Raw genomic sequence first — 116,963 nt, 5'->3', positions numbered from 1 at the left:
GATCTATATTAAATAAAAAGTCCTTCATCTTCAGAAATTCATACATGTGACGTGACAGCTCCAGAAAAGCAGCTTCTGTCTCCTAATTTGAATAAGGAGACTTTTCAACACAAACCCAACTGAAAAATGAATAACAGAACAAGCATATCAAAAGCAACAGAACGTGTCCTTTTCGAGCCACAAGCAGCTGCCACTTTGAGCACAAATGAATATATCTATGCAGTTTCCACAATAAGCCTGCAACCTAAATGATGATTCACACGAGCCTCTTTCACTGAAAACATGTGTGACCTTTCAAGGTCAGAGTGATGCACAGCCCTCTCTGGGCTGAGTTCAAAGAGGAACTGTTTTCACAACTTACTATCGGACTGATTTACTTAATCCCTCATTATTTCTAGCGAGTTATTTTTACTCTAGTTTTTCTTCATGTATGACACTTTCATACTATTTGATCTTCATGTGAAACAATGTCCACAATGTTAAAACAAATTCAACAAAAATGTATGGTCACCATTCATCATCATATTTTCCAAACCATTCTTTGTATGACCAAAAGCCACCATTTATTGTGAATTTTTCATACATAAAATGGAAAGCTGATGTATTTCTCATTTATTCTCATGACATTCCCAATGGCATTTATATTTTTTTCTGAACAATGCATTTTATGATAAATTAGATTAAAATTCATTTTTGGTAAGGGAATGTCAAAAATGTTTGTTTTCCTTCAACTAACACACAATTATATAATTAGGAGCATTAAGCCATACATCAGTTTTAAACAAAAATATAAATTAAAAAACTGTTTGCATGAAAAAGTAATAATTGTATTTATAAGTGAAAGTTGTTCCAAACAGTGCTTTGAAATCAAATGCTGATGGAAGGCAGAATTCTGTCTCTCTCAGTAATGTATTAATTTATAGAGAAATGATGAAATGAGAGAAAAAAAACTCTTTATTTCAGCTTAATTCTATAAATGAAATGTTGATCACTGTGTTACATAGAAACAGACCCTTGCATTTCTTTAAAAAAATCTCTTAACAATTAGAGGAATCACGCAATGGAGGTGGTGCTAGAATTTGTCTTTGGACTGTCCAGTGACAGTAAATGGTAGTTAATAGAGCTACAAAGTGACATATGTGGGCTGAGGATGCTGTAACCACGGGAACAGCTGGAGAGTCAGGTGTGGCCAGTGGACGGAACACTCTAAAACGTTGCCAATGTCCATTTATGGTTAAGCTGGAGTAGTGGGATTAGGGACAGGCACGTTGGCAGGGATGAATGATCGGCTGAGGCATTCAGTGTAATTTCCCCGATTAAACATTTAAATGCTTCCTGCTTTCATATGGGCAGCCGATATTAGACCATTCTGTTCTTTATTTCTGTTGTTCTACTGTGATTTTTCCACAGTCACTTAAGTGATTGCAGGTACATCCCCAATGTTGCACTCGGTTTCCACCTTCTGTATCATGTTATTTTTTAAAAAGGATCTGATTACACAACAGTCACCCAGTCGGTGCTGTTAATGGCCTGTTTCCACAAGGTTAAAGCACATTATCACTCCGACTTCACCATGCATTTCAGTCGTGTGTGTGGTGGGGGGGGGGGGGCATTGCTGTGGATGTTACGAAAGCCCACTAGTAGGTAGATGTCAATAAGGGCATTAGTGGGACTCAAAAAAAAATGCATTTCTCTGCATTAATAATCTCAATCGTCCCCCACAGACTAACATCATGGAGCCAGGAGGAGTGGAAATGAGGTATGAGACCTGTGGATCAGCCTCTCCTTTACGAGATCTTCGCTGTTTTAATTCACACTATGCACGTGTCCAACCATCTACCACAGTAAGGAATCCATTAGCATGGCTCTGTCTCCCACTAGAACAGGAACGAGGAACCGTGCACGTTGTCATCCTTACCAAGATCTCACCCGCTACAAACCGGCTCTGATCCCTCAGACACAGAGCTCACAGTTTCTCATACATCCTGTTTCACTCTTTACTCACTTAGGTGCACTCAAACAGGGAAGACAGGAAACCTACTGGCGACTGAAGATATAGCGCTCATTATGTGAAAGCGATGCATGAGCTGTACATCTCACTTCAATCAGAAGTGAAGCGTACATGGGAAAACATGTCTACTTCATGAGCATGTTAGCTGTCATGAGCACACAGTCATACGCTGGTTTTTGTCTGAAATATTGGGGAGGTATCACTTAAAATTGCTCCAGTATTCAGGGGGAGAGAAGAATTTGTTTAGAAGTACATAAATTACACATGTACATATGTATGTATATCATGCAAAGGGGTCAGCCGCTTACAGGAGTTGGGTTTGAGTGATTGGCAAAGGCACCAAACACTGATGCTAAATTACATCCACCATAGAAACCAGCTTAATAATTACCCCGTGTACATTTTCTGGCAAATGTAACATTAGCTTTTTGATCTATGTTGCAGGCCAACACAAATGTCAAAAAGGCCAAGCAGCAAGTGTCAACGTGCCTCAGTCAAGGCTGTTGTTGGCTATTAATAGCAGTCAGAGGACAATCAGCTAATGGGTCCAAAGGTTGGGGAAAACACATTTCCCTGAAAGTGCATTGTGAAATCTTCTGCACTCAAGAGCATCAGTGGGGGTCTAACATTGTGCGCAGGGTCACATTTTCCACATTACCGCACCTCAAGGTGACAGGCACAGCATTGTTCCATTTCCGTTAACTTCAACCCAAAGGGCATGGCTGCAAGGTTTCTTCTGGGCAGACCAACTCTCTTCTGGGAGGAGAAATTTTGGAGAGCATGTTAGGATTTCACATAAACACACCGCACTCTGGCAGAGAGCACTTATGGACCCATTTTGCTTTTTTATGCGTGATGCATCTGGAAGGGCATATGTCAGTTTCCATTGGCCTGTCTCAGGGCTCATGGTCACAGCTGGTCCTCTGGATATCTCTGTGAAATGGCTTCAGTTGGTTGAAAATATGCAGTTCATTATTCTAATATATTGTTAGTGTTTCACCATCAACATAGTGTGTTAAACAGTGGTGAAAAAGGACAAATCAATTGTGTTATAATACATAAATACAGTTAAACCGCCTGTTCACATAGCATAGCATTTCACAAAAACAAGTAGCTGTTGGAAACAGGAAGAACCCGGATTTGCTAGTTACCCGGCCACAGTTTAAAGCTGAAAAATATATTTCATACACAGTCGGCACCAATGAATCACTTCTCACGAGTGCTGAGAAACTTTCATCTAAAATGAGGCAGACTGAGCGTTGGCATTTTATGTGTGGCCAGTGATATGGAGCTGTGGAAATTTCCACTACGCTCCCTTCCTGCTCCACTTGTCTTGATTGCTTCCTGTTGGATGTAAATCTTCAAAATGGGCATAATTATAGCCAACACTTGGCACTGCCATAAGCTTGCTGTGAATGGTGCTGTAAAAGCTTCTATAACATTACAATAATGCTGTGTTTCTTAGAATACCCTGTGCTGGCTGGATGAACCTTTGTGCACTCATTCAAACACAACAAATATTTAAATGACACCATATCACTGCAAATGCCTGGAATTTTAAGACCCTGAATACAGCACTTTAAACTTTCTTAAATCAAACACTTTTCCCATTTTTTTCTCAAAAAGCTCATGAACAGGCCTTATTTCATTACAGTTTACAGTGGCCAATATTTATACAGGGAAATATCTTACCCGAGTATTAATGACCTATTTATTCAAGTGTCTGCCTCTCTATGTGGGGGCAACCTACTCCAGTATGGAGATTCCAGGGGGTCACAGTCACTTTCCTAATATATCCTACTGCCATGGCAAGCAGGAAGCCCAGTCTGGAAAGGCAGATTGGGCTGTGTATGTGTGTGTGTGTGTGCTTCTCTGCCTCGTGGTTTGTGGATTCTGGATCTTTCTCTGCCCTAGACTGACACAATGATGAGGGAAGACTCTTTAGAGGAGACCCAGATCAAATTGGATGACGTGGAGATTCCCCTGGAGGACGATGTGGTCTCCACACAGAGCGACACCAGGCCACTGCTCAATGAGAGAGACCCTCGCGGAGTCAATGAGTGCCTCAAGGTAACTCAAAACGCACAGCACACACTGGAATAAAGCGCATGTTCATTACTTGTACTGGGACAGCTTTGTTATATACATGAATAACACAAATGCTCTTTGGTGACATGAGAGGATGGAATCATTGCTATAGTCACTTCAATGAAAATATGCTATGCCATGAAACCAACACATACCAGTTTTGTCAAATCATTTTGGTTTTTTCAAAGCATAAAATTATTTTAGTGAGCATACGTGGCTTGTGGTTTTGCTGCTCCCTTGTGGCAATGTTGAAAAGTGCAGCACTTTATGTGCTATATGACACCTGTTCACATTTGTATTTTGTGTCTGTGTGTGTGTGCGTGTGAGTTGTGGTCTGGGGTGCATTCCATTACACCCCATCTGTTGCTATAAGAAGTAAGAAGTATATCAAAATCTTCATTAAACACCATATTAAAAAATTTAGACTGCATTGATTTACTTTCAGAAACCGGAAGCCAATATGGGTATGTATTCAGTTTAAAAACATGCTTCAGAACATCTTTCCATAATTTTAATTTTTTTAATTTTTACTTCATATTTTGGAATGTGTAGTTGTGCAGTCTGTAGATGCACCCCTAGTCAGGGCAGCACAAATTTGGGCTCTGAAACACATGATGCCAGCTGCTGCTTTTTTTCACCTCTCATATGTCCGGCCCACTGGGCACAAGTAGGGCACTATTTACAAAGTGGGTGCGGGCAGATTGGCAGGGGCCTGATTAATCAGAGGGGGCACACTTGATGAGGTGGGGGCTATCCTGCCCTCCCAAACCCGTCCCTAAGGGACACTAGGGTCAGTCACATGCTGAGAGCTCTGTCAGTACCGCACAATAAGGATGTGTGGACCATTCAGCTCATCACTGCACTGAGAATGAAACCTTCCGCTGGATGTGCTAACTTTTGTGTTTCTCTAAAACAGATGACAGCATATTAACCACCTCAGTCCAAAAGCTAATATTTCATTTATTTAATGGAAAAGGTCAACCGACACACATATCACCCACGTGAAAAAGTAATTGCCCCCCTACATTTAAAAACTGGTTATCAACACCTTCAGCAGTAATAACTGCAACCACACTTCCTATAATTTTATGTCAGTCTTTCACATCGCAGTGCAGGAAATTTAGCCTGCTCTTCTTTGCCAAATTGCTTTAATTCAGACAAACTGGTAGGCTTTCAAGCTTGAACTGCTTGTTTCAGGTCCTGCCAGAGCATTGCTATTCGGTTCAAATCAGGACCTGACTAGGCCACTCCAAAACTTTTAATTTTGTTTCTTTTCAGCCATTCAGATGTGCACTTGCTTTTGTGTTTTGGATCACTGTTTTGCTGCATAACCCAATTATGCTTCAGCTTCAGTTCATGAACAGATGACCAAATATTCTCTTTAAAAGTTTTCTGGTACAAAGCAGAATTCATGGCTTCAATAATAGCAAGATGTCCAGGTCCCAAGGCAGCAAAGAAAACTCCATGCCATCACACTGCCACCATTTTTGACTGTTGCTATGATGTTCTTACATAATGCACCTGTGTCATCCAAAAAGTTCCACTTTTGACTCATCTGTCAATAGAGCATTATACTAAAAGGCTTGGGGATCATTCAGGTGCTGTTTTGCAAATGTGAGATGAGCACTGATGTTTCTTTTGGCTGGCATTGGCTTCCCCTACTCTCCCATGAATCCCTTTTTTGCCCAGTCTCTTTCTTATTGTGGCAGCATGAACACTGACCTTAGCTGAGGCTAGAGAGGTCTGCAGTTATTTGGGTGTTCTTCTGGGATCTGCCTTATCGACACCTGGAAATAAGCGACAACGTTACTATATAATATAATTGTCAACATGATCATCATAATTTTTATAATAGCAATTCACCTGGTAAATCAACATGCACAAACTAGCTAGCCAGCCTCATACACCACTGACTGCTCGACAGACTCCCCCGGTTGCCCGGTGCTGTTCTGGACTTACTTCTGAATGAATCGTCACCACACATAATATCTTCACTTTTAACACTCAGTCAAAATGAACCACACCTTGAAACTGAAAATGGGAACCAACTGTCTCTCCTAAAGCCCACCCCAAGCCAAGGTCAAAAATTTGATGAAATTTGGTTGAAGTTGAAATTGAAGATTTGAAACTGAAAAAGTAAGATTTCAAACTGAAAAAAACAACAACATTGTAAGTGAAAGGAGAAGGTTAGAAACAGAAAACAAGATATTTGATCAAAGAAAATTCCACAGTAAATACATTTATTCTGACGTGATGTTCAAATTGTACTAATTTTCATGCAGTGTTCTTGATTTTGTTCATAAATTTCTTTTCAATTTCGAGGAGTATTTCAGTTTCAACATTTTTCATTTTCAGTTACGTTTCTTTGTTTTAAGTTGCAAAATTTTTTGACCCTACACTGGCTCCACAGACAGCAGCCAAAGGAGTTTAATTTCCAAGAATATTAGGCCACATTCCTCAAAGGTCTAATTTGCACATCAAGGGACATTACAGTATGTGGCAGTGCAGAATTGCAGGCTCAGTCTGTCCTATGTAGATGAAGATGACTTTAGATTCAGTACTAAACAGCTAAGAAGTTGGGGCCTCCTCCTAGTCTGGAGTCTGTCATTTAAAACAGCAGGAAAACCTTCTGAACTCTCAAAATCTGACTCTGAAGGCCTAAAAAGCCGAAACATAAACACAGTCCCTAACTGTTTCAGATCTGTCTCCATTAATGTTTGGAGTTAGAAATACTTTTCAATACACACAACAGACTTTGTGCATAGACAGTTTCAAAGTGTTCTGCTCTTCAAAGCCACTGAGACAGTACTTCTGGGCATAGGGACCAGAGCTGAAGAGTCCTGACGGACTGTGACGCAGGCACTGTGATCTCTCGCTGATCCACCAACCCATTGTAAAATAGAAAGACAGGTTAAAGTCATCCACTTTAAGTCAAGCAATTATCTGGATCAGCACCATTGTAGCACTGTTGCTCTCCAGAATGAGGGTGGGGAACCTGATCTAAAACCTTCATGTGTAGGTAATAGGTTCTGGATCATCTGTCTCCATCTCCAGGTCTCCTTTGAGGATGTGATTGCTGAGCCACAGTCAGTGCGGAGCACTGACAAGGTTTGGATCTGCAGCCATACCCTGTTTGAAGTCTCCAGGGTGTGGCTCTACAGGATCTTCACCACCTTGCTTGCTGTGCCTGTATCTCTGATCAGTGGCATACTCTTTGCCATCCTGACCTGCCTCCATATATGGTATGTCTGGCAAAGAGCCAGTTCACAATAGGGATGGGAGCATGAAGCTAGCTATTATTATTATTAGTCTATCTATCCTCTTGATATGAACGCATGCTCTTTGCATTGAGCAGTGCACTTCCTGAGTCCCTGCTTCGCCGGTGGTACATATTTTCCTGTTTCCCCTCCAGGCTCATCATGCCATGTGTGCAGATCCTCCTCCTGAACACGCGGTGCCCGTGCACCCTGTGGAACAGCGTGCTGGAGGTGTTCATCTCACCACTCTTCAGGAGCATAGGGAAGTGCTGCTCAGCCGTCGGCATCCACCTGACGCGGAAGTGACCGCAATCCACCGGATGAGGGGCGGGGCCTTCCTGAGGAAAAGGGCGGGGTTCAGCAGCCTGTGGCTGCAAGTGTGGGAACTTGGAACTGCCTCTATACTGAGTATAGCACAAACACCTAAGGATGAACCCGTCAAACTGAAGCTGAAAAGCTGAGAACGGAAACGTTGAAATGCCTTAATTGACTGAATGTTTCACAAACTGAAGGTTTCTCCATGGAAATAGGTGGGGAGATGATTTGTATGCACTGGTATGAATTACTGGTTGACAGCTATCATGGTAAATTGTTTGGTATCATGCAATCATTGATTAAGCTCTTTTCTATGAAGTAAAGTAAAGGTGCCCCAGCAGGAGATTGCTGATCAGAGAACGACATCTACTAATTGGCATTGACACAATAGTATATTTTAATTTTATTCAGACATTGAATGAAAGACTGAGGACGTGAAGATGGGGTCTTCAAAAGCACCCTGACACTGTAATGGGGGTTTCTGCCTGCTTGGTATGAGAGTGAGCACTGCCCCATACTGGCTCACCCACACCACTTCCAGCAGAAACCTTTTTCCCACAAGGCTTTATATCCAAATGCTAATCATGTTTCACATTAACCACCATGGATTGAACAATTAGGTGAACTTTTCCTTATACAATCTTGAAAAGAAAGATGCTTTACAGATACATTAATATGTTAGCATAAGTGAATGGGTGGATTTGTCAGGTCTTTGTTTTTATTTATTTATTTTTTCCGGCCATTAGTAATTTCATTGTTTGAATAAAATGGATAAAAGGAACTCGTAATTGAGAATGGCCAAGATATAATTTAATAAGTTCAAATGTCTGAAAGTTATTTTAATCAGTTAATTAAATCCGTCGTTTTAATTAGCATGAGAAAGCATATTTTAGAGTAAGTCTAAGTTTAAGAAATGGCCTTCATTCTCTAAATGAATTCATCACAATGAGTCTGTCCCTGTTTTTTTGTCTGTCTGCACTGATATGAGTGGGCTCAGTTTAAAGCATGGATTTAAATGGGACTCGTGGCTATGTCTGACATGTCTTGCTATTTCTATCTTCCCACAGGACTAAGAGCCCATCCCTTCTGTGAATACTCTGTGAATGCTTCTCTAATTAGTTTGGTCCACACCCACCCACATGCACTTTGACCCCAGCCCACTACTCTCTACAGGCAAACCACTGTTCATTACCATACCAAGCTATTTTGGGGGTGGCTACTATATAAAACAGCCCTGGGTCACTAATCTTACTGTCTATATGCCATGGAGATACACCCTGTGATCTTTGTAAAGGGAGTGTATGAATAAGTGGGTTGTATTTTTGGTCAGGATCATGTTTTAGAGGAGTGAAATATATCAACAGGCATTGTATTTCATCATGATACATTGATCTTCTTCCACATTATAAAAATGGAAGGCTTGCTTGACACAGGATATGCAGTGTCATACAGATGGCTAAACATGATTCACGGTCTTGTTTTCCTTTCCATACAAAAAAAATCCTTATTATCTCAAACCATTTATCATCACTGAAATGAATTCATTTGTGCAGTGAATGGATTTGATTTGAATGGATTTCACTTAAAAAATTAATGAGAGAATGCAACAACCCTCCCAGTAAACCTCTTTGCTTCTCACCATATGTGAAACCAAATGTTTCACAACTGGCCACCTCTACACAAACTTATTTCTCTCCTTCACACTGAAGACGAAACTGTAGTTTTCTTGCCAATACGTCCTTTTGAAAAACTTAATTTGAACATCCGTTTTGTCAGCTTGGTGTAATGATGTTCATTTTGATGTAAATGTGCAAAAGAAAAGAAAACTAAAACTGACCCACAGGAAAGAGAGAGAGGGATATGACATGGTAGGCATATTTCCAGACCTCTACATCTAGCAGGCAGCACTGCTGTAAGCTGTGAAAGGGGGAATCTGCAAAAATAGCTTTCTGAGGTCAAGTGCCATTTCAGACTTCAATGCTGTCACGAAATATAACAATGGAGACTGCAGCGGTTCAAAGGGCAGAAAAAAATATGCTTAGACTTATGAAAATATGGGGAGAGGATATGATGCAGGAAGTTTATGGAGCTCAGGTCCCAATGGGGCAAAATGCCGAGAGGGTGGAAGAAATGATTCGGCTGAATTATTAACAGTGCGCTGTCAACAGCAGTGGCATACCTAGGATTTATCATTTTGGAGGCACAGCTCACTGAACAAACATACACATTTCAGACCTACACATTTGATTATCTGCACATTGCTGTCTATAACATGGGCTAATACTGGATGACCTAGCTTATGTTTATGTTCTATGGACCACACAAACAATCAAATATTTTCCTGCTTTTCTCCTCCGTGATATTTGTTGATACCAAAAACGTAATCGTCTGTTTACACTGCATAAGGGCAGATAGCTAGTTTGTTTAGTATGTTGCCTTGGCAACAACCTTTTTATATCAGAGACACCAGCATTTGGGATGAGGATGGCATCTCACAACTGTTATAACCTCCCATTATCTGTCCCAGCGCTTCGTCAGGGGAAGTGCACTGAATGCTTCAGTCAGTTACACAGCCCAGGCATTGGATCTCTGCATAGCTCATATTTTTTTATGGATTACCTTACTATTACATATACTGCACATAGCCTACATTATAGACACCGTTTCAGATTACTCCCACTTGCTACATTTGCAGAAAACTGAAATATGATAAACGGAGGAAAGCATGGTGCTCCACTAGAGTATTATAACTATATTTGTTTCACTAATATTAATATATAGTGTACCAAATGTTACTCAGATGAAAATATAAATGAATGCATGTATGAGGGTACATTTATAAGTAAATACACTGTCTATTTAATGTTTTAGGAATACATAAAAACTGATGCCTATTCATGATTCCAAAATCATTTGAAGAGTAAATGGTAATTTTGTGATAAATTAGTAGAGGAAACATTGTATTACATATTCAATTACAAGTTCACTGTTTTAGGATGCCTATGTAGGCCACATACCATACTATTTGCACTGTCAATATGCCACTTTCAGTCAGGGGTGCCATAAGCGGGGGTTAAGATGATTACAAGGGCCCTCAAAAAATATTAGAAATTACTGTAGGAGTTCCTGGGGTGGTGGGGCCCAATGTGGGGTCTTTTTATGGGGCCCAAAATCCCTAGTGGAGCCTCTGCTTCCAGTAATGTGTTACTGTTAGAAATATATTTATGCCGACTGCTTTTTTTGTAATGAAATTCAATATCAATTGTATGTAATGTACTGTAAGTAATATTCTCCATCATTGTGTGTCATATCTTTCTTTGATCCTGTTTGCATGCTCCAGTAGAATTTACAAACTTCTAGGGTGGAAACTGAACCCTGTGTTTTGAGGGCAAATTCTCTGTCTGTAAGGTCGCCTAGGTGGTGCCGAACTTTACACCTAACAAATCCAGTTTTTCTCTGTAAACATTTATGTGTGTGTGAAAGCCATAAGTCCTGCTTTTCTGGCTGTATGTGTAACCAGTAGAAATGCTTCATGTGAACCTGTCACCAACTGAAATCTCCAGATAATTATCCAAAACTCCAATATAATTATTCTATAATGCCTTCAGCATAAATATACATTTACATTGGGACAGTTATATAACTGCCACACCTAAATGAATTTCAAATAAATCCATACAATAGCATCGTTGACCTAAGCCAAATACAATTTGCTGTTAAATTTTGGAGGAATAGACATGTGAAGATATAACGTATTTCCTGCTCCAGAAACCCCTATATTAAGGTAATAGAATGAGCTTACTATTAACATGAGGTTGTTAATAGTAAGCTCATTCCACTGCCTTAGCTAGTCTTTGACTTGACATGAGTAGCACACTGCTGCAGTGCAGTTCTGGTTGTGCAGTATGGACAGCAATGTGCAGACTGTCTATGGGAGTGCCCATTCTGAATGGCATGTAGACCCTTTGTAGGGCGAAGAAAACTCCTGCAATTACAGTTGGGTGACCTAGCACCTCTGTATGAAATGTAACACAGCCTGGTTTCCTCTTCAAGAGACACTTTTGGTCTCTGTGTGAGTTATGAGTAGTGCATGGGAGGACCTAGTGGAGCAGGGTGGGGCAGGGAATATGTGTGTGTGTGTGTGTGTGTGTCTGTAGTGTGTGTGGTGTGTGCGTGAGTGTGTGTGTATGTGTGTGTCCTTGTATGTTTGTGTGCATGTGAGTGCATGTGTGTACGTGCATGGATGTGTGTGTGTATGCACGTGTGTTCATGTGTATGTGTGCTTGTGTGTGTTTGTGTGTGTGTCTGTAGTGTGTGTGGTGTGTGTGTGTGTCTGTAGTGTGTGTGGTGTGTGTGTGTGTATGTGTGCCTGTGTGTGTTTGTGTGTGTGTGTGCGTGTGGAGGGAGGGGAGGACAGGGAGGGGTACACTATCTGGCCGTGCCCACTTTCGACAGGAGGGCTCCGGCTGTCGGCTGTGGCAGCTGTCTGCCGGCATTCCAGGAGTGACATCACTCACGACAGGCTCTCAGAACCCCGCGACAGCAGCACAGAGTCCCACACCTTATTCTGTCCCGGCTCCGCTGCAGCTCCCCTGCCCTGCCTCACACCGCCAGCGCTGTGCTCCAGACCGGGACCCCAGTACCGCCATGGCGGACCAGTACAACACCAACGAGGAGAAGATCCTGAGGGACAGCCACAACAAGGAGATTGATCTGATCAACAGGGACCCCAAGCAGATCAACGAGGACGTGGTCAAGGTACAGTCCTCCACTGCACAGATCTACTAATACAGCAGGCTCTCTCCGTGCATGTCCAAAGACGGGGCCCATGGACCCTGTCCTTCATCCTTTACATTGCAGTGTGCGTTGTGTCCTGTTGCAAGGTTCCCAAAATAGTCATAGGCCAACACTGCTATGCCACAGCAAGAGATACATTTTTGGAAGAGGGCCGAGGGCGTGACTGGTAAAGTTTAGAAAGTGCTTACTTGGTTTCCTGGGTGTTGCTAAGCCTTAAAAATGTAAATGTTTTGTATTCTATTTCAAAATCATTGTGGGAATAAAATCAATTATTTGATAGACTGCAGTGCTAAATGTACTGTTATGGGATCATTATCTGATTGGCTGAAGACCAAAGTTGAATGACTAATGCTTTAAGTATTGCTGGCAATACAATTTGGGAGCATACTGAACATATATATGTATTAAATGTATAAAAAATAAGAAGATTTTTTAATATAGTTTACAGTTACACAAAGGTCAGCAATCTAAGACTTTAAATACATTTACAAAAGTCATTTTAGTATGTCATTTTCTGGAGGCCTTCCACTGAATTACATTCAAAACCACATATGACTAGACACACAATATGATTAATGTATTTTCTGAACATTTAATATGATGCAATATAACTTGTAATATGTTTTAAATCGGTATACAGTACAAACAAAATAAATCAGTTTATAATTCATGCTTATAGAGTCATCTAGTTACTGACTGAGATGCTACAGCACATAACTGTATTTGATATTCAAATCACTTATCACTCACAACAATTAAGGAATGTTGCTTCCTGACAAATGACTGTATTTTTTATATTCAATCCCGACATGGTGGCTGAGTGTTATATGTGCAATAATTAAAGTACCATATACCTCATGTTTACCATAATCATTATGTTCTAAGTCTTGAAATGGAATGGCAAGTGATTTATTTTTGTTGAACATTTCTATTATTGTTTCTGTTAATCAGTTTCATTCATACACTAGATGATGCAGCCAACAATTCATCATATCCACATTATCTTAATTTAGTAGCATTTGTTTTCTAACAAAGAATGCCTTAGTGGTAAGGGAAACAGCATTTGAGTAACACTTCAGAAATCACCAGTCGGAATTTGAATCTTTATGCTTGCAATATATGCAATTCATAATGAAATTTGAAGCCAAAATTTTGGAATTACCTTGTTAACAAGTAATTTAAATGTTAAATATAACATAAAAATTCATACAAGGAATATAATAAATTAGTTTAGTTGAATGCATGTCCTTTTATGCACACATTGAACACATATTTTGTAGAACATACAGCATTGTAAAAAATAAGTATAAGAGTTGAACTCTTCGTACGGATGACTAATTAGCTCAACTTCACTTGGACAGTCACATGATGGCAGCACAGTAACATTTCAGAGCTGACCATTATTTGAAGTTGTAGCCTCCAAAAACTGGTCTCCCTACTCCCTATAATGTGATTTTACCTTGGAATACTATAGAATAACTCCCAACAAAAATGTGTTGCTACATTGAAAAAGCGCTAAGGGGTATGTGTTGACCTTTGTTCTGAAAAACTCATATAACTTATAGCTATGAACAGCAATCTTTCTTCAAAACTACCTCTAATGAACGGAAATACCAGATGGTTGACAGAATGATGAGGAATCATATTTATACATTGTATGCTTATCTGATTTTTATCTGAAGATTGAGGGATTATGGTTTTTTGTGTGATTTATTGGCAGAGCCGGCTCTAGGATTTTGCTGGCCCTCAACAAGAATGTTTGGTGATGAACCGATGGCGGTGCAGTTAAATTAATCGATTAAGCGACTGCTATTCAAATGAACTTAAACTTTGTGGCCCAGAAATGGTTGTGGCCCTAAATGACTGCATACAGCGTTTATGCCAGCAGCTGGCTCTGTTTACTGGTCTCAGTAACAAAATCAATATTCATATGATATATGATTTATGGACAAACTCAGTCTTTATGCGTACCGCACTTAATCAGGTGAATAGTCATTCAGTTTTCATAAGAATATTTTTGATAATTGTTCTAGTCCGTTGATGGGTTTTAATGACAGTTTTGATAAATTATATGTATGCATGCCGCCTGCTGATTTGGTTCCTACCCTTTGTAGGTGGATTTCGAGGATGTGATTGCAGAGCCGGACGGGACCCACAGCCTGGATGGGGTGTGGAAGGCCAGCTACACCACCTTCACCGTCTCCAAGTACTGGTGCTACCGCATACTGTCAGCCATCTTCGGCATCCCCGTCGCCCTGCTGTGGGGCTTCCTGTTCGCCTGCATCTCCTTCTGCCACATCTGGGCCGTCATGCCCTGCATCAAGAGCTACCTGATCGAGACGCAGTGCCTGAGCCGAATCTACTCCCTCTGCATCCACACCTTCTGCGACCCCTTCTTTGAGGCTCTGGGCAAGATCTTCAGCAGCATTCGGGTGGCCCTGCGCAAAGAGGTGTAGATCTACGGGGCGCGGCCCGGTTCTGTCCTGTCATACTCCCCATCTGACACGTACCCTCATATAACCCTCCCTGCCCAGACCTGCACCTACTTATCGACAGCCCTGGAACTTTCCGTACGGCTGGGAGCTTCAGTGCCTCTTCTCAACTAAAGAGCGTTAACAGCTTGATCCAGTAGCAGGCTTGACTTGGCCCTGCCCAGTATTTTACTAAATGAAGCGCTGAAGGCGGTGGCAGTGGCTGCTATGTGTCACCGTGCCTCCATATGACATCAGTAAAAGGCGGGCAGGTCTCAGTACATGGCCTTGCGAGTCAGCTCTTCATGTGTAAACAATGAGTAACAATGAGTTAGCTTCAGAGGAATCTGAATTTAGAAGATACAAGATTTATATTTATGTTCAGAATATGCCCAACTTAGATTTTTTTAAAGTCCATTTTAAACTTTTCTTGAAATAAATATGTAAAAATATAGGAACAATTTACAGAATGTGATGTTTCATATTTCATAATAGAAATAATAGTATTTAATTTTTAGAATAATTAAACCCTTATCAAGTGTGTGGATAACAGTCTGGGATTTTATTCACTGTACTACAATTAATTATCTGTGTCACTAAAGTCAGATCAGCTAAATAACCTACAAATGAAAGGATGACATAGAAACCTCCCAGAATTAGCAACAGTAAGTGTTTGGAAGAAAACACTGGCTAAAACATCAGCTTAGAAAGATCAATGCAAATCAAACAATCAAACAATCAAATCCATTAGTATTCAACCAACTACTGAACTCCACTCTACTGTATGTAAAACTGCGTATTCATTTTATTTCATTCCAAATCTGATTTTAAAAAAGCAGCATAACAAGCAGCCCTAGTCAAGAGATAGGGATTTTGGAGCCATATCTGTTTGTGAAGCAAAGTCAATATTTCACCCTGCCACCATGGTGCTACCTTAGTCCACTAGAGGCTGACAAGAGTCATTAGAATGCTGCTGTTTTGAAAGCCGTCCAATTCCAACACCTAGTCTGGCAGCAAGTAATAAACCAGCTTGTGCAGCAAATGCCACTCTCCTGAAATCTCAGACATGTTCTATGGACAGACACAGACAAGCACACACACACACACACACACACGCACACACACCCACACACATGCACACACACACATGCACACACGCACACACACGCACGCACACAGACAGATATTATTTGTGAAAATAGTTACTACTGGCACACTTCAGAGAACACAATTCATTTTAATAAATAGGTCTTAAATTTCATGTGAAATATATCCCAGTAAATGAAAAAGATATTTATTTACAGAACTGAGTTACCTGCACAGATACAATACAAACCACAACAAAATCAGCAAAATAGCCATAATTCTTAAAGTTGCCAGGTATTACAATCATCAAACAAAATAATTCATTTAAATGGATTACAGAGTTAAAAGTAAATTCCATTCTAAAAACAACTGCGAAATGTTTACCTTTGCGGTAATTTAATTTAGGCCATGGGAATACCCCAAAGATGCTGTTCTGTTCAAAGAGAATCCACTGGGGGAAAAGTATATAAACGCATGATCATTATCTCTTAATAAATCTACTGCGGCTGAAAAGTTCTTCTTACGCATCTACATGCATGGCTGGCTGCGATAATGTCATTGTGGAATTTCATTCTGGAAGTGAAAGGCTAAACCACAGGGAATCTGTTCAGTGTCGAGAAAGCGGAAACAGATAGACATATTTCACCTAAATTGCATTACAATTGGTATTTTAAAAGCAAACAAATCCAAGGGCCTGTAAATCCCTTCCAAGTGAGACGAATAGGGCAAGGGTTTTGGTTGTCTACACAAATCAGCGAAATGTTCGTTTGTATAAAAATATTTTACCAGTACTTTGTAGAGCAGATTTATTTCGCATGCGCAAGCATTAAAATTGTCTTATGTACTGCAATGCAAGAATTTAAAGAAAGAAGAACACTCGGGTAATTAGGAATGAGAAATTGCATGTGCACAATAGGGACACACATAAATTACAATCAAATCAAGAGCTTTATCCACATTTTCTGTTGAGCAATACTACTTAGTATGGTGTCCTTGCGCACGCAGGGTAATAAACCCTGTACATTGGACAAGGTAATTACAAATCACATGATGTATGAACTGTGAAGCAGGGTGCTCTGATAAGAAGTATTAAGACCCAGCTCTATGCACACTCAGCATTGCCATTCTGTCAACTCAAATCTCATGAGCATTCATAGCACCTTTGCAATGCTACTCCACTGTTTGAAATATTAAGAAATCTATATACATGAAACTGTAAAAATCATCAATCTGCTTTACATCACATTATTACAGTAGGTAAAAGGAAAAAATGCTATTTATGTATGCATCACATGAAATGGCATATATATATATATATATATATATATACACACAACATGTCATTTGTAATTTATGTTCAATTCTACTATTTGTGAAGAAATATATCAAAAGAAGTGCAATAGTCTTTAGTGAGCCCGGCTGACCTCACGTGGTGGAGGTCTGTGTGATGCTCTTTTGGCTGCTGGTGCTCTTGATGACATAGGTGGAGGAGTTGCTCTTGCGGCTGGACTGGCGCTCACACTTGGACTGAGAAGACTTCAGGTAGCGTGTAGAGCAGCAGACAAAACGCTGCATGAGGTCATGGAACAGGTGCCCCGCAAAGAACATGTAGATCCAGGGGTTGCAGCAGCTGTTCAGACTGGCCAGCAGCATTGCAATGATGAAGGCCATTGCTGAGAGAGAGAGAGAGAGAGAGCATAAGGGTTGTAAGTACCATATAACAATGCCCATAGTATACAGTAAAATGTCCAGTGTTAATTCAGCTCTGACAGATAATATTTGGTTCCACTCTCGATTAACAGTGGTTGCTTTATGCAGTCGGGGGGTCAATATTTTGCTCCCAACATCCTGCAGTTTCTTTCACACTAGTTAATGATCACCATTTGTCAAAATGATTGCTATAACCAGGCACTCACTTCACTCACAATCATTGCATTATTCTCAGAACAGAATTATGAGGAAATTATTTCCATCCATAATTATTGTGTTCATCTGCACAGACAAGAATTAAAAATTGACAAAAGCTACCCTTCAATTATCTCTGATTTTTTACTGCACCACATGCACACAACACACACACACACACATAATGAAAAATCTAAAGGGTACAGTGGGGAGACTAGGATGTATGTAAGTAGACCACATTGTATTATTCTGAGGGTCTGACATTTAGCCTCCAGTGGCAAACCGGCATTTTGTAAATTAATTGAAGATTAATAGAATTGGCTCACATGCTATATTCAACATCTCAGCACAGATAGAGATTCTGTTGACTCGCACTGTGGATTGGCTTATATAAGCATGAACCAAACAGTACCTCTCAGCATTTAAAGTGAGATAAGTGCAAGAGAAAGGAATGATCAATTTTTCAGTTCTGGGCCTTTGAGGACACGTATGCTTTAGAGAGGGACAATGGACATTGGGATTAAAGGTAGAGCAAAGGTCGTATTCTTGGCATTTATTCTCCCTGTGTGGCTGAACATTCCTTATACGTTATCTTCCTTGATGAAAAAGGGAAATATACAGACAAAGTATAGTGCACTGCAAGATTAGGTGATGCTGATGATCATCACATCACAATTTACAATTTAATCATTTAATATACGTATGCTTTTAGCCAAAAAGCATTATAAAGGTGCATTTCACATGGTAAGAAACACCAAAAGGATATGATTATAACTTTGAGATAAGTTCCAATCATATAAGCACCACTGTGAAGGTGCATGCCTCAGGACCTATTCAAAGGGGACAGCCAGAGAATCTACCTTTCTGCATGTTTGAAGAAGGACATTTCCCAGCCAGAGAGCAGAGAAGAGCAGTGGCTGCCAGGCGCTCAAAGAGATGGGACAGCCTGCTTAACGGGTCCTGACAGGATGCTGTACAGACAGGGCTGGCTGGAGTGCATGGTGCGCTAACTGTCTGAGCATAGCAAGGGACATTACCATTTTCAGCTTGTTATGCCAGTGCGCGATTTGAACTGAATGTGGGCAGCAGCCATTAGCCAGTGAAGGGTGTTTAGAATCAATATGGCATGTGTGAATTCGGGCAGGTTGAAGACCAGGTGGGCATATTCTGGATATGTTGAAGGGCCTGGAGGCACAGGTTGGTAGACAAGGGTTCAGACCAGAGAGTCCAAGGGCTTGTATAGCCGCTGTGTTGACTCTTGGGTAAGAAAGGAGGTGATTCTTCTGATGTTCTGAAGGAAAAACCTGGAGTGCTACAACAAGAAGTGTATTTATACTTGTGAGGACAGTGTTTTCAGAAAGAAAAAAAAAAAAAATACTGAGGAACTACCAGATAAGGTCAAGATTGGAATTTAAAATAGTTTTGGATTTTATTGTCTTCAATGTGGTTTTCAGTTCTTATTTTCCGTATATAGTAAATTTGGGATCATTTCACATTTCAAATCTAGTGAATACATTTTCTTTCAACAGCTTGGATAATCGCCTACAAAAATAAGGACTAAATTTGAGCATTGTATGTTCAGTTGCAGTTACAGAGTCATAATGTCATCCAACTAATTTTACAAGCATTTGAAAGGAAATTAACTTTGCCTTCAAACCGACCATAACATGCAAATACAATTAATTATGGGAACAGAAAATAGAAAAGGGCAGGATTAATTATGAGCTATTAACCCAAAACAATGACATCATAAGATAATTCTCTTTACATCCATCCTTTGCCAACAACATATAATTAAGATTTACTGAAACCTTATCTTAAAAGCAAACATCTCTGCATTGCCATTCACAGAGTTTGTGATTTTGTTAATTTTATCTCACTGCACACCAGATGGGCTAAAACACATTTTGTAATGGCTTAATAAATCTGTTGTTTTTTCCACCCTTCAGTGACCTTTAGTGCTCGCTGTATGGAACACGGTGTTAAATACATGTATATATCGCTGCTGAAAAACATCATTCAGATTTAAGATGCCTGGAAGTTAAATTTACAATTGTGTTGGCCTGTGGGCCAGAGATTTACTGGCCAGGGCTATCTGGTTTCACTCTGGTAAAGTGAAACAGAATTCTGGAGCAGTACCATTAAGCAGAGTGTTAATCTACAACCATTCTCTGCAATGTTATTTCACTGGTAGAGTGAAATAAAGTTCAGCAGCAGTACCATTAAGCAGACTGTTAATCCACAACCATTCTCTGCAATATTCAAAAGGGTATTGATTTTATCATTGATTTAGCAGAGCCACAGTTTTTAGGCTGGATCCTTTCTTTTATTTCAAGGTCTAGGCCAAACTGAGAATTTGAAATTAAGAATCAATGAAACTGAAACATCACTAAGGTAACACAAACTATGCTTTGATTGCATTGTTGCAGAAAATTAATCTTGGTACACTACCAGCTATATAAACAATTCTTATATCGGCATAATAAACTTGCATAAATTCACTTGTAGCTACAGCTAAAAATTAGGATGTATGTGAGGTCCTCACTTTAAATTAGCTATAGAAATTGGGTTTGCTCCCATTCACCTCACTCTGGCCATCAAGTTCCAAGCCAATGTAAATATATATTTGATTACACTTTTGATGAATGATCCTTCATAAGAGCAATATAGCTCTTTCACAGCACCTTCATAAGCAGTACACTGACATTTATTGCTGCACCAGTGGTGGAACAACACACCAAATACCTATTTGTGGTTATTGACATAAATTCTGTATTTCTTAATATTTTCATTATTCTTATGAAGGTGATATGCATTGTTCATTAAAGAGCTATAGTGCTCTCATGAATGAGTATTAATAGAAAGTATGACCACATATTGAACAGCAGGATCTCAAGACCTACAGCATAGGAGGAGGTGGGAGGAAAATAACCTTTGCAGGATTAGCTCATAGCATCATTGCGCAGTTGGGAGTATAAATCACATTAAAATGAAAGAATAATGTCCAGTGTTCTGCACATGAATAAATCAAGGGGCCATCATGAATTACACTGACAAATCGATCCAGTCTGACAAGGACTGTAGCATTGTTTGCAATTAATTGAGGCAGAAAACATAATTTAAATGGTTCAGGGAAAGGGGGGAGTGTGGTGGAGGAATGGAACATAGGCTACTCTTCAGAAGAAATGGGAAGAATCTTCTTTTATTGGTAGTGGGTTGACTTATATTCCGACATGGGGGGAAGGGTGGCATGTGGCTTGAGTCTCAGCTGTCTGAAAAACCCTTTGAATGCTGTCTCACCAATTTTTTTCCACTACAGATGATGTCATGCCCTGTGCCATATGTGGAATGGAAATTGCTCAAGCCACAAAGCCAAATCCTCTGCACCAGTTCCACCTTCAATTAATCAGACACCTACTGTTACAGTTTCTTTCTGACAGGGCCCTCACTGCAATCACACCTCTTGTCTTATCAAGGGAACCTGCAGCTGACTGAATGGATTGGTTCGGCACATGTAAAAGGGAGGCCGTCAGCAGACACGGGGCTGGTGTTACGCCCTGTCGATGTGACCTTAGCTTGGGAACATGGACAGAAATATACACCTCTCTGAAACCACAGAGCAGGATTTAATGCAAACCTCCAAGCCCTGAGCAAGGCACTTTCTCTACATCACTTCATTGCCTGCAAATAATAGCTTGAGGCTATTAGTATCAATGGCTAAATTGCTCTCCTTCTTGAGATGTGGGTTTTGAGGAATGTTGTTGATGTTACCCTGATTTTAAATGCCTCAAGGTGTTACTGATAATGCTGATATCGACAGGAAAACATTTTTTTGGGTTCGTAAAAATGTTCCGTTTTTTTTCTCCAGATTTGGAATGGCTAGTTGTATTGGTAATCCATGCTCAATGTTGCATACTGCTCTGTCAAACTAGGACAGACCAGATTCGATACCAGACCGCGGGGCCCATCTACGCCTTGGAACATTGCCTTAACAGAATGCCTACTCAACAGCCCCCAGTGAGTCAGATTTTACCAAACATATTGCACTGGCTCAATTTTGTGTAAGCTAATAATTAAAAATGACACAAGAATACAGCATCCATTATCGAAAATGACAGCAGAATGATCTCTTTCCCTTTCTGTTTATATCACTGTAATAAAGAACAGATGAGTGTAGTGCTGTGCACATATAAATAAGGGAATTAAGTTCTTTGGAGCTCCCCAGAGAGGTGCCAGCTGGTCTCTCTTGCCCAACATCTTTAGTGCTGTTTAGTTCAGTGAAGACAGCAGGGCTATGTCACGTGTCATTAACATCATTGACAAGTTTAATGGAGACACTCTTAGCGTGAAGCAAACCAGTCATAGAGCATTCTTAGGGTACCATTTGAGATGACCGGCAACCTTCTGGCCATAGCATCAGGCATATCTTCTCTGCCCTACTTTGCTACCCACACCAGACACTCAGAAAAGCAGGGTTTAAAAGAGGACAGAAAGTGAGAAAGGATTGTCACCAGGGCCAGGTTTCTTTCAAAGCAGGGCGAGGATCGCCAGTCAGAGCTCTGAATCTTCTCAGACCAGCACACCAGGTGGAGGTAGGGTTCCTACATTAGCTATCCCAAAATGTTATTGCAACCTTTTACAATGTTGCATCTATAAAAGTAAATGTGTTCAGATCACACGCCCACTTTTTTTCTTCAAGAAAATGCTTTAAAGATGTTTTTGCAACCTGGCAAAATCACATGATGACATTGTTTACATAAAAAAACCTTGAGTGTTTTAAAAGGTTGGTGTGATGCTGTTGTTCACCACAACCTTTCTACAATGTTGTGAATAGTTGCAACATTTGTACTAGTTGGGATAAACTTACAGTTTCAACTTCATTTAGTTTTTTCTGCTTTAGTTTTTAGCTGCTTTCGATGAGCTCATTCCATTTTAGTGGAAGCAACAGAAACCGATAACTTTTCCAGTTTTTTCCTGGCTGGCTGTTTAAATGATGGGAAGAGTGAAAAATAACACTCTTCCCCTTTCATCTGGGAAAAACTCAAGAGACGCGAGACTAATAAATAAAAAACTAAAAGTAGTTTTCTAGGAAAATGTAGCATTAACAGGCTTTGGACTGCTACAGTCAATACTGAATTTGATACAGTTCACAAAATTTAGAAGATCTTTCTGTAGCTGCTGCATGGTGTAAGATAAGCAGGAATTGACAGGTGTTTAAATTGATTCACGGGACAGGACTTAAACCAAACTCTCAGCCTGAACAATACACTCCTGTCTGGCCAACTCACTGAATATCAGCACGAAGAAAAATATGGCATAACGGAAGGAGACGTTCAATTATTTCCCTTTCTATGAAAATGTAATGTTTGGCAATCTTTTGAAAACTACAGCTCAGATAAGGTGACTCCATAAATTACTGTAATCAAGCACCAGTGACATGGATTTCATTGTTACAATATCACAATCCATAAAACTTGAAAGCAAACTGTTCTCAGCCTTGAATCGCGATTGTAAACATTTAGTACTTATCATCATCGCTAACACAAATAGTTTATGTTTGCTAAAATTCAGAGAGATTGTGGATAATGTAAAACTTTTGTCTTATTGTGCTTTTTTCTGATAGCAAATGACTCCAATTTTGACAATGATGAAGATGATAGTTGTTATTTAATTATATATTTAACAGCACTTATAATCTAGCAGTAAGTATTTCAGCATTAGGAAGATTTTACTGCATCAGTCCAACAGATGTATTTCTGAATATTTAATTGAATTTTTAAAATCCTCACAGCAGCAAAATGATAACTATGGCCACGCACAGTTTGAACCTGCTGCAAAACCTCCGACAAAGCTTCCATTAGTGTGCCCTGATGTTCCATCAGCAGAATAAGGTCCATGTAAATCACGGGGGTTGCTGTGTTAACATCCCCCCTCGCTAACATCTCTTCCAGACAGCATCAATATTCCCAGCGCACCGCACGTGATGCTAATGCTCACTTTATCTATATAGCACTACAGCTGACTGTGAGGGAATCAAGACAAACATTCGCTAAGTAGCATTGCTCAGACAGCACATCATGTGCACACAGTCACCAATGTTGGAACGGGCACAATGCACACGCATGATGTAACGGACAGCCAACATTTAGCCTTACCAGACTTAATATACAAATACGCATAATTCACCACACTAATCAAAATGGAGACAGTAAATTGCCCATACGAATAACCCTGACCAAAATACAACAAATGAACTGGGGCGTTAGACCATACAAGTGCTTTCAGGAACAGTGTTTTACAAAAACAGTGGCAGCGGAGGCGCAAATACAACAGGAGTAGCCTATCCTATGTAACAATCACACGTTTCATTGCTATGGCAGTCTGCCTGCCTGGCAACAACAATGCCACTCTGTAATCAGCAGCCACAAACAATTTAAAGAATGATAAACTCAAAACCGTCAATAGTTGCCTGATTGGGTCCGAGATAAAAATAAAATAAAATAAATTTAAAAAAAAGGTTCGTGCCAAAGCTTGTCTTTGCTGTCCGCCTCAAGCGGACAACTTCCTCATGAGGAAGTGAGCATGCAATTATGGATGAGCTGGGTTTAGGAGCAATGTGCCGACCAACAGGAAGGGAACAGGAACGTTCGCTATCGTCACCATGTATCACATAGGCTGTGTGTTGATGTGCTGTGACTTCCAACTTTTTTTTGCTGCGACCACAGCTCTATAGCTCTGTCGGTCGGTCCACAAAAGTGTCCCACCCCGTAGCGGCCACAGTTTTCGCCCCAGGAGGCTGAAATTGGCCTATCACAAAAAGGCGCATAACTCCCGAATGGATTCACATATTTGCACAAGATTTTGTGGAAAGGTTGATCACGCGCCAAAGAACAGGTCACGTGTTTGTGTGAGGGTGTGTGTGTGTGTGTGGATGCATGCACACATGGATGCATGCGCGTGTGGGGTCGCAGCTATTGCGGATTCGCGCTTGTTATTTTCTGGCCCTCGTCCACTTTTGTCTGGATCTTTCATAACATTTCTTGATCACGCAAAGGTGGTAAATATGCAATGAACGTAGCTGAGTTGGCACCACAACTAGTAGGGCGCTCCTTGCTTTGTATCAGTAGCAACAGATTACTTTCCAACGCATATCCTTCCGACGCGCAGACATACATTGGGAGTTGCATTAACTTCTTCATGTGCGCATTACTGCAGGTGTTCTCTCTTTGTCCTTGGAAAGAAATGGTCGCATAGTAATTCTTTAATAGTGATCTGTGTCATGCTCTGGAGGCTGTGGTGTTGAATTCGAGTTAGTGCCAGCTATGGCTGCTTTTTGCACAGAACAGCAAACATGACACTTTGCATTTGTTGTCATTTTAGTTTGAGATGCTCGTTTATTAACACGTCCGTATATATCCCCTGTTAATATTTATTCAAATAGGCCTGAGTATTTTACACCAAAAACTGGGCAGGGACATTCGCCCTGGTTATTAATGCTCCCATGAGTCACTGAAAATATTCATTCATAAGCACTTTAAACATTAGAATCTTTGTTCCACGTTTGATGTGTTTATGTACAATCACACAGTAAAGTCTTGCTCTTCAAACCTTGTTGCTACGACACTGAGGTCACGATTTATTTAAACCAAGCACTGAATACTTTTCATATATTTGAAGAACAATTTGGTATAAAATTTTAAAATATCATTAACTAAAACGTAGGTATTACAATTATTTCTAAATGGAAAGTCGCAGTAAATGCTTGTTTTACCCATCGAACGGGTTTCCAGAATTAAAAAATATGAATCGGCTACTGTCATTTTGATTCCGTTTCATCCCAGCCTTCTTTCGTTATCGCGAGGTTAAGCTGTATTTATAAAGCACAGAATGTACTGCGGATAATATTCAAGATTTTCACGTAAAAATTGTATGATTCATTCATTTTCAAATTTCCAGTATGTAGCTATGCAGACGTGCGACACACTCGTCCATTTGAAAAGAATGTTTTTGTGGGGATTTTCTTCTCAAAATTCAGTGTTCGAGAAGTCCATTGGTTTCAATTACCTGTAGTGATTATTACATCAGCATTAATGTTCAATTAATAACATGTTAATCACATAGTCTTTAAAAGTGTAAGATCACAGATAGGCTAAGTCAACACTTTATAACTTTATAAAGTAACAATAGCTTGTAACCAAGAAGCTAGATTCATGCAATTGCTTTCAATCCACTTCATACTGTGCCACAATTACGCAGCGTAAAAAGTGTCCAAAATAACGAATTCCACTGCTAAGCAAATATACGTTCAGGTGAAGAACTTTGGAAGTTACATTTTGAAAAAGTTTATAAATCAAGCTCTCTCAGTGACTGCCATGAAACAGAGATGCCATAAAACATAAAATATATATTTGATTTTTGGTCCCCAAAAATTAATTAATTAAAAGCAATGTGGTCAAAATAACCCAAATGTATCTTACTGATTCTAATCCATATCATGCCTTGTTTATAACAATCAATTTTACTACATTTTCTTTAGAGGTGCACGCGAATAATCCTTTTAACAAGCTCGTGTTATACAGAACATGTGACATAGGAGTGTGAATTCGTCACAAGAAAAGTTTACCTTCTCTGGGCGCCGCTGGGTCCCAAGCCGACCACATCTGTACGGAGAAAAAGGGCGTCCAGCACACGATATATGCAACGACTATGACAAAAGTCATTTTAACCGTCCTGATCTTTGCTTTGGAAATTAGCCTTACGCTGCTCACGCGAGAAAGCGCAGCACCTTTGCATGGCTTCGGGGTAAGAGTTATACATTGGTCCCTCCTTGTTTTCAGTTTAAAGTTTTGCCATATTTTAAAACTTATAAGTCCGTAGCAAATACTTAGAATGGCAACAGGTATGATATAGATGGTCAGAGTAATCCACGTCACGTACGCTTTGGCACCCCAAGGCTGCACGAAGTCTCCCCAGCAGTCATAGACTCCGTTTCCCACTTCTTTCAGGGAGAAGATATACACTTGTGGGATGCTGAACAATAGGCTAAGCATCCAAGAAACAATTACGTAGAAACGGTCTTTTTTTCGGTGTAAAGAGCGCAGTGGCTGGCATATCGCTAAGCATCTGTCAATGGACATCAAAACAAGCATATATGTGGAGGCAAACATTCCGACGACCTGCAGGTATTTCACCAGCCTGCACAAAAAATCGGGCCCGTAAAATCGAAACGTAATGTCCCAAATTAGTTGAGGCAGGACCTGAAAGATCGCCACCACTAGATCCGCAATACTGAGATGTTTCATAAAATAGTACATACGAGAATGGCTGTGCTTGGCCGTATGAATGGCTAGCAGGACGCACAGGTTTCCAGCAAGGGCAAGCAATAAGACCAGGACAAGTACAGTCACTTCCACTTTGGCCACTTCTTCGTTCCGCTTCAAGGGGTTCACCGTCTGGTTTGCTCCTTCAGTTTCGTTGCCGAGACTCGTATTCCTCCAGGACAAATTCATTCCCCAAAAATCTTGCTCCTTGAAAAGACTCTCCATCTCGCTATGTTGTATGTCGGTGGTCTCTCTATTTGAAAAAGGCACTTTAGCCGCTACTTGTCACCCACTCGTTATCATTGGTGAGTATTTGCATGCGTTTTATACTTTGCTTGATTTTAAAGACATTGACGTTTACATCTTGGGTTGTCAATCGACGAGTCAATTTCGTTAATACAGGAGTGTCTCCCTTTGTCCACCAGGCTTAATCACAGAGAAGAGCTAAACGAAATTAAACGACATACAATAATTATTATGTATGCTTCATAGATGACATCATTAAGACGAAGCAAAAATCATTATGTAAAATTTTAAAGTAAATCTATATTCAAATACAATTTAAAAATAGCAAAGGTAACAATAGCTAACGAATGCATTTATTGCCACTAAATAATTTAATTGTGTGAAAAAAACATGAAATCAAGATAAAATGAACAACCTCATCATCATTATCATCAACAACAATAATATAATAATATAAACATACCTGCAAATTCGCTGAGAAAAAAATCTACTCCATATTTTTATTTGTAAAATCATACATAAACTGTTTTCCCAGATGCAACGGAATCGTTCTGTAGATTGTGCTGCGTCTAAATCTCTTAGGTGGCGTTTAGGCTCAAGTCCAGGAAGTTAAAGAAACCACCAGCCTCTCTCTCTCTCTGTATATACCCAGCATCTCGATATTTATACCGCTTGTACGTCTTCATGGAATATCGGGAAGGAGCATGTGTTATACATTTCTACCACTCGGTGGCCCTGTGCGCTACAGTATACTGCAATTACTCGCACGTACGGAAGTCTTACTGAAACAATATAACTGTAGGGAAAATGAGTCTCGTTTCAAACTGAAACGCACAGCTGCTTATTTATTTAACCAGTAATTTCGCAGACCCCATGCAACTATCAAATGTTGCATTTACTTACATTTCAGTAGAAGCCATATTATGCATATCATAAATTTTCATATTGCACCAGTAACAGGAAAATATTGTTTAAACATAACATTTAAAAACAACGTATAAAATAGCCTATCAGCATGAGTTTGAAAACACTTACGGTCCTAACTGAATGCACGTGGTACATCCACGAGAGAGGCAAATCTATTTATTGACATGCTCAGAAATACACTATGCATGACAATATACATATATGCAATGCAAATCTACGAAATAAGTTTCGGAAACCAATTAACATGAAAATGTTGTGGATCAGAAATGTTGCCGATGAAACCCAAGGCATGATTTTCGCAAGAGACACATGAGCAGTGACGCAGCATTGTGATTTGCTGAGATGATTTTGCACTTAAATTCTTTTTTTGTTCACGTATCTTCCCGTAGCCGTCTAGGTATTTGGTATCGGTAAATCATGGCCAATTATCACTGCGTTCTTTAAATGTGGAAAATTACAAGACAAGAAGAGCTGAGAGGGTCTTGCACAATGCGATCCACAACTTATACTTAACATTAAAGCTCATCTTATTAATTATTGGTAGCTGTTTCCGTCGGCAACGATACGCAAAGAAAATAATAATGACAAAGCGAACAAAAAACAATATTTTAAGCGCAAAATTAGTTGCTATTAAGGACACACCCAACTGGTAAAAGGATCGAAATATTTTATTGCGAGCAATAAGCACTTCCCAGCGAAGAAACTGATCTGTATGCCCTTGTGGAGCCACTACCCGACTCCTCGTGCTGAATGCTAGAGAAGGGATATGAGTCAGTGTCTCAGCAGACGGTGCGCTTTGTCAAGAGCAGATAAAATGGCTTGGAAGTCAATAAGCACACCCTAAAAATAGCATCTATTACCACCTGAAAGAACACAACAGATAGAGTATTATTTAAGTTCTGTATTGTAGGTTGCAAAAAAAAAAAAAGTGTCAATCATGCTGTTTGTGCCAACTAATCTATGTCCATCATCAGCTTTCAGTATCATTTTTATACCTTACTATTTCGAAAATGAGAAGCAAATACAGTTAAATGGACTACGATCTTGACACCAGGGGAAAAATAGGGTTTCCTGCGCACTCAGGTGAAGAATAAAAATGAAGAATTTGTTGATAAAACCGACACAACACAAGGTGGCTTCATCAGGGATACACATACAAGAGGCAAAGTAGGCCTACTTCTTATAACCTATCCAATCATATAATAATTGCGTGGATACGCTATAATTAAAAAAAAAAAAAAAAAACAACCAATAACAATCTTATAGACTTTAATCCAACCGTCTTAGAGACATCACAAGGTGGGAGGGTAACCAATACGGGGTAACAGGCTGCTAATGGAATTATTATAAAGTGCACCTGATCTGGCTAGCTGATTGGTTTGTTTGGAAGAAAGATAAAGTTCCACAAATAGCATACACAGTATAAAGCAAGAATCAAAAGACAAACTTTTTAAAGGACAAACATTTAAAAGAAACTGGAAAGTCTTCATTCATGCCTTTAGGAAATACATTTTGACAATTATGAATCCAGAAAGTCTCTTTTCATTTTCTCAAATGGTTCATGTCACCCCCTCTGTGGCTGGTTTTAATTTGTTCACTGCCAAAGAAAGTAGTGGGAAAAGGACGGTGTTTAACCTCTTTGAAGTGTCTGGCCACAGAATTTTTCATATCATTTCTTTTGATTGAATTTTTGCACTCAGAAATATTGTGTTTTTAAAGATCTGGCAGTTTCACTGACACATTTTAGTACACAGGCCTTGGATTACATGAGCCAACATTTTCAGTGTTACATGTAGCAAAACCTTCAATATTGAGTTGTTCCAAACTCACAATTTGCACAATGACTGAATGAACAGCCTAAAATCAGCAGGCTCTAACGATCCAATTCCTTTTATTTCTAGCCCTTTCAAAAATAATGAGTGATGAATTTTTAAAGACATCATTTAGAGATGGGTCATTCTGAAGTATATGTCACTAGGTTCTTAATATTGCTTGTTTCAGGAGGAAAGGCAGTGCAATAATTCAACCCTGGAGGCGATTTCCCCCATAGTTTTCTGTAAGCAAGGATTTTGAGTTTTTTTTTTTTGTTCCAACCTTAGTTCAGGAAAAAAATCACCCAAAATCAGAATTCACAATATAATTTGATCAACACCTCAGAAAACATGTCAGTGAAAGTATCATGCCAAATATGGGAAATTCTCTTTTCCATTTGGACGCTTGTATGAGGAGGATGTATTGATGTTTGGGACACACTGTGGGTTGAGCAAATGGGAAGTAGAATTAAAGTTGATCTGCTGCGAATCAAAGCTCATTCTCCTCAGCCACAGTTGAACATATTATTTAAACTTTAACACAGGGAAAGATCTGGACCCACTAACAAGGCTGTATTAGGCTTCACACAGCTGCATTGTACGGTTGTTAGCTCAGTCTTCCTCAAAGGCAATTTTTTTGTCTCTTTCAGTACATTTATGAATGCACACCTATAGTAATACATTCAGTCCTCTCCCTGCTTCAGGCACCTGCCTGGAGCTGTAGCCACAAGATTGACCAAGCACCCCGCTCCTGGCTCTGTGGGTTCAGCTCCAGCACCACACCCGTCATCTGCCTGACACGGTCACCCATTGGGCTACCAGCCCGTCACATGACCAGAGTCATCCTTGCCCGGCTCCAAGGACATTCTGTACTGCCATTTTCTTTGTTCTGCGTATTATGTAATTAGCCCTTTTAAATTAACAGGTGCCAGCCAGTGGCAGATGGCCTGAACCAAGTCAGGTTCTGCTCAAAGTTTCTTCGTATTGCTAGCCAGAGTGTTTTTACTTGCTGCGGTCACACTAGGCTTGCTCTCAGGGTATTTAGGCCTTTTCAGGTACATTCCTGATAAATTCTGTACTAATTCTGCAGTTCACCAGTGGCCAGACCTCATTGAGCCTCATGTTCTGGAAAATGGAGTCTTTCAGCAGGACGTTGTACACCTTCATGAAATTCTCTACTCTGTGCACTCTATTTATATTTTTCTCCTTCAAGTCCACTTGAGGTGAGCTGTAGTATATGATATGACACAGGTTTGCCAGAGGAGCTATCTTAAATATGTGGTTTTTCTATTAAGATGGATGAAAAACATTGTAATTATAGTCAAATAAATAGAATTATGTGTATGTAGTCATTTAAGATAATATAAAATGACTAATCCTTGCAATAATCATGACCATACCTCCAAAAATATAACTTGCCAAAACACTAACATTACTGCATTCCTAACACAAACAACAACAACTAGCAAGAGATGAATAAAGCAGTCATTGTATGTGATTATTTTTTATCATTAAAATGGGTGATAAACTGAATGCCCTGCAAACAATAAACCTTTTTACAAGGAAATGTGATTGAAGTAATTTATTATGAAAAATGTAATTTCACTGAAAAAAGGGGGAACAAGTTATCTATCAAAAAAAGAAAAAAGTTAGAAATAACCCTATTGAGAGCTGCTGATCATTCCCTAAATCATGTATTAAATTCACTTAATTAATAACCATAACCCTAGTATCAGCCATATTAATATAAACATGCAAAAAATGCAAGTAATTATTTCATGAAAAGCATAACCAGCCACTCATTTGGTAATTAAATATTAGATAATTTGAGGTTTCTCTCTGAACTGTTTGGAGAAAGATACTGAGGGAAAAGATGCATGTCTAAAGATGAACAGACAAGAGAACAATTTAAATTTCTCTTTTAAAAGTCACTTTGGTTGAAACATTCCTTTGCTTTGTTTGAATTTACAAAAGATTCCTTCTTCAAATCTGCATCTGAAGGGCACTGCTTCGTTTGAATTGGCACTCAAAGCTGTATAGTGAGGCAGGTGTGTTATAGGTCAGACAATGCTACGGAGCTGTCTGAGGACTTAGCAGAGGAATGGAGGATTAGCAGCCTTCTCAATGAGGCTTTCATCTGCAAGAACACTTGACAAATCATGACATTTTAAGTGAGTGTTAATTATACCACAGGCCCCACAAAGGGGCTGAATCCATAGATGCCAGTTTACCAAACACAAGACCAGAGCAGACTGGCACAAATGAGCTCTCCATAATTTCCAGAGTTGCTGTCAGATCATTGGACTGGTAGAAGTCCAGTTGCAATGAACACTTTGATGAATGCATTTCACCCAGTGCCAATTCACACAATCCATCTTATTTTATTTTGAGAGGGGGAATTTTTGGAAAATAAGTGGCAGGTTTAAGCTTGTGCCTTTAAAACAAGGGCTAGGATAAATTCATTTTGAGTGTGAGCTAAACATGCTGTAAATGACTGGCACACATAGCTCCGCCATGATGTATTATATATGCCACTGGCACCATTTATACCCATTACAATGTATGGCTCTTTTGAGTGGCACAAAGGTGTGGAGGGGCTTCACCGAACCCAGAGGGTGTAAGGTCAAGTCCTAGGTAAGCAATTGTGACTGCAGATTTGACCAATTTGACCAACATATTTAACCAGAAGTGTTTCAGTAAATAAGCAGATGTATGAATAGATAAAAGTAAAACATGCAGCTGTTTAAGTTGCTCTGGCTAAGTGAGTCTTCCAAATAAAAAACTGAAGGAAAGTTATGCTCAGTACGTTGTAAAAAATCCTCTGTAGGATTTACCTGTTGAACAGCAGTAAAATAGCAATTAATAGCTTTGCTGTTGTTACAAAGTGGAATCATAGCAGGTGTGCAATTACAATGAATGTCAACCTGCTTGGAATAACAGTGGCCTTTTATGTAGAGTAAAACAAAAGTCTTCAAAATTTTAGGTTAAATGATAACTGAGCCAGAATATGCATTGTGACTGGGGATGGGCACACATGAATTCTACCTTATTCCTGTAGCACTTTAATATTACACATGTACCTCCACCCAGAACTTATATTGCATTTGTATTGTTATCTTGATGTTGTAGTTCGTTAACATGCCTGCTAGTTGAGCTTAACATTACTTTCAGACCTAGCCTATGCTTACTGTGTGAACTGGACTTACTGTGTTCATGGCTATGAATTACTGTTATATAATGCGTATTGTACCTTATCGGACATGTGTTTTGTAGTTGTTCCAATGACCTTCGGTATGCACCTATTGTATTTCGCTTTGGATAAAAGCGTCTGGCAAATAAATGTAATGTAATGTAGTGAGCTAAGAAGTCTGGCGTTAGTTTTTTGCAGGATTCCGAGACATTTTTCATTGGTTCTTACAATTACTGTCTGTTAGAATCATCTTTTGGTTGCATGAATAAGATTATGAACAAAAGTCAACCAAGAGTACATGAAACAATATTTTATTTATTAAAACAATATTATTAATTTTATTAATGGTACTTTTCTTTCCGTAAGTTAAGATGCTATGGCTATTTTTAGAATGTTCAACTCATTAACAAAACAGGGAACTGTCAGCATGAATAATTTTTGTTCATATTCTTAAGGGTACAACGTCTCCAGATCCCTTCTATTTTCACTATTTACATAACAAGCAGTCACTGTTTCCCCTCCTGTTGCCAGGTGCTTAATTGATATAAATACTGCGCAAAGACAGGACTGTGAAGCCTTGCATTCATTTGTGAAACAGAAATAACCACAAAAACCTACAACCTTTGGATTAATACACTTGGGACTTTTCACGGGCATCATTTTATCTTGCAGTGATATAAAAGAGCATATAAACTAACATTTTTCTCTTATTTATATTAATGTGGTAGGATCATTACGTAAGTGTCCAAGCTATGATCTGCGAAGCACAAACCAATTATTTACCAGATGTAAATGCAAGTAATGAAGGTACATTAAAAACGTTAATATTTAAGTAGCTACTATCACATTCCTCGTACTCTCAAGTGTAAAAATGGGAAATAAAAAATGCGCAGGCAAGGCAGATTTAGCCAGTATTATTAATAAAGGCACATTCTAATGTTGGGGCAAAGTATCTGTGGAAGGGATCTCATGTGGAATGCAGTGTAGCGCATAGACAGGAAAATGGTAATGACTGACTGCAGTGCTTCAGCTCTCATGCAGTTAGCATAATAAAACGTGATGAGGAAATATTAAGGATAATGAGGATATTAGAGGAACATACTGTATATTCTACCTTATAACTTGCAGAGGTAAAAAAATACCATTTACATGTTCTGTTTTTAGGGCATGCAATATGACATTTAATGAGCCATACACAAAGCTACCATGACATGCACAGTTATCTGTAGAGAATCTAATCAGTGTTACAGAGTAAGGGATCAGAACAAAACATGGTCATTAATGGAGAGTTAAAGATGATATAACAAAATATCAATTAAAAAAAATAAATAAATAACATTAAATGTCAGAATAGTTTTTGTGTACAGTACAGGTTTATATTTCTGTGATAAATTGCGTGTAGCACTGGCCCTAGTACAATGCCATACCACTATTCAAATAACACATAATTATCCATATTTATTTGATTTGTATACTTTGTGATTCTCATTATCCTCCCCCACCCCCTAAGGCAAACATTCTGAAAGCATCAGTTCAAAAAAAGTAAAATGTTCAAAAACATGGCCATCATTTAATATGACCAATATGCAGGTCTTGAACAAGCAACAAATAAATCTAAATGCCAGAAAATCAGGAGCAGGTGGAACTTTAACTGTAGTTACAGTGTGGTGAGGACACAGACTGTAGTTAGCTTTGGCCTGGAGAATACTGACCAATCAGATGGGATGTTAAAAGGTGGCCATTACTGAAAATATAGCCAAAGGACATTTTGTTTTTGCCAATCTTTTGATAAATCATTCATGACAGTGAGCTAAGCAATGAAATCTCATGCGGAATCAACCAATCAACATTCCCACCATTGTCTGGCTCATGAACATATGGTGAAATGAGCCTGTCCAGGTTAAAACTGAAGTGAGATACTGTATGTTCGCCAAACATCTGGGAGATGCACTTTGCTAATAAACAAGTGATCTGTTACTTCCTTTGAGTAATCATGATCTTGTATAAGTGGGGTTCCAATCAGAGGCAGTGTCTCAGGCAACTCAGACATTAACCTTCTGTACAACACAACACTGCTGCTGACACTTACTAGAACCAAACAGAAAACCAAGCTCAAAAACTGTAGCTTCCCTTCCCGGGTGCTATAGAGTCTGAGGTTGAGGCAAGCAAAGCCCTGCACTCCCAAAACAAACCAACCAAGCACTAAATTTAAAACAAAAAAATATATAAATATCTCAGCTAGACAGCTTCATCATGAAACGATTATGAGTGGGACCCAACTGAGGTGGAGGACCCAATCTAAGGCCATGGGCTTTTGAAGAGACTGCTTACCAAACATGTCAACAGTATTTTCACATCTTACGTTTTGCTTGTTTACTGGTGAAGTGTTGGATTTATTTCTGCTGATGGTTTAGGTGTTGGCCACACAGTTTGTGTGTTCTCCCACTCTTCTATTCCCTGCTTGTGCAAAACCTCACAACCCTAACCACAGTGGAAAGGTGTTGTTTGTCTGGAAGCCATCGACTGCTTACATGGATTAAATGGCAGAGCTTTTCTCCTGAGTGGATACCATTGATAGCTTATGTGGTTGTCACAGTAACTCTTGTCATCATCTGCAGAAGATGTGATAGAGAAAGAGCATGTGACCATAAAGAACATGTTGTCCTGTAGTACGCCTGTGCACACAATCTGTAAAACGCACATTTGACGCAGACCAGACAGATTATTGCGCACCATTTGTTTCTGCTTTATAGAGCAAGGATTACACAACGATCAATGTGCACGTTTAAAAATGTCACTGTTGCTTGTATCTTTTCCAATTGCTGCCCTCTCATATGTTTGGTCACTTTAGTCTTTGTAGAATTTACCCTAAATTTCAAATCCGTTTCCACTTCTAATCTTTACAAGGGGCCGATTTTCTGAAGAATGCAAGCGGGTAAACGAGCATGGTTTGCAGCTGCACTCCGCTTACGTTCAGTCGTTGATTTTTGAAAGTAGCGAAATATCCACTTAATATTCACCGAGTGAATATGGTTATGTTGTATTGTTACATTTTAAATGCAGATGATTCCCCCATGTTTTGTTGGACCTAGGCAATGGGTGGTGTCGCTTTTAACTCCAACAGGAAAACCAACAGTACACAATCAAAAACAGCATGTGCACATTCAATACTAAGCAATTTTCTGAGCAATGAATACATGAAATACAATGAATACAAGTAAAGAATAAGGCCACACACTATGCGGCATAGTGTGCAGGTGCAACAGAGTGTGTGGGTTTAAAAGATTTCTTTTATTAGGAAATTCTTTTCCTCAATGATGTGAAAATGATTTATCCTCTCTACCATATATTTTCTTTTGTTGTCATTTTTTCTACTTGCAATTTATGATTCATAAATGTGAATCGGACATTTTCAATTTAATTAATATTTCTGTTTGCACGGGCATTACATACTCCAAGATTACTGTTGTCCCTCCTCAGCTAAGTCACTCGCACTTAAATTCTAATTCAAATGTGTATTATTTGTTTAATGCAAATAAGTCACACGAATACAAACATTTCCTGGTTGTACCTGGCATAGGTATATTTATAGGTTGCCATAATAACCTAATTGGTACTTCAGTGATGTTGAGCCTGTGCCTAAGTGTTCTCAGAGCCTGTGTCATTGTTGCTCCTAACTCAACTGGAAGCACCACTTGTTGTCTGACCCATTGTACATAAATCTCTGGATAAGAGCATCCCCTAAACTAATGTATCCACTGTGACCACTGGCAAGCTCTATTATACTCAATGAGTCAAAATCCAGGTGAACAACAAGTGCATAATTTTGGTGCATTTATTGCACTTTCTTCTGAAAATAAACTCCTGTACTTGCTCGTTTCAAAGCCTTGCTCTCCGGAATGCAGGTATTTTAAGCAGTGAGATTATGGGACTGAACGTGCTAACTGTTGCAGTGAAATAAATAGAATTTCTCTTCAGAAAACAGACCTTCGGAACACAAACACGTCAGTGATTAACGTAGGCCAGATTGATTTTGGCTGTCCATTCTCTCTGCAAACATGCCGCAGCTCTGTGCTGAATGCTAAATACTGCTAGGACGGGGTGGTGTAACAGCCTCTGATGTAAAGCAGATGGCCTTCAAATCTTCGCGGATCTCAATGCGAACCTTGCTCCGGGTACACAGCTGTATGCGCTCCGTTTCCCGCTAATGTCAGAAACCTCACGCGGAGAGCCTACCGAAAGAGATCAGGTGCACACACAGGACGTGAGATATGAAGTGGAATGCCAGGCTGAGTTGGTTCAATCTCTGCGTGTTAATGGCACAGGAGTGAGATGTGTGCTGACGTGTATCTCCAACTGGGTCCTGTGATGAAGAAGAGAAACATGCTGCAATACAACAGATGCACAGAATAAGTCTGTATCCAGGTTAGCTGTGGTGCTTTTTCTGTTACCTCATTTTAGAGGTTTCCAAACCTCCACACGCACCATCATGGGTAGAACTATATGGCAAAGCATATACCCAGCATCCAATTATCCTGTACGATTAGTTTTTTCTGAGCAACAGAGAGAATGCAGCAAAGTGCTTTGAAAATAAAGTGGGATAATCAAGTGGAAAGAAGGCATAGTGCAAAAATGCACTTTACTGTACATATACAATGCAGTCATTGCACAGAGAGGCAAGAACTCTGTAATTTGTCATGTATTGTTAAAATGTAGGCTACACAGTAAAAGCTGCCAATAATGTAAGTAGAAGTACCCAAACCCTGCCCTGCCCTGACTGTGGACAGTCAATCAACTTATAAAATGATTTTCAAAACTCAAGAATCAAAAGCTATACCTCATATTGCTTTCCCCTGAAAAGGTCTGGTAAAAGTTCTTGAGAAGGGGTGCAGACGGCATGTCTCGTGGGCCTGCTTAGGGCGAGGAAAGGTTGTGCCCCCATGCTAAAAAGCTGGACTAAATCATATTAAATCCATCATTTACACCTTTCACATTGTAATCCGATCAGCTACGTTTCAGCGGTCATAGCTTTACAGCACAATGCATGCACAAGGGTGAGCCATATCTGTGGAATAGACAGAAACAAACACTGCAAAAAATATTGGAATAAAAGTGTAATAAAAACACACTCATTAAGGAGAAAATCTGAAACGATGCAACGATAACTTACTATTTTGAACAATATAAACCTGCAAGAGGTTTTTCAAAAGTATATGGAGCAGTGAACGCAAAAGCACAATGAGAAACAATCTGGGAAAATCATAGACTGCACTTAATAAAATAAAAAATAAAAAGTAAATCATTAAAAAAATAATGTTTGTGTGCTGCTTGAATGTCTAACATCATATTGCATTCCTCCTAGAGTTCTTGCTGAAGACCAATGCATATGCAGTACTTGTCATTAGCTACATTTTTTGGATAACACAGCTTGTGCTAAATCTGCTTTATGTCTCGAGAGATCTGTAACAGAGCAGTAAGTCATTTGCCTGTTTTACTGTGCCCCACCGGCCCGGCAGTTTTGAGTGGAGACTGGTAATGAGGGATGGGGGAGATTTCTATGACATCACTCCTCCCTTCTGAGCTCTGTCATATATTACAGGCCTGTTTTCATCTCTAATACAGCTGCACAGATAGGGACTAGAGAGTGGGGAAGAGGATGTATGTGAGGCTTTTTCCTGTTAAAACAATGGCATTGTTTCATTCATTCTAGGAAATCCCATTCGAAAATCCATTTTTTCTGCTTAAATGTAATTTAAGCAAAAAAAAAAAAAAAAAAAAAAACCTTGTGAATACGTAAACCTGTGACACTGATTTTTGAAAATATCTCCAGGGCTTATGGGAAGGTGAGGGACACCTTGCACTTTCCCTTTGCTCTGTTATAGTTGAGATGAGTTACATTTCAGTTAGTCACTCATACAGACTGACTCCTGACACCTACTTTCATGGATGACTAAAGATCAGAGTCTGTCATCATGGACATTATCACCTGTTCTTTCTTCAGACGTAATAAAGTCAGAAAGTCTCCTATTGAGTGACACACACAATGTCTCAATGTTTCCTGCTTGCACATGATGAGCTATTATCTTGTCTAAATTTTAACCGATTAATTGAAATTTCTGTAGGCCTTTGGTAAGAAGCAGAGAGGTAGAAGTCCTTGGTCATATGCAATTAAAAGCTTCGGATATTTGATGAGTACCAATAAATGTCCCTGAAGTACAGTTCACTATCAAAGAGTGCTAAAAATAAGTTAAAAAAAAAAAAAATTAGAAATAAGATCTGTAGTGATACACATTAGCGGACAATGCACGGCACTCATAATTTCCTGTCTTGTTTTTTAATCAAATATTTATTCATTTTCAGGGAAAAGGCTACAAGGCCGAGTAGAAAAAAGGAATCACATTAGACAAAAAAAACTTGGGATAATGAATGGCTGTTCTGCACTACCTAAGGAATAAATAGATCCAGCGGGGGCAGACAGAGGAACGTGGTGGCTGCTGACGAATTGGGCCTGCTGGCATCTAGCTGTCACCTCAGCCCTCATAACTGTAGCTTTGCTGCAGTGTTATGACTGATGAAGGGTAGTCATTCAGGTTCAATACCATGGGGGAACAAGGTATGTCAGGATGTAAAAACACCACCTTCAAAGTGACACACCTGCAGTATCTATAAAAATGAAGACTTTGCCCATAAAACTTTGGGCATGTATCACCTCAGTGTCCACTGAGAACAAAAGTCACACAGAAAAGCACACAGTAAAATAAGCAGTGTTAAACTATGATAGGATACATTCTATCAATTTTGGACTTATTTAAACTGTTAAGAATTTAATTACCATTAACATAATTACTGTACATGGCACGGGCTTCATTAAATTCAATAACTACTGACAGCAGTACCCTCGGGTATTATGACCATGGAAAGTTGCTCTAATACTGTGCATCTGCACATATTTGCAGACGAGTATGATGCAAATTTGTTGAAAATGATGATTTCTGAATCTAGCAGTTTTAACCATTATGCCCATATTTAATGCCTGGCACGGAGCACAAGCAGCATTAAGCGCAAACACGCCTCATTTATCCAATATGTAAAATATATTTTTATTTGATTTAATTTGTTAATTACCATCAAGGATGATCTAGGCCACTTAATAAAACAGCTTTTCAAAGATTAAAATAATCCTCTCCAGATGGAGACACCAAATATTGCTAGGCTGGTTTTTGGGAGAGATAAGATTGATTAGTAATTTTATTTATAAGGTGTAGGAGTGTGAGGTTTCCCAGGGAATTGCTGAAGCCACCTCTATCCCCCTGGACACACACACACGCACGCACGCACGCATGCGCACACACACACATTTTACACAGCATGCATTGTCATATACAGAACAGCTATACACCAGATCTGGGCTAAGATAGGTTCCTAGAGCCCAGAACAGGTGATGTCTCCATGGACAGGGCCATGTACAGTATAGCTATCCTGGCAATACCATGCCATTGTTGGTGATGGCTATTGTAGGTATCGCTCTTTGAAGAAAGAGATACCTACAATACTAAAGCTGTTGTGTAAGGACAGTGCAGAAGCCAAATACCTATTGTAGTTTCCTCTATCTAGTACTGCAACGTAGTGATGGGTGACAATTTAAAGCAAAACCTGAATAAATGAGTGGTGAAACATAATGAATGCAGATGCAATTAAGGAATTAACATCCTATCATGCTCTGCGGCCTGTAAAAAAATGCTGAGCAGGCCCAGCTGACCTCGCTTTTGGATCAAGATGGTAAGAAAAAAAGATCTACAGTAAGTGACTTTGAAAGAGGGTTCATTATTATGGCATGGTTGGCAGGAGCTTCAGTCATAAAGACTGCTCAACAGGCTAGTGTTTCAACAGACACAGTGACTAAAGTGGCATCTGCATTTAGATGTATGGGAAAGGCATCAGTAAATACAATCGGAAATTGTGGTCGAAAACGTATATTCGATGACCGTGATGCTCGGGCATTAGTGCAATATGTAAAGAAAAACAGAAGAGCACCTCTTCCTCACCTTAATGAATTTGGTTAATTTAATACATATATTTAAGTCCTTCCTTTATTTTGTAATTAAACCAATTTGAACACAGTTCAGGTTTGGACCATTTTCATTTAATTTGTATCTGACTGCTTCGTTTTTCCCAAATGGTCTGATTAAAAGTATTTCAATGAATATATAATATTCATTCTTGATAACAAGAACATTTGCTTCTGGCATAATGCGTATTTAAAAGGGTAAATTCTCAGACATTAAAACTGTTAAATTAACTAACCAATTAACAGCCCGTTATACTTCAGGAATTGCAATTAAGGTTGGAACAAAAACCAGTGTATGCAGAGGGAGTCCAGGACCAAGGATGGGAACCCCAGCAGAATGGAACTCGGTGAGGGCAGCATAATTATAATTTTGCTGTAAGAGTATTTTGAAGAGAAAAGAATTTAAAGTGCTAAGGCATAATTTGTATGGCTCTCAGATTATTGCCAGATAGATGATGACTTGTAATCTTTACGTCTATGATACATTTTGCTCGGTGGAACACAGGGGAAATAAAAGACCAGGATTCAGCAAAGATGAAAGTAATCACGAAACAAAAGAGAAAAAAAAGCAAGGATTGAAATGATAAGTTTCTCATTTCCATTTTCCCTTCTCCATTCACATGTTGCCACTGTAGTTTTCAAGTATAAACTATTGAAAAAGCCACTTGTGCATGGATTGGAAGGATCAACATTATCAGCATAAGAAGCTATCACTCACCACATTTCCATTAATGCCTTAAACTTTTCCCATTCACAATGTTTTGCAACTGCCTAAAGAAAACCCCATGCAAGAAAAAATAGACAATTTTCACCATAATTCATTAAGATGTCCTGTAAGCAGCATGAGGCCACTTTATTCATGCAATGCAAATGCAATATGAGGTATAGCTTTTGATTCTTGAGTTTTGAAAATCATTTATTCATGCAATGCATCCCAGCAATTGTTTGTAACACTCCAAGTTAAATTAGTTTTATTGAAAGTAATGGGCATGTGCTGCAATGGTGCTCTGCAGGAGAGTCACATGAGAGAGTGCAAAAGAGGGAATCCCAGGGGGTGCTTCAAGGCATGGAAATTAAGCAGAAGTGTGACTACTTGAGTGATGTACCATTGCACAGGGATTAGGATACTATAGGATACAGGGATTAGGGTGATCATGCCAATAAACTCCAGAGTAATCCCATTTTATATCAACAGCCTTTCAGTATACATAAGAAGAGTGAACATCTCTGGTGCCATAAATGAGGTGGAGTTAGTGAAGAAGATGATGGCATAAATTAAGTAGGTGTGTGTGTGTGTGTCCATCTGTGTGTCTGTGAGATGTGTGAGAGAGAAATGATACTATGTAACCCAATCCTCAGATTACTTCAAAAAAATAAAACCCACTATTCTGTCACATATTGCACTGGAATCGTCTGCAGAACAACAGAACATTGGTAAGGAAAAAAGTAACAGAGTCTACAGCATTTTCCTTAATGGTTATAAACGGTGCAGAATAGGCCAGATATAAATCTGCCCAATGCAGCTGATAACTGTAACTGATTGCTGGACATGTTGGCCGGACTGCAAAACAGTTCCAAAAGCAGAAAAACCTCAAGCAAACACATTGTCAAGCTGTGTGCACACATGAACTGGTTCCAATTGGTTTTCTACTCAATACAAGTCTTTGCATAAGTTACTCTACCATCTGCACTGTCAAACTATTGAGTGCACTATCTACTGTTAATGAATATACTGCGTCTCCTACTAGTGTCTCATCAATGAAACCAGTGTAGTAGGTGGCAAGCAGCACAGCTACTAATCTGCAATTTATTTCAGTCTATTTAAAATCACATACAAGCAGAAAGTAAGTTGTTTAAATCAACCTAAATGCAGCGCAGTTTCATCAACAAGGGGACAAGTGTAAATGGGAATGATTGAATAATTTTGAAAACAAGTCTGTACAATGCCATCACATGCCATCTGAGCAGCTTTCTGTAGGAAAAAGTACTTTTCTGCCCTTTGACCTCATCTAAACCTTGAGGGGCCACTTTGTTATAAACTCTAAATTTGGGTTTAAAAATTGTAAAGCTATTCACAACCACCAGAACTGCAAGGGAAGATTATGCAATGATCTTGCTCTGAGGGTAAATCGAGACCCTTGTTGTTAATACACTTGAGGTGTCAGATTGTTCAGTTTATTTCTTGATCAAACAAGTGGATGTTGGAGCACAGCTCACTGGAATAATGCACGATCATAAGAGGACGAACCATGGGGTCCATTTTTTATGTTAGAAAAATTAAGTTTCAAATTTACTGGGAAAAAGAACAATGTTTACTTAATACAGAAGTATGTGCCAAAAACGATAAGCTTGTACAGTTCAAAAATAGGGCTAAGGCTGGTTTAACCTGTACTCTAATAAAATTCATGAAAACAGTCGATGTGATTCAGCTGGACGTGGCTCTCTCCTGGCTATAATAGGTGCACCCTGCTAAAGACAGATATATAAAAGCTACTGACTGCAGTGAGTGCACACACTAAATGCTAAATGTGCTTCCCCATATGGGGCACATCACTGTCACATATATCAGCCAATCAAATATCATCAAAATCCAGCAGTTGCATGTGAATGACAGTAGGCAGTCCTGAAAGTAACTTACTGTGCCTTAACCTCATAAGCTAAAGATAAGCTACACAGAAAACACTATTGAATGAAAAGAACACAGGAACAAAGTATCCACTTACTCTCAACATTCCAGTGTGTTCTACTTGCTTGCTACCATCGTGATTCATCCCCCTTTTTTAAACAAAAAGGCCCAAGCTAGAAAATGTCTGAAGACTAACACTGAACAGTCAGGCGATTACATCAGTCAATCCTCCACTGGGGATCGCTATCAGGTTCCTTTGAGCTGGCCACAGCTTGATAAAGATGTTCTATTTACACTGTTTATCTGTTGACTACAACGAAAAGAAAAATGTCATCAGCGTTGTTCAACACAACCAGACAAGATTTATGCTACATTTTAAAGGGAAAAACACGACCGATTATTCCCCCCTCCCCCGACTGCCTGATAGGAACTAACAAACACACGTTTTTGTGAGGGCAGGTTGTGTCAGATAATCAGCATTTCTCGACTCTTCCAAAGAGTGAGGGATGAGTTGCAGTTTTGCTGAGTATCAAGTATTAAATACCACTGCAATGTTTTATAATATTGAATATTTTCAGCAGCAATGTTTTATAATATTGAATACTTTCAGTCAATTGACATCTATTAAACTTTTAATAACCAAATCCACGATGACTGCTGGCCATTCTTGTACCAAAAGATCACAGGATAAGCCATCTGTTTCATTTCCCTCACTTTAAAAAATGTATAATCCTCTTATTTCTTGAAATCTAGAAAACCATTTGCCTGCTAGTAAGCCTTCAGCAGCAGATCAAAAATGAAAGAAAAGAAACCCATAGATCAGTTTTCATGCTTTGATTTACTCCTAATGACCTTCATGCTAATTTACCCTCTCATTACAAGCTCTAATAATATTCCTATTTAGCATAAGAATAAATATGCATAACTAATAACTGTCGCAAACACACATTCCACTAATTCATGAATAGAGACAGCAAATCTGCAAAGTTAATTAAGGACTTGTGAGGACTATGACAATCAATACGGTGTTCATGAAGAATCTCACTATGACGAAATGTGCATCAATATATGATCGGAAACTGAGGCAAGTAAAAGTGTTTTAAATTGCATATGTAGTTCAGAACAATTTTGTCATTTCTTTTTATTTTCACACATTTACTCTACATATATTGCTGAATATATAAATATGTTGCAATATATTCCACAACAAAATTCAGCTATATTAGACAAAAAACAAATGCATACAATGTAAATCAAACTATATTTTTTCTTTTGAAATATACTCCCACTGTTTTGTACTGTATAATGTAACACAAAGTACCCTTTATAATGAGTCTCTATAGCACAGGACAGCTTTCTCAACTTGTAGTAAACTTTTCATATGAGTATTCTCAATTAACACAGCATTGTTCCCCGATCAAATTACACAAGAATGTTTTTAACTGAATGTCATTTATAAGTCAGCCTAATGTACTGTGTACTTTGGATGTCCAATTTAACACATTAAAGGCCTGAGTTTTCACCAGGGATTGTGTAGGGGGTCCATGTTCACCTCAAACACACCTCTCCCCACCCCTTACGTCTGCGATCGTTTCCCTGATGGGCTAAATGTTAAAGCCGCATATGAAAGGTCTTCCTCTGACTCCACTCTATGTGAGCTTTAAAGCCACATATGAAAGATCTTCCTCTGACTCCACTCTATGTGAGCTTTAAAGCCACATATGAAAGATCTTCCTCTGACTCCACTCTATGTGAGCTTTAAAGCCACATATGAAAGATCTTCCTCTGACTCCACTCTATGTGAGCTTTAAAGCCACATATGAAAGATCTTCCTCTGACTCCACTCTATGTGAGCTTTAAAGCCACATATGAAAGATCTTCCTCTGACTCCACTCTATGTGAACTTCAAAGCTGCATATGAAAGATCTTCCTCTGACTCCACTCTATGTGAACTTCAAAGCTGCATATGAAAGATCTTCCTCTGACTCCACTCCATGTGAGCTTTAAAGCCGCATATGAAAGATCTTCCTCTGACTCCACTCTATGTGAGCTCAGCTGTGGCCTGCGATGTTAAAAGAAGAAGATGGGAAACATATCCCAGGGGACATATTAAAATATTTTTGACATTTCCAGAAGCCATAACATGTATTTTAAGCTGAATTGCATGTTAAATGATTATTGTATGGCAGTATGCACATAATTCAGAAAACATTCCATATTGTCACCTTTTAAATTAGCAGCAGTCAAAGCAATGGTGAGATGAAAGAGGGATTTTGTGACACTGAAAGAGGACTATGTGATGTGAGATAGGTCTGTTCAATTACCAGGGATGAGATTTGCTTAAAAAGCAGTGGTCAGTTACTTTTGACAAATCATGATCTTGTATAGGTGTGGTCCCAACTGACCAATAACTTAACACTGCTTCAGCATATTTAAAGTGTATTGTGCCTTAAATTTCAATTTTCTTTTGAAAAGGTGAAACCAATAAGATTACAGGATGTTATAGGGAATTTAGCCACAGCTGAGAATACTTTCAGTGTGCATGAACGTAATGTGACAGAGACAGACTGAAGCACAAACTGAATATTCACCCGACAAGCCCAAGAGAAGCGCTGTTGCTGTAATCTATCAGTCTCAACTGCAACCAAGGCACCAGCAGACAGGGCGAGTCCTGGACTTATGAATTGTCTTTCTAGGATCGTACAACATGATCAATCATTGGCTGAGCAGAAGCAACTAGACAACTCCATATCACTGCACTTAAATCAAATCAGTTCATGGTCTGCCAAATTACGTGGCTCGGAAAAGCAGACCTACAAAACAGTTCTTGCCCTCTGAGGGCACAGCTGTTTTCACTTAAAGCACCTTGCGCTGATAGTAATCGGAATTCAGCTGTGAGTAGGACTTTTAATCACCAGAGAGCAGCTCTTCTTAAAAATCTCTTTTTGGGGTTAATGTGGTTTTGACCAATATCAGCACGGTTGGTACTGCAATAGATGTCATACAAATGATATACTTTGGTCCTGGAATCCAGGGAAAAAGATTGGGAGTTAGCAAGCATTGCTAGAGAAGGAATGAGCCTCATTACCCTGTGTGGACAGCGTAAACAGAAGATTAGGAGATACTGCTGGACACTCTTGTCTGTACCTGTTCCTGGCAGGACACAATGTGAACGACCGTGCACAAACACTCACAACTGTCAAGATACGACAACCGCTGTAACTTCTGAATGCATCAGGGATGAAAAATCCACTTTTTTCTCTCCCCTGAGTCATCTTTCATCTTTCAAGTGCCAAGGTTCTTACAAGAAGTACTGAGCATTTTTTTAGGCCTACTGAAAACATATCCATGCATAAACCTCCAGCATCAGTAACACACAAACAACTTCATTCTAATGCGATAGTACATGCCAATTGTGGTTAGCATAAAAAGGAAACAGCAATTGAATTTAGCAATAACCAGTTTTTCCTGTAAATACTTTAAAATTCCATGATCATGCACAGACATACAGTATACAGAGAGAGAGAGAGAGAGAGAGAGAGAGAGAGAGAGTGATAAAGAGTCAAAAATGCAGTGGCATTATATATGGTTTAAATGAGGTGTGAAAGTCTTTTGGTTTTAGCAGGCAGGAGGTGATCTGTGAGCTGTTTGGCAGAGCTTCATCTGTACTGACCTGTCGGGTTGGAGGGATGAGATCATGTGAAGGGGAGTCCAGTCTGTCTGAGAAGCAGGATGGCAGCTCCTTAACTTTGATTATTTAGTTTGTCTTCAGATGAAATGATTATCATAACCCTGCACTGCACTCTCTCCAACCTAAGCCTTCCTCTTTTTCTTTGGGGCAGGCCAATACCACACTATAAAACAGCACAAATTAGAGTTTGTGCATATGTGGAAGAGTGCTTTGTATATGCATAGTTTTTAATCAAATATGATATTTTTATGAGCATAGGCCTGCAGTGTGGCTTAGTAGGTATGGACCTTTAATTGTGTTTACATAATCATCCCAGGTTGTTGGTTCATGAGCTGGGTTGGATTTGGGGTGAGATCCAAGACTAATGCACCAGAAGATGGACTTTTATACACACACACACACCAAATGGAAGGTTTCTGCAAAGGATCTGTAGAAATCTAAAATTAAATTAAATTCAGTCCCAACTGTACAGGGAATATCATTTTAAAAAGGGCCAATGCCTCAAAACACTTCACAGCCCCCAAGTCAAGTCAATGGCAACAATGGCAAGGAAAAAGTCCCTTGAGGAAATAGAAACCTTGGGTTGAGGGGGCAGGCCATTCACTATTGGCAGACACTGGGCAGACTAAATTAAAGTGCTGACAATAAAAGCTTGATTATTAATATGCATTAACAACACCTTTCAGACTATATAGCAGTCTATCCCCTCGGTCCCTGTGGCTGGTATTTAGAATTTCCAGGACGCTGTAATGGAAGAACGATTAGTCTTCCCTCACCTTAACAACATGCGAATGGAGCTCCCTGGTGATTTGTTTTCCACAGCCGAGGGCCAGACCAAGACGAATGTGATACTTCACTGGAACCAGAATCACCCACATCAAACTAATTCACCAGAAAACTGGAAAAAATGGACCTCAAAACACCAGTATGCTTACATAAACACTTTTACACATTTATACTGGCTACGACAAGTTACTGTTTTACATATTTGGAAAGAGGCCTTGCCATGTGCTTTCCTTGGTCATTTATACTGGCATAACATTTCATTGACTGTGTTTACACTGTTTTAACGTGAATGAAAAAAGCTTTTCACTGCAAGCTCATACATTAAATCAGATTAGGATCATGCATTTTAACAAATCTGAAAAAAATAAATAATGTTTTTATATGGGTGTCCAAAGAATTTCACATGCATATAAATATTAAAACATTTTCTATGTAAAATTCAAGTTCAGTGGAGTCTCCATTCGATGTGACTACTGCATAAATGAATAAATAAATGAATAAATAAATAAAGTGTGCTTGGCATGGGTTCCACACACCATTAGCTTACAATTTACAATGAAAGGAATAAATCATCTCTCCCATCCAGGATAACCAATCTCGAGTTAGCAGAGTAACTGCCAAGTGCTGGAGGCTGCAATACTCCTAACGAAATGAATACAAGGTTTTCATTCAATTCTCCATTAAGGTGGGGAAGTTCCACCCATTTATAATTATTGTGTTCTTGCATTATTTAATTGTGATAACTATTTGTTTCGTGCTGGGGGGGGGGTTAATAATAATTACAGGTAAAATCATAAGAAATTATTAACAGTCACTTTACTGAACACATACCAGCAAGGATATTTATTAAACTGAAAGAACCCAATTCACTGTTGGAAAATTGAAAAATAAGAGATTCAAATGTTCATTTCAACATGGAAACATGACTAAAATATGTAAACTGAATTATAGTGGAGATGGAAGAAATTTAAATGGAGAAGTTGGATAGCATCATCATACAGTATACAAAACTAACAAACAAACAAATAAACAAAAAAACTAAAGAGTTTTAGTACATGAAAAAGAGTTTCAACCAGGGTCTACACTAAAGCTTACATATCCTCAGAATGACCAAAAAGGCTTGAGAAAGGGGCTAATATTTTGGTTAGCATGGCTAAATGCAACATGAAGTGATATTTCACACCAAAATTGAACTACAAAAATAGAAACAGGAAAGAAGTCACTTAATAGATTGTTGAGCCACTACGTGTGTCCAGTAGGGCCTGTACAAGCCTTGGCATAGAACCTACTGTCACCTGGGATTCAGCAGGATGAGGAAAATGACCCCACTCTTCAATGAGAAAATTAACTCACACTTAATTGATGAAAGCAAAAACCGTCTCTCGAGTGCTGTTCCAAAACACTGCATTAGCACAATGAACCCTATCCATAACAGTATAACCAGAAAATTTAATTTTCATTCTGGGCTTGGTACCGAACTGTGATTCGGTCTCCCAGCATGCAAGCAGGGTCAGCAATACTTTACAGCTGGACCGCTTTTGAAAACTGTAATATGACCCGGAGCTGCTGAGAGAGTGAAGTGGTTGGTAGTATTACCGTTAAACCAATCATTACACTTAAACTGTTTCCATTTGCCTTCCTTTATAAACAGTCATGTCATTTATTGGCTAAATTTGCGATGGAGAATAATCTCAAATTTTTAAGGGAGAATATTCTCAAGCTGAAGGAGAATATGGGTCTTTACATTTCTAATACTTGACCTTCTACTCACATAAGGTATATGCCAAAAACTAAGTACATTCACGAAATACAAAGAATAGATGCACAGATCTCTCTGTTGCTTTCTTTCCCAGACCCACTCCTATAAAAGCAATATTACAGTAATATTAAGCGTGCTGTCATACAGTCAATACATTATTTTTCTAAGCAATTCACCAATGACAATGCTGTATAATAACAGATAATCCGCTGGTACATTATATTACATCCATTCTTGCATGATACGTATATTGCTATTTTTTTTTAAAAAAAGAAGCTTTGAATGGTTACCTCATTACCATATGTTCTTCTCCCTCCATCCTAACTTTTTTTTTCATTTGACCTCCAAACTCACCAGGCACTAAAGCAACAGCTATGAATCAGCCCAGTCCATTTCTGGCCTAAAAATGTACTGTGATAATGAATTCCATCTCAGGCATCACCTGGGATATTTTTCACAAAGTGCTTGAGTGATGGAACTGTACAGTCTTCAGCGGAACAAAGAGGCTCATCGCCATTGGATTAATGGTCTGCTTAGCATTTTCTCCATGCGGTGGAAATTTTTTTTGGTCAATTTTTATCACATACATAAAGCTCAATAAAGCAAAGGAGTCACCCACAGAAAACATCAGTATAAAACTTGCAGACCCAAAGTGACACTAGTCTATAAGGATACGTCTGTAGAAAATCCTGATTTTTCTGAACCTATATTCACCTGCTTGGCTTTCCAGTTTGTCTTACTTCTTAACATGGTTGAAGAAAGCCTTTCAGTTTTCATTTACTTATTCTTACTCTCGGTGTTCAGCTAAGAGTAAAAATACGCTCACAGACACACACTCACATCCATGGATGAGCAAAGAAAGAGATAAATAGCTATAATAAAACCATTATATATGATCAAATATAAATATGTCATCACCCATGCCCACCCTGTACGACCCTTTTCAACTGAAGATATTTATTCGATGCCACTGTCAGAGGCAAACAGACCTGGTGTCCTGCAGATCATACAGTGCTGTGTTCTGCCCATCTTCATTAGGGTTTCAAAATGAAATATTTTCAGCAGTGCATGGGTACAGATAAGACTTGTGGGAGGGCTCCAGTCAAGTGGAAATCAAGTAATAGACAGTGCATCCTGATGAAAATAGAAAACTGAAAGTATTCCCTTGATAGCTAATGCTATCAAATAGATCCCTTGTAAATTATTTTCAAAATGAACTGATTGTGATTTTCTATACACAACTGTTGCAATTCACTGAATGAGAAGATTACAGGGACCTAAGCCATTCTGGAATTTATAAAGTGAAATTAATTATTTAAAACTAAACACATTGCAAATGTATAGCTATGAAGCTAAAATATCACACAATATATAACATCGCTTAAACTCACATTTAAATTTCAGCCTGTATACATAAATATGAAATAGCAGAATAAAACTGAAGTCTCTCTCTCTCTGTCACACACACACACACACAAACACACACGCCACACACGTATTTATGAAGTATACCATGATGCATAATAAATGCTTTCATAACACTTTTTAATACCATTTTGTAATACCATTTACTTTAACACATTACGCTTTCATAAGGGGAAGCTCACATTTGTTTGCAGTGTTAATTCAACACTCTATTAACTCTAACAAGCTCACTTTTCATTTATCCCTGTAACGTGCTGAACGTGCTAAACACAAGAAAGCTACAGTGAAGTACAAATGCAGGCTGAAGCACCAGACATTTCAGCTGAAAGCCTGGGGCACAGGTTGATGTTGCCATTAGTTGTCCTGGCAACGGGCTTGCCAATTTGCCAAAAACAGCGCACCTTATAGCCAAGTGTTACATATAATGAGAACTTAATGCAAGAATGCCATCTGGCTGATACAATTTCCCTTGCAGTTTAATTGCTTTAAGAGTGATTGCATTTGCACATAGAAATACCAGCTCAGTCTAAACATCTCCATTTAAGATGCACACAGAAGGGCCTGTAAACACTGTGATTTCATATTCAACACAATCTGCATTTGCATATAGAAAATAAATTGACAGAAGCACAGGCAGACCAAACATGTAATCAAGGTAATTTTCATTACATTACATAATCTAGTCTTATATACAGTGCTGGCATGAAATTGTATTTTATTCATTAGACAGGAAATATCAATGCTTCTAAGCCATGTTCTCCGTTCAAAGCACGTTTTTGTGAAATTATTATTTTTGGTCAATATTTGACCGGATATAAAGATTTTGCAGGTTCTTTTAGTGAAAAATATCAAAACTGTATCTGCTATGTTTCTTTGATATCCAACATCATAAACATAGACAGCAGACTAAGTTCTGTTACTGACCATTTCGACCCATCAAAACTATTATATTTAAAGGGGGTTATGTTGTGTACTGGTCACTGGAATGAACTCCAGCTAGTACAACTTTGGCTAAAAACGCGGTTCCCAGAATTTTTAATGAATGAGTACTTCACAATACACAAAACAAAAATAATAAATTATTTCAAAATTATGACGCATTTTTAAATCATCAAGAAAACAGCAACAGCACTTATATAGCAGCATAGATTCTTATAACAGAGAAAAGGACATGTGATGCCATCACATCTGTATGGAATGTTTCCATACAAGTTTAATGATGCAAACACCTGACAAAGCCCGGTCCACACCAAAACACTGACACATGATTAAACCCAACGGGGAATATTCTCAACAGCGCATTGGTACCACTCTCCTTCACCAGTACACCCCCCATCTCCTGTGCAATGTTTGGACGTGCTCACATACGCAAACACTACATTTTCTTCTGAGTCATACATTTAAACACAACGCAGACCCGTACCGTCACAACCAACTCTCCCAACCAAGCCCCAACGTTTACTGTGAAACTAAACTAAGCTAATGCGTTAGATGCAAAATCACAATGTAATGCGAAAAAGCTTAATTCTGTTTTTTTAAAAAGCATGTATTCTCTGGGGAAAACGATAATTAAAAACAGCTGAAACCCAAACGCACTTTTGATTCCTCTGTATGTGGAGATGTAGTCACAGTGGGTGCTTGAGGCTGTGCAGTGTGTGACGTGCGTGGGAGAGGATCGTGTGGTGGACAACGGGTATAAACATTCCCTCCAATGTCTTCCACTGCGAACGGACGAGTTTGCCGGCACACTAGGCACTCCTCCTTGAAATGAGATTACCGGTCCCCTTGCTGCAGGAGAATAAAACAAGATGTACTGCCGTATATTTCATTACACTCTCGAATAGTGCGCATTTACGTGCGCGGTGAATGCGCCACCCCAGGGCAGTGGCCTGAGGGATAATTGAATCGCGGTTTCCGCGCGGTGGGAAACCAATTAATTACGTGGCGCATCCGGCTCCAGATCAAAGCTGCTGGGGATGTCCTGGAAGGCCTGCGAAGGCTCGCCGCTCGGGCGCAAGGTCCCACGCGCATCCCCCGCGCGAGAGACCAGACCCCCGTCGGACCAGCTGCGACACGCCACATTTGCGAGAGACAAGAGTGAAATGAAGCACATTTTTCCCTTTGATTCTGGCAAAATGAGAAAAAAAAATGTTAAAGTGACCGTCCCTGGTCGAAATCACGTCCCCACACTCGAGGAAGAAAAAAAAAAAAAAAAACTATTTCCGTTCCAGCGTGGAATATGGCGATATTGGATGACGCACATCTGAAAAGCAAGGAAACGGGAGGAGCACTGTTAATGGGCAAAGGCAGAGGAATGTAATCAGTATGCCCTAGGAGGCTACGAATTACGGCCAGGGGAACCAGCATCCTGGGCCTGGATGTTGATGGATATGGTTAGCATTTCCTGTGGCTCTGAATACCTCTGGCCTGGCCCCCCGCAGTCACTAAATAGAGAGGGATACTCGTTCTTAATATTAAAACAATAACAAAAAAAAGGAGCAAACCCCACTTGAGTCCTAGATTAAAGCAAATAAGTCGAATGATCCTCTGTTCAAGACACTGTATGTTTTCTTTAAATACCGTTTGAGCTGTCACAGCAAGATCGAGCTACAAAAAAGGCACGGAGGATTTGATGTTATGGATGTTGAATTTCGTAATATTGAGAACCGTGCTTCCTCTTCCGGTAAAAGGGGAGAATGACTCCCATGCATCTAAAAGAAGCGGAATGGAGGAAAGGTAAAGAAAGGGGGTGACAGCTCGAAGATCAATGCAAATTGGCCTTGTTTTCAGTTCTTAGGAATCACGATGCGACTTTCCTTTTCAATAGAAACCAAGCCAAGTAGTTATTCTCAAGGGCGTTTATCATTCTATGAAGTGAAATCATTTCACAATTTTGACATTTTCTGCCTTCTTGGCATGGACCCCTGAGGCTCAGTACTTTTTGGCTGACCTACAGAAGTTCAGCATCCTTGGCTATGGAGACCTCACATAGGTAGATGTACATGTAACTTGTTAGAAATGGATGAGGCAATTTAGACCACTCGCAGTAAAATCCCCACTTTCTTGAATGACATTTTGTAAATGTGACTCAGTATTTCACCCTGACTCATTTTATTACTCATTTCTCTCCTCTAAAATCTAGACTGCAAGTGCGTCAAAGAGGGTATTTCAAAGCTCAGAAGTGTCCTTCAACAATCTGTCCAACATATGTGCCGCAGCATGATTTTTAACAAATTTAAAACTGAAAGTCTTGAAGTGTTTTCTCCTTGTTCTAGATCGCCCATCATAAAATAACTGAGGTACGTGGATACGTCATGGGGAATGACAGCTTAGTACAAGAATAGAGATAAAATTTATAAAAACAAGTTGTGAAAATAATTTCACCTATGTACAAAAAACTTCCTCCAGATTTATAACTTGATCCACAAAAGCATTTATGACATTCTTGCTTTTGGCAGGTCATCTTATTTCATACAGAGACAGTTTGTTACAGAGACAGACCCACATCATGTCAGGTCTTCAAGTTCAACTCGGTGCAAGACATTACGAGGGAATGTATTGAGGAAGCAGCACAGAAATGCCTTAGAGCTTTCGCATATTCCCTTTTAATTTGCATTTGAGAGGGATTTAAAGCTTCATTTGTGCATCTGGCATATGCAAAAATTATATCCAGCAGCAATAAGTGCGGGAAGGTTTGGCCAAAGTTGACAAGAGTCAGAGCCAAACAGGCTTGTGTTTGTGATACTGGGTGGATAGTGCTCCAGGCCTGTGAGTTAGCATCAAGCGACACATAGGATCTATGAGACACTGTATGAGTTATTTGGCACGCAAACAGATTTGACTATTTTTTTCCCATAACAAACTGTTTAACACCTGTACCATAGTGACAGTCTGAAGTCTGATATCCTGATAGTTAAGTAGGAGTGACAGATCACGTATCATTCTGAGTCTGTACAAGCAATGCGCTAAAATAGTGAGTGAACATTTTTCAATAAGAAGACCAATCACAAACCCCACCATTTTCCAGGAGCTCAGCCAGGGAATAATTTCCCAGCTTTCCTCCGAGAGGCTTAAAAGGGTTTGTCTGCCCCCCTGGAAAATGTCCATTGTGAACAGCTGTGTGATAACTTGTTTGTAAATGGTAAAATTAAAATAAAAAATTGGGATTCATCTGCAAAAAGTATCAATGACACAAAACAGGATACACAAATGTTTTTAAAAGACACCAAAATAACTAAAAATGTTAACCTGATATTGCCATTGACCAAATCATAGGCTACCAAATGACACCATTTTTCATCTTGGAGCGGAAGTCAGCAATGGCCCAGAGAATCATTGACTGGATGGATTGAATTATAAACAGGTGGGCACTTTTTTAAATAGTTAAAGTGAGTGCATTACCACAAGCACCCATCACCTTCCAGTACAAACTCAAACAGGCGGTACCGAAGAAAAAGAACAGAGGGAATGAATTGCAGTTTGAAATATCTGCCACCAACATATAATATGGAAAATGAGAGCATGTCCAGATTCCTGTATAAAATATTCAACTCTACATCACATGTCTCTGGGGACATGAGGTTTGTGATAGACAATCCAGCTGAAGCACTCTCCGCCTGTACCCTGGCCTGATAAGGGCCTGAGTTCTTTCTCCCTCTCTCCACATCAGTGCTGCAGAGCATCACGAAGGCTTTACGTGACCTTTGATGTCTTATCTTTCAGCTTCTTCAAAATAACTTTGTTTAATCTGCACCCTCCCACTCTAACACTGCAAAACTCCATCTGCTATTGGTGCCACGAGCGCGCTGACGGCTAACAAGTGGCACTGTCTGCACAAACAGCCATGAAATATGGCTAAATACCAATGCTATTACCCAGGAGCTTACGTACTTGGCATCTTCTGTACCTTCATCGGGGATGAATAAGCGAATTTCCAGACGAGGAGAGCACCGCATAGGCTCACCAGCTGATGAAACAGTTCCAGCACACCCTACCCAGACAGCTAGTATGACAGGGGCTATCAAATACAGCTCCAGACATGCAAAAACACAACTTACAATTCACCCAAAATGATCTTAAACCAGTGAAGTAAGACCAAAAAAATTGGCAAACATACAATTCTATTTAGCATGCCCACCTGAATTGCTGTAACTCAAACTGTTCACTCCTAGGCGGAGAAGTGACTTCAGAATTAGGCCTGACAGAGTTAAAAGAGCCAAGTTTTGCTGTAGCATGACAGCAATACGAACGTTATAGCTCAGCCGATTCCTCTCAACTGCATAAGAGACAGACAAAGTAGATTTTGTTTTATTGGAAAGCTTACTGTTCATCCAGTTTCAAAAATGTATTATTTTCTGTCAACGTGATCTGGCTGAACGCATACTGTGAAAATGAAACGACTAGTTGCGCCAAGACAGAGAACGTGTGTTATAATGCCGGTTCTGTCAGCAGCTTGCCCATTTGCAATTCTATTCACACCTTTGAAGTGCGCATGTACAACTTTGCAAATGTTATCTGCGTTGGCTATCAACTGGCACGACATACTGTACAGAGCATCAATGTATGATGACTGGAGGGCAGTTGGGTGGCTGATCCTCATAACACACTCGCTTTCAGTGTAGGAAAGCACCCGTGGTCTGGTGCATATCCAGACTGTCAGTGCTGTCTGGCTGGCAGCCTGCAAGGCAGCGCACGAACAGTGGTAACATTGGCCAGGGAGGGAGGGTCTCGTTGTGTGGCTTCTTTGATCGACAGACTACCTACCGCTGGGGCCAACTGCAGAACTGCAATCTTCTAAAACGAGCTCTCCTGAATCATCACAGATGGTCACAGTGACAGTCCAACAAATGTGATCACAGTTAGTGGCTAATAAGCGTTTGATGTGGTGTGTCACGATAGTTATTATTTTCTATCTGTTTTTTTGTCTAGTATTTATTTTCTATCTCTGCTCTCACAAGTACATTTATTTTCTATAAACATCTATAACTTCAAAGTAAATGCCTAGCAGAAAAGGCTTGTAAGACACCATACCAATTACACGTGAATTTGCAATTTGTCTGGACATTATTATCAAATCCTTTAGCTGCACTGCAGTGCTTTTTACATAAAGATAATCAGTGGTTCCCAACCCTGCACCTGGAGATCAACCATCCAGCAGGTCTTCATTCTAACCCTAATTTGACACACCTGCTCCTAATTAGCAGCTCAACAAGATCTCTGGCTGCTGAATGAGATGTGCTTTGTTAACGTTGGAGTAAAAACCTAAAGGACGACAGATCTGCAGGAACAGGGTTGGGAAAAACTGATTTAAATAATATATGCAACTGCCTTGGTTTTTCTAATATTAATAGAAATCAATAACGAGTGAAGTTAACATATTCATGGAAAACAGCCCACAGAGTTCAGGAGGATTTGCCCTGGGACACCCACTCACCCTCAAAGTGCCCAGCAGACCAGCTGCTGCCTCAATCCTTCCGAGAAGGAGAGTCATTAGTAGATTCCCGTTCATTATTTCACTCTTGCATTTCAGACCGCCAGTTGCAGAAACAATATTTTTGTCATAATAAACAACTGCAGTCGAGAAGACCAACAAAAAACAAATGTAACCTCGTACCCTATGTATTATGTTGGGAGGGGGCTGATCCCCGGCTGAGAATGTTTCCATAACTACGTGTGGTTAAACTGCATTCAAGGTCCACAGTTAGCTAGGGGGCTGAGAGCAGAAACGGAACCAGTAGAGTGCCAAAGATTTTTCATTTTTAAGGTTACCCTCCAGTAAGGATGTGAAGGGGTGGGGAAAGGGGAGGGGTCTGACTGATTGGTTGAGCTCGGTGTGCATCATGCGAGGAGAGCCCCGCAGGCTGCTCTTACAGCCGGAGTCAGGCACATACTGAAGAATGGTTCAGATGCTGAAGGTTCTGCCCCAGAGCGCTAATGCTGGAGCAGTACACACATCGTAACACCTGAGGTGAGGATTAAGAAAGATAAATCAAATGACCCCAGATCTGGGGTTTTTCTGGTAGGTACACTACCTGCAGACTAAGAAAATACTACGTGTTCCCCTGCAGTCAGACTATAAAAACACAGTGCCCCCCCCCCCTTTCAATTCCTTTTGTGTTTCAGCCAAAAAAATTCAGTGGCTTTGTTTACTGGCGAAAGTTCTGACAGGGATGAAAAGCGGTCTAGTTTTCTCGGAGGAAAACTCAACTTTTCTATTAGGAGGGACGCGGGAGAAGATGAAAAACTAGACAGACGATTCCTTTTATAGTCTGAGCCTTTTTCACCGCTGTAGGCCGTTTTCCAGAAGGGGCAGAAGCCATTAGGCAGCGACTGAGACGCCACTCTACCAGATAGACCGCGCTGCAAGCTGACAGGTTGCAGTGTGTCATGGTCCATACTTCAGTGGAGACCTGTCTCTTGTTAAAGCCAGCACTTTAAAGGGCACATCACCCCACAGTTCACTGCAGCAAGTATTTTTCCCTCCTTCCCCTTTCAGCCCTCTACATCACCTTCGTAATGCTTTCAAACAAAAGGCACCTCAATTTGAAAGGTGTTTATGCAGTAGTGCTATGCTGCAATCACAACCGACAGCAATGATGTCACATCCACGCCAGTTCAAAATTAGGTTCAACACTGAGGCTCAACTCAGCCTAACCTGTGGGCGCTAACGTCAGCTACAGATCCAGGACTCAGATTCATACACTAAATGAAAAACACTCTACACAAGTCCTGCAAGAGACTTGGTACATTGATAATTTTCACTCCCTAGAGAGATAAAAGATTAAAACAATTAGAAAATGCGTGGACACGTCTCACATGTCTCATAACTGCATCTTTGTGACCTAGCATAGCAGCATGGCTGCTTTTAGATGACGGTATACTGTGGCATAAGCACAGTCCTGGTAGACACATAGTGTGTGATTCTCAGACAAAGTTCTATCTGCCAACTACACATACATGGTTTGGGCTAGACCCCTTAGCTCCAATGAATGCAAATCTTAATGCTCCAGCATACAACCACATTCTAGATAATTTGGTGATTCCTAAAGTTTGGGGAAGGCCCTTTCCTGTTTCAGCATGACGATGCACCCGGGCATACAGCAAGGTCCATACTGAATTTATTATTTTTCTTGTCGATGTTGGATGTCATGTGTCCACATTACTTTCAGCTATATAGTGTATGTAAAGTCTCTTGTAACTTCCACCACTGATCCCCCAAGACTTTTGTGCGTGCGTGCTTGCATGTGTGTGCAATGTGTGCATGTGTATGGATCTGCATTGATGAGAAGAATGACATTTACCAAAGATCTCTTGAATGAAAACATTTAATCCATGAGAATGAAACAATTTAACGTCCAATTAAAGTCCAGTTATTGAACATTCTGTATTTGAGTTTGCAGGCCAAGCTCTATAAAATGTTTTTAAAACGCCCCTCAGGTCTTTTATTTTACATACAATTCATGATGTAAACTGCTGTAAGGAAAAAATGCCAAAGCACAAAAATAATCTAATAAACATGCTAAGAAATCATAAGCAGCTTTATTTTTTCCAGACAGTCCTGAGAGCAGCTGCCCCCCCCCCACCACAGCATACATCCCTTCCCCTCTTCCCAAAGCAAGCCCATTGAACATAGCCACATTTCCACATAAATGATCCCAAGCAGATTAGCTTTAAGTGTTAAAAACAGTCTTAAATGATCACTGGGTTGTAAGAGACTGTTTCTACAGTCATTAAATGATTAATGGAAGGCTTGACTAACTAGAGGTATAGCTATAACGGTTAGATTTTTGATTTGAGAGTAACCATGGTAATGCCAGGCCACAGGGAAATTTACCAGCCACCAGTCCCATAGCATGAGACACCATTGGGTGAATTGATGGCAACTAGTTACACAGACCATGAGTGCAGCTATAGCCATAACTGACTGCTGGGTGTTTTGATGGTGACAGCTATGATGCTACCTGACAACTGAGTGATTTGATAAATAATAATAGTAATAATAATAATAATAAACCATGGTCATTGCCCCAAAGACATAAACACTTGTTTAAAGATGCACTTTAGGATGAATCTAGAAACATAACAACCATGAAGCAAGGCCAGGCTGACACAACCAGCTCATCGTGCACAGAACATGATATCAGCACGACTGAAGGTCTTGTTTATAGCACACTTCCGAGCCTCGGCCTCCTTGCACGCCACTGGGCCATGTTTACATTGCTTTAAGATCCTATAGCTCTCTAATTGAGTACACATTGAGGCGAGTACGGCCCTCGCAGGCAGGACCCTTGCATGCAAAGCTTTCTCCGTTTCAAATGTATTATGCACAGTCGCGCGCACATCTGAGCATTCCTCTAATTGATCTCAGCTGGCGATCCCATCATCTTATTCTTTCAAAAAATCAGAAAAAAAAAGAATGTGAGAAGCCTGGGTTATGCCTGCTTGGAGTCTCTCAACCCACCCGGTTTCAGAAATCGTCATATTTCCACACAAGGGCAAGGATATCTATGCAATCGGCCAAGGCAGGCATTTATTCTTTCCTCTGACACTGTATATTATCCTGATATTGGAAGGCACCGTGATAAATAACAGCTGAACCTGCCTGGAGTAATTGATGGCTGCCGGTATGATCAGGCACCGACTCATGAGGTGAGTCACTTCATCCTTCAAGTGCTTTTCAGTAACACACAAACTAGGAGAAAACAAAAACAATTTTGTGATTTTCATAGATATGTTAAAAATTATTTAATGCGTTAAAAGAAAAGTAAAAACAAAAGACAGAATATGGAAAAAATATTTTTCCCCTCAGCAATGAATCTTAAATTCTTGTCAGTTCTGTCGCGCTCGCTTGCCGCTTTGTCCATATTGAGTCAAATCTTCGTCTCTGGAAGCAAAAGCTTTCCGCTTTCCACAGCACAGGTTATCCATGTTCCTGAAAAACAAATTTGCAATGATACTCCCTACTAAAGTGAATGAGGAAGTGAAATTAAGTGGTTTATAAAAAGGATGAAAGAAAGAAAAGCTTTCGCTTCAATTTCATAACAAACAACAAAACTAATGACTCCTCGTAATAATCAAGTTCTTTCAGACAGGATCAAAGGGTTGTCATGAATGAAGTGCATGAGCTCAGTGTTTCTACCTCACAATTCTAGGAATTCTGCACTGCCAGATAATGCCTTGATTTAATGCAGCAATTTTGCAGCAAATAAATAATCATTAAGGCTGCTGCCATTTGGATCATAAGGGAACCTTGATGACCTTGGTTTTCTGCATACCACCGACTGTCTCAGCTGTCATTAGACTCTATGCACTTAACAGGGAGACTCGCCACAGTCCTCTTATACCCACCAGGCCACCACACGTACTGTACAGCTACACCAGTCTGACCTCCTCGCTGGATGACACCGAGTCCTGTATATCCCTGCCAGAATAGCATTTGTGTTTGTTGTTCTATGCGGGGGGAAAGGAAGTTGAACTTGCTCATTTCGCAAACGGCCTTGTGGGTTTAATGACTCTACCCCTCATTGGTTTTCATCACCATTGCGGACTTCGGACTGATTCAGGCCCACCAAAGTAACAATATTAATAAAATGACAGTAGCCTTTCTTCCTGGGAGGTGGGATTAGGGCTGGCCAGGGTCCCTTGTACATGGATCAGACCAGTCTACTGGAGTACAGAAGTCCTCCACGAGGGTTCATCTTCTCGACAGGTTCCCACAGACCAACTCCCAGGGTCCCTCACCTATGACCTTCACAGGGCAGAGGACAACGACCTGGTCGAAGTCCTGTCCCCACAGGCACTCCAAACCAAGCTTCTGCTCAAGTATTTGAATTGAAACTCAGGTAGACAACATGGGAAATACTATGATGGCAACTCGTATTATGTAACACAAATATTTGTGGCAGTTTCCTATTGCCTACACCTGAGGTCCAAGGCAAGGAAATGCGTAAATCAATTATAAAAAAGAGCAAAAGCTGACAGTTTCAATGTCTTCCCCTGAGAATTCCAACCCCTTACTGCCTGGCTGTCTTTGTACATTCAAGGGCAAAGCGGCTGACAGGTATCACATGGTTAGCTTAGGAAAACTTTGAAAATGTAATTAACACCAAACTAAGCTGGATTTGAGGCTAGTCGGCGCAAAATCCCTTTCACATCACATGCAACAACTCAGACAGAGAAGGTAACTCTTCCCAAGACTTGGGAGAGAAGAGACCCTCAGAAGAACTGTTCTGCAGCCTGAAATTAATCGAGTGTCATTGATGCGAGATGACGCTGTCACACGGCCTACACTTGTAACTTCTCCGCTTCATTTCCTTCGAAACTAAATGTCCTCTTCAATCCATTATGAGGAGAGAGTTATGACCAACTTAGCATGACAAAGTCAACTCTGAGGCAAGATATGGCCTTCATGTAGTGTGCTATAGGATTATAAACTGCTTTAAGAGGCTGGGTTACAGAACAAAGCAAAGATGTACAGAAGATACCTTATGCAATCCACCCACGTTGACAAAAGGGCAGAACAGAACACACACAGATGTCAGTTCAATGGCAAGTCTACCATAGATTTTATGCAGAAAAGTTTTCCTCACCTGCACAGCTCTGATAATCTGACACCTCCAGTTCCACTTCCTGTTGCTGCAATGGCTGGCTAAGGATTATATTTTGTGCAGATTTTAATACGTTGTGAGCATGTCTATTAATCTGTTTCTCAGTGGACTGTGCACTCAGTAACCCATTTGGGAAGCTTTTTGAAAATCAAGACTGTTTACAGATTCATTGCACATTTAAAGCACTTTTATGGACATCTTCTGACAAACAAAGGTTGGCTACATGTTTGTCTTTTTAGAGTACAAGCTAGTTTCAAGTTTCTCGCCATTCAATTTAAAATTTAAAATACAGGACACTGATCAGCACAGATACCTTAAAGTTCGGACAGGGCCCTATAGATGAAATGATTGATAGATTATTTTTTGGGTGAACCTAATCCAATCATGTACAATCTTACTTTACTTTACAATTCAGTTAGAAATGTAGCCTATATGTACAGAATTTACATGGTAAAATGGTAATTTCATTGCTTGCAAAATGGCTTGCATCTTCCAAGAAAGGACCATCATAATTGATCAAGTAAATTGACAGGTAGTGGCCAACATTTGTAGCATAGCTATGCAAATGCACGCACAGCTTCACTATTATTCGGTAATGGGCAGCGTAATGGCATGGTCCTCTTGCCTGGCCCTCTCACGGATTCCCATTTACAATGAATTTCTCCCCATAGAAAAATTATGTAGGATAAATGACTGATGCAAATCTAAGTTAAGAGAAGACAATTTTGTTTTTTTCCTTTTTCCCATGGGATTTACTGTTTTTGAAATATTTCAGCCTAATTGAGTACCTTGGACCAAAGTGACTGCAGGCAATAACAATTGTTGCCTAGTGCATTGGATTTACTAAGCACTGCTCAAAAAACAAGCACTGAATTCATACAAGCTATGGGAAAGCAAGAGGGCACACGCTGGTATAACAAATGTTAATACTGATGAATAATTTCATTACACATAAAAAAATAAGAAAGGGTAAAACAAAGCAAAAAATATTAAATGTATTATAAAAAACAAAAAAGTTTGAAAGACCACAGAGCAACCACAGGCTGATTAAAAAGAAGAATCTGTAAAACCTAGGCTACACTACTGATTTCCATAAAGATATTCTAACAAGTGTATTTGTCATTTAATCAAATTAGACAAAATGATTTTACTACACAAATGACTAAATAATTGGAACGTAGCTGGAATATCTGGAATAAGTGCTGTTTTCTGCTTTCAATTTTTAATGAAGCTCTCAATAATAATTTGTTTGAAATGGTGCTACTGGCATTTATAATGTAAATCAGGCATGAAAATTTGGATATGGCTCAGGCTTCATTGACTGCTCAGCGCGGTTTTGAGCTATGATGACCCATCATAAAAACGAAACGCAAGTAAGGTAGTATGGATTTGTTTACTGATGTCCTTCATTCATTTTTGAATCTGAAGCCCAACAAAATTTTTATCTGCCAGAACGATGAGAACCGGTAATGAGCCGCACGCTTTGATCATTCAATCAATTTCAAGTTGAATATGGATTCTATGGAGGGTAACAGAGTACCTCAAACTTGACTTACCAACAAATGATTGTTCATTATAGCCATTAACCATAACTACTATGGGAGAAAAGACTTTGTATGGCAGTACAGTGCTTCACCCAAAACTGGCTCATCCTCCTGCTGTCAGAGCAGGTTTGCTTACAGCTGCAGCTTCATGGTTCAGGCCATCACTTCCCCCTCCAAGATGTATATTTAGTTCACTTTTATAGTGAAGTTATAATAGCAGAAGCAATACCATCTAAATACATTCTTCCTTCCTTTCAACAGCACACTATGTATGGAGGTTCCTTATTTCAGGCAACCTGCAGACACATTAATTGACAGTTCAGCTGTTTATTTTCATAACGACATCCTATGGTTCACAGACAAGGGGGGGGGGGGGGGTGTATGCAAACATATGATGGATTGAAACATGGCGGAGAAACTGAAAAAATGGGGACTGTAGAGGGGTCATTCACTGACAGGTTGTATTTACACTAATGGGTATTAAACATGGCCCTACAGACACTCGAGCAACGGAAATTACACAGCCGTCTTCATGGCCCCATTACACGCACACACTCCTGACTAGAACCAGAGAGACGGATGGTTTACACGGTACATCAATAGGTGACTGAACAGTCAACTAGAGTAACACCTTGCATTTTTTTAACATTGTTTTGACCCCTAGTGCGTATTTGTCTATGGGGTTCATATTGGCTGAGAAAGGTCGTTTCTCAGTCACGTCACCACTGTAAGACAGATAGGACATTTTAAAATAACCCATCTACCCCACTTGGATGTACATGTCCATCAAATGTTATTTAATCGTGCTTTAGGGGACAACAGGAGTTCCTTTACAAGTATGAAAATGCTGGTGACACAAAGCACGACCATATCAGATACAAGAACAGACTGCTTTACAGATGATGTTCAATGTAAACTCTTCAATTAAAGGGGATACTGAAGTGGATAAGAAGTCTGATGGCTTTGACTTTGAGATCTGCTGGAAAGCTTGTAAATTAGGGCTATGCAGAAATAAACTGCAAATACATTTTCTCAGTGATTTCCATTCTGTTTTAACATTCTTTCCCACAGTCAAGGCTTTGCGTGAGTGAACCCCACTAAGTGTTGTGACATGCTAGTTGAATGGATGGTACACATTCACCATTCCACTCTACTCCACTCCTTCCTAGTCTAGTGCATTTCAGTGCAGCCCATTCCAAACTCCAACGCAGATCAGTGCAAAAGTATTCATGTTTTCGTGTTATATCAAATTTAACAGGGATTTCTGAATTAATTCCTTCGAGATGCACGTAATTAACTGCAGTAACACAGAGTACCTGAAGTGATCTCCCACATGAAAATGGCAAATGGAGATTTACCCCTGAAGCAATTTACCTAAATTTACCTCTGAAGCAGCACCGCTAGCCAGCTGGCGGGCAACAGTGCACTCACCAGATCTGTCGTCTGCTGCCATCACACCGCTCGCTCTTCCATTTCTCCCAGCCAGCTCCAAAAAACAGGAAATTGCAGCGCTTTGCATGCTTTTGCTGATAAAATAAAAACTCCCACAGTAAAGACGAACAGCGAATTCATGGAAACCTCAGATGTTTTCCCAGCAGTTACTGCGCATTCTTTTAAATGCCTAATGCAAAACAGAATTTCTTCCACTTAATGTCCTTAGCATTTCCTGTGCTATTAGACACAGGGGAAATGGTATTAACTGGTTGATGAAGGAACAGCAGTGAGTTGGGGAGCTCGACATATAAAAGCACAGCTATTTTGCATGTACTTTAGCTGACCAACTGAAAACAGTTCCAAATGAACAAAAACTAATAAAACGGCTAATATAACGGCTACATGTGTGCTTTGATTTGAATTCACACATCTGCTTCAGCAAAGGCCACAATGTATCCTTTAGACCCCCTTCTTGGCTTAACCAGTCCCACTATCAACTGATATCCCAAGCATACCAAGTTCAAATACTCATTAAAAGCCATAAACAAACATACCAAGTGTGTATCTACTCCATCTTATAAAACTGCTGGATCAAAAGGATTTTTGTCTTCTTGAACTAGAGTCAAAAATAATAAATCGCAGCATATTTCTACTAACAGCTGGCAGTCCAAGGGAGGGTCAAAGCTTTGACCTCAAACAAAGTGGCATTTTGATAAATTGCAACCCAGAGAGGTATTTGCTCTGACAACTGCATCATCAGTTAATAACAACAATATGAAATCATCTTAACCAACTGAGTCAAGAACAACTACCTTTCTTACAGGCAAGCCAATGTTCCAGTTAGTTAAAATGCAATGACATCTTACTTTCAAACATCTTACTGGACCTTCATTTAGTGAAGAAAGAAATATCTTTCAAAATAAAAACTGTACACAGGGTAGCAGAACACCACACAACAATCTTATTGAAAACCTTCAATGTTTGGAGGCTGTAAGGGGAAAACATTGATCACTGCTGTTGACCTCTCCATTGACAAATGACACCGTGATGCCATTTGATCTCCAAAATTGTTTGCGGTGCAGATAGGCTCACCGTGCAAAAAAACATAGCACGACTGGCATCCCGGTCACATGATGTGCATAAGGTTAGGGAGGCAGCAAAAAAAAATGTCTGATGCTGAATGCAGTTTTAACAGCATTTTGACATTATAATTGCTAATGTAAAGAAAGGGTAGTGGGCACGTTTTAGCAGTAACGTGTTGGAGTTTTTGTTTCTATTTAAAGTGAGCCATCTGAAAGAAATTCAATGACAGTGATAACAGATTGTTCTTGGCAAATTAGAATTTTTAAAAATAAAACACTTAGTAAAATGACCAATTTTACCCCAATTTATGGTGAAATTGTTGAAAAGGCACATTTACACAACGGCAAATCCTTGCACAGACGCAAACGGCAAGCTTTTTCTCACAAGAATAAGCTGCCAACCAGACGTATGACAAAGCACTATAATGTCATGATGGTGTAGACGTATTCAGATTTAAACCGTGTATAAGACCTATGCAAAGCCTTGAAAAGCTTCTGCATGCAGACCAACCATTACACCTAGAAGCTACTGTAGGAAATACGTATTTGGGTGAGGGCCAAATACAGTATGGCAGCTTACTTCCACCTCAGCCGATGCGAGTGGTGCCAGATGAAATAACTCGTGTCAAAGCATCAGGACGACAGGAATGCGACTCCGCCGGCAGCACCCCGGCAGGCCAGCAACTGGCCCAGAATTATATTTAGAACCACCACAAAGATTTCCACTTCAGCGGCCAACCCCAACGATCTGCGGGATCCAGAGGACGAGACAGACACGGTGGGGCGCAAGACTGGACAGAGTGCCACAGGACGTTCATCCTGACGGAACACGCCGCGGCTACCCCACACGGCTATCCTGACACGCCCCACCCCGGGGTCTGGCAGAACGTTCAAACGGAGACTGTCCTACAGTAGCCCCGAACAGTTATCCTGACACAACCCATCCTGGTCGCACACCCTGTTTACTCCAATGCAGATTTTTATGTCTAACATTTCGGCAGCAAGCTGCCTTCGTCAGGGATGTGGTTATCATGACACGCCCTACCATGGGGTCTGGCAGGACATTCAGAGACCATCCTACAGAAGCCCCAAACAGCTATCCTCACACAACCTATCCTGGGGCCTGACAGGATGTTCAAATTCACAGACTGTCCTACAGAAGCTCTGAACAGCTATCTTGACACAACCCATCCTGGGGCCTGACCGGACGTTCAAACTGAGATCGCCCTCTGGCTGATGTGGTTATCATAACCCGCTCTACTATGGGGTCTGGCAGGCTATTCAAACGGAGACTGTCCTACAGAAGCCCCAAACAGCTATCCTCACACAACCTATCCTGGGGCCTGACAGGACGTTCAAATTCAGACTGTCCTACAGAAGCCCTGAACAGCTATCCTGATTGGCTCTATTCTGAGAGCCTGTCCTGCAGCAGCGCTACATGGTCAGCCTCGACACGCCCTACCCTGAGGTGCAGAATGTATTACAGCTGTCCAACCTGCAGACTCTCAGCCCTGCTGGGGGCACTTGGCAGACAGGAGCCCCCCCCATCTTACTGTCCACAAACACCTACGGAGACCGCGGGGCCACACATGTTTCTACCATATGTCATCACGGAGACTAGACTAGTGTAAATCAAGAGAGCTGTATGCAGCGCTGGGACCAGCGGAGATGCAAGGCGCTGCTTTCAAGCCTTTCCAACAGATGTCTTTTTAAAAACACAAAGAAACAGCTGTCCTGACACGCAGTGACATCCTGAAAAACTAAATGCAGACTTGTTTGTTAACAAAGTCGTTTGTTTTTCTTTTCCAGGGCTTATGTTTCATGCTTGAAGTAAAGATTAGAAAGCTGGAGGAAACTGTCCCACTCACTGAGAAAAAACCCTGGAAGAATTTCGAGGAGCATGCATCATATCAACACTTTCACAGTTTCCCTGGCACACATCAATGGACTGTATAGCTCAGTGCCAGAGAGCATATCAACATATCCTAGTAGATAAAGGAGAGACAAGTGACTATCTACAGTTCCATTTCATCCTTTCTGACCACCAGAGGCGGTGCATAAGCATAACAATCGCCGCGCTGGAGGCGAGCAGGTCGAGAATATGAATAACAACACATGTCAACTCATAACGTATGACGAAGTATGCCCTAGTATAAGTACCGCTGTCACACAACAATCTACTCTTTTCATCTTCTAGCATTGAGACGCAGGTCACAAAGAAGGGATAGAGCTAGCAGTCGGAAAAAAAGAATTGTCTCTCACATGTTTACTTGTTTATCGTGCAGCCCTGTGACTGAATTGTTGGAGCCATCAGTTTACGTTCTCCAAGGTCAGTGACAATGCTATCCGTCCTGTGAAGCATTATTGAAGGAATGTTGCTACCAAGCTAAGTTCACTCCAACTCTGATATTTCCAGTTTCCCTTAGTCGCTGCTGGCACGGTTCACGCTGACTTAGTTTTTCCACTTCATCTCTCAATTTCATGAGTTATTAAAAAATAAAAAATGGACAGAAAAAAAATTGTTCGTTTTCCCTCTTTTAACTTAGACGCCAAGTCACGTTTTAAATTATTATCTCGTCTATGACTGTTGGTTTCAGCTTCTTGATATGGCTTTTGCTAGTTTTTATTCAAACCAGATTAAGTTCGCTCTTACCCGGCTTCCGTGTCTTGTTCACCTGTTAACGCTGTCACAAGCCAGCATTGCTGCGTTGGCATAGCGCCTTCATTTTTCTTTTAAACTCAAGAACTGCCGTTTCCGAGTTACGTTAACTCTGGGTCTGCCTAGCGTCTTGCTAACGAACATACACACATAATTATACATTACTTTGAGCTTTTTCTGATGTTTCAGAACTTGTTTTTTCTCTTCTTCAAGTTAATGTTAACTCTAATTTGACCAGCTTACTGAGTTGAAGCCATTATGCTGGTCATTCAACTTTGTTCTCCATGTATGGCCCCTGTCTAAGCAGAGGACGGGCATGATTTATGCGTTCCATACCTTGGTGTCAGAGGCACTCTCTAACCTGAGTACAAACTGCAGTTTCATGCCTTTCATGTCATTGAGAAATTCATGCCTTGCTGCTATGGATCCTACACATGCTGAAGATATATGCCCCCCTTCTGGCATAGTGCCCCAGCCTAAGAACCAGAAGCAAATGGCAACAGTATCCGAAGCAGCTTCAGCTAAAATAGATTATCCAAGAATTTAACACCTCTCAGGCAAAGTTATCTGCAGAAACGGCACAGAAAGCACTGATTATGAACTTGCTCAGAACCACATGGCCTCATTGACAGCAACCAAGCAAAATCTATGACAATTCAGAAAATAGCCAATGTAACCTTTAAGATATTTAATTTCATCTTCTACTGGGCCTTTTGCTTTTTTATTTAGGGTGCAACAGAATTATTTTTTTTTCCACTGATCATAATTTAACGCTTTCACTTTTAATGTTCGATTGAACAAGTTTAATGCTATAAATCAATTTCATGGGTTAGTACTACTATTAGCTTGTTAACTAGTCTACATCATACTAGCCTCACAAGGTGATTGATGAAAGCCAAACAGACAAGTAATAGCTAAGTGCTTGCTAACACACAAGTTGTACACAGTTGTACAGTTGTGTCCTGTGCACACACATCTACAAATAGCCTATTACTGAATGTAAGCACAATATTGTTTACTTAAATGGTTGGTTAAGCAGCCTACTTGAAGGACATAGTCTAAAGCTGCTATTCACTTTTAAATTGTTGAAGGCTACATGCCACTTCTCTAGTTTTTTTTAATGTCAGACTTTTAAGTGTCAGTGTTCTAGAACTCCACTGCTTTCAATTACCAGAAATGATTTGTACATCAGCATTACAAAGTTCAATTAACCCCTTTGGGGTTAATAAAAGCACATTTGCAGAAGTGCATGAGATTTCTTTTTTACCATGGTATCAAATTACGTATCAAGAATTGTGGAATTTCATTGATATTGGTATTGACTTCCAAAATCTTGGTGTCATGACATCACCACAACACAGCAGGATGTGGGACACGCATTGAGCACAGGGTCTCTGACTACTGATGCTTGCCTGAAGCACACTGATACAGGGAGCTAATGTTGACCCTTTGGTCATGGATCTAGCTGAGGCTTCATTACTGGCTGTCGGTCACTTGACCAGAGTCCTAGGCAGATTAATGGCCAACCTGGGGCAGACCCGTCACCAGGTTAGGTTGACTCAAGCTTGCTTGCCATAAGTGTCCAAAACCAAACCTCCCAATGGTTGTTGGTCAGGTCTTTGGCTCTGCAGCTGCAGCGGCTCTTGAAAGACTGGCCTAGGTAATCAAGAAAGCACTACGTCCAAACTCAGTATGTCTCACCCTTTGGAGTGCCAGAGTCATTCGCACCATGACGGGCGTTAGGCACTCATTACCCCATGCACCACCGGCTAATGGGCCACCAAAGCAGAATCTAGAAGCGGCACCCCGCAGCTGGACAGCTAACTCACCAATTTTTGCGCAGTAAGAGGTCAGCGCATGCCCGCTGCCAGTAGTAACCATGCTACAGCACCTGGGAACCAACTGCATTGATTCTGAACCAGTGAGCCGGTCACCGCCTGTTTTTAACAGCGGCACCTAGACAATGGGCAGTGGTGACACGGAGTAACGTTGTTTACAAGCTTCAATTCTGGGGTGGAACCCCACCTTTCACTGGATTCAAAACAGCGACCGTTACAGATCACACAAGAGCTCAGGTCCTTTCCCAGGAGATCCTCACTCCCTTGAGGAACGGAGCAATCGAGAAAGTAGACCCTGCGGAACAGTCTGTGTGGTTCATTTTCTCATTCTGAAGACAGCGTGTTTCACACCATTCTCAACTTGAGGCCTCAATTCTTTATTGACGTTGCTCCCTTTCCACGTGTTTCACACGACTACTGTTCTCCAGGTTGTGGTGAAGGAGGATTGGTTCATGTCCATCAAGTTGAAGGACGCTTATATTGATGTTCTAATTTGCAGAGAACACAAACCGTTCCTACGCTTTTCCTTCTTGGATCAGGCATACCAGTCTGCAGTGCTGCCCTTCGAAATTCCACTGGCACCTCACAAGTTTACCAGGTGCATGTAAGGACTGAAATTTTTGCATTACCTTGACAATTTCTGCACCGTCACAAGAACAGGCAATGTAGAACACTCATGCACTAGTGAATTATGTGGCAAACGTGGGTTTGACGGTGAACTTTGACAAGAGTGCGCTGGATCCCAGTCAGTCCATTACATTCATCGGCATATTGCTGAACTCATGAAGCATGAAAGCTTACCTGTCCCCATGTCAGATGGACGGTATTCTCAAGCTTCTTATGCTTTTACAAGCAATAAAATCCCTTCTCTGGCTCATGGGCATGTTAGCAGCAGCCTCGACCATGGTTCTGCTTGGCCTTCATGCTCTACGATGTCTGCGAGCGTGGTCCAGCAGCCTCAAACTGGACCCCAAGCAGGACAGAAACACCAAAGTCCTAATCATGCAATGATGCCTCTGTGCTCTGCAGCTATGGAGACAAAGAGAGTACTTGGCGGCAGGTGTGCCTACAGGTTCCAAGCTGCCTCGCCAGGAAGTGGTGACAACGAACCCCGCCCCTACCTGGATGGGGTGCTGTTTGGAATCAGAGGTATCAGGGGACGTGGGAGTCTGGTCTGGCCTCAAAACACAGAAACCAGCTGGAGTTGAGTGCTGCTTTTTTAAGCTCTTCAATACTTCCTGCCAGTCCTGTGGGTCAAGCATGTCCTTCTCCACATAAACTACCAGGGGGGCCAAATGCTCTCTGGATCTCTCCAAACAGCTACTCATGTGGGTCCAGCTCAATCTGACTTCTCGAAAGGTGGAACTTCTACCTGGTCTATGCAACCAGTTGGCAGACTGTCTCTGGTGCAAAGGCTTCCCCCGGGAGAGTGGTGACTCAAACTTGGATGTAGTTCAGGCAATTGGGTGTCGGCTTGGATAAGCAAACGCAGACCTCTTTGCTTCAGCTCAGATGTCACATTGTCTAATGTGGTTCTTCCCTTGGAGGACAGCAGTCCATTGGAGCATCAGTGGCCAGAAAAGCTCCTGTATGCATTAATTCAATTTGCAGTAATTCGGGTGACACTGCACAGAATCTACCAGATCATCACCATAGTTCTCAATGCTGATGGAACTTCTAGGTTTCATGGTGGCTCCCCCCCCCCCCAGACAGGACCCACTTTCACAGATTGACTGTCAGGTCTGGCCTCCAGACTTGGATTGTCTGCAGCTATGGGTGAAGTCGGTGTAGGGCCCAACCTCCTGCTGATAGCCTGCAATCAATCAGCGGTGCAGACAATATTGCATGTCAGGACCCCTTCTACCAGGTTGCCGCATACATGCTGCTAGAAACGTTTTTCTGATTGGTGTGCAACCCAGGTTGAGGATCTAGTGCTCTGTGGCATCCCAGCAGGGATGCGTTTTCTTCCAACACCTCCTTGATGAAGGTGAGTCAGCGTTCACATTGAAGGTCTGTGAAGTTGCTAATTCCACTCAACATCTCCCCATTAATGGTCACTCGTTTGTAGCCCACAGCCTCATTAGTAAATTTCGGAAAGGGGCACGATGGCTGTGCCATTCCAGACTCTCCCATAACCTTACTTTTTTGTCCTTAATGCTTGAGGTTCTCTGCGAACCTCCATAAGAACCACCAAAGGGAACTAAGTTTAGGTGCGACAGCTAAGAGAGTGAATGACCTCCTTGCTCTCTCAGTGAGCCCGATGTGTCTCAGATGGAGCCCAGGTGGATCTGGTGTCACTCTGTGGCCTAACTTGGCATTTCTGCCAGGTTAGGCCACAGGTCTATTGGTTCATCTCAACTGGACTTTCACTGGGGCAGGGCTAACAGGGAGCATTTTTCTGGGACTGTATAGATTACTAATGTCTGCCGAGACATAAACAGGGGAATATACAAGATTACAGTCCGGTAAGTGCTCATGACATGATCAGGCTTAAAGCAGGCTTTCCAAAAACACACCTTTAGGAATACTTACTCAGGGCTTAAGTCAGGTTCTGAGCTGAACACTTCTGAGACAGAGCTGAAATAAGGAGAGAGAAATTTTTTTTACATATATACAGTATACATACACATAATTATAATTATTTAAAAAACTCATAAAACTCATTAGGCCCTATGTCCCATTAACTTGTGAAATTAAACTATAGACTAGCTTTAATTTCCTTAGGGAATTATTGGTGACATGATGGAACTTCAATGGCCAATACCTTAACTGTGACACATACAAAATTCAATAAAGCACAGGGAAATCTGAACTGAAAAACAGTAGCCTGCTGGATCCTATATTCCCCTCTCCCCTATGAGGAGAAGGCATTCTTTCAATACATTATTAGCCCAAATGTCTCTTTACCACATGACTAACACAGCAGAGCATTATCAAGCAATGCCTCCCCGGGTTTTCAATCTGCAATCCTGGTAATGGGTCCAGCATGGTTAATACAACTCAACAGAGCTGTTTATTGGCTGGCCTTTCTAAGAGAGTCAGGACCACAGGGCCTGCTGTGCTTTGAACTGCCTGTAGCAATTCTGGGCATCTGGCCAAGCTTTGCAATCCATAAATAGCAATGCCCCTGGTGCCTGGCCACAAATCAAAAATAATAACCACACACCCCATGCTTTTAGGGGTTCGACATTCAAATGTCAGATTCAGCTTTAAAAGACACCGTATTAGAACCTCCAACAGGAAAATTCCATGTCAAATGCAGGGGGGAAAAAGTGGAAAAATGGTCTCCATTAAATAAAAAGTCACAAAAAAGTTAAGATGACAGAAATAAAAAGCCATCAGTTCTGTACAGACCAAACCAAACCACAGAACTGCAAGTGCAAATGATGAGACTGCAGTCCTCAAAACTAATTAGCACTAATTCTGCTGTAGTGCAGAAGTGAGTTCAGAAGGCATATTAGTGGGGCATCCTCACAAACAGAAGTTTGTTTCGATTTTGAGAGAAGCTACAGTGCAGACTGAAGGCAGCTCGACCTGTATGGCAACAATAATTTCCCAACAGCAATTAACAGCAGTTTCAGGAAATGGGAAGAAGTTGCACTAACACAGAGGAAGTTGCACAGTTTCATTCTGGATTAGTGCCCAGGCCAGGATGGACACATTTATACCCACTTTGAGATAACAATTTTAAAGCAAGATAACAAAGTCATTTCAACTTGCCTGTAGTTATCTTATCAGCACAATTCCCTTTCTTATATAACTGCCATTCTAATTCATTTTTTCCAACCTATACTAATGTCTCCAGTTTTTAAAGATGCACAATCCTCTTTTTCTCAAATATTCTTGAGTGTATAAGACCATGGCCTGATTACTTATCTTGTCTTACAAAAGGGGCTTTTGCAAAGACACATACGCACATCAATATGCACAAGTACACAAACATGGACACATGAACACAAACATACACACAACTAATCAAACAACCAATCAATCAATCAATAAATAAATCATACAAACACACACACAAACAAACCAACAAACACACACATGCATAAGCATTGAGAAGACAAGTGGAGCAAGCCAATCTCAGGAATGGTGCCAAATACATCATTCACTTTCAGAGCCAGACTGCTGAAAAGGAAACCAATCACTGTGGGAGATTTTCATTCTTTCATCTTCAAATGAATCTCTCTTCAAAGAAGGAAAGATTTTATAAATGTGCCCAACTAGACAATTACATTTTCTAAATATTACAGGAGCCTGAAATCTCAATGTACTTCAAAGATGTGTCTTACTTTGATTAAATCGCGTTATTGAAGCAGTCAACCATATGTACCTTGTCACTGAGGCACACTGCAGTTCGCTTTACTGGTTTGGATGTTTTTGGAATTTTTTTGAAGTTCTCTAGAGCATCATTAAAAGAAACAGTTTGTGAGATTTGGGTCCTGACACCTGATTGGTTTAGCAAAGCACATCCACGGAATTTAGGAAGACTTTTCAGATCAGTTTCAACTCTGTCACACTCATAATATCATTAGGTTATAAGCATAACAAGTGAGGTTACTCTTGACCCTAAAAGGTCACAAGCTATCAAAATGCATTAGAATGGGACAGAAGACCAAATGTAGCTCCTCGTGGGCCTGCTTTTTTCCCCCTGACATTCTACAAATTTATAATTTTTTTTTTAATTAAAATTTTGTAAATCTTTATCTGATTTTGAAGGCCAGTGGAATAATTTGTGCAACATGATTTTCCAGGACATATACATTTTCAAAAACCATCAACAGCTGTGGTAACCCTGTAAATAAGCTACATCATTTGTATACCATTACAGATGTTTATATTCAAAATGACAAGATAATGAATACATCTGGAAGGCTTGTGCAGTAATAGAGGCTATTTCGACTACTGAGTGACTTCAGGCTGTTGGTATCAAATGCTAGCAACATGTAAATATATTTCCTAAAATTCCTGCTATGCAATCTGGGTCAGCTACCATGTTCCTCTAATGAAACGCGGAGGGGCACAAGCTACTCTGCTGTGGTGGAAGCTAGAAAATCCTTAAGTAATTTCATAACAAGCATGCATTAACAAGCATAGCTTAGAATGGCCACAGGGGGCGACAAGGGGGCGCAGGGAAAACGCTTCAGACACGGCCAGGGCTCGCAGTCTGATTCTGGGGTAATGAAGGGCACAAAAATCCGTTTACATGGACAAAATAACAACCCGGAAACTGAAGGTAGACTTCCACTAAAAACAACCGACTGAATCACTTGTGCAAAACACAACCAATTTAAAAGTAATGGAAAGATGTCCAGACAGATTTAAAACTTTTAAACATTAATCAAATCTAAAACCTTTGGTTGAAAAGTCTAAGCCAACTCAACCCATATAAATACTGTCACTTTGTACAGATTTTTATTTTATTTTACAGGCTGATGCTGACAAATCAAGATCTACAGTTGAGACAGTTCAAGGCTGTCCGTTGGAGCCAGGGGTCGTACATTACATTACATTTATTGGGCAGATGCTTTAATCCAAAGTAATGTACAATAAGTGCATACCGAAGGTCACTGGAACAACTACAGAACACAGTTCTGATACGATATAATACTCATTATGTAGCAGTTATTCATAGCCAGGAACACATTAAGTTCAGTTCACACAGTAAGCATAGGCTAGGTCAGTCAAGTCAAACTAGGAGGCATGGGGATGAGCTACAACATCAAGATAACAATACAAGTGCAATGAAAGTGCTGGATGAAGATACAAGTGTAACATGAAAGCTCTACAGGAACATACTAGAAGGATACAAGTGATAAGAGCGATCCTAGATTGGGAGTGCCCTGCAGAGTAGTGATAGTTAGTCCAGGTGCAGTCTGAAGAGGTGTCTTCAGGCCACGGCAGAAGATGGGCAAAGACAGAGGGGTTCGAAGAGGAACAGGGAATTTGTTCCACCACTGGGAAGCTAGGGTGGAGAAGCACTTTGATTGGTACGAGCGAGAACCATTCACCCAAATGGCAGGGAGTGCGAGTCGCCCTGCTGCAGTATAGCAGAGTGGTCGAGCTGGCCTGTAGGATTGAATCATATCCTGTAGGCAGGCGGTGGCTGTCCTGTTGGCTGCAGTGTAGGCAAGGGTCAGGACTTTGAACCTGATTCTGGCAGCGACTGGTAGCCAGCGGAGGGACTTCAGCAGGGGAGTGACATGTGAGAATTAAGGAAGGTTGAAGACAAGTTGGGCAGCAGCATTCTGAATCATCTGCAGTGGCTGTATGGCACAGGCTGGCAGGACAACAGACCACTCACAATACAGCATGTTCTTGTTGAAACTAATCTTGTTATGGCAGCAGACCTGAGCCAAATACTATATTAGAAATACTTAAATTCTCTTGACACTGGTGAAGTTCCTGTGGCAAAAAAAAAAATCAGAAAGAATTTTGCACAAGTGTTTAAAAACATTCAGTCACTATTTCAAATACACATGACCCTGGTCTACCTGCTACCTTACAAAAGTGATTTATGCTCACTGCTGTCCATAAAGGGTCCAGCTTTAAATAAGTAACACAGACCCATGACAAACGAGAGTGCTCTGCCATTCACAAGGCTTTGCAGGACCACACAGAACCAGCTCCACCCAGAGGAAGACCCTTGCTTCCATGAGCACTGTGGTACGGCTCATTTATGATCTGACCCCAACAGGACGCACAGTCAAAGAGAGGGTTTAACTGCCCATGCAAGTTTAACCCCTTTAAATTTCTGGACATTGGATGAGTGACCGACCTCTGCACCTCTTGAGTTTTAATATCCAGCAAGCATTCACGTGGTACAGCCGCGAAGGTACCGCATAATGTGGAATGGAATAGACTTCAGGTGAATTGAAAGAACTTTTGTTTTCCTTTCCAAAGTCCATGCTCTCCAAAGGGACGCTCACTGATTGTAATATGGGCTCACAAGGTAAACCTTCTTACCCGCCTCAAGGATTCATTAGCTATGCAGGATGAAGGCAGTAAGGGTTGCCTTCCACAGTGCTGCAAATGCACAGACCTGACTAGAAATTATTCTGACACAGTCAAGACAGGTATCAAATTATGGAAAATTAACCTATATTAACCTACCGAAGGAAAGGCTGTAGTCATATGCAGTAAATGGTTCAACTGAAGACAAATTAAGCCAAACATGTGTCATGATTTCTGCCCTAACATTTTGTAATCTCCATTAAAACATGCAGGCATCATGAATAATGGCCATCTTGGACCGAAGACTCATCACCACTACCCGGGGAATTATTGTTTATTCACAATGAAAAATGAAGAACGGCACACTTTGTCAGCTGCAATCAGTGACCATAGGCGGAGGGGCCGGCAAGAATGATGGGGCTCATTTGCTGCATTTTCTATGGTAAACAGTCACACCTCCTGGCCACTATCAGTAAAGTTCATTTGAAATAAATGCATTTTGACTAATGAGAGGTGATCAGTACCCATTCACTGCTCATTCAGAAGGGCGGGGCTGCTGGCGGCGACGACCCAGCTTGACGCAAAGCAGTCCGCAGGGGACATTTCACAAGGAAATTTACTTATGCTTATTTACACCAAGCTGAAGGCACTGTTTGAATTCTTAAAGCCCAATGACCACGGCCTTTGTGTGCAGAAGCTCTCCAAAATGACGCCTTTGACTGAAATACAGGGCTTAGAGACGGAATACGGTTTGTGTGGTTCCAAAGGGTAGCACCCTTGACAGAATTAGCATTTAGAAGTGGAAAATAGTTTTAAAAAATAAATATATATTCACAATGTTCCTATTTGAGAAGTTTGGTGCCATTTGGAGAGAGGTTTTGGGGACACTTAGACCCACCTTTGGTAAAACATATATCACATTTTACTGCGAAGTTCAATCAAGTCCAAACTTTTTTCCTGACATCCTGGGGTACAATTGGAGAAACTACAGAATCACTACAGAATAAAGAAACCACAAGACGCTTTTTGGATTTCTTTGTCCAGCAAGAATGAGCCATTCTCAAAAGTCAATTCTGTCATTTCAACTAGCAGGCCTACTTTTTGAAACATAAAAATAAATAAAATAAAATTTTATAAAATCCAGATTTCCCTTCCTAAGAGTAAAATAAATAGCTCAATCACAGATGACATTCCATGCACAGTTTGAGACAAGAATGACCTAGAAATAATGGTGAAAACCCTCAGATAAGTTAGTTAGTTATCTATGTTGGTGCTTTTTATTTAGCATCCTGCCTCGTTTTTTTTTTTTTTAAATCTCAGAAAGACCTTGTGGAATTACCAGGATGTTTCTGACAGGCTCTGCCAACCCTGACGGCTTGACGGAGGATTCCCTAAGCAGTGCTGTTTCTGTTTAGAGGAACAGCCTAATTACACCCCGACTTGTTTCAGGGCTGAGGAAGGATATGTGAATTTGGGTGGTATGACACCTATTTCCATGGATTAAAAGCATATTCTGTGCCTTTCACATGTGTGTCTTTCTACTACAACACCCAAATTATTGGGCAAACTCCTTGGGCTTCATGGCTGATTTTCTTCTGTAAAGTCCCAACTTAACAAAGGGATGTTGCAGACAAGGGGGTATTTCTTTTTTTCTTCTCAAATCATCGAAACGACTATTATTGCAAACAGACAAAAAACATTCCAGTTATCCATTAGTGCCTGATGATAATTGGTTTTCCCTCAACGAATGCATTTTTGCCACATGACAGTTATTGAATAGTTTCAGAATCTATTTATTTATTTATTTTATTGTTGTCAGTGTGGAGCACACTAAATATTTATACTTAGTTAAAAGCCTTCTGATTTATAGCACTCAGACAACAAAATACGATAACAAAATGTGCCCAAGGGGGTGAATACTTAGACAATGCATATTCAAAGAGTTCCTGCTTGGGTTAGGAAGAGGAAACCCAGTGGGAAGAAATTCAGACCAACTTCATCATCTTGCTCCACATTATCTTTAAATATCTAGAGCTCACCTGAAATTAAGAGTTCACAGCAAAGCTCATTTACACAGTCAATACTGCCAAAAACTACTAATTTAATTTTGCCTGTTTATTTTTAAATCATTACAAGTTGAAAATATATTGTTGTATTTTATTTATAAATGGCGGAAACTGGCAGTTGAATATTTTCTACTTAACGGTTATCATCGCTCTCCTGGTTCAAGCCCATGCCACGATTCAAAATGGAGGCCGAGATGCATCATCCTGCCCCTCTGACCTACATATTACTATAAATCTCTGCATGGACAGTCTATTTTACCAGCTAATTTAACTAGTTACCTCAGCCTTTAAGATACAGTGAATGGAAAAATAAGTAACATCAGCAGGAAGATTAATCCTAATGTTGACATCATTGAGACTGTCAAGGTGGAAAATTCTCTTTCCAATGCTCAAGGTGGGCTGCAGCCTTGTAATTTCAAGCCTGTCAGCATCCAAGGGACCAGGAACAGTCAAGGATGAAGAAAAAACAACGGGGCATGGCAAGAGATGGAGTTGTGACCTGAGTAGAAACTGGAGAGTTGGACAGATGTCTTCAGAGTAGTGAGAGCTACTTTACCAAGACATCGTCTTTTCTACTTCACATTATTTCCTAAGATTAATAGATAGCAGGCAGTAGCTAAAACAAACTGTTATCAAAAAATAATAACATTACAGTCCTTTAGCAGACACTCTTATCTAGAGCGACTTACACTTGCTACATAGCATTTAAATTGCATCAATCTATACAGTTGGATATATACTGAAGCAATGCAGGTTAAGTAGTTTGCTCAAGGGTACAACGAGTGTCCTACCTGGGAATAGAACCTGTGACCTTTAGGTTACAAGACCAGCTCCTGACCCATTATACTAAACTGCTGCTCTAATAATGTCCCTAGCCCACAGGCTAAATAAACTATGGCAAATAATTAAATAAATAATTATATATAGAAAGTATAGAAAGGCCTGTATAATGGTAATGTAGCTACCATATATGTGGTAACATTTTCAACATCAGATCAGAAGCACAATAGCTGTGACAACCGATATCATCAGTTACTTAGCCTATTTTTGTTTCTTCTGGATGCTGAAATAGCAAATTAGGCACTAAGGCTAAATGGCGAGGTAACTAATAGTTTGCCTTCTAGCTTGCTATTGCGGGTTAATGAAAAACAAACAAAAGAAACCTCAAGTAGGCTTGAGGAAACCGGAAAGGGCACAAATACATTGATGGCACTGTAATATTTAAGACCTCCCACTCTTCAGTTGAGGGACTAGAGCAGAAGTGAGAAGCTAGCAGACTGTTGCCAAGTTTGGGCAGAGGAGCAGTACGGGGTGCATGAACAGCCTGATGGATGGCTCAGCGTAGACTGAACGCCACACACTCAAGTACGATGGGGGCTGCCCAATGCAACCTCTCTGTGATGGATCTCAAAGCCAGCTCAAGGGCTCCTTTGCCTGACTCACTCTGAACAGACAAAAACCTGCATGTTTTTCCACTCTTAACCAGGACTCAGACTGAAGCGCATTACCATATGAATGGCAAGATGATTCGGTTTGAAATTACCGTCGACAATTCAAACTACACTGTCAAGTGATTTCTATTACAAAGCCTTTTCAGAATCCATGCCTATTTTAGAATTTCCTTCTCGAGCACAAGACTCAGAAGTATGAAGTTGGAATACCCCTTGAGGATGCACTGAAAGTGGCTTAAATTGAACAAAGAACATTTATGCAAGTCAGGAATGTAAAACTAAAACCGATTCTGGAAAGAAATGCATAGATTTCTAAAAGTTTTTTTTCCAAATAGTCTGGCGAGTCCATCGCAGTTTTTCCCCTGACTATACCCAGATTTATCATTTTCCATTCAATTTGGAATGTCCAGTTTACTCACAGGCCCATTTCATCACTGGAAAACGTTCCAGAAGATTCTGAGGAGAGCACAGGCAACCACAAGCTCCCATTCAAATTAAATCCAAAGTACATCCAACCAGTCAGCAGTTCTGCTAACTAAACCCTCACTCACTGAGTGATGGACTTTAACCAATCAGCATTCATTACAAAAGAAAATGTTTTTTATTTATTTTTATAACTACAACTAGGCGGCTATAGAGATGACAACATGCATTCTATTCATAGTTAAAAAAAAAAAATATATGTAGTAAGTGTTAACAGTTCTGCAATTTCAGGACAGCTGAACCGGAGAGCAAGCCTTTTCTCTTCAGGAAACCTGCGATTTCATGCCTTCATAAGGAGAGAAGCAGGCCAAAGCGAACACAATTCATTAAAACCAGAAGCACAAACCACAATGTCATGTGGCAACATACACTTATAAACGTTTAAACCCATTAGCAGCCACGGCACCAATTAACAAATGCTTTGCTAGCCCCGGTTTAAGTTGCTGGCACAGCAACAGCTTTTTCATAACCACAGACATACAGCCGCTTCATATTGACTTATAATGGACTTATAAGTCTCATATAGCATGTGTGTGCTTGTACCAAGGCCATAGTCATACAAAATAGGAATTCATGTACAATGGTGTCATACAACAAATGACAGCAACTCTGCTGGAGAATGACGTCTAGAAAAGGACTAACTGACACTCACTGATTGGACACTTGCAAGACACTTCATTGCAAATGTCCAAAATTGTTAAAACAACTGTCTGAGCCTACAGTATTCTCAACAAACAAAAAGGAAGCCATTATTAATGGGTCAACAATATTGACAATGTTCATGTTTGCATTTCCACACTTTCCCTCATGTGCCCTTTACAAGCATTCTACCTACAGTCTGTCTATTTTTAAATCCCTCTAGGTTATAGGCAAGATCACATTTTAGCAAGAATTGTTGCAATAATAGAGTGCCAATATCAGTTGTGCAGGTGATGACTGGCTGCTGGAACAGGTCAACTGATGGGAGTGATTGACAGTTCTCCATGTGCTTTAGTGGCTCTCTAATCAGCGTGATAGATGATGCAAGAAATAGCATTCAGTGGATTGTAAACCAAGTTTGAGCAGCTGAAGAATTTCACATATATTGCTAATTTCACATTATATGGCCAACAGAGAAAAAAGGCCTATACATTGCACCTTTAATGAAGAAAAATATTAAACAAAAATAATGCCTCGCTGGCAACTTTACAAGGTTTATCAGCGATCAAACTACAAATTACTGATGGCTTTCAAGATTCGGTACACTAGTCCTCTCCATTCCACCTTGGGGAGGGGGAAAATCTACATATTGACTTTGCCACAAAGCAGACACTGGTAAGTCAAACAAGGCAGCATACCATTCATTACAGTTTTTCAACGCAAGACTAAGCTCAGCCATTAGAAGAATTTCCTAATTTTAGGGTCAAATATTTGCCTGTAGATTTTATAGATTTGGAAAACCTCTCCTACGAGAGCATAAGTGAATGTAATTACACAATCAGTAACACCAGCATTAATCCCAGAGATAGAAAATATAGTTAAAATAAAGCAACTTTTGGACTGTCTCGCATCATTAGCTGAAAATATATTAATCGTGTCAAAAAACCTGAACCCTTGTTCACAGAACCCATAGGGGACTGACAGAGTGCCAGCACCATCAAAACCTAATTTCAGTTCAGTGCATTAAAGTTTACAAAGGACTTTTAGAAGGATTTCATGAATTTAAAGGAGGAAATTATTGCAAATATTGATTTCTAATGGTGACAGGTTTTGCTAGACCAGAATAGCTTCCAATTATAATACTCACCTGGTTAAGACACACAATCTTACCTGCTGGTGGACACATCACTGAGAGCTAAGGGTGATGTTGGAATGACCTCTATCTGCAGACTGCTCTCTTCCAAAGTCGTGACTGGAACCTCGTCATTGAGGGTGTCTTCATTTAAAGATTCTTGAATAAAAAAATGATGAAGAAATGAACTTCCATCTTTTTCTTTTTTTAAACATGCTTTTGCCATAATTTACTTCCTTCTTATTTCCCCATCCAATTACAAAAGCCTGCTCTATCGCTGCCAAATCCTCTGTTAATTTGGGATCACAGCCTTGGATAAGAGCCATCTGAAACAATCAGTGGGGCATTGCTTCTTCTAACTCCTGCAATCCATCAGCCGGGCTGGGCAGCCACTCTGCCCGGGCACCACACTTCTTAAGCACCTGGCACGGACAGCAAGGGGCTGCGAGACCAGAGAAGTTCTGCTGAACAGCGTTTCCATGCATAATCAGATACCATGATGAGCCAACGTATTGTTGCGGCTCTGATTTTTTTTTCATAGAATAATGCTCATTTTATATTAACCGGCACCTAATGTATTGTAATGGATGTGTAAGAATTTACATACCTGATGATATGTACGGGCAGTTGTGTTGTTCTGAGTTTTTGTCATGATCAGTGCAGTATAGGTTTGTACTGCCCTGATAACTGGGTGACAGTGTTCCCATAGCAGTGACTCATTAGGTTCAATAGCAGCAGCATTAATTAATCAGCTGAGTGAGCAGCTGAGTAGAAGAGTGCCTGTACAGCGGCACTGTTCAATGTGCTATCCAAGCAGGCCTCCAGAAGTCCAGCAGCAGCCTCATCCAGAGGAAGATACAGACTCAGTCAAACTAAGACTAGGGAGTCAAGCCACAGTAGCACAGGCTGCAGTAGCCCATCGAGGGGGGAACTATGCAGCACAATGTGAACGGCGTATTATGGTGCATTACATTTTGATGATGCATTACCCACATCATGTTTTATGGTTCTAGACGGGCATACTTTAATTTACATTTAGTGCCTTATTGATATTACATTGGTCTGGGAATATTGTAAGCCAGGTCTGGCACTGTTGATCACATATATCTCTGGTAGGTGCACTTACGCACTCTTTCCTTGTAAATCGTTCTAGATAAGAGCATCTGTAAATGAAAGCAATTTAATGTAATATACCTGATGAGAATTCTTTCTGGCCAGCACTGCATCCTTTATCTTCCTGCTCAATCTGTGCTCTTTTGGATGTCTTCCATCGACTTTTAACCGCAGCAATTAGGCGAGAAAACTCATCGCTGTGCTGTTTCCCTGTGAAATGAAATACATAACATAATCTCCCTTAAACAAAAAAAAATAATAAAAATATTCATAATCACAGACTGTAATAAGCAGAAAGTCATTGGGCCTCATTCAGTATGACAAATATGCAATAACAAAGGAAAAGTTCAAATGCCAAATTCATAATGCAGTCTTGAAACTTTTAAACGTAAGATGACAAGGTAGCACAGGCGTTTCACGTACTTTGTACTACGTAAGTCAAACTTTAGTTCCACTTGCCCTTATCTGTGTAGCCCTAGCCCCACCCACCCTGTTTGCTCTGGCAGCGGCTGTGAACGAGAGGCAGGGCAGATAGCCGTTCTAATTGGTTGTTAAGATTCAGCCGCAGTGAAATTTGGAGTGGCTGATTTCAGAGCCTGGGGCAGTAAGAGACTGGATTTTTTCTTAGACATTTTAATTTACTGATATCTGTCAGGATGTGAAGGAAACTTAACCAAATATGAACAAAAGTTCTCTTAAACTTACATGCAGCACCTAAATTCCTCTTACTTTTGATCTTAAAAGTTCCTAAGAAAAACCAATGCGCAATTCATAAAACATGCAGACATTCTTTCAGTTTTTGTGCATATTCCCAAGTGTATCAGATGATGAATGCCGATTGTTCTTAAATTGTGTGTGCCTGTCCGTGCAATTATCATAAGGAAACACCATAGCAATCCCATAAAAATCCCATACAAGGCATGCTGCCATTAGGGTCACGTGCATACAGAAGCCATTCTATCAGTCTCCACTAACATGTCTGTGCAGTCCCTAAATACACATTTACTCCCCAAGGAGTACATGTGGGTATTTATATACTATCATGAAACATGTTCATCAATTTTTAATCAATAAATAAAACAAATTGCATGTGCTCCTAACAAGTTCATTATCACAACCTAAAACTAAGATAAAAATAGGAGTAAAAAAAATATTGTAAACTGGAATGAAAATAAATACCAGTTTTTGAAAAACTACAACTTGTAAACCTGCTAATAAAACTGAAATTGAAATAAAAGTTGAAAGATTTGAGCTTATTCACATAAGTTAATGTAGTTAAAATCAATAGCCCATTTATGACTATAATTATATTTATAAACATTTAGTTGTTAATATGAGGTCTGTAACTTTAATTGACTTTGCATCAAGCAAATGGAAACCTCTTCTGCGCATATGCCATGAGGCCCACTGTATCTCACACAATGACTTGCGCTCAACAGAGTTCGCACATAAAAATCAGGGGTGTTCGTAGTTCCATAAATTTGCATGTTACAAATGTGACACACAACTGCTTTATATACAAGCCAAACACACGCGAACATGAGCGTTCTCCTAACAAGGAAATTTATAAAGAAAAGCATGTAGTTTCTAGCAGTCAAGACATAAACCACCGGATTCCACAGCTATTTCCAAAGCTGTACCAGTAATTAATGAGTAAACAGTATGAGAAGATCCTTTACCATGAAATATCAGAAATGACCAACACTTCTGACATGTTTGTTCTTTGTAAAATTTATTCAGGAAAGAACCGAAGGAGAGAGAGCGAACACTTTGAGGTAAAAAAAAAAAAGAGCAAAGAGGACTGAAATACGCAACAGGAACAGCGGTTCTGCAGTGAAAATTCCCATTCAAATAAGCAAACTCAGTTCTGCTAATGCCACTATACAACCATCTTTCCCTATTCCCTTTCATAACTTTTATATAGTAGCCTTGAAAGCAGTGCTGCCACTCCAAATTCACATGTATTAGTTGCTAAGGCTCGCTGAGCTAGGCTGCTGGATGATGAAATGTAGTCTACAATGTACCAGTTGTACATTTGTCTGGAATACTAATTTGCTTGTGCTATACAGTGAAAAGCATGAAGGAATATTTATAAGAGATAGAATAGAAATGTACTTTGCTATTCTCACTACTAAGTTGTTACCTTCAAATCCTGAACATGACAGACAAGGCTGACTCAAGATGATAAGGCACATGTGTACAGTGCACAAGTAGTCACCCAGTGACAAGAGGAGAGTGGAACTGACGTTATCCATACACCATAGTAATTTCGGTCACCAGATGTCAACCAATTCCAGCATTTGAAGGATATTGGAATGACACCTGAGACAGAGTTTTCCACTTGCATTAACTAAGTGCGAGCTTATTTACTTTCTTGTGGAAATTGAGTCATATTCCTCTTGCAGAATTCAGACACTGGTAGATTCCATGTCTTGAGGCAAACAGGCTATATAATGACATCACATGGACTGAAACCACTAAATAGGTTTGTTAGTGTTTCAATGTTATGGTCTGCAAGGTTTTCCATACCTTCTGTCCTGTCAATCGGCTTTAAAAAGAAAACACTAAGAAGGAGTTAAAAATCAAATGATTTTGATAGAGCAGATTCTATATAAATTCTCAGCTCAGCTAATGCTCACCCCTTTATGATGTCTTCACCAGCCCTACCTATGCTACATCTAAAACTATATCCTCACATCCATTTTCTATTTCAAGCACTCACTCTTGCACATACTGACATCAAACATTATGGCTTATGTATTTACTACTTCTAAATAGGCTATGTGTTAATCACTAAAATCGGTTGTGACCTTGACTTCATCTCAGTTTGTAAAATGCCTACATGTAAATCCATACACAGCCAATAGCCTGTGAATGATCTCAACTCATTTAAGCAAGCTGATTATGGGCAAATTTCATAATAACTTTTTTTTTAAATTTTACATTAAAATTTTGCTATCTGGGAGCCTTAAAACCTTGCTGAAGAATACCCAGCTTGTTCTGAATTTAGATTTACACCAGTGTACATACCTAACCTGTTTCTATCTCTTAGCCCACAAGGTCACTTCATTCCCAAGATGCTGACTACTTCCCAAGAATATCTAAAAACTTAATGGGGGGTACAGCTTTCTCCAACAGAGTCCCACTGCTGTGGAATAACCAAAATTTATAAGGAAGTCAGACAGGCTTACCACTTAAGTGTAGATTAAAGACGCACGTTTACGATCAGACTTATAATCAATTACAGTCTGGAGACAGGGGAGGAGAAGCCTGTAGCCATAGAGTGTTGTGGAGTGGCATCCTTCCCTAACAGTCACCTGTCAACAGCTGTGACCCTACTTTTCCTGGGCTGGCTCTTGATAAGAGGGTAGAGTGGTTTCTCTCATGACAGCTTAGGTCACCCTCACCACTCAGGCTCACCCGCTATCCCAGCTGCCACCTCAAGACTGCCACCTAGCTGCCGTGAACCCATCAGCATGAACACTGACTCAATGACCTTGGTGGTCATTAAAACCTGCAACCTGAGCCTGCCACAGGAGGATGGGCTCCCGCCCTTGAGGGAAGCAGACTTCATCTGTGTCACCTAGGAGTTTTTCTCTGCCACGGTCACACTTAGCTTGCTCTCATGCTCTTGGCCTGCTCTCGTTTAGACCAGGGTCCATTGCCAAGGACACTGTTTGTAAAATGCGCTATACAAATAAATTTGATTTGATTAAAAACAAATTGCAGAAGAAAATGAAGAAAAATGCCTAAGTCCAATATAAACATCTGCAAGGATAAGAATTTGTTCCTAATGGCACAGATAATAACCCGGTCTCCAGAGTGCAGAGGAATTCTGGAAGGCAATGTTCACCAGAGAAAGGGCACGACAAGCCTCTCCTGAGCCTCCACCAGCTTTAACACATCCCACACTGCATGAAAAACCCTGAGAAAGGCTAACGGCACACTGAACCACATATGTGCCGTATGTGGGATTAATCTGCTCTTCCATCTCACGGCTTTCATATGGTACATGTTACTGTTCCATGTATTTATCGACTTACTCATTTATTTATTTTTCACGTAAAGCCAATTCTCTGGCTGTTTTTGGTTAGCGTGCTCATCCCCTTGACTGCACAGAGAACGGTAAAGCACACGAGGTGCAGCCTGTGTTTCATTTCTTCATTATGTGAAAGTTGGCTCGATAAAAACGAGAGCTTGTTGAATAAAGAGAGCCTGAGCATTTTCCTGCATTAGTTTATCAGAAGTCTTTTCTTTAGATTTTAAAGATTCATTATTGAATACAAGATTATTTTAAAAAGGAAATCTGGACATTTATATGCCACAGATGGCTTTTGGTCTCCACATTCAGCCACTGTTGACATTCCTACATTTATCTGAACCCCTTGACTCTCAAAGGTGCCAAGAGACAAAACCACAACCACCACCCCCCCGCCCCCCACCCCCCTCAATTTATGTCTTTTTCCCTGCTCTTATTACTCTTACTCTTATGGCTCCTCTCATTGGGGACAGCAAATGATCATACATAGCTTAAATTAAATGGCTGCCGTTAAGGCATTGGGATGGACTCATTCGTTTTGGCTTTGACGCCCACGTGAAAATACCTATCTGCATGACCATTTGTGCCTTGCCTTACAATCCAGACAGCCGTGGTGCCCGCAGCAGGAAAGAAACAATTGCCCATCCCCTCTCATGGAAACAAGATAAGTGTTAACTAAACACAATAAAGTGGCCTTGCCCTAAAAATGATGATATTTGAGATTTCAGTCCCTTTGACAAATACGATTCTTTGCTTCATGTTGCTGAAAACAAGCCAACGATTGAGACCGTGAAACAAAGAAATCAGTAGAGGATTTCTGTACATTTAACCGTCTTTGCCCTCTTATCATGGGAAATCAAGCTCCACTAAGCCTGTGTATGAGAGTTGATGAAAGCAAATTTCACTGCTAACTATACTACAGAAACAAACCACAAGTTTAATCTCCTTCTCTCTGCCCTTTGAGACTTGTGCCAACACACCCACTTCTTTTTTTCCCATTTGGTTCCAGCGACACAAAGTATACTGCGCAGGTTGGAAGCAGAGTGAACTGTGCTGGGGAAAAGTCAATCAGATATTATTCTCACTACTCTGTATAAATAAATATTAAAATGCAACAGATCCATTTAATGACACTGAAACTTAGTGATGACTATGATAACACTGAAACCTGGACATGGTGGCTTAATTTAAGAGATGATTTGTGATTGTTTAAGATCACATAGCATCATAGCAACCAGAATCAGATAATACACAAAACAGATAATGCTTGTAGAGATGGACAAATACAAGGATATTTCACAAGGTGCAGTGCAGTGCTAGCAGAAATTAAGAAAAGGTAATAGAAAAGGAAATAAGAGGAGGGGGGATATTTTTAGCAGGACAAAGTCCCATTCTGAATCCACTGAAACAAATTAGCAGCCCACCATTTCATTATGACTCTTAACACTCTTGACTGAACATAAGAACACCCCGTCCTGAGAGAAAATAAAGTTTGTTCGCTAGCCAGTGACTCATTAAACCTCTCACATGATAGTACAGCTGTACCAAATGCAAGAAGAGGCTCCTCTGTCCCACATTGATGCCTTTGTGTGGTTTTTTGTCAACCTCAGAAATGTGTTGGGTTCATCAGAAAGCATATGGATGTTTCATGGTTTATGTGGATTCCCATCTGCCTTCCAAGAAGCTTCCTTGGCAACATGGAGGTGACAATGGGCCTGTTTCACGTTGAACGGTCATAGAACGAAAGTACACAAATACAGTGTATTGCCTCTTCCGGTTTCATATAGCTTCAATTGCAAAAATGATGCGCTGAATACAAAAATGCTCCTTCTTTAAAGTGAATACCAGTATCTAAAGCAAAGCATCCACTGATCCTGTGAAAATTTCTTTATCTTGCACAGGCTCAAATTTAATTCTTAAAACACTTCAGAGACGGTAATTGACCTAACAAACGAGCCTCCTAATCTTCGGTCTCTGACAGCCACTTCCATTTGAGCCAGCAGAAAGTCATTTTCACTCAGCAAGCACTAAAGAAATGTTTTAAGAGATGATGTATAACCACCTGCCAAAGACCTCTTCCCCCCACATTCAAATTTCTCACCCTCTCCCACTAATTTGAGGATGGTGTCTCAGCCTGCACTGATTAATAAGAAATGATCACATCGGTGCTATCTATTTATGGGACTACAATGTCTGCTGTGCATAAATAATTCAGCTTCTCCTCTAAAGTTAGACCTCAACCATGCTATTTACAGAACGCCATCGTCCTCGCATGACTTTCGATTTTCAGCACCTCATGCGTAGCCCTGTTTTGGAAGTTTGAATAGGTTCTCAAATTTTGCTCTATTTTAAAAAATTAGGACGTGTGAATTTATGTTTTGCTGCGTCAAACATCGCGTGTCGATGCGTCGCTTCACGTCGCCTGGCTGCTTGGGGGCGTGTCAAAAAAAATGTGGTGGGCGCTGGTGGGTGTTACGAAGTCCTGCTGAAAATGTGTTCCCGTTCATGCAACGTGATGGAGCATCACAATATACTTTGTCTAATAAGCTTGCAAAGAAGTAGAATAACCAGAATAAAATTAACATTACTCTCCAAGTATAACTGACTTCATTTTTTTAAATTAAGTTTTTGGGTTAGGGCTAGCGGAGTTAGTGCCGAGTTAACAAGCTAGCTATCTATCGTATATCAAACCGGATAATTAGCCGCCGATTTTAAATCCAGATAACATCCCAATATATTACAAACCGCAACAAGAAGCTAGTAATAGCTGCTTTCTACCTCGCATAACACCGGGAATGCAGCAACAGAAATTATCAGTTTTTCCTCCATCCTCAAAATGCGCTGAACTTTTCTCAACGAACAAGATTTTGGCTAGCCGGCTGAAGAAACAGCAGCACAGCCTTCACCTAATTGGCTCAATGGAACGCGCTCGACGAATTCATTTGCATAAAGTTGAGCTCTGCTCAACTTTTTCGTCGCGCTGCTACCCGTCGCTTCAGCGCGCCGCTACCAGAATGCATTGCGGGGCCGATTGACGGTTTTCCCATAGGAAATGAATGGGAGGCGTCAAATCGCGCTGCTTTCGACGCTGCAGTGGACATGCACCGTAAGAAGTGAAGATACACTGCTCAATATGTACAAGGATTTTTTCTAAATTCTCTCGAGTCCCACAGTCCTCTAATGGTAAACAGCTGTCTTCCCTCTCCCCTCCACAACCCCGTGGCAGCTGATCACTGGTTTCAATCTTTGGCTCCCTCTGTTGTAAAAGTACCCTCTACCCTGACATGAGCAGAGTCATTCAGGGTCCCTTTTTGATCTTCAGAGAACAAACCAGCCTGTTTTCGGCCTGTATCTGGGTTCCCCCAATACTCGCTTTACCCAAAATAGAGTTTGGACTGATGCCCAGACTGTGTCACATGTCCTGTTCATATTTTGAGGGCATTTCAGCACTTAAATGATTCACTTAGCCACTGATTTTTATCTAATATTAATTGTAAATGATAGTATGTGTTATAACTTGCCCAAAATATACATACACAATTTTTGCATGAATCACAGTAGAGAATTAACTGATAATCAAAAAACAAATTGCTATGTTGTTCCATTTGTAGCTCAATAATCACTATGTTGCTTTCTGTTCTGTTCTGTTCTCATGTTATTGCTGGTCCCATCATATGCATTTAGTATGTCTGCGTTTCAGCACAACCACATGACTATAATAAAGAATGCATACTTACTGTAATTTGAATGTACTTCTTCAATTTCTTTATCAGTTTGGCCTTTTGAAAACAAGGGCATCTAAAAAGGAAAACCATTCAATTTAATCATTAAAACATCCCTCAATAACACTGCTACAGATACTGAAATTCATGTGAATACAGCTGTTGAGACGACATATCTCACCACTGATACGCAACTAGCTAATGACAGTATATCAGTATATTAACTGGTCATTGATTTGTCACAGCTAGCTCCTGTTTCGCCACTTCAAGACAATATCAGATTTGTGTCATAAAATTCAAACAACAGTAGCTTAGTTATTAACAAGAACAATAAGAAAAGGACTACCAAATTAACTCAAATTTCAACAACAAAAAAATGAATTATTCTTATACATGAAGAATCAATCAAACATGACAGCCTCCAAGAAGCTGAAGTTAAACTTAAAAGTTGAAAGAAAAAAAGATCTAACAAAACTGAAACTGATTAAATAATGTGCAGTGCCCTCAAAAAATTAGTCACAACATTGATAAAGATGAGCAAAAAAGACTTTTATGTTATAAAATAATGTATAAAATAAGTTTTTGATGTGGAAAATATTATACTTTAATTATTTAACAGAATCAACTAAAATAATACTCTTCTTAAATTCAGTATTTATTTCTGAAAAATAAGTCACAAATACACACCCGTTTTCAGTACTCTTCTGCACCCTCCCTTGATATGAATTTTGGGGGAATATCTTTGACCATTCTTCCACACAGAATCTTTCAAGATCCTTCAGATACTTTGGTCTGTGGTTGTGGAATGTCTTCTTCAAACACACACATTTTCAACCGGGTTCAAGTCTAGAAACTAGAAACTAAGAAGGCCATTGCCTTCAGTAGTTTTATGGTCAATTAACCATTTCTTGGTTTTTTTGAGTTATGCTTGGGATCACTGTTTTGCTGAAAAATCCAGTTGTGGCCAAGCTTTTCTGAGCAAATAAAATTCAATGAAATGTATCACATTTTTTAAGACCATAATACCTATATACTGTATAGCTTCTTGCCTGTATTGTTATTTTATACAGCTTTCTTTGTTCAACTTTATTAAGGGTGTGAACAATCTTCGAGCGCACTGTATATTTCAAAGTGCAGTAAATGGCATAGTATATATAGAGTACATACGCATTTGGAGTTGCACTGAGCCTGAATGCGAGCCTTCTCATTCTTCTCAATCTCTTTTGCTATGTCTTGTGCTGATGAAAGAAAAAAAACATTGATTAATTGCCACAGAAAGACAACTCTTAAGTATAACCAGTGCACTTGCATACATGCTGTATATTTGCACAAGATGTTTTTGTACCAAATTTAGACAGCTCAGTAATTCTCCTAAGCAGATGTCCTTGCTAACAATGCTTGGACAGATCTTAATTTAAGACCCAGAAGCTGCCAAAAGACTAACCAGCCAGACGGTACATCATTTGTATGTCAAAAAATAAATTTAGAACATTAAAAAATAAAATCTTTTTCCATAAAAACAATACCCACTGAACACACAAAGAGGGCAATTTGTACAGTATTACCAATTAGTGTTATTTATTTTAACCTGAGTTCGTATGTCAGAATATATTGCTATCATAGTTTCCTCTATAAAAGCAAAGTGTCAGTGTAAAGGATTTCTCAGCTGTTGAGAAATTATAACAAACATTGCTTGGTATTTAGCCTGCAGCACCCCCGCGCCCCTGCCCAGGATAAGCGGGTATAGGTAATGGATGTATGGATGGATGGATTGATTGGTTTTAAAATATACAAGAGCTGCTTCCAAGCCTTTATTCTGAATATGAAGAGAATTTTTATTCCCATCAGACTCCCACTAACAGCACAGATGATTTTTCTCCACTGGCTTTCATTGTACAAAATTTTTAAAAACAAAACCATCAGCATTACAGTCACAACCTGATACCTTGGAACTCAACTGTGGATGCATTTTGTGAGGAATGATTTGACACACCGCTTCAATAAAATCAAATGAATTTAAACAATACATGATGCACATTCAATTCAAATGAAGTTTATTTAAAAAAGTGAAACAAGCACCTTTTGCATTTTTTTGTTGTTGCACCAAGTAATGGCCATTCAGACATATTTTGCCCAATGACAGCACTGAATTTGTTACCAAAAGTGGTTTCCACATCTAATGGCTCTGAAGTGAACAATAGACAATGGACTTTTTTTGTGCAAGTTCTTCTAAAACTGTTCCATACTGATGTTTATAGTAGTTTTAGGATTTCTAATTTCCTTTAGCTAATTTACCATCGATACTCCACCTCTGTCTCCTACTGTCAGACTGCACTGCTGGAAAGCAGACAAATGCTTCTCTGCAATTAAAGCCATGTGTTCAAAAGAACAGATTTTTTTTCCTTTTCCTTTTTCTTGCATCATTTGCAGTAGGCATTGGTGTACGGGCAATTTTCATTCAGACAAATTATTAAAGTTGTCGTGAGCGGGTTCCGATTAGAGGGATGTTTCAGCGTCTGACAGCTGTCAGAGGATAACACTGGGAGAGCGCATGATTGACATGCAAGGACTACCACAGTTACCTTTAGAATCTAAAAATGCTTTTAAAAAATAACTGATTCCAATGATCAAACTAGAAATCATGCAGAAGACACTGTCAAAGCGTGGCTTAATGCATGATATATCATTTATTATTTATAACAGAACCTAAAGGTTAATCAAAATGAGGTGATGCTAACAAATCATTTCAACTTGCTGAAATAGGAACCCTCCACCCTCTGGTTAGTTCTGCACAATGACAGCAGATTCTGTATGACAGTGTTCAGTATCCAGCTCCGCCGTATCCAGGAGCTGAGGGAGCCGCACAATGTGGAATGGCCTTATTTTTTCCTCTCAAGAAAACAGAATATTCAAAAGGCAATTCATTAAGCTTTGTGATATCGTGCCAAAAGGCATGCAATGGCGATTTGAGATTCAGAGAACTGCAAACTGCAATCTTGACTTATTCCTAAAGCACCAAAGATATAAACAAGTTTCCAGAAGGATTTCATAATCACGAAGGGTTTGTTTCAGCTTTGAAGGAGAGAGCAGGCTTTGCTTCATTTCACTCTGAAGGGAAAATACTGGAATCATAACCACTGTACAAATAAAGCTGCTGTACTGAGATTTCAGAGAAACCAAGCAATGCAGAGAGGTTTTTTCACAATCTGACCTAGTGTATAATATGGAGTGCATAATGTGATGGAAAAGTGGTGTTTAGGTAAATTTAAAGCTTAAGTTTTCAGTGACAATTTTACATTTGCAAATCAGCAAATGTCATGCTGTGAGAGGAATGAAAACCCACAAATCAACAGCTTGAAGCAAATAATTTTAGAGAGCTTTAAATCTGGCAACCGTTGGAATGACTGCTTCCAATATATTATCAACACGTTTACTGTGGGAAGAGAACAAAAACCAATTTTACAGAGGTTCATTTGAATAGTTTACACATCTTTGTCCTCACATAAAATGCTCAGTACATGCTCACCTATCAGTGATAGCAATTTTATTGTAAAATGTCACACATATGCCAGTCAACCTTAGAAACCTGAAGAAAATGGAATCCTCCATTATCCAAGTGTTTTTACGACTGAAATAAAAATAAATGAATAAATTGTATTTCCATGCTAGTAACTGTCCCTCTAGAAACAAAACAGAAAACCAAATTATTCAAGCGGCAAAAGCAATTCCATTAAAGTCAATTCTCCTAAAAATAAAAATAATTAGGAACTCATGAAATGCTAAAAATACAGTTATTGTGTTTATGACAAACCTTATTAAATATAGCTATTTAGCTATTCAGTAAAATAAATTAGGATTTAAATAATAATTAAATAGGATTTGGAAAGCATAGCTCAAGGACTCCTTTATTTCCGTTAGGCCAACGGAGCTACACACAGCAGGCATGCGGCTGATGTGAATGCTTGAGTGTGTTACGAGCATAAAAGCGAGGGTAGAAGCGAGGGTGGGCAAGCCAGCTATCAAAAGCGCAACGTCGCTGAGTGAGGGGATGGAAATACAATGGGAAATCAGCACCAACAGCTCCATCTTGATATGGAGTGGAAAAAATGAGCAGGTGTTCCTCCTGGAGGCACCATAGCCGTTATAAGACACACATGGGGAGTTATTTTTACAAGGGTTTTAAGGCCAAAACCAGGGCAATGGCTGCATAGCCACCATTTAATTCATGTCCTGGCATACAAAAGTCAAGTAGTTGGCCCAAACCATAACATGGGGACATATGCAAACGACAGGGGAGCAAACTATTTAGGAGAAACCACTAACTAAGGCTATGAAATGTTTGGGCAAGACCATCTCCACATCAGTTTCCTACTATATTTTAAAAAAACTAAATATTTTTTAACATTGGCTGTGCTCACTTTTGAAATGAAGACTTTTCCACTAATTCAAGGAACTGAGCCATTGTTGTTCTAAGATTCCCAAACGCCAGACGCAGTTGTCAAATTTACTCCTGCTCACAGACCCCTGAGCCTTTGCAGGAAAAGTGAAACTGCTTAACAGAATGTGCACATTCCAAAATTCTGACACCTGATGTGTCAAACTAAAGGACTAGGCTTCATGCCTGCGAATCATCTCCCTTTCCAAATACAACTGACAGCTTGGTTACGCAAAACACAGAGGGCCATACCCTCGGAAAATTCCTGAAGCAAACAACAAACAATTTGCGAATTGTGGAAAAGTCATATGATACTGTTTCTGACAGAGTTATTCTATTACTAATGCTCTGTGCTGCACCAGATCAGCAGATACATTCCCACAGGTCCCCCAGCTACCTTTTTCCACACCGGGGGAATAACACTCTCTAGCAATCCTCTTCCCTTTCACAAGCTGACACAGGAAGAGAAACACAGGCCTTTCAGAGTCAAATTCCATACTAACTGCTAAGCTCTCCAGTGTGCTCGGTCAAACTGAAAAAAACAAGGGAACAAGAAGAGCAAGCACTTTCATCCAAATTAATGAATTTGCAATGAATCGGAGTGACAGCTGATGCTGACAGAGACCTTTTGCCGAGTGATTGTCATCTGGTATATTTTTTCTGTACAAAGCTAATATTGACCTATTCTTTTATCTTTGTTCCTCTGTGAAAAGATCTCTGAGTTATACTGTGTGCACAGTCATTGTTATCTTTAGCTGTTCCTAAGGGGTCCCAAGAACATAAAGTATCTTACATTTACAATGCACCATGGGACACTTCACATCCCTGGACACCAAAACACATATCACAGCTATTGGCATCATTATCCAACTTCAGCAGACAAAAATATTTTTGATAAAATATTGTCGTCTCCGTGTCATTTGGTCTTGTGACTGGCCTGGGTACCAGCTGAAATGTAAGGCATTTCCTTACTGAACTACTTGCCAGGTCCCTCACACAGGTCCTCAACCTCAAGAGAGTGCTTGGTTAAACAAAGATTGAAAAATAATGTCAGCAGGGGAAAGCCGTTGCTAGAGGGCTGTATCTGTTTCTGGCTCTCGTTTCCACCAATTAGCCCTATTCAATACGCTAATTACTGCTATTGCTATATACTCCAATGCCAGTTCATTTAGAGACCACACTAAAGACACAAGAAGTCTTCAACTGTCATTTATGAGATTATCGATAAATCTAGCTAAAATGTCTGATCACATAACTGATTTATCAAACTCAATAAATACGTATGTATGACTAAGTACGTATGAAATCCTGAAACAGGCATTACCCTGCAGGAGTGAGGCTTCCCATCCCTGGACCATAAGCACTAATGCAGTCAGATTTCAATTCAAAATTCAAATGTTCCTAAAATAGAGTAAAAATTAAAATTAACAATTAAAAGTTCTTATATCCTAAGTACGAGCAGAAAATCGTCATGTTCTGCATTTTAAACATCACCTCCAGCTTCTGAAGTGGACATTGTGCTGGTGCTGGAGATTCCAACCCAAATCTCATACCGTTCTGAGCATTTCCACCACAAAAAAACTAGTTTTTTCGGAGCTAAACTGGCTCCGTAAACCTGCTGGTCTGGAACTATGAAACCCATGATGTCGGAGCCGAGGTACAAGGTAATGTCGTCTGAGATCAACCACCATTTTAAAAAAAACCCGAAGCATTGGGAGCAGCCACTGATATATAATGGGAGCAGCAATCAGTTTGGGATAAATTTGCTAAATTCAATCAATCAAATTTTATTTGTATAGTGTATTTTACAGCAGTTGTCACAATACGATTTACAGACAACCCTGGCCTAAACCCCCACAGGAGCAAGCCTAAGGCAACAGTGGCAAGGAAAAACTCCCTGTGGCAGATGGGAAGAAACCTTGGAAGGAACCAGGCTCAAGGGGGAAACCCATCCTCCTCTGGTCGGCTCAGGGTGCAAATTAATTGCAAAACTGTAACTCAGGAACTCAGCCTGTAAAACTTGAAAACAAAGAACCTGATTCGCCATGGTTGTTATGCCAGTTGTTTCTCAATTTCAGTAAATGACCCTTTGACTGACTTTTTTGTATTCATGAGTAATTTGCACACATTTGTATTTGTACTGCTGTCTTGGAAAGGTTAGTTTTCATTATTTATGTCTAATGCAGAGACAAGCCTTTATCTTGAAATACTATATGACCAAAAGTATCTGGACACCCCTTGGTCTGGGGCTGTTCTCATGGTTTGCACTAGGCCCCTTGATTCCATTGAAGGTAAATCTTATAGCAACAGTATACAATCATATTCTAGGCAATTCTGTGCTTCCCCGGCAGTTTGGGGAAGGCCCTTTCCTGTTTCAGTATGACAATGCCCCCAGGCACACAGGGAGGTCCATACAGAAATGGTTTTGTTGAGAACGGTGTGGAATAATTGACTGGCCTGCACAGAGCCCTGACCTCAAATCCATCCAACACCTTTGGGATCAACTGGAAAGCCAACTGCGAGCCAGGCCTAATCGCCCAATCAGTGCCTGACCTCACTAATACTCTTCTGGCTGAATGGAAGCAAATCCCTGCAGCAATGCTCCAACATGCAGTTTAAAGCCTTCCCATAAGAGTGGAGGTTATTATAGCAGCCAAGTCATTTTGGATGAGATGTTGGATGTCAGGTGTAGTGACATTTAGTGTATTTCAAGGAGGCCGTTGTGAAAAAGACAAGCAGTCTCACAGTTTTACAGAAGGTAAGTTAGAATGCAAAGGATAATGCCAACAAAAATGAAAACTTGTACTATTTTATCACCTTTTGGAGAGAACAAGGTATGAACGTGTTGTTCATTGCCATTAATATCGTACAACGTGGAGTCTCTGTTTTATGACTAACTAAACCAATATGTGTTCCGCTAGCATTGACACAGCTAAGCCGAACTCCGCAGCAGCTCACACCTCATCATTAAAATGCAGTTTTCTGTTTTCTGTCTTGTCATATGTTCATATTGATTACAGTGTTTTATAATCGAGTATGTGTGCATGTAGAGTAAAAAAAAAAAAAATCAGGTAGAGAATTAGGTTAATTTGTATTGAATAGCTGACCAACGTACAAACATTTTTATCCAATTTCTATCCACAATGCCAACAATAATCTTCTAGATACTTCTAGAAGTCGTCTAGATACGACTTCTCAAATTTGCCTCCTTTTGGCTTTAATAAATTAAACAAAGCGGGGGGCAGAAGGGTAGAAGGGAGGTGGAGGGTTTTTAAATAGACTGAAATCATATTTACTTTAAAGGTCCAGGGAACTTAAATCTGTGAATTCTTAGATGATGTGTTGTTTTAATACTTTTTAGCATTCACAAATGGTCAAGAAATGATTCTTGCAAAAATTGGCTTGCTTTCCCCCTTGGCTAAACACCAGGTTTTCAGTGGGCAGGGATAACTGGGTATTAGTTACGTAACAAAAACCTTAAGTCCAGTGAAATCTTTTCTACAGGTAATATGTAAATGACACACTTGCCACTTTTGTGTGGGCAAGGCAAGCAAAGTTGAAAATACCTAAGCATTGCATTTCTCTCGATGTGGAGAAAGCAAATTTTTTACTTTCTCAAAAATGGAGACCTACAAGAAATGCGTTTTAATTCTGAAGCCCACGGGTTTTTAGTATTTGCAGTGGCCATTTTCTCCTGGAACTTGTCACAGAATGCGGTGGATCAGTAGGCACGCATGCTGTTAGCTAGCAACAATTAAACAGCATTCAAGCATAGACATGTAGAATCAAAGACTTTCTTTATTTAAGAGTGATTTCTGGAGTTTTGGCCTACTATAGAGTGTACTGGTAGTGTACTGTAGCTCAGTGTATAACACATTGAATGATCTTCAGGTTTAACTATAGGATGGCAAAGCCTAGTTTATGTTGCTCTCTTCTGTTTTGATTGGTTGTGTTACTGTTCTAACCAGCTCTAACCTAGCTAGCGATGAGGAATGTTTTACATACGACGTGTCTCACGGATATCAACGTTAATAAGCACAGGATACAGATCCACCCTGTCCTTTTTGGGAAGGTTATTCAAAACAAGAAACTGCAAAGAAGCTTATGATCTCCTGTTGCAGTGTTCAGGGCCCAGCTGATGGGTGGTAATGTTAACATAAAACCAAAAAGAAAGTTAATAACAGATGCAGAAGACAAATATTTTGTGTGTCTAGCAAAAGAAACCATAAAACTGCACCACAACTAAAAGGAAGAAGTCGAGAAAAACCAAGTCATCTGGTATATTTTTTTGTACAAAGCCAATATTGACCTATTCTTTTATCTTTGTTCCTCAGTGAAAATATCTCTTTTTTTGAGTGCACAGTTATCTTTAGCTGTTCCCAAGGGGTCCCAAGAACAGACAGTATCCTATATTTGCAATGCACCATGGGACCCTTCACATCACCGGACACAAAAACAATTATATCACAGCTATTGGCATCATTATCCAACTTTAGCAGACAATGTTGATAAAATATTGGTACTAGAAAACCCAGTTTCCCTGAATACAGCAGCAACGATCGTACAGAGTAAAACAATGTGCTTCTGTGAAAAAGCCCTTTCTACGTGCTGCTAACTAGACTCCACCGGGCCAAGCACACTGCACTGAGAAAGATGGGGAAAATGCTGAGTCCAAGTTTGAATTAGTTGTAACCAACAGACGAGTATGTTCAACATGTGAACGTCTCAGGGAACAGTGTGTAACAGCTACAGTTAAAGGCGGTGGTGGAGAATCATGGTGTGGGTTGTTTCGGCAGAGAGAAACACAGATATCATGTGCAAGTGAGAAAACTCATGAAAAAATGAGATAACTATTCTGTTCTTCAGAGACATGCATTCCCATCAGGCCTTTTGTCTTATACAGGATGATCCTAAACACTCATCTAAAATTTGCCAAAATTACATTCCAAAATAGAACAACAGGGAGTGTTGTAGAACATGACTTGGCCTCACCACAACAGTCGCCCCCATAGAACTGGTGTGGGACAAACTAGAACACAGTGTGCAAAGACCGGGCTCTGCCAATGAGAAACAAATATTTTCCAACCTACAGAAGGCAGAGAATGACTTACCTGCAACTTACTCAGCAAAATCATTGGATATACTGCCAAGAGTTTGTTTAGCAATAATTAAAAGCCACAGGAGGCTATTTTGAAGAAAGCAATGTACAAGATTATTTTTTGAAGTAAAACTCTTCTGTGTGAATTATTGTTGGTAGAAATTAGTCTGATATTCAATAAAGGCATTAATGGAATGGAATTCTTTTTTAAATCCACATGTGGCATACTACTTTTGGCCTATACGGTATGTAAATTATAATGCATACACTAAACACTGGCTATCAATTATACGATGATGTATTCTGCTGATGGAAAGTAAATTTACTGTTCTTTGCCGTTTTATGTTTACAGTGCATAGCGGATTTCAATAAAATCATGAAACATCGGTCAAGGAGTGTGACCATCACTCAGCTGGGGATGCTAAAATCTCTATTTCCCGCTAGGGAACTCTCACATCTGGTTGTGTAATCGTCCGACTCTCAAAGCCGTGGAAACACAGGCCAAAGGATTTGCAGGGTCCTTGGCCCAGCACCGACTCGGGCTCCATCACCAGCACAGTGTCACTGGAAAAGCCCGAAGACCCAGTTTTTTTTCCCATTGGGACAGAGCCAATCAGGGTTGAATTTATTTATTTATTTTTAAATTGTGATTGGGCGCCAGGAATGTATCCTATACGTTTTATGACAAAACCATAATCATATATAGTAGTTTCTGCAATAAATATTTAAATATAATTGAGTTGCTGTCATTCTTTGGAACGTAATATTGAGATTTAAGTTTCTGGACCAGTTGCTAGCCCTAATAAGCACTCATAGGAGGCTGAAACAGCCTTGTGCCTTGTACTGCCACTCAGCAGTAATTTTATTAGATGGTCCACCATCGAAATCGTCCAAGAATAGAGATCATGGATTGCTTCAGGAGAACACAAGCTTTATGGGCCAGCGTATTCGATCCAATCTCGTCTTCAGTGCTCATTTCCAGGATGATGATCTTCAGATAGGAGCCAATTTCCTCCACCTCAAACACGATTTATATTGCCTGCCCTAGACCTCGCCAAGGTATATTTAAAAATAAATAAATAAATAAATAAATAAATAAAATTAAAAACGCACAGAGACTAAATTTACAATCCTGTTTTGGGAAGAAAATCACTCGAAAATCATACTAAAGGTGCACAAGAACTCCTCAATTTTTGAATGAATGACTTTTAAAAGTTAACCTACAAGTTTACTTTTAGTAAATCCATTCAAATGTTGGTGCTGATGTGGTGTTTGTATGCATGACACCATCCTTTGTGCACATGAAATGCTGCTGTAAATTACACGTATGAGAAACAACACAATTTAATTCAATTAAAATTGCCATCCCCAGCGCACACTTACACTGAGATCTCTGAAAACAACTTCATTCACTATGCAAATACTAAAGAGTACCACCACAGACACTCAGACAAACACTTCAAAGCTTAAAACATAATGGTACAATAATTAAATGATGAAAGGGATAAATTATCAAAGCAGACATAAAAATGTCAAATTAAGAGCACATTTGTTCAATTTTAAGGAATGTGATTTGTAAGGCCTGATGTACAGCTCAATAAATAAAATGCCAGCAGACAGCTTTTCTGATGAACTGCACTGTGGTATTCATCACAGCTCGGGAAAAAAAGCTTCTGAAACGGAATTACACTGGACCAACCACAATTAAAGGGACTGTAGCGTGGCCTGAGCTGGGAGACGAGGCTGCAGGTTTAAACCCAGAATGATGCACTGCTATTGCACTCTCGAAGCAATGAGTTCATTGCATCTGCAGGTTTTTTCTGATTGCCATGCCAAGTCAAAATGGGCAGGGCCTACATGCACACTCACAAGTACAACAACCTAACCTGGATCACAATACATCAATAAGATTTACAAAAAACAGCCTACATTAACTATCCATTGATAGTTTGTAACCAACTGATCCAATATGCTTCCCTTTTTGGTGTAAAGTTCTTTCCCTACACAGTTTCATGAGTCTATAACACTAACGCCTATAAATCTCAGAGTACATCAATTGTGACCCTGAGTGTTAAAATGCCTGCCTCTTACTTTAAATCACTTCCCCATACATGGATGGGGAATAGCACTGATTTTAATCATTCCTTGTGGAAATGAATAAGTGGTTTGGGGGGGTAGGGGGGGTATATTAAACAGTGAGCAAATATACAGCAATTATGTCATTTAACAACCTAGTCCGTGTATTTATATGCTGTTGCACTCTTGGCCAGGTCACCCTTGAGTGACTGTTTAAGGCAATGGGACCTTCCCGGCAAAATAAAGCTTAAATAAACAAGAAGGCAGGAAATCCCCCGTGATCTTCAAGCGCAACAGCAGATGCGTGCATTTTATTTTCTCCGAGACTGGGAACGGAAATAAAGGACGAGGATCGATTGAGGTTCCGTGTACCAGAAAGCTCCTCTAGAGATTATATCCTTGAGGTTTGGACTAAATTAATTTCAGCGCTCCAGCGTTCCGCAGTCTGGGACAGGGCAGCGGAACGCATTTGGCATGACCAGGGGCATCACACATGGTAGATTTACCATAAATTGAAGTGGACAGTGATTGAGGCGGATCTGAAGCACTTGGTACCCAAGAGGGATTCACCAAAGAGCATCAGACCAATGAGAACTTCAGGGAATTAAACTCTTAGGAGGAACATAACTACAAACACAAAATGTCTGACCCGAGACCACTTTGTTTATTGAATGTATTTTCTGTGAAATACTGGCTTCAGACTGTCATACGCTGAAATATGGAACTAACAGTAACATAAGCAAGAACTTTTGTACTGTTATCCCACAGCCCAGCTCAAACCCCATCCCCCAACATCCATCCCCCAACCCCCAACCCCCCTTCCCCCCACCCCCAACCCCCCTCCCCCCCGTGACATCACAGTAATGAAGGGCCACACACCTGATTTGGGATTCAGGGAGTCACACTGTGCATTGTACATGTGCACAAACTCCTGGTGCCTCCTTTCCAGCTGGTCCCGGGGGCCCTGGGTAGAGAGCTGGAAATCCTTCAGTCTCCTCTTCAGCTCTTGCAGAGACAGCAGGGAGTACACTACCTTGGCCAAAGGCTTCCTCTTCCCAAGAGAGCTATGAAAAAAGGACTGTTCCATCAATCTTCATTTAATTGAAGCAGAAACAAATCTTACATAACACTCGCCGATGGATAGGACTACAAGGCTCTGATTTCAGAAGACAGATGTTCCTAAAAACCAAAATACATTTTTTGCACTTGAACATCATGATATCTACATTTTTCATAATTTCACAAATCACAATTTCTCAGAAAAATGCAAGAAAATGATTCCAAAAACAAAAGCTTTGTCTTAATACCTCTCAGTGCACTTCAAATCATTAGACACTCCAGCCAGTGAGCACACATTAGTTTACTGCCTGGTATTTGCTACATATTTAATTTTTTATACTTTCTCATTTTTAAATATTACATTTGTCAGACAATAAAAAATCTAAAATGCAAAAGGCAGGACAAAAAAAAATCAAAAACACTGCAAGTATCAGAGTCCTTGCAATGACTGGGTTTGCTGGACTTACATGTACGCTCTAAGTATTCTTATTTAAAAGACCCCATCTTCAAATTCAATACTGATCCACAAATATCTGATTGTCCCATAAGCAGAAGAAGAATCAGAATCTGAATGAAAACATTTGCTTGCACAAAACAACCAGTCATAGGAGGGCACAGGAGGCCCAGGGAAAGACAGAAGATCAAACCACTCTGTGCAAATGGCACCACTTGACGCCACATCTTGTGGGAAGCGCTTAGGTACGACAGCGCAAAGGACAATCTGGCAGCACACTTTAAGGGCGAATCGGCACAATTCAGATTCGCCTCAGCATCCTACGCAAAAGCGACACCCCTAGCAGAGCACAACGCAGCTGCCCAATGCACTCGGCCATTTTCAGTGTGGAGAGACATGCTTTTAGCCTGATGGGTCAGATCCAGGACACCTCTCACCTCTGCTGCCATAACGACAGCTCAGCGTGATGCTTCTGACACATCTCAGGTGGCTTCACGTATTACAGGGCATCAGTTTCCTGTCTAATTGCTGCTGCTGGCTAGGCCTAACCCTGTGTTGGTAGTGGTTGTCACTGTTAGAAAGGGAGTAATAATTTAATATTGAGCAGTACTGTTTATCGAGAGTAATGTTAAAGCCTGTGACTTTCCACAAGTAATATTTAGTAGGTAGCTAAATGGATGCTTCTGGGTGTTTTTAATTTAGCAACGGCAAGTTACCTTATGTGGGCCACTACGAAAGAAGAGGGCCAATCAAAGCCTGTAACCAACCGTACAACCAAAATCGTGACCAATTAGGTAAGAGTGAAGGTGACACACAGGCTTAGACTGAGCAACAACGGTGGAACCACACAGTGCCACATGCTATTCTCTGAAGCTGCAGTCTAGATCATAAACGGGTGCAGTTATATTCAATAGGTATATGATCCATAGGTTCAAGGATTGTGACATGACTTAGTTGGCATGTCACATAGGTCTCATCATCAGCACCCCACTTGAGATTATATATTTAAAGAAGAACAACAGCCTCAGCATCCTCTTTATTACTTAAGACAGTACCTAGACAAACGTCTGCACGCGATATAGTACAGATCCTAACTGAAGGCTCTGAACTAGAATATAAAGCCCTGCCCATTGCATGCAGTCCGATTTCAGCCCCAGGAATGAACTGTTAGTCCAGGCAGGCAAAAATTTAAATTGCAAACCGCTCCTTCCCGTTTTGGGCGAGTTGCCACGGCGCAGACAGGAATGCACGGGACGGGACCGGAGCTCCTCACGGGAGGGCGACGGAGCGCGTCCCGCCGTGTCTCGCAGACAGAGCCGGACCGGCGCTGGCTGCCTGTCACGGTCCGCCGCTCTCCGCGTCCCCGAACGACAGGGCTCATAAAAGCTTCAAACGGCGCGTTTCGCCGAGCGCCGGCGGGCGCGGCCGAACCGTACCGTACCTCCGCAGGCTCTCCTCTTTCTCATTCCTGCGCAGGCAGCCGTCCAGGTGCTTGTTGATGAACTGCTGGGAAATTCCCACAAAGCACACGGGACACTCCACTGAAAGCAAACGGCACAGACGGTTTCAGTAGTCATAGCAACCCCTAAAATCGTTTCCATAGCCCAGTGCGAAAATTCAACAAATTTAGGTTAAGGAAGTTAAGTTAAGGAAGTGAATTGGGTGTTTTAGTGCAGGGTTAGGACAAAAGCCTGCACCCAGGCCAGTCCCATCCTGGTGCTGGACAGGACAGGTGTTCTCCACAGTGAGCATTACTGATGTTCAGAAAATGAATTTGCTGGCCATATTCAGTGTAAACAGAAATTAAATCAACTCCAAAGATAAATAAGTTGATAAAGTGAAAACATTATGAAAGAAAATAGAGACAGTAATGAATTACCCCACAAAAAGAAAATTAACAAAATATGTTGGTTTTTTCTTTTCCTTAAAAGGACTATTATTGCACTATTTACTATTTTTAAAAATATAATAAATCTGGGAGCCAAAAGTTGTTTTAAATACCTTTAGGGGAAAATAACACTCCCTAATTGCCTTCCATTTTCCCATACTAAGCTAAAAGAATTTCCACAAAGTAAGCAAAGTGTTCCGTCGCACAAATTCTCATTCGCTGTCCTAGCAGGGTACGGGGAGGGAAGGATCACCTTTCACCACTGGACTCCCTTCCTTCGATGCGGGGAGGGAACTTGGGTCAGGCCGCGAACATGAAGATCTGGTGGCAGGTGACCCCGGCGGCGGCGGAGGCAGTTCCGCGCCGCTGTCGATCGCGCGCGGTTCATCCGCCGCGGCGGTTCCCTCCACCTCGCGGGCCGGTGGCGGTCTGGGGTCCTCACGCGAGGGCTCCTTTCGCAGGAAGTGACTGAGGAGCGTGCCTTCTCTCTTCAGAGCCACCCTCTTCGCTGCAGAGGGAGATGGGGGCTTTGGGGACATGGGTGGCGACCGCAACAACCGCTGCCTTAAACAAAAACATATGTGGTACATATCATTAAAGGGAAAAGCAGATGCAACTGCGCAGCAGGCTGGCTCTGCCTTCTGTACAACAGACTGATAGCATTACCTTAAACCATTTAAACCCTTGAGACCCTTGATTTCAGTGAATTCATGCTCAAATAATACATTTTAGTGTAGTACCGTAGCACAACAATTCTACTGCAAAAACATAGGGCTCTAACCACGTGTCCGATTGACAAAATAGCTGAATATCCGTGGAGAGCAGAACGTTTTCTGTCACCCAGAAGCATTGAAATGCAGTGAAGCAACCTTTACTTATTCCACACACTGACAGAGCTTCACCAATATTTGCAATGCAAAATTTGTTTGAATACAAATACTGGGATATCACCAATGCCAGCCATAAAGCATAAAAAATGAATTTGCAAAAAGAAAATTAAGCACATTCAGGTGCTCTATATCCAAAATCAAACATTTAATGGTTTTAAGGACCCTTGGAAAGTAGGTTTCAAATGTACAAAAATAAAATCATTGAACTTGGAAGATTTTCACTGGAAGAAGTTGAACTATGCAATTGTCTGCAGAAATAAACAGATACCGACTGTCTCCAGCAGTCTCTGAGTGGCACTGGCACGACAGGTCCTAAATATGTTGCTATCAGGGAGAGTGCATCTCCTTTTGAAGTGCGCACTCTAAAATTTAGAGCCCAGGGCACCGCTGTTCTGCTCTCCTAAGGGCTGGTTGTTATACAGCCACAAAGATTAGGCAATGTGGATTTGCTCCACATCCATTTACCCGGTTCTGGAAAAATGGAAAGAAAAACACCAAGTGGATTTCCCGATAAGCTGGACACTGCGGTCACAGACGGGTTGTTAAGGAAAGATTGACAGGCAGACAAGGACAGATGCTGAGGCTTACACAGAGGAGAATAAACAAAGGCAACCATACAGATGACAGGGAGGGTGACAGAGCAGAGAATAAACACTCACAGAAGCAGCAGGGATTATTTAAATGGACAGATCTACTACAGAAATGTTACATTAGCTCATGTTAAAGGAAAGCCCTAAATAATCCAATATAAACAGAAGGAATATGTAAAGATGCAAGTCCACCTCTGCCAATATGTTTTGAGAGAGCAGAAGAGACTCAGACTTAGTCACTAATTAAAACATGAAACGTAACAGTTGTGTTCTGTTTTATTTACAGCCAATTGTTATAGGTGAGAAAAATACAAAAATTCATAAGAGAATTAGGCTAATATGTGCATTTACACAGGTTAACCATGCACCCATGCCTCATAACTCATCATATGACTGGCTGGAAAGCTGGAAAGTGAACTGAATATAAACAACGTAGGCTAAAGGTCGTCTTATTGTTTAATGAGAATCAGTAGCATGTTGGCAAGGACAACCAATTTGAAGAAAATCGCAAATGCATCAGAAAAGGTCCAGCTATGTGTAATGAGAATCACCTTACAAGCAATTAAAACAACAGGTCCACACTGCAGATCACTGTAGCTGGAAAACACATATTTCACAGTTAATCATTTGGACAGCAGAATGATTCACTGCCTACCGACAGAACAGGCTTATTATGCTTACCACGTCAGAGCTATTTTATGGCTCTCTGCTAAAGCATGGGATTGCCGTAGCCTAAAATGATTTAAACAGTACGTGGCAGTTCAATCCATTTTCCTAGATGATGTATTATTCTGTGCTCTAGCAGAGAACAACAGAAGGCTTTATCCAAATCAATTTTGGTACTTAACAGCACCAACTACACAATGCAAAGCACAAGTGGGTAGGTTTCAGTCCTGGGGGGCAGCAGTGTCTACTGGCATTTGATGATTCAGCACTTACATGCTTAAAGTCACTGATTGGCTAAAAAGTTGTTTTATAATTATTATCATTATATAAATATTTTTAGGAACACCTTATTTGCAAAGCTTAAATTGGCTATCAATAAAAAGGAAACCAGGACAGCTGCAGACACTAGAGCCCTCCAGGACTGGTGTTGCAAAGGTATGATGGCACTGGCCAATCAGGATGATCTCCAGAAGCCCTCAAGTCATGCAAGCTTATCTTCCAGTGTGTGTTTGAGTATAACATCTGAATAGTGCCTTCCTAAACTGATGGCTGTATTTGAATACCATACTGACATCACTGGATGCTGTTAGCCACACCTTGGCAATACCGCCATTGAATGGTAGAACAAATTGGAGGCTATTGACAGACAGGAGGCTGCCCTGTGCGAGAGAATCACTGCGCACGGTTAATCCTCCACCACCCGGAGCTTCTGTCAGAAAGTCCATTAGCCTGGCAATATTAATTCTTCACATATCAATCCAGTCACTGACCCAGGGCATGGCGCAACAGCCATCACCACCACATATCGAGATCAATATTAGCAGACAAGTATTTCAAAAGTTTATACAATATCACAGCAAACCTGTCACTAACAGATGAGGACTGCAGCCTAACAGAAACATATTACATGGTCTCACACCGCAATCCAGTGTCCAACACTGATAGATGAGACACCTTAATGGTCGACATAACGGGTACTGCCGTGTGAAGAAACGGCAATCCACCTTTCAGTGACGTGAGAAAAAGGGAAATTACAAATAGATACCAAGGTCCGCTACAAGTCACATATGCAACATCTCAGAAATGTCTCGCCGGGGTATTGCTGAGATCATAAGAAAACTTTAAGACCATACAAGGTTTGAAGAGCTCAAAACAAGAATAAAAAAAGGAAATGAAAACTGATGTCAAGCTGAATTTAATATTAAAACTAGAAAGAATGCACTCAGTAGAGTACAGACGTCAAACAAGGCACAGTAATCTCCCCTCGCATGAATGTGCACAACAAACGTCTGAAAGTTTGGACTGATGGTGGCACTAGAGGAAAGGTCATGGGGACACCAAAATCAAAAGGTCACTTCCTCTAGGGAATATGAAGGCACACGGGAAATTTCATGGCAATCCGTTCATGGTTTTTCCAGATATGTGTCACAGATGGACAGATGATGGATGTCATTACATAACCTCTGTTGCGGAGGCAATGTAAAAAAAATGCATTTAAAAAATGATAACTTTCATCTGTGCAGTTCCCCATACATTTCCATGTAGGGATATTAGCTTTTCCTCATTCACAGGCTTGCATTATTTCTCCCCAATCTAAACTCCAACATGCCAAATAATAGCAGCCAAAACTGCTCAAAACTCATTTAGCACAACTTTCCATATTACAAGGCTCAAATACACAGAAACACAGTACACCCAACAGAGTACATGTAAGAATCCCCAAAAGAAAATAGGGAAGCAGTGCAGTGAACTGGGCTTGTATCTCAGAGTTTGCAGGTTCACCTGAGGTCGGACGCTACTAGGGCTAGTACATGGCCTGAACAACCTGACCATGACTCCCTTGTAAAAGAAACACGACTCACCTGTATAAAAGACAAACTGCTTTGGTAAAACATACAGCTGTATACGTTGATAGTATGTAGAAATGTAAAGCCACTTAAATTGGTCTGGACAAGGGCATATAAAAAAGCAATGAATCCAAAAAGAACATGCACTCTTTGCATAATCATGGGTTTAGACCGCTGCAGAGGTTAAAGTAGCTATATTAGATTAGAAACAGAAGAAGGTGTAAAAGAGGGCACACTCATCTATCATCTAGGGACGAGCAGACGGAAGGAGGAGGTCGATAGCGGGCCTAAAGCGGGGCTTCTAATTGCATCCCGGCCGTCCTTGCTCCTAGACCTGGCAGGCGGGCGAGGTCAGGGAGGTGACAGCTGCCACACACACAAGCGTCAACACACTGAAGACTAAACGACCGGGCGGCCCATATCAATGAGCACTGGGACTGCAGCAGGAAGTGGTAAAAAGGCCAGACTGCCACGCAATCATTCGATACATTTTCTTGCCCGGTCATTTTGTACAACAGGCTCACAATCAGCGTTAAAGCCTCCAAAACAACTGGTCCTACTCAAGATGTCAAGGACACATAGATACATTTGGACTTGGATTTTGTTTTTAACCAAATTTCCATATTGTGTTGCATATGAAAAGCGATACTAATGGCTCACTGGAACCCTGGTGCGAGTATTAAAATACAGTTTTAATGCAGAATTCCAATGGGTTTGCTTTCTTTAGTACGAAATACCCAACTCATTTGGTAAGTGTGCACAATAAATGCGTGCCATTATAATCAGAGCAAAATTCTCTGAGCTATTGTGTGGAACTGAAAACAGTCAGGGAATGCTTCTTTCAAAATCACAGCAGTCTGCAGCTCTGTGATGAAGCACTTCACCGCTGAACTGATGCCACACTTCTGTCTGATATTTCCACTGCAGGAAATTACAGGAGCGCGAGGCACACAAAGTCCTCCACGCAATGTCAATCCAGAATCATGGGGCACAACAAATTGTATATCATGAAGGACAATGAAACCACAATGTCCGGTACTACAGAGGAACAAGGCTCGAGTCCAATAAGGAAGTAAAGTCAGATCCCATGCGTCTCAACTACAAACATCTGCCAGGACCAGAGTTTCACAGCAGGCAGAATAAATGGGGCACCTCTCTTTATGAAATAAATGCACATTACAAAAGATTGCTCCCTCACACTATTTTGCGCTTCTGTGCTGTATAGAATGCTTTCCCATTGTACCTTTCATAAACAAGTCAGTTCTGCAAGTCAGAAGCCTGTCACTAGATCCATTGCCTAATGAGCACCAAATTTGCTACACTATTCAGGTTTTGTTGTTCGGCGATCATACTCCTTGTTTATGTTACTGAATATGTCACTGTTCAGCTCATTTTTCACTGCATTAGGTGCACTACCTAGACAATAACACTGAAAGAAATGTAATTTACTATTTTTGCTAATTCGCAGAAATATAAGCTGCTCCTACATGTCTTTGTTTGTCCATCTACCGAAATCAGTTCATATAGGAAAATCCTTCTATAGGAGTCAACCAAAAAAATAAACAATATTAATTATTCAACGTAATAAAACATGATGACTTTTCATTCCATACATGAACCTTCTCTGGAGCCATAATGACACTCCTGTTCTTTAAGTCAGAAATTACATTTATTGCCAATGTGTTTGGAAATACATGTAAGAATAGATTTAACCACAACAAATTACCAAATAAACATCAGTACTAAATAAACATTAGGTAATACTATACTACAAATGAGCCTGTGCAGCCTGTACAGCAGTGATAACTTCTAGGTCATTCCATTTATGATGGCTGGCAGAAGCAAGCAAGAATAGCATATGGTGCCTTATGATACCGTACCTTGTTGCTTGAAAGCTCTTAACAATATCGTCCAGAATCCTGTTGTTCCTTAAATCTGTTTCTGTAGTAGCCTTAAATGTGAACAAACATGTATGATGTAAAAAATACAGACATTTTCATTGGTCATATATCATTGGCCATTCCACCACCCACATGGAGAACAAAATCAACATTTACTGGCTCAAAGATTTAATGTGTAAATAATATTTTTAAGCTTTTCCAGAAATAAATTGCTGTAACATAACTTAGAGCAACATTTCATCTCTGGGGATGTCATATCCTCAACTTCCTTACAAGAAAAAGAAGACAGGGCAGATGTATAAGCTGTCATGCATTAAAAATTCCAGGAATATCCACCAGGTTTATGTGTACTTGCATACCAAATACCAAAGAGATGATATACAGAATAAACCAGCTAAAACACTTGACTGCACAATGTCACACCACTCCAACTGAATTCAATTAAATTAAGACAGCACCCTATCAAAGGTTGATTGCTGGCTATGCAATATCGAGGGAAAAGCAATCATTTTTTTCATTTGAGGTACAAGTGCAGCATGTTAAACCTGTCCTGTAAATAGGTATTTTGGGAACAACTGCCGTCAGTACACCCTTGCCTGTCAAAGAAGCTGACCACCAATTAAAATTACTTGTCGTTAAAAATTCGGCAACCTTGTAATTTCTCAATCATGCGTGATTCCAAGATGCAGGCTATTTCTCAACTAACTAAAGCACATTATAAAACTGAAACCTGCATTTCAATCAAATAAACAGCTTTAGTCAAGATTGCCTTATTTTTGTTGTTCTGGCTCATCAATTTTAAAGTGTACTTCCTGAAAAACTGCACAGACCTTGAGTTGGTTGCTAGTACTCAATACATTTAATTTGTCGTGCAGTGGTGCTGTACCATCAACAAAATTCAGGAACAAAGAGCTGAAAACATACTTACTAAATTACACACAGGACACTGCGATTTGTAGGACAGGAATTTCCGAATACACAGGGAGCAAACTGCAGACGACACAGTTGTTGAATGAACCTCAGTTAGACAGGTACAATATTGTGTTAGGTAGCATTAAATTAGCTATCCGATTATAACATCTCCCTACGTATCTGGCAAAATGCATACGTCTACTCTATTGAATGAAGCCGCAAATCCGAATATCCCAATATAAAACATTTCCGTAGTAGCCTACTTGAGCAGAAATAACTGAAATAGCTTGACAGCGGATGGCTAACTTGTATTTATTTAGATTATGTTTCAAGTAACTTACAGTCTACCACACCTGATTAGTTAATGTTAGACGGCATTACGAACAAACTGTTTAGAAAACAAAATGATTAATTAAAAAAAAAAACTATTGTAATCTTGGGTAGCGCAAACAACCCCACGTTACTGTTTCGATAACTAGACAGAACAGGGAGAGCTTGCAACGTTACGTACATGTGTGAGAGCACTGCTGAGCCATCATTGAAATGTTCAGGTAATCAAAGCAGATGGGACATCGAAGCAAGTTATCGACATTCTAAATGAAAATGGAAAATATCACTTGATGTTAGCGTAAAATTAAAACATGGGTTCAGCAACTGACATAAGCAAATCTAGCTAATGATGTAGATACATACTGTACGATTGCTGGTTATCAGTAATTATTCACTTCTTCCACGAAAATATCGACATTCACTTTTCCCTCCGTTAAACACTGATAAGAACAGTTAATTGGTTACATAGTATTGTAGCAAGCTAGGGAACAACTTGAATTAGCTAAATTCGTTAGCAGGTTAGCTAGTATCCTGGTGAACGTTAAAATTTGTTACATCGTAACTAGCTGATGCTGTACTTACTTTAAGGGAAACAAGAGCTTGAGGCAAATCTGGTTCATGTGACATTTCAGTGGTGTAATGACGGGCTATTGTCTAAGGCGTTAATAGTTAAAGTTAATGAACTGTAGTGGTTAAAGTTACTATAGCTAAAAACAAATCATCGAACTCCCGCGCGCTTATGCTTTTCAGCGTCACTTCCTGTAAATTCTTGTGGGGCTGCCAGAAACATGAAACATTTTGAAGACCGAATTATTGAAGGCTAAATGTGACAAAATTCTAAATTGATAATGAAATAATTACATACGCAATGGAATAAATATCTGTTAATTATTTTATGTCTATGTTTTATTTACTTTGGAAAAACCGGGGGGGGTCTTCATTATTGATTTAATTTCTTATTTATTTTTCATTATCAATGTAATCGTTAATTTATTCATAATGGTATTCCATAGAAAAATGCCAATCTGCAAGGCAACTTGCACTCCCTGCCATCCAGGTCAATGGTTCTCGCTCGGCCTAACCAAGGAGCTTATTCCCTCTAGCTCCCCAGTGGTGGAATTAACTCCCTGGAGTAAACACAATTGACTGGATACACCAATCAACTACCTGAGTTTTATTGAATATAAACATGATCTGCCCATGTCATTCACAAAGCAGACTAAACCCCGCAAAATACTTGCCATTAAGAAATTGTAAGACAAGAAGATGAATC

At 40.2% G+C, this 116,963-nt stretch overlaps 4 protein-coding genes across 9 annotated transcripts; 2 read left to right on the top strand and 2 right to left on the bottom strand.

Moving 5' to 3' along the window:
• The first annotated feature begins 3,833 nt into the window (after positions 1 to 3,833).
• Positions 3,834 to 9,137, top strand: LOC135234319 (caveolin-2-like). The gene is made up of 3 exons (XM_064298797.1): positions 3,834 to 4,081; positions 7,154 to 7,341; positions 7,512 to 9,137. Exons 1-3 carry the CDS (start codon positions 3,935 to 3,937, stop codon positions 7,660 to 7,662), a joined length of 486 nt encoding a protein of 161 aa, XP_064154867.1. The 5' UTR covers positions 3,834 to 3,934; the 3' UTR covers positions 7,663 to 9,137.
• Positions 9,138 to 12,116: 2,979 nt separating this feature from the next.
• Positions 12,117 to 15,489, top strand: LOC135234320 (caveolin-3-like). Its single transcript, XM_064298798.1, has 2 exons — positions 12,117 to 12,429; positions 14,583 to 15,489. The coding sequence occupies exons 1-2, from the start codon at positions 12,319 to 12,321 to the stop codon at positions 14,922 to 14,924; spliced, it is 453 nt and encodes a 150-aa protein (XP_064154868.1). The 5' UTR covers positions 12,117 to 12,318; the 3' UTR covers positions 14,925 to 15,489.
• Positions 15,490 to 16,156: 667 nt separating this feature from the next.
• On the bottom strand, positions 16,157 to 29,794 carry oxtrb (oxytocin receptor b). 2 transcript variants are annotated; one of them, XM_064298796.1, is made up of 4 exons: positions 27,960 to 29,794; positions 27,612 to 27,694; positions 26,554 to 27,501; positions 16,157 to 17,698 (listed from the first exon to the last, which is right to left on the bottom strand). In XM_064298796.1, exons 3-4 carry the CDS (start codon positions 27,473 to 27,475, stop codon positions 17,451 to 17,453), a joined length of 1,170 nt encoding a protein of 389 aa, XP_064154866.1. In that variant the 5' UTR covers positions 27,476 to 27,501; positions 27,612 to 27,694; positions 27,960 to 29,794; the 3' UTR covers positions 16,157 to 17,450. The 2 variants fall into 2 exon arrangements, with proteins under 2 accessions (XP_064154866.1, XP_064154864.1); XM_064298794.1 differs by having other exon boundaries at positions 26,554 to 27,694; positions 27,960 to 29,792.
• A 31,714-nt stretch (positions 29,795 to 61,508) lies between these two features.
• Positions 61,509 to 116,465, bottom strand: LOC135234316 (E3 ubiquitin-protein ligase RAD18-like). 5 transcript variants are annotated; one of them, XR_010324069.1, is made up of 14 exons: positions 116,273 to 116,465; positions 115,872 to 115,953; positions 115,377 to 115,438; positions 114,428 to 114,498; positions 108,808 to 109,118; positions 108,108 to 108,207; positions 106,033 to 106,217; positions 94,712 to 94,782; positions 93,560 to 93,620; positions 85,865 to 85,993; positions 84,709 to 84,829; positions 74,475 to 74,519; positions 72,744 to 72,971; positions 61,509 to 61,710 (listed from the first exon to the last, which is right to left on the bottom strand). XR_010324069.1 is itself a non-coding variant. In XM_064298793.1 (13 exons), the coding sequence occupies exons 1-12, from the start codon at positions 116,315 to 116,317 to the stop codon at positions 74,471 to 74,473; spliced, it is 1,287 nt and encodes a 428-aa protein (XP_064154863.1). In that variant the 5' UTR covers positions 116,318 to 116,464; the 3' UTR covers positions 61,509 to 61,710; positions 74,459 to 74,470. The 5 variants fall into 5 exon arrangements, 3 of the variants coding, with proteins under 3 accessions (XP_064154863.1, XP_064154861.1, XP_064154862.1); XM_064298793.1 differs by lacking the exon at positions 72,744 to 72,971 and having other exon boundaries at positions 74,459 to 74,519; positions 116,273 to 116,464; XM_064298791.1 differs by lacking the exon at positions 72,744 to 72,971 and having other exon boundaries at positions 116,273 to 116,462.
• Between the last annotated feature and the right edge of the window lie 498 nt (positions 116,466 to 116,963).

This window comes from Anguilla rostrata, chromosome 11 (genome assembly GCF_018555375.3).
Source record: "Anguilla rostrata isolate EN2019 chromosome 11, ASM1855537v3, whole genome shotgun sequence".
Lineage (NCBI taxonomy): Eukaryota > Metazoa > Chordata > Actinopteri > Anguilliformes > Anguillidae > Anguilla > Anguilla rostrata.
Note: the sequence above shows the minus strand (reverse complement) of the source record. Positions and strands in the feature narration are given on the sequence as shown.

What these genes read in the sequence shown, in the direction of transcription:
- LOC135234319 (XM_064298797.1), top strand. Translation starts at nt 3,935, where the DNA reads ATGATGAGGGAAGACTCTTTAGAGGAGACCCAGATCAAATTGGATGAC. An exon ending in GAGTCAATGAGTGCCTCAAG is followed by an intron (nt 4,082 to 7,153) that starts GTAACTCAAAAC and finishes CTCCATCTCCAG; the next exon opens with GTCTCCTTTGAGGATGTGAT. An exon ending in CTGACCTGCCTCCATATATG is followed by an intron (nt 7,342 to 7,511) that starts GTATGTCTGGCA and finishes TTTCCCCTCCAG; the next exon opens with GCTCATCATGCCATGTGTGC.
- LOC135234320 (XM_064298798.1), top strand. Translation starts at nt 12,319, where the DNA reads ATGGCGGACCAGTACAACACCAACGAGGAGAAGATCCTGAGGGACAGC. An exon ending in TCAACGAGGACGTGGTCAAG is followed by an intron (nt 12,430 to 14,582) that starts GTACAGTCCTCC and finishes TACCCTTTGTAG; the next exon opens with GTGGATTTCGAGGATGTGAT.
- oxtrb (XM_064298796.1), bottom strand. Translation starts at nt 27,475, where the DNA reads ATGGAGAGTCTTTTCAAGGAGCAAGATTTTTGGGGAATGAATTTGTCC. An exon ending in CCCAGCGGCGCCCAGAGAAG is followed by an intron (nt 17,699 to 26,553) that starts GTAAACTTTTCT and finishes TCTCTCTCTCAG; the next exon opens with CAATGGCCTTCATCATTGCA.
- LOC135234316 (XM_064298791.1), bottom strand. Translation starts at nt 116,317, where the DNA reads ATGTCACATGAACCAGATTTGCCTCAAGCTCTTGTTTCCCTTAAA. An exon ending in AAGAGCTTTCAAGCAACAAG is followed by an intron (nt 109,119 to 114,427) that starts GTACGGTATCAT and finishes TTTTTGTTTAAG; the next exon opens with GCAGCGGTTGTTGCGGTCGC. An exon ending in CTCAGTGCAACTCCAAATGC is followed by an intron (nt 93,621 to 94,711) that starts GTATGTACTCTA and finishes TTTCCTTTTTAG; the next exon opens with ATGCCCTTGTTTTCAAAAGG.